General features: G+C 43.1%; 7 protein-coding genes and 1 long non-coding RNA gene across 10 annotated transcripts; 4 read left to right on the top strand and 4 right to left on the bottom strand.

The window, feature by feature from the left end:
* The first annotated feature begins 19,272 nt into the window (after positions 1 to 19,272).
* snap25a (synaptosome associated protein 25a) lies at positions 19,273 to 36,915 on the top strand. 3 transcript variants are annotated; one of them, XM_073493089.1, is made up of 7 exons: positions 19,273 to 19,344; positions 21,166 to 21,207; positions 25,123 to 25,171; positions 28,600 to 28,717; positions 33,163 to 33,282; positions 34,833 to 34,977; positions 36,786 to 36,915. In XM_073493089.1, the coding sequence occupies exons 1-7, from the start codon at positions 19,273 to 19,275 to the stop codon at positions 36,852 to 36,854; spliced, it is 615 nt and encodes a 204-aa protein (XP_073349190.1). In that variant the 3' UTR covers positions 36,855 to 36,915. The 3 variants fall into 3 exon arrangements, with proteins under 3 accessions (XP_073349190.1, XP_073349191.1, XP_073349192.1); XM_073493090.1 differs by lacking the exon at positions 28,600 to 28,717 and adding an exon at positions 28,237 to 28,354; XM_073493091.1 differs by lacking the exon at positions 33,163 to 33,282.
* Positions 36,916 to 40,825: 3,910 nt separating this feature from the next.
* Positions 40,826 to 43,626, top strand: LOC141018203 (uncharacterized). Its single transcript, XM_073493121.1, has 2 exons — positions 40,826 to 40,880; positions 42,377 to 43,626. Exon 2 carries the CDS (start codon positions 42,386 to 42,388, stop codon positions 43,268 to 43,270), a length of 885 nt encoding a protein of 294 aa, XP_073349222.1. The 5' UTR covers positions 40,826 to 40,880; positions 42,377 to 42,385; the 3' UTR covers positions 43,271 to 43,626.
* A 4,122-nt stretch (positions 43,627 to 47,748) lies between these two features.
* On the bottom strand, positions 47,749 to 58,391 carry LOC141018259 (saccharopine dehydrogenase-like oxidoreductase). The gene is made up of 12 exons (XM_073493182.1): positions 58,172 to 58,391; positions 57,177 to 57,289; positions 56,959 to 57,039; positions 55,724 to 55,853; positions 55,276 to 55,325; positions 54,519 to 54,649; positions 53,706 to 53,823; positions 51,568 to 51,687; positions 51,091 to 51,147; positions 50,043 to 50,154; positions 48,629 to 48,710; positions 47,749 to 48,487 (listed from the first exon to the last, which is right to left on the bottom strand). The coding sequence occupies exons 1-12, from the start codon at positions 58,365 to 58,367 to the stop codon at positions 48,388 to 48,390; spliced, it is 1,290 nt and encodes a 429-aa protein (XP_073349283.1). The 5' UTR covers positions 58,368 to 58,391; the 3' UTR covers positions 47,749 to 48,387.
* A 5,550-nt stretch (positions 58,392 to 63,941) lies between these two features.
* LOC141018221 (uncharacterized) lies at positions 63,942 to 64,655 on the top strand. The gene is made up of 2 exons (XR_012180703.1): positions 63,942 to 63,998; positions 64,217 to 64,655. It is a non-coding gene; the product is annotated as an uncharacterized lncRNA (long non-coding RNA).
* Positions 64,656 to 81,524: 16,869 nt separating this feature from the next.
* Positions 81,525 to 84,653, bottom strand: LOC141018111 (uncharacterized). Its single transcript, XM_073493001.1, has 3 exons — positions 84,489 to 84,653; positions 84,149 to 84,257; positions 81,525 to 82,765 (listed from the first exon to the last, which is right to left on the bottom strand). The coding sequence occupies exons 2-3, from the start codon at positions 84,254 to 84,256 to the stop codon at positions 81,875 to 81,877; spliced, it is 999 nt and encodes a 332-aa protein (XP_073349102.1). The 5' UTR covers position 84,257; positions 84,489 to 84,653; the 3' UTR covers positions 81,525 to 81,874.
* Positions 84,654 to 86,851: 2,198 nt separating this feature from the next.
* Positions 86,852 to 103,276, bottom strand: cnstb (consortin, connexin sorting protein b). The gene is made up of 11 exons (XM_073493028.1): positions 103,208 to 103,276; positions 100,309 to 100,870; positions 98,498 to 98,607; positions 95,391 to 95,421; positions 94,085 to 94,171; positions 93,883 to 93,994; positions 93,013 to 93,034; positions 92,837 to 92,909; positions 92,098 to 92,375; positions 88,851 to 88,995; positions 86,852 to 88,557 (listed from the first exon to the last, which is right to left on the bottom strand). The coding sequence occupies exons 2-11, from the start codon at positions 100,388 to 100,390 to the stop codon at positions 88,349 to 88,351; spliced, it is 1,149 nt and encodes a 382-aa protein (XP_073349129.1). The 5' UTR covers positions 100,391 to 100,870; positions 103,208 to 103,276; the 3' UTR covers positions 86,852 to 88,348.
* Positions 103,277 to 107,997: 4,721 nt separating this feature from the next.
* Positions 107,998 to 132,031, bottom strand: kif26bb (kinesin family member 26Bb). The gene is made up of 15 exons (XM_073493159.1): positions 131,972 to 132,031; positions 131,394 to 131,753; positions 128,552 to 129,028; positions 125,195 to 125,316; positions 124,892 to 125,063; positions 121,619 to 121,828; positions 121,097 to 121,190; positions 119,554 to 119,825; positions 118,665 to 118,842; positions 118,344 to 118,482; positions 118,021 to 118,180; positions 114,653 to 117,803; positions 112,802 to 112,971; positions 109,105 to 109,249; positions 107,998 to 108,197 (listed from the first exon to the last, which is right to left on the bottom strand). Exons 1-15 carry the CDS (start codon positions 132,029 to 132,031, stop codon positions 107,998 to 108,000), a joined length of 5,910 nt encoding a protein of 1,969 aa, XP_073349260.1.
* A 2,132-nt stretch (positions 132,032 to 134,163) lies between these two features.
* hnrnpub (heterogeneous nuclear ribonucleoprotein Ub) lies at positions 134,164 to 143,535 on the top strand. The gene is made up of 14 exons (XM_073492557.1): positions 134,164 to 134,802; positions 136,160 to 136,274; positions 138,244 to 138,323; positions 138,496 to 138,635; positions 138,799 to 138,898; positions 139,590 to 139,702; positions 139,881 to 140,144; positions 140,272 to 140,391; positions 140,493 to 140,621; positions 141,000 to 141,168; positions 141,289 to 141,570; positions 141,693 to 141,970; positions 142,069 to 142,209; positions 142,762 to 143,535. The coding sequence occupies exons 1-14, from the start codon at positions 134,331 to 134,333 to the stop codon at positions 142,810 to 142,812; spliced, it is 2,454 nt and encodes an 817-aa protein (XP_073348658.1). The 5' UTR covers positions 134,164 to 134,330; the 3' UTR covers positions 142,813 to 143,535.
* Positions 143,536 to 144,179: the final 644 nt, after the last annotated feature.

The following is a 144,179-nucleotide window of genomic DNA, read 5'->3' as shown; positions in this document are numbered from 1 at the left end:
GTTTTTGCAGACGCACGTATCAGTTCCTGCACATCAGCGTTCGTGTCATTCATCACATTTTCTCTGTTATTCAGAAGAACAGGGCGTCCTGACCTCGCACAGCAGCAATCGGCTGTGTTTGTCACTCAGCTTAAAATACAGTTTCACCCACGTTCTACACGGCAGCCACCCTACCAACACTGACATTTAAACAGAAATGTCAATACACTGTCGCAGCGCTACCTGAACTGGTCACAAAATATAATCTACAGGATTCATCTGCAAACACACCTATTTGATTTTGTTTCTGTGGCTTTCAACGCGACTATCCTTTGACTGAATGATGCACACAGATTTAAGGGCAGTTCTGGTATTGTTTACATGTTTTGGTACGTAAATGACTCGTACTTAATAAGAGTTTTGGATCGGTCGAGCAATTCAATCCTTTGGGTCAACTCAACTCAAACTTATGTCCACAAAACTGCCTGTTTTTGCCACTGACACCCATGAGTCCGACAGAGACAGAGCTTTTAGTTTAATTATAAGATCCTTTCTGTAACCAGAAGCACGAGTCTCAATCAAGGAGAAGTCTCAATCTGAGATCCTGCGAGATGTGAGTTGTTGCAGGAAGACGGTGGGTTGAACGCCTGGTTTGGAGTCGAGCCTTTACTTCTGTAACTTATGTGCATCACTATGTAACAGCCGTTATATAAATATATATATATATATATATTTATATATTTATTATAAAATATTTGCTGTAGCCGTGTTATTTTTGATCACACTACCTTGCTCGTCACAACCCGTCATACTCTGCCTCTGATTGGCTACATCCTGCCTGTTAAGTAATACACATGTGCAGCTCTCAGCAAAGATTGGACAGAGGCAAGATGTCTCACTCTGTAGCTAAAACGGAGCGTTCAAGACAGTGTGTAAAGGGATGCTGCAGCGATGCACCATATGAGAAAAATAATGTGTTTTTTGAAAATGAAAGTATGTAAACCTGTTCTACCAGGACCCCCAAATAAAAGTATGAACCTGAGAGTTAGCTGACTGTAAAACTGAAAAAGGACAATGACGTCCTTTCTGTGTGGTTACAGAAGATACAGTGATGATGCAGCAAAGCAGCACACAGCTGGACACCCGCGAGCCTTAAAAATGTCCTCGGTGTCAGCAGGACCTGAATGCAATCGCCGCAAAATATGCATGCTGTCTACATTCCTTCAAGTTATGATCTTACCTGAGGAAGCAGGTAATCATTGCCTAGCTTCATGGTTACCCCATGACAAATACGAGCTACTGGACCCCTCTTCTCACCCCCAGTCTCTCCCAGCCTCAGTGCAGTGTGTAGTTTCTATGTTTGCTGTGTGGTAATTAGATGAAACACAGAGGATTTACTGTAGGAAACTGCACTATATAAGCGACATCAACTTAAATAATGAAGGCCTTGAAGCTGGATTTTGACGGAGATCATCTCCAAGACCAGAATCAGGTTTTAAAACAGGACTGCTTCATTGCATCAGTGTTTTTTTTTAAATGTGTATCGGTGCATACCCTCACAATCCCAAACGAAAACAACACAATGAATCCAACAACCACAAATCAGTTGCCACGTGGGGACATAACCCCAGACGCCACCACACCGACCAGTGAGATATGATTAGTCATGCTGGCTGTAAACAAGGACGAGTCAGAGCGCTGTGATTTAAACATCATAGTAAAATCCCAGTTCTACTTAACGTGAGACCGACCTTGTGAACCGTGACAGTGCAGGGCTGGTTTTACTGGAGCGTGGCCACAGTTTTATTCTGCTACCAAAATGAATGAATTAACACTTTTTTTCAGTTGCAGAAGCTCAAACAGGAATCCTGTGAAAGTGTCAGCGAGCATCAGGACAGTCCCTGTTAATGTATATAACACTGATACAATCCTGACTGTCACCAAGGCTGTTGGATCTATAAGCGTCCTGCATGTGTTGAGATATAATAAATCATTTACATTATCAACAGTGATATTTCAAAATATGCAGCTGCCACTTACAACAAAGACTTTCTGAAGTCTCTCTCCCTCTCTGACAGATATCTATTAAAAGCTGCTGCTGACGTCACAAGTGTCCGCCATCTTTGACTAGAGCTGCACTGCTTTACCCCCCCACCCTCCCTCCCATTGAAGAAGCAGCGAGGAGGACTCAGCCGACGCGCAGTGCCTTTGCAGCATCCCAGTCATATACAGAGAGAGAGGCTGGTATCGCTTAGCTGTTGGTATACGCAGACATTTCCTCCCATACTGACTGCGGGGCACCGACAACAGGCTCAGGTAAGACCGGAGACTCTTCCATCGACATTTTCTCACCGTTTGTTTTCCTTAAACAGCCTGAATTTGGTGCGTTTTGACGCGCAAACGTTTGTTTTTTATTCTTGTCTGGATGTTTGCTGCGCGCTTTTTAATTCTCTGCTTCGCTTTTTGGGGGGAATGTAGCGCAGGATTTGCAGCATTGATGGCGGGAGAATAGAAACAGAGGGTGGGAAGAAGGAGGAAGGCGATGCGTGACCTCCCGGGTGATAAATCTCAAACACGCAGTGGATGGTTGCGGTGCGCTATAATGCGTATGTTCAATGTGGGCGTTTTTTCTTCTTCTTCTAATGTTTCAGTACCTTGGACAGCAGCACAGGAGGAGAAAAACGCTGGAGAGGCGGAGTGAATGTCTCATGTTGTGTCTTTGTCAGGGAGATGCGGGGCTGTTTCATTGTTTTCACATCAGAGCAGGTAGACTGCTGATGTCGCAGCAAGATGGAACCGTGAATCAATGTGTCGCACTCATGTCAGACAGGGAGAGAGAAAACACAACCCCAGCAGCACCCCGCTGGTGTGAAGAGAGGAGTCGGGGTGATTGCGGGTGGATGGTGTCATGTGTAGTAAACTGCGCCATGGTGGAGACGCTGGGAGGAGGGTAGCCGATGCAAACAGGAGGGAGGGGATGGTCCAGCTCCATTTTATTTGCGTCTCTATACGCAGTGTCTTCGCCTCACGAGCGGCCAAAAAAAAATAAAAAAAATCCGTGCCACATTTGCGTGACTGAGGCGTGAAGGGAGCTCGAAGATACCCCGGTGCTGCTGGAGGAGGGGGAGGATGAGGGGGGAGGAGGGGAGAGGAGCGCCGGGGAGGACCGTGGTGAAACCCGCACTATGACACCCAGCCTCCCCCCCCCTCACCCCCTCACCCCCTCACCCACCCATCCTCCCGTCTCCGAGGCGACGCACATCACTTGTCAATGAGCCTCGCACACGCTGTCTGCTCGTCACGCGTGGCGCACAGTGGCCGGAGTGCTGGATCGGTACCCGCGCGCTCCACATGCGCAACCAGTCCTGCTGACCGTCAGGCTGCAGACACACGACGTGTAAAGCACATTTCAGACTCACGTAGAAGCAGTCGAGCCTCGTTAGCTGTGTTACACGTGATGATCATGTACAGTGAAGTGTTGAAGTGTTGCTCCGGTGTGGACGTTGTCGTGAGAACATGTCTGGATGTTGCGGTGTATCGACGCCCCTGTGCTGCTCGTCACGCACGGCGCACACTGCTGCGAGAGGACCCCGAGCCTCGTGATGCAGAAACACAGACACGACGGTCGGTTGTCCTGAGGTCTGACGATGCGGCAGATTAGATACTGAAGTCCCATCGATCTCTGGCGCACCTGGAATTATTTTGTAGCGCCACATGGGGCGGTAGGCTGGCTGGCTCGTGTCCAATGACAGATGCTGTCACATGAGGGGTTGATTGAGTGTTTGTCACATCAGTGGACACCATGCAGTGAGCAGTGACATGAGGATTACATTCACCACACAGATGCCTTCAAGTCAAATTCCTTTAGTGCATTCATGGTGATTTTAATGACCTTTACAATAACTGATTTCACTGTAAAGATGTGAGTTCAGTGGTAAAGCAGAGCAGCCTCCAGGGTTTGGACCCTGGCAGCTGTGAATTCATGACAATGGCAGATTATAGCCGGCAGCGTACAGAGAGCCCAGTGAAGCCCCCGAGGATGCTCCAGTTGCCATGACCGCTATATCATATCGCCTTATGCGGCTTGCACTGTTTAGACTGCAGAGAGGGAGGAAGACAGAGGCAGGGAGGGGGTGATGGTGGTGGTGGTGGTGGGAGGGGGTGTCAGGCCTTTACTGCACACACTGTGATGGGGGCTGCTGCTGCTGCTCTCTGGATAAATGGTGACTCACAACACCATCACCATCCGCTGATTGTTTTCTCAGAAACACCCTGGCCGTTGTTCATTTCACATGGGTTGCTTTCACTCCCTGCCTGTGTTGTACTCCCGTGAAATGGAGCTAAAGCCTCTGTGATCGATGCTGGTGGATACTGAGCCGGCCCGGCCCGGCTGGCTGGCTGGCTGCGCAATGCGTGTTTTGGTGCAGGTGCACCTCACATTTGTTCCCATCCAGCAGCTCCCCCCCTTTTTTTTAAGATCCATAACTTAAAGATTCAAGTGTTCATCAAGTTTGGTTATGCAAAGAAGCCAAAGGAATGAAAAGCAGCAGCGTTGTTTTCTTGCAGTTTTTTGTGATTTGAAAGGTTCTGAACAGGCCCAAACAAACCACGCACCTGAAGTCCACCCACGCATGAATCCTCTGACATTAGTCACATCTGAGGGACTTAGCGAGACCAGACCGAGGGACTTCTGACCTGCCTCTAGCTGAATGGTCAACATAGGAAGAATCAGACACGCTCAGCATTGTTTCATCTGGAAGAAAAGGTTTGATTTCGTGATGTGGAGTAAAACCAGGAGCAGGACCACAGGAAGCAGTTTATACACGTGTCTGAATGAGACAGAGAAGGACTGTAGAGAAAGCCGACATAACTCTTTGCTCAAGGGCATTTTTTGAGTGCCCTTGAGCAAAGAACTAGATCACTGCTCCCTTTTTTATAAACTAGTCTGGATTGTGAACCGAACGCCGACTGCGGTAAAGTTCTTCTCCTTCAGTGCAGTTCAGGTTTTAGCTGCATGACAAACAAAATCATCCTCATGGATTCAGCAGAGCTTGTTCTGCTGCTGTCGCATTAGCAACTCCGTCCCGAATAATAACGCTATTGGTTGTCAAGTACGCTGTTACTTCTCTCTCTCTTTTCTTCTGGCCCGTCCTTGGTTCGTAGTCCAGGACCAGAGGAGACATGGCGGTTCTGTCTGAGTGTGGACTGTGTCTGATTCCTGAAGACATCATTTATTTTATTTTATCTGTGCAAAGTCACGATGCCCAAATCTTTTCTTTAGTTTCTTTGAATGTGGTGAGCACTAGGGCCGCACAAATAATATCGCAATCGCAAAATAATCAAAATGGCAATATGAGTAAGCGCAATATCCAAATCGCTTGTTTTAATGAAGTGTTGTAGTGCTGCAGAGGTGTTTGACCTACAGAGCTTCTTCTCAAGATGTGATAAAACATGTTTGTTGGCAGAGACCAGGAGAAACACCACAACATCTTGATTCTACTAGTTTTACATCGCAATGAAAATGTGATGTAGTAATAATAATAATAATAATAATAATAATAATAATAATCATGAATTATATCACAATCGCAACATCACTTTTTGATCATAACGTGCAGCACAGCACAAGTCTCTTTACATCACAAGGTCTCCGGCATAAAAAGATCTTTTTCAGCTTCAAATATTTTCTCTTCAGCGATGTGATACAATTATTTAACTGCAAAATAAAAGACAGAATCATACAGGGATGATATACGTGTACATATATATATATATATGTACTGACAAAGGACTGACGAAGTTAGGACTGCAACTCTTTAGTGAGATGAGACGACTGACCAGAGGAAAAGGAAACACAACCTTGTAACACAGCAGGTGCTGGTAGGTGGATTTTCTACACGTGGACAGACTCAGGCTAGCTGTTTCCCCCCGTTTCCAGTCTTTAAGCTAAGCTAAGCTAAATGGCTGCTGTTGGTTAGCTTCAGACGTGAGAGCGTTGTCAATCTTCTCATCTCAACTCTCAGACAGGAAAGAGGAGCACAAACAGCTTCTAGTCTCAAGTTCTTTGGAGGAAAAAGGCAAAGAGTGTTTATTTCTCCCAAATGACTGTGAGATGTATGAGAGCAGGGTTGAGCCTCTTTTTGTGCCCAGTCAGCCCTCGCGGGACAAACTCTCACTTTCTCATAGACACGAAACAAAACAGAGAAACAAAATGGCTGCTCGTCGAGGCCTCGAAGCTGTGGCGAAGATCGCGCACCGAACCACATCGTAAAATACAGTTCTGTACATTATCTTTCACTGTGACACGGACATAAAGAGACAAACTTGTACATGTGTTCATCCTGGATATTTGGGACGTTGTCTTTTAAAAGTTGTCACATGTATAACTGTCTCGTTGCGTTATGCAGGGCAGCTAAATGAGTATTAATGGAGATGGGTTGTGGATATAAGCAGCACAGTTGTCAAGACGCCTCTCGCACAAAAGCACAACTTCTCTAAATTTAGCTTTATTCATCTTACCTCAGTTGTGCCCTCTCACAGAAGGGATGTGACAACTCTTCTCTCCCTAATGTGTTGCTCCTACGTTTGAAGCTTTCCTGGAGCTAAAAATAATAAAATAAAATAAAAACTCTCCAATGTTTTTTACCTTTTTTAAAGCCACATTCGTGAGACGTGTTGTCTGTGAGGCCGATCCACAGCTCTGTCAGGCGCTGTCATCGCTCTGCCATCTGTCCTCTCTTCCTGCTCTCACAGGGTTAGAATATATTTCTTTTGATTAACGAAAGGGAATTTAGGCAGGGATACTGAAAGTGATTAGAAAGAGAGGAGAATGAGATGGAGAGTCAGAAAATGGAAGCGTGGCGAGAATAAATACCAGCGAGAGAAACTGCCAAAGTGAAACGACTGCCAGGTTAAATCACAGGAAGAAATGCTGTGAATAGTCTCTGTGAGAGGTACATGTAACGGGATAAATGTTAAAAATAACTAGAATATATAGATTTTGAAGGTGAATTCCAAATGATAACCATCAATCAGACGTACATTTACTCATGTATTCCCCATAATAAGCTTCAGGTCTCAGATTTTACTACGGCAAGCTGATACAGTCGGTCGTACGTGTGCGTGTGCAGGATACGATGCAGACTGCTGCGGTTTACATCGATCTGCAGCTTCGAACGTATCACTTTCATCGCAGCATTATCCACGACTTAAGAGTTATTCTGCTGTAAATCATCCGTACACAACCTCCATTCCCAGAATAAAAGCATGTATAGACTTCTTGTCCCCGCGCCAGTGAAGCAGAAAGTCACCAATTAATCTGCTCGGGTCAACATGAATACGCCCTCCGCCCTCTGCATTACATGGCATTGTGTGCTCAGGTGCAGGGACAATACGACTGTATCAGTCCTCTGCAAACATGTGTGGAGCGTGGAGACGGGTTTTTCAGTGTTATTCAGTGTGTGTGGTTTTGGTGATGTTGTTGCTGTGGGTCTGTGTTGGGTTGTGTAATTTATGATGCTGCAGTGCAGCTGGCTGAGGTCGTTGGTGCAGGTTGGCCTTAAACAGCAGGACGTGTGCAGGATAGAAGTTACACACAGGATATCTGACTTATTATTCCATGTGACGTGAGGCTCGGCTTCATTATACAGCACACGTTCACTGTTAGTGCGTTACAGAATGAAGACTGCAGGCAGTATGGGACATGAGGACATGTCAGGTGGTGTGATGTGTGATGTATTTTGCATCTGGATCGACTTTATAATGAATTTGTTTTGAACTTAAATGGCACAAAAAAAATCTAAATTTGCAATAATCCAAATCAGAGAGGCTAAAATCTTTTGATGTTGTGTGAGCGAATTATAATGGTGCTGCAGAGAAGCCCCAGCCTCAAACTCTTGTCCTTCGGATGTTTGTTTTGTACAGACAAACGTCGAATCATCATGATTTTTAGAGTGTTTCAGTGAAAATGAAAATTGTGATCATTCCAACTCGTTGTGGATCATTTGTGTCCGTCGCAGTGAGTTTCTCTCACCACATCGTGCAGCCCTGACTCTATTTGTTGTCTTTTGTTCTTCTACAAACTACTGCAAGAACTCATCTACAACATACCGGCATTACCGTCCACATACAGTGTATATGGTGTCTTACAGCGCCTCATGAGCAGCACAGTGTCAGTATTATTGATTCTCTTCATCTAACCTCCACACTGGAGGTCAACATCGCCTGCTGCAGCCCTTACTGTCGGCATTCAGACATGACTCCCTGCTCTCTGCTCCGACTCTCTCTTCTACTGTTTAAGTCATTTTCTGGTTTAAATGTGAATCTCTTCTTCTGTGATGGTGAACATTAAAGGTTCTTGGCTTTGGACCTTATTCCAAAGAAAACGCTACGTTGGACTCAGACGGACCAAACAATTGAAATGCAGCCCTACAGACAGCCATCAGCACTGATATATTTTCACTGCAGTATTACATTTAAGTTAAATACACGTTTATTTATCCACAATTTTTTCTTTACATTTCAGTTCTTCAGTGGTTCAAACAGATATTTTTCTGATGAATGTTTCTCTCAGAAGGTTTTTACGACTAATCCCTTTTTAATGTCTTTGTTTTTATGACTTCTCAAATATTTATCAGGCTCTTCGTGACACTGAAGTGGCCTGACTACTAAAACCTGGGGCTCATTTTAAAGCATTGGACCGGTCCTGTTGGACTGTAAGTGGACCTCTGGGAATCCCTGACTCACTTCTTCAGTTCTTTCGTCTTGTGTCATTATCCCCAACTGTACAAATACGCTCCAAGCCAACAAGCTGTGACCAAAGGACTAATGAAAGACAACAATATTGATTAGGGCGTAACAGTTTGATGGTCTTTTCCTGCAGCGACGCTAAAACATCAGGAATTCTTCCTCCTGCGGCGGGCTTGAACGTTTCCTGCCAGGGATTCCTTCTAACGTGCAGATATAAAAAGGACATCTGCTGTATTTTTCACCCTGAGAGCCTTCGCATCTCTCCGCCCTGACGTTTATTGCGTCGTAAAACATGAGAGCTTGTGCTTTTAATTCAAAACAGGCTGCAGAGGCCTGTACAGAAATTGCCTGGTTGATTGTCGGTCATATGTTCATCCACGCCGCCTTCCCCTCAAAAGCACCAACCCGTCTGAACCAATCGCTCTTTTCATCCTTTCAGTTTTACTGCCGACATCAGCCCACGAGCACCCAACCCCCCCCCCCCCCCCCCCCCCCCCCCCCCCCCCCGTCATGTTTTTTATGTCAGATGTCCTATCTCCACGGGCCTCCAGCGGCCTAAACGTCATCTGTAATAAAACGTGGCTCTGGGTGCTTCTGGTTGGGCAGATGATGCAGCCTGGACCCACTTTCACCCACCGAGCGCAGGGCTGAAGGGCGTTGGTGGTGTGCTGCGCATACTGATGTGTGCCCTTCTATTATCTTCTGTTTCATCCTTGTGCACATGTACTCTCTGCTCTTGTTTAAAATAAACACCTCAGTCTGCACAGCTGAGATGTTCTCGTCTTGTCTCCTCGTCCGTTGTCCCTTCTGCTGTGCTCTGCACTTGTTGAAGGATGCTGGCTGATAAGAGCCGTGCAGCTCAGCACCAATAATAAGGAGAGGAACGAGGGGACAGTCAGCCCTAAATCACCGGCCTCGCCCTTGTCTTCACCCCCAGTCTATCTGGTCTCTATTAGCAAATGCAACAGCAATGCCACCTTGGAGAGACAATAAATAGGACGATGACATTGCTTTTACGCCGGCCCTGTACGATAATGGATGAACTGTGGAGCAGTTTTTACATTAACATACACACAGGTCAGCATGTGGTTGTTCCTCAAGCTGTTTAGAGGGAGTGGTCACTGTGGAAGAACAGAGTTAATGAGAGGAGGCGTGTGACTGGAATACCAAGCGAGTTACGACCCATCAGTCACGGGTTCTCTCTTCTGTCCCCGACGTTTCCAGGAGGCAGTAAACCGTAGAGCCGGACATCCCAGAACCATCATGATGATAAGACTAATTAAACTATGAACCGATCTGACCTGGACGTGTTTATCTACAGTACTAACAGTCCTTCCCCACACTCGCTGCCTCCTTCTGCTAAAGCACATCCCTGGAAATAGCCTGGTAAACTGCCAGAGGCATGGACAGGATCCGTCTCGTATGATTTACTTCTGTGTTGTATGACACGCCTCGCAGGATACTATGAGCAGACTATATGGTCTATCCTCAACTACCCAGTGGTCATAGCGTTCATCATTCAGTTGGGAGTTAATCTAAAAACGCCTCTACATGTATTTTTCTAAAGCTCTCTTCCATCTCCACCAGAATCAACAAAACGTCACTTATTAAACATGTTTCAGGCAAATGTTCTTCTGCTTCGGTACCCAAACTGTCAGTGCAACATGACGTTATCGTGCCACAGGCGAAGACTGATGATAATTGCTCAGCCTGTGTGAGCAATAATCATCAGTCTAATACTGTATGTATGGCATCATTTCTAGACAGTATATTTTGAGAATGCATATCGCTGTGAGCGCACAGCGGCCAGTCATTGTCTCATTTACAATCATTCAAATACGCAGACGGATTCAAGGCTTTTATGCAGATTTGTTTGTGATGTGTTTGTTTTGTCTTTTCTGTGGTGACAGGGTTTCTCCAGCAGACTGTGTTTTAGGGATGTTACTGATAATTATTTTCATCATCAACTACTATTATATATATTATATACTATATACTATTTCCCAACAGCCCATACGTATCGCTCCAATATAGTAAAATAATAACAATATTTAGTTTAACGTCACAGAAGACAAAGAAAACATTTACGAAGCTGGAACCTTTAGCTTGAATTAAACACAGTATATTCAACTAAGTGCTAACGTTAGCTTGCTAACATTCTCAGAGTGGCACTATGCTGCATTTCATTTACCCTGGAAGTCGGAGGTGGGAATGACATCACGCCCAGATTGACCTCTTGTGGTACATTAAGTCAGAACACAGGATAGACGCCTTCAGGAAACCTTTGTTGTGCTTGCTACCCGTTGATAACGATGTATTATGCTGTGTTTTGTGCATATAAACAGTGTAGCAACATGTACACAGATAGAAGTTGGACAGTAATGTGTGAATGGGTGATTTAAGGAGACACAAATGAGACAGGTGTGCTGGTAAATAGTATATTTTATCCACCTTATTCCCTAAACACCCTGATACCTTGTATGAATTATGGGCGCACCTTCTGACGCATCCTGTCACGCAAACGTAACTAACCCGTTTCCATGGTAATATTTCCATCATCTAAGCCAGCATTTAAGTGTAGCATGTTAGCATGCTGGGCAGCACAGCGGCGCAGTGGTTAGCGCTGTTGCCTCACAACAAGGTCCTGGGTCCCGTGTTCTCCTGGTGCCTGCGTGGGTTTTCTCCAGGTACTCCAGCTTCCTCCCACAGTCCAAAGACGGTCACTGTAGATTCCCCGTAGGTGTGAATGTGAGCATGACTGGCTGTTTGTCCCTATACAGTACGTCAGCCCTGTGATGAACTGGTACCCCGCCGTTCGCCCAGTTTCAGCTGGGATCGGCTCCAGCCCCGGTCATCACCCTCCCCTTCTCTGTAAGCAGCTTCTGGTGTGTTATCCAGTGTCTGAGGCAGGTAGCCTCCACTGTTGTGATCCTTCACCTCCTGCTCTGTAGCCATGTGTCTCTGAGATGTGTACGTTACAGCGGGGCCAGATGAATAAGTGATGGGGTCTTGGACTTCTCAGGTCAATAATGCATGGCCTTCTCTGTAGAGCGGGCCACTGGGATGTCGCTGCAGCACTCACTGCTAGCTCCTCTGTGGAGAGAGGGCTCCAGCTGTAGTGACACTTGGACTTGTTGTGTAATGTTACATCACTGTTGTTATTGCTCAGGCTCGCCGTGGTTCCTGGAACGGTAATGTCATCTTATCGTCATGGCTATGATGTGTTCAAACCTCTGAACAAGACGGAAAGAGGAAGCGTTTCAGGGTACAGAGCGATTGTTCCTTTGAGCCTTTTGAACAGCATTACATATCAGTTTACATGACATTTAGTGTCTCATCTGTAGCCAAATGACAATTCAGCTATGTTAATTTAAAAAAGAAACGCCCACTCGATCCGTTTCACTTCACTGCCTTTGTGACTGCGGTCTTCTGTACGGAGCGATAACAGCCCCACCAAATGAAGAGCTGTAGTAACCTTCACAATTAAGGCGTTTTACGTAACAAGATTTATTTTTACAAGAGGAATTCACATCAATCTCTGATCTGTCACTGTGCCACTGATAAACGGCAAACTACCAGGCCGGAAGTTAACCTTTAGATCCAGTTATTGTGGCATGAAAGCAGTGTTGAAGCATCGTCTCTGTGTCTGAATCTGTGCATATCATCTCGGCTTGAGCTTCTGCAGCAGAGCAGAAAACGAGCCGCTGTTTCGTCTCCGTCGGCTCAACGGATGCTTTTAAAATCTGTGGCAAACTTTATTAATCACACTCGAGTGAGTGTTTCATGTGATGTGAAACATTCATCCGACTCTCCCGTCAAAGATCGTTCATTTATGAGAGATAAAGAGAGAAACGTTTGATGCAGGGACGGAGAAGGAGCTTCTGAAAGGGAAACTGGAAAGCAAACAAAATGGCAGCCGGCACGCACACACTTCAAGCTAGGGTAGAGAGAGACGCACACATCTATTGTCTGTCTTACCTTCATGTTACTGTTTCTGTCACATGGTGATTACAACCTTCAAATATTTACACAGATAGGCCATAAAAGGACTATTACGTAGCAATAATGACACAACATTTACAGAAGCAGCCTCGATTTAGTCAGATTAGCTATAAAGGGGGAATATTTTCATCACTATATAATATATTTTTACAGCCTGAACATGCCGGTGTTATATCGTCTTCTACAGGACAGTACTTGGCGATCTGAATGTGAGATTCAGCCAAGTACTTATTGATGTACAGTGTGTGTGAAGTGTGTGTGATGCAGGTGTGGTCTCCTCAAGTGAAAAAGGAAAGAGGAAGGAGGAGATGTAAAGAAGCAAAGACAGGGAGAAGCTAAAGGGCAGAGGAGAGGAGGAAGAGAAATGAGAAAGCGTCGAGGTGGAGCAGTCAGCGGGAGCTTGTAATCTTCCCCAGGTGGGATGTGATTGGACGGGCGGTGAAATATGCCGTCGTCCGGGCTGGAATGTGTGGGGAATGGAAATAAGGGCTTCATCTTCATATCTGCTCGTTATTGTTCCCGTGGTGATTACACCGAGGTGTCACTCCACATGATGGATGGATGGATAGAGTTATATCTTCCTACACAGAGTGCTGTTCTGTACATAAATGCAGTTTTTTTTGTTTTTTTTGCTGTTTTATTGCCCATTCAGCGATTCAAAATGCCGTTGATGAACGTTGTATTTGGCCTTACTCCAATCACTGCCCTGAAACCTGTGATAACTGCCACGCTCGTCATGTATCAGGTCTTACAGCATCTTTTCTAGTGCCAAGAGTTGAATCATGCTGCTAATCAGCAAACCTCCCCCCGCCACAGTCCGCGGCAACATGGGTGTAATAAAGCGTGCGTGTATATGTCCGCATATACAGTCCGAGATGAGTTTATGCTTTTAGTGCTCCGTGCTGCAGCCGCGTTGTGTAAATGTAATAACTGGGAGGGGGATTTTCTTTTTTCTTTCCTGGTCCTGTTCTTTATTGCTTTGGTTCTGACTCGGGGTGAAAAGGTCACAGTAGTAACCATTTCCTGTCATAAATGTCAGCAGCAGGCTAACACGTGATGACAAGGTAATAGAAACACAAGGGCAAAGGCTGCGTGGGTGTGTGTCAACACAAAGCGGCAGACACACAAAGATGGATCTGATCAAAGTTAATGACACAGATATGATGGTTGTTGATTGTACTGCATGTTTACCCACAATCCTGTGTGTCACCACATGGAGAGGACATTTTGAGCCTCCTGTGTGGAAGATATTCGGTGGTCTCTGTGTGAAGATCAGGGATTACACAGGTAACAAGGATTACTGCAGTCTGATTACAACATGAGGTGATTACTATAATATCAAATTAAGTAATTTAGTTTCACAAGTAAAACATTTTCTCATTGGAGTGAGCAGTTCCTTATTACCACCATATTTTTAGCACACTACATTATATAAACTTTTCCCCTGGAGGGCCAAAACTAAAACATAATAATGGGCCACGGGCCAGAGGAACACGTATCCCATGTTCCCTAAATTGACTCACTTCCTGCACAAAGTTTCACTCTGTCTGCTGTGCTTAGATAAAATATATATATATATTTATAAATAGAGATCCTGAACAAAGATTTATGTTACATATTTTTATTATTTTCAGCAGAAACATCTGGTGGGTCAAATCAAACCTCACTGCTGGCCACCTTTGGCCCACAGGCCCCACTTTCAGGCAACCAGTTTCTAAAAAAAGAAAAGTGTAGATATGTTGAATACTATACTAAGTATGGGAGGTCATTCATGTTTTTATGTAGGAACAGTCTGATGTGATTAATAATCGTAAATGCACTGATAAAGGACCAGGTTCAATATTCCTGGTTTGTCTTGTCATTAATTTATCCCCCCTTCACTTTATTACCCAAACTGCTGACATTCTCTCAGTAATTAGTCAAAAATTAAAAGTCTCTCTCAAGTGGGCTGGCCAACATTTAATCAGACAGGAGGCTGCAGGTGATTGAGCATCCTGTCCTTTGAGAGGGAGCGTGAGCAGCCGGCTGGTTAAAGATACTGTAACTCAAAGGTCATCAGTGTGATCCTTGTAATGCTATCTCTGTCTCTCAGAGGCATTTAACTCAGTGTACGAGTACATTGTTGTACACTCATATTGCCGTATTGGACCGGAGATAAACAACATCAGTCAGTCTGGACAAATAAAATAAAATTGGCCTCTCATTTCTTACCTTTTGGGTCGATCAGCCTGAATTGATGAGCTCAGCTGCCATGTTGTACCTGCACACAGAGCTCCCTGTCAGGACATCAGAGTGGTTAAATGAACCAGTTTTCGACAAGAGAGCACAATTTCACATTTTTATATCCGAGTAGACGTTGCTGTCGGTATCTGGAGTTGACAGAATGGAGTCATAGAATTACTTTTGTCTGTTCAGATATTAAAACAAAGACGTATTAGCCATAAAATAGGCATATTTTGAAGAAGGCAAGATGGATTTGCAAGATCACATCATCACGTGATCCCGTGAAACCAGCTGCCTTTCGAGGCGGTACGAGGCCTCACGTCTTCCGGGCCTTTTGACCATATTCCCGAGTCTTCTTTTGCAAATGGAAATTGCTTCGGTACCATCACGTGATGAAGGTCATTCAGTGAGTAAGTCCACCAGTACTTTACATCTGTTCCTGAGAAAGCCTGATGATGCAGCGGGCAGTGCTGAGGGCAGCTAAGATGCAAAAAATGTGAGGCTTCTAATTGAGACGTTATGTAAAAGGTCAGCGTGGCCTGTTAAAACTTAATTGCCTGAAATTTGGTTACGTAATCGGACAGAGAGGCGATGAAGCCCTCTCTTCCTTCAGCGAGTCGTTCTGAAGATCTGACTCCATTCAGACATCAGGGACTGCGCAGCCCAGTCCGGTTGGAGGTTTATATAACCCAACATGGCCGCTGATGCTGTGAAACGATGCAGGACAGCGAGGGGAAGGGAGAGAGGGAGGCAAATCAGAGACATCAGAGCGGAGGAGAGATGGAATAAACATGATGTATGAATATAACTGGATCCGATTCAACATGCACATTTTTTATCTGCAAGTATGTCGGCAGCTCTCTCCCTCTCAGTTATGTAGACGGGCCTGTGAATGAATGCCATAATAAACAGGAGACTGTACACAGCGTCAGGACCTAATCATTACGATGCAGCTGTTGATCCGAGGACGTATTCATGACTGAATCCACCTGTGGAGATGAATGCAGAGGAATCTATATATCGCCCCGGGAGGTTTTAATGATTCAGACCAAGACGTGCTGTGACATTATCCTGGCAGTAAACAGAATGGTTTCATATCTGGTGAATGTGTTTGGGCGCAGGAGTGGGCGAAGCAAACACAGAGGCAGATCCAACCAGACCGCTCGGGGTGTCCAGGTGTCACACCTGACGTGGCATCTCGGTCGGTGTGATTCAGACGATGTTAATGATCGGTGAGGAAAAGTTCATCTGAAGTGCCATTCCAGTATCTTCTGCTGTAAGGATTAGTGGTCTCATAAATATACTTAATCACTTTAAAACATTGATTCGTTGAAGTAAATCTGCTGGATTCGATCTGTGTGTCATGTAACATGTCGTTGAGACGGACGGTGTACAGTGCGTTATGGACAGAATGGTTTGTATAGGTGTGTTATTTTATCAATTCCTTTATCGTGTTTACTTTTCTACCAATAAGCTCAGTCAGTACACACAGAAATAGTTTGAGTGGATTTGTTTTTTTTTTGGGAAAAGGAAGGCTTGCACAGGTACATTAAGATCCCCTGGGTGGTCAGCACAGGTTGTTTAGTTGTGAGTTGAGTTCTGGGTGTCTGACCCTCTTTTGTAACTGCTCCCTTATTTCAGGCTGAAGTGGAAAACACATATTAACTGATTTATCATCGAAGTTTGATCGGGTAGCCTGAAGGGTTTGTAGAGCTTTTTCATTAAAATTGTAAACTACATTAATTAAAGCAGTGGGGGGGAGAACCAAAACTGTAAAGATGCTAAAACACTTGAGAGGAACTGTACGCTCAAATGATGAGTTCAGTGAGTTTGTCACAACAAGTGACACTTTTCACAAATGTATAGTGTTAATATGAAAATATTGATTACAGCTTCTTTAAACAGAGCAAACTCTGAACCCAGTAAGAATAGAGAGGAGACATATTGAACAAATTCTTCATTTAAAAATGGTAAATTTAAAGTTTCTCTCAGCAACATTAGAGCATTACAGACAAAATGTATCTACCTAATGAATTTTAATTGAGTATTGACCAGGGGTGTAACGATACATTCGTCCGGATCGATATCGCTTCAGTGATCAATGATCCAATAGCATCGATGCAAAGTGAAGACATCAGTTCATATCACCGCCATCATTAAGATGCGCCTTTATTTTGAAGTTCCCACGGCACGTCTGTGTCACCGTTTCCATTGTCAAATCATATTTTAGTTGCTTTTTGTGAGTTGATATAAATGTAACTGATTGTGTTCAGTGGACATATGATATCATCTCATATCGATCGCAGGCTCCTGCATCAAATCCAATCAACATCATATTGTGGCAGACTTTGTGATATCTGCAAATATCGTATCGTTGTCCAAAGAATCGATATCATATCATATCATAATGAAACTTGAGATTTACACCCCTTGTATTGACTCTGCACTGACTCCTACAAAAATAATACAACATAATCTGAGTGCAGGGTGCCCTGGTAGCCACCCGGTAAAGCATGCAGCCCATGCAGAGACCTAAAAGCCCCAAAAATTCATCTTAAAAGAATATCTGAGTATATATTATATCTGGGGATTAGAGCCATGACTCGAGCCTGACTGACGTATTGGTCAGCTGTTCCTGGCTTATCACATATATATCGGTATTGTCGAATATGTTGTCCAAAATGCACCAATATGTAGTCTGAATATTGGCCAATAAATTTGTATCAAAATGTTTTTGCTCCCCAATATTGGTATCCGCGTTGGCCCCCAAAATCCAGTGTCGGCGTCAGTGTCAGGCTCTAATCCTAAATCCTTTGTGGAGCTGCAGTATTATATTTCATTTCATTTAGTGTTAATATCAAAAATATCGCTACACAAATCTTCTTCTATTTACACGAAGCCTTTTTGTTTCCCTGAGGATGTGCATAAAAATATTTCAACCCAACAGCCGATGATTCATCATCACTCCCGTCCGGGCAGTAGAGGCCATTACTGCAGCAGGATGACCACTTAGCCAGATAATTATATTGGATTCTTATTGGTTTAAACAATTTAAATGCTAATTTGTGAGAAATGTCTTGCAGCCATATTCACTGAAAACCATTAACTCATCGGACACATTACGAGTTGTTTGGTGATCATCTTTAGAAAAAGCTTCGGAGGGATCTTACATGTGGAGATGCTCGACTGTTTCACTTGTGATACGTTGCATCTCACGACCTACAGAGGAGGAGGGAAGGATCTCAGCTACAGCGCTAACAGGCTGTTTATGTCTGTCTGTGGCTAATCCTCCAAAATCCCAGTCAACCCTGTCTGAGACTGGCATTCCTCTGCAAACATCAGCTCCCTGCTCCGTTCCCATTCACTCCCCAGCAAACAAACGCTGCTGCTGTGGCGGCAGCTTCTTAATCCTCAATTATACAGCCTGTAACAGCAAACAGAGGCTTTGGAGACAGAAGCTGGCTACCTGTTGGTTTTATCTTTTATATTGAACGACGTATTTTATACGATTTCAATTTTGAAATTTGTTGCGTGCCGTCTGCTCATTTTTCTCCTCAACCCTGTGGAATATATTTAGCATTTTGTACTTCGGGCTTTTAGCTGCTGATGTTATCCAGAGCGACTTGAAGCCGGCGGGTAGGGAGGAGGAGGGTATCACCTTGCTCAAGGGCATCTGTACATGGCACATGCGTGATGATGGATGTATTAACTAACTGATAGATAAACATGAATTACAGGACAAGTTCCCGTTAAGTTGTCTTCAGTAAGTCATAAGACAATCAGCAAATGTAAGCATGCGTTTCTATAAACGTGCAGAATCTCTTTGGCTTTGGTAATTAAAGTTTCCAGTGAACGCAGGTCCGTCTGAGCCTGACACCCTTCTGCAAACATTGTGTGCCCGCTGCTACTGCTGCGTTTTATAATCCTCCATTAAGTGGTAGCAACTGTTGAAGTCCTCTCATTGGTCAGAGGGCTACAGAGAGGAGAACATGAATGTATGAAGCTGTGGGTTTGCGCTCACAGGTGCACGTCAGGTTACGGCTTTGATTTCCAGAAAAACTGCGTCTTATTTTTTCTAAATTTTGTTGACTTTAATACCAACAGACATTTCTATTTCTAGCTCATTTCTATTTCAATAATCAAATCATCCAACGTATCCATCGCCCTGAGACTGTTCATGCCTCACTGGACTGCTTTGTTCTGCAGCGTCCACCAATCTGTTTTCTTGTGTTTCCTCCTCTCTTCCAGCCCTCCCCGAATTCCCACTAGGATCTTCTCTTCCCTGTTGGAGACCCTCTCCACCCCCCACATCCAGCAGCCATGGCAGATGACGCGGACATGCGCAATGAGCTGTCAGACATGCAGCAGCGCGCCGACCAGCTGGCCGATGAGGTGAGAACGACGCGCTCGCTGCATCAAAGCGGAGCTATGATGGCACACACGTATTCATGCATGCTTACATACTCACAGAGACAGGAGCACATTCAATGCATATAGATGAGATCCTAACATTCTTTAACATGACTGATGTATACTGAGGATTTGCAGGATGAATGTACAGTAGAGGGTAAACAAGATGTCTTCACATAAAAAGCAACTGGTTTTCCTGAAATCCTGTTTTAGTTTGACCACACTGAGGAGAATGTTTCATAACCTCAAAGCCTTTGAATGCATAGGAATAGAAATATCATACAGCACCATGTTAGTGTCTGCCTCGGGCTGTGGCTGTGTGCGTGCGTGTGTGTGTGTGTGTGTGTGTGTGTGTGTGTGTGTGTGTGTGTGTGTGCAGGTGATGGGAGAGTATACCTGCAGCTGACTTTACATAACACTGCATGGTAACATCCTGAGCATGTGCTTGTGTGTGGGAAACACATGTGCACAAACATGAGCGTGAATCTACAAAACTGATGGTGTGTGTGTGTGCGTGTGTGTGTGTGTGTATGTGTGTGTGTGTGTGTGTGTGTGTGTGTGTGTCGTCAGAGTGAGAGAGAAAGTCTCAGGCACGGCCCGGAGCAGATAAGCCCACACCCCTCCAGCTTCACATATGACTCACACTGGCACAGCTGAGCAGAATATTAAACACACAAAGACACACACACACACACACACATGCGTGAACATAGGGCATGCACAAAATGGCGGCGTCAGAATAACAGTTGTAGCCTCTGTTGCACTGACTTACATGAGCTCTCATTCACAGACAGGACACCGGATCGGAGAGCACGAGCACAAGCGTATAATATGTTTGCGGTGTTTCAGGGTTGATAGACGTCAGAGGAGCGAAAGAAAAGATGAAATAAGTAAAAATGGGAAAAAGGAAAGATGAAAGAAGGAAAGAGGAGAGAGAAGACTGGCTACATTAAAAATGGCAGCTCAAACCGAGGCTGCTCCCCATTCGATTTCTTACCCAACCCCCCTTCTTCAGAGCCGGGCGCTCCGGGGGGATCAGCAGCGCTCGCAGCGAGCACAGCGAGGCGAAGCTGTGTCATTGTAATAAGAACGAGATATCACAGAGCGCCGTCCCTGCCGAGTGGCTCCGGCTAGCAAGCTGTGCTCTGAAGCCACGCGCTTCTTAGGGAGGGAATTTAAACGTGCAGCTACATATCTATCACCACACAGGCTAATAACAGACATCCAACAGTCTGGGAGGAAGAGGAGATAGAGGGGAGGGATCAGAGCACGTTTTTATTACAAGAGTGTCGTTATTTTTCCTGGCAGAGCGGCTGTATACTTGAATAAACCACTGGTGAGTTACTAGATCTCAGACATCTTTTGCTCTGACCTCAAATCCAAATTTTTGTGAGCATTTAATTGACCGACAGCACGAAAACAAACATCTCAGGACTCAGTCACCGTTCCTGCAGTTCCCATCATAAGGTCGTGCATATCAATACTCAGAGTGCAGACGGTCTATCGCCGTGCGTTCATGTTGAGTTCAAGTCGATTAACGTCAGACATTGATCCCTGTTGTGTCCCGCTGATTGTTCAAATTGACTCCAGTTTGTTGTGATACACGCTCGCTTACGCTCAACTCGATGAACACACAACACACACTGCAGACGCATGCTTGTGTTATTTTTCTGTAAACTGAGAAATATTTTATAAATCTGATGTCAAGCTTGTACTTTTCCCCCTCTGATGACGGCTGTAGCTGTTTGAATGTGTCGTATCGTCTCAAATGGAAACTAACTGCTGTCTTCTGTTCCTCCACAGTCACTGGAGAGCACTCGTCGTATGCTGCAGCTAGTGGAAGAGGTAAGAGAAATATGTAAAATGTTGAATTCATGGATAAAATCGGAGACAAAATATGGCGCCGCAAGAATGGGAAATAAATGTAGTCTGTCATGTCTCAGATACACTTTGAGAGAAGTTCTTCTTTATGCAGGCGGATTTATCAGAAAAACTGCAGAACAAATAATTTACTGCACCTAGTCTTAGAGAAAAAGCAGCACCCTATTAAATTCTCACAGTTTAAGAAGTTATTACGGCCAAGATGCCTTTTAATTTAGTTCCTGTCCTGACGGCAGCGCAGACACACAACACTAGCATAAATTACACAAACGTCCATATTAATAACATCTGCACATACATCCTCAACTGAGAAACAATCTCACTTTGATAAAAAGCTTTATATTTCACAAATCACAGTGATTCTGTAGTCGTGCAGTGATTGTGAATCTGAGGGAGTTTGTACACAATGTCCCCATTATTCTCACTTCACAACAAAGAACACAACACTATTCAAAACCTTCAGCAGCTGCAACACACATGAAGACAGTAGGTACCAGACAGTTCTGGTACAGGACAGACAGTACTGGTACAGGACGGACAGTGCTGGTACAGGACAGACAGTGCTGGGACAGGACGGACAGTGAGCGGCTCCTTGTTTTCTTTGGATAAAGTAAAGATGTAAGAGCTTGGTTAGGTTCAGGGCCACATGGTGTCCACGGCGCTCAGGAGCACTGGGATGAAGCTCTTCTGCTCTGAGAGAGAAAACGCTGCACATTGGTTGTAATTGACAGCTGCTAACGTTATGGTGACAGAGGACTGACCACACAAGCTTACAACACTCACCAGCAGCATCAGTGGACGCACGATCTGCTCTCACAAATTGACTTATTTGTCTCTGTTATGAGAGTTTCCGTCTGGTAAAGTTCAGGATAGACGGACTCCGTGTTCACACTGAGGGGAGGATTTTGACATTTTAAGAAATGTGTCTATTTTCGAGTAAGAAGAAGAAGACAGGATCCAGTCTCATGTCTGTGTGTCAGGAGACCGTTAACTTAACACAAAGACTGGAGGCTGGGGGGGGAGTTAAACCAGTATCCAACTAGCAGCACCTCGTAAAGCTCAGTAATTAACATGTTGCTCCCCTTTTTGTTTTATCCATATAAAAACCAAGCTAAGCTAACTGTCTCCAGGCTCGAGCTTTTCATTTAATGGACAGATACGACGGTGGTATCGGTCTTCTTATCTGACTCTCAGCAAGAAATGTTGAACTATTTCTTTCTCGCCAAGATTTGCAGATGACTAAATCCGAGTTCAAGATTTAGATTCTGTTCTAAGTGCTTGGATCCATTGTTCTTGTCAGGGAGGACTGAATAAAACGTGAGTCAACCCAGTGATGGCGTAACGTCAGAGATACGCACACACACACACACACATAGACGAACACAGTCTGTAGATTTGTATTTGCTCATACAGGGAGAGAGAAACAAGCGTTAGGAAGCTGTGGGCGGTGGCGTCTGACGGGCTCTCGGTGCAGATCTCAAGGTCATATTTATAATCGGTCGACATATGTTGCCACGCAGCTCCACCCTGCCGCTGTACTGCAGGCGGAGAGAGAACGAAGGTGAGTGAGGCAGGCGAAAGGAAAAGTTTACTGCTCCTTCCTACGGTTTAAAAGACGGTCAGGAGGGTTGAAAACGAGACATGGTGCTGCACAGTCACATACAAGCGTTATATGATATCACTCAGGATTTCTGATATCCAATCAAAACTTCAGAAATGTGTGGTTATGTAATCAGCTAACGAGACGATGGGCTGGAAAAGGCAACAATAATGAAAACAACGATAAACACTGGATTTTACTTTGAAGGAAACGTATTTTCTACATTAGGTTGGCTGCTTATTGCAGATATACAGCACACACTGTGGAACTGAAGCTGTGAAATCAGAGAAATCAACTCAAGTCAAGTTGTTTTTACTTCTGTAGCTTAAAATCACCACTTTGACAGTAGAAGGTTTCTTTTTGCGCGAGTAGAAATCATTTATGTTGCAGCGCGCCAACTATAATCTCTAATCCGTCACCTGACGTACATGAAAGTCTTGCAAATTTTGTAACTCATCCAGCAAAATGTATGAATCTTTTCACCGACCCGCATTGAGCCAGCTCGGTCCTGTATAGGATCATGGTTGATTATTCCTTTGAGTTTCCTCAGGGGACACATTTGGACTACTTTGGGATTTCTCCTGGACGGAGGCTCGCTGAATTACAGAATAATTTATACACCCCAGGTTCCTTATTGCTCCCCGCTCGCCTCTGAAACATCAATGTGGCTTTCCTCCCAAACTGCTGAGGAGGCGAGGGGGGATGTGTGTGTAATAATCTGTATATGTGTGCATTCAAGTGTGTGTGTGTGTGCGCGCTGTGACACACCATAATCTTATTTATGCCTATCAGGCCGCACCAGGTGCCACGTCTTGGTGCGGCGGTGCTGTATTTCTAAGAAGCAGAGAGTTGGATATGAGCAAGTATCTCTGCCGTCCGCCTCCTCACACGCTTCTCTAGCAGCATCAGAAACCTGTAGCCAGCCTCTCAGTGACTAATAGCTTTACTGTTGCAGGCTCAGCTCTTCAGATGGTTCACAGCCACAGGAAGGAATTAAAATGAAAACCTGAAGGGCTGAAAAGGATCAGCAGACGATCTACTTTTTAAATTAGAGGAGGTAGAGAAATGGCCTTCCTTATACTGGAGGTTAGCAGCAATAATAAATCCTGGTCCAAAGGTCTACCAGCTGCTGACTCGGAGACAGAGGGGGGTGTTGGGATCCTGGGTTATTAATTGGGTCATTTGTGCATGGAAATCCGATGACAGGCTCCTCATTTTAATGAGAACTCTCCTTCGCTGTCAGCGTTATTATTGTTAATCTCCTGAGGGCTGATTCCATGTTTCCTGCTCAAGGTGTAACGGTCGAATCAATACCGGCCAACACGCTGACGGTGGGGGTGCAAAATATTCTAATCCAGAGCAGGAACATCAACAAAATGATCCCAGCGTTTTGTGAAATTAAATTAATTCAGCTGTCTGGAATACATGGGAGACTTATAGAGGGATTTATAAGACAGCGTACAAACAGTTACATTTATAAAACAGGTGTCGTACCTCTACTTTGATTTTAAGATGCGTCTCCTCAACGTTCTGGGAAGCCATTTTCTTTCTTGCACATAGCATTCTCATGGCTCTGTGCTAAATATGCAGCTTAAGTCTCTGCAGGAGGAAACAGCCAGCTCACTTCTGTCCAAAGGTTTAAAGACCAACACTTTGAAAAGGTGCAATATGTGTAAGAATTAGCCACATATCAAGTTCATACTTAAACAAATAGAGGGTATCATACCACCAGAGTAACCACCAGCTGCTGCAGCTGTAGCTACTGCAGCTAGTTAGCTCAGTTAGCCATGCAGCTAGCTTGCAGAGGCTTTTGGACCAGGACTGGCCAGGGCTAGCTGGTTAGCATGCTAATTTCAATAGATATCTCTGCAACACAATACATAGACATCATAATGTCACAACTGCTATTTCTTCACATCCTGTTTTTTCTTTCTAGTTAATTTCTGAACGCTTTCAACTTATATTCTTACATATTGCCTCTTTAAAGCAAACAAATTAACACAGGCATTCAGATCGATCCTTGTGCGAGCTTTATTGTCGTCAGTTGTTGTGTTTTATTGCATCAGAAGAATCAAATATTAAACGATGCAAAAAAGAAAATGTAGTTTTTCCCAAACTCTGCACGAAAAGGAGAATGTGAGGGGAAATCGCTGGTGGCAGCTCAGGTTTCCCAGCAGCCACTCGTTCCCTCAGCTGTTGTAGCCTCGTTACTGACCTCTGTTTTATTTATGTTTCCTCCCTCACCCCTCCGTTCAACCTGGCTGTCTTCGGGGGAATAGAGCAAAGATGCCGGCATCAGGACTTTGGTTATGCTGGACGAGCAGGGAGGTGAGTTACCGAGAGGGGAGATGGCGAGTTTAGTCACAACATACGAGTATTAATAACCAAACTATTCACATCCAACACAGCTGGTTGATTTAACGAGTCTGTATTCTGTTAAAAAGTAATAAATTATGATTCTACTCACATCGTAGCAGCACCACAAGGGGCGTTATCAGTAATGGACAGTAATGTTTGTGTTAAATTTATGGTATCAGAACACTTGTGAATGGATGAATTGTTTCATATGCAGTTGCTTGTTTTCATTTAAATGCATTTTCCAAACTAATTCATTTTTTCCCTGATTTCTTCAGAGTAATATTTCCTGATTTGGGTTTTGATTTGACGCATGGTTTATCTGACTGGTGCTAGTTTTAACTTTGGGGGAATATTGTTCTGTTCATCTTCCTTTAACCTTTTGTTTCCTTTGGCTAACATTTTGTTTCTTTGTTTTTTTTTTGGTTTGCTGAACTGCTTTTGATTTGCCAGAAGCTTTTTTTTTTCTTGTTTTCATTAGCTATCAGAGACGGCGAAAAAGAAACGTGCCATAACATTAACAGAAGGATTATTTAATGCCAGCCACTGCAAGTGCCAAAACCCTACAGCTCAACATCAAGATTATTTACCCATCATCCAGAACCCCTGCTGGGTTAACATGCAGCAGCCCAATGGTGGGTTGACTTCTGGGCTGTTCCAGGTTCTGTTTGTGCCATAATCTTCTCTAGAACGACCGAGGAAAAAACTGTTTGGACGTTAGAATGATTAAAAAGCTGTCATGTCGGTGTGACAGCCCTGGAAACCTCAAATTTAATGCCAACAGATTTGACATTTTATAGCAATGCCAAAATAAGAGGCAGCAGAACGCCGCCTCTGTAAATATGGCCTGGTTCTGGTCAAAGGTCACTTCTTAAGTCATTCAAATTGTCTTTAGCTTTTACCTGTAAATACTCTTAGAAGCCAAAATGCCCAAACAGGTCTGACGTCAGCCCTGCTAACAGTCCAGAGGTGTAAGAACACAAAAACGATCGATTTAGCTGGTACTGACAAAATACTCAACCCTCTCTCTATCAATCCATTTACTGCTTTGTACAATCCCTGGTTAGATGCAGTTTATTAATGAGCAACCCACATTAAACAACACAGTTTGAAGTGTGCAGCAGTGAACAGTTAATATAAAGGCAGCGTGGGTACCTGGTGCTTCACAGTGTTGTTCACTTCCCCTCCTCTGACCATCAGCTGATCCCGTCACCCCGTGTGGAGGATCACCACTCCAAAACCAATTGCAATGACTGCCTGGACACACCGGCGGCTGTGAGCCTGAGTTGACCTCTGACCCTGTGTTATTGACTGTGTGCAGGCCTGTAGCCTTCTAGTACTTGATGCTGGAGGTGGTTCTTAAAGGGGGTCAAGGTTTGCTTTTGGTGAAATAAAATAAAATATAATACTTTTAGCCAGTGATTGCCGTTACCCCACTTCACTCCAATAACACAGATCTGTCTTGGTTGAATATATTTTGCATAAACGCATGTCAAACCAGGGATTTTACAAATCTGAAACAAGTCTATTAACTGCTTTTTGAGTCCGCTCCATATTTAACTGTGCCTCACCCTCTCACACTCTGCCTGCACCGTATTTTTCTTTAATCACGATCAGGATGGAAAATTTCTTTGTGCTGTGGAAACTTCACCAACCCACCATCCACCACATCAGCATGACAGAAGGCCCCGACACTCATAAAACCAGAATCCAAATCGTACTTGAACGCGTCCAAAAGCCAGACAGAGCAACACAGATTTATTCACTCTGTTGTGCCAGTAAGCAGCAAGTCGTTCACTCAGTTTACGTATAGCCACTCAAATTTATGTTTTATTACTAGTTAAATAATACCAGTAACTGTTGTGATCCCAGTAGTAGCTGCTGGGGCTTAGTCAGAGCAAAGAACACGTAAAGCCGCTCATATATCGTCCCAATATTAGCTAACAAGGACACATTATTTGCCTGTCTGTAAGGAAAAAGCAGCAGCTTTGGCTCCGTGTCCTGCAGAAAAACTCTTAACAAGTAAGGAAATAAAATCTGTCAGTGTTGGCAGCTCGTTAAAAAGCTCCCAAGTGAGATGTGTTTGAAATGTTGGCTCTGAACGCAGCTGCAAAGATTTGAACCACGAGGCAACAATCTCTTCATCCACTTTGACACTTAACATGCGTCAAAAGAAACAATTAAATATACGTTTGGGAAATATGTATGTTGGTAAGTTCGCTCCGTCCAAGGTAAAAAAAAATTAGCCTACCTCTGTAGTTCACTTATTAACGCAATATATTTAGTTTGTTTAATCTGTACAAACACTTAAATGTAACAACAACAAGCTGTGTTTCTGTAGATATCATCAACAAGTGTAGCCACACACTGTGGTAGCAGCTCGCTGGCTAACTACTAGGCCGGTAGCGTTAAGGTGCATTATTGCCACCTACTATGACGGGAGTGATTTAAGAGGCGCTAGTTTATTAACATGGGATTATCACATGTGTATGATTAACACGGTATCAATACTTCATTTTTCTAAATATCACGATTATTGCCAGTATGAATTTATTGTGACACCCCTGTCTGCACGCTAACCGTGACTGGAGGGCTGGGTTTTGTTACCTTTGGATGGAGCCAATGCTAGCTGTTTCCCACTCTTTCCAGTCTTTATGCTAAGCTAAGCTAACTGACAGCTGGCTATAGCTTCATATTTAGTATGAAGACATGAGAGTCTTCCAGTTTAGTGGAGTGGATGTCCCAAACATCTCGTGGTTCCTTTTAACTTGAAGCTGAAACGGTGAGAAATAGTTTCGCTGCCATTATTTGATGTTTATGTGCTTTTTATACCATTTCTTCTGGTCCAGAAATTGCATCAGTGCACGTAATTGTTTGCATCCAACCAAATCGATGCTCTCAGCTGAAACTTAGCTCGGTCTTAATATCACAGCCTGACACACACACACACGACTGATTTACTGCTCATCATAACTCATATTTCTGTCAATCAGTCAATGAAATTCATTCCACTGCTGTCATCCCTTTGTCCTGACCAGAGCAACTCGATCGTGTTGAAGATGGCATGAACCATATCAACCAAGACATGAAGGAAGCCGAGAAAAATTTAAAAGATTTAGGGAAATGCTGTGGGCTTTTCATATGTCCATGTAACAAGTAGGTACTGACAACGTGCCCCAAAGGTTCTTTACATATGTGGTGGCGTCCAGTTTTTCCTCTTTTTATTTTCTTTTTTTTGTTTTACTTTTCTTTCGTCACAGTGAGTGTCTGAAGTTGTTGTCTTCTCTCCTTTGTCCTCTCTTTATCTCTCTTCCTCTCCTCTCCTCTTCCTCCCTCTTCCTCTCTCTCTCTCTCTCCTCGTGCTTCGTTCTGTGGGGGATAAATGACTTGTGTTTAATCAGAGCAACTGGAGCGCATCGAGGAGGGAATGGACCAAATCAATAAGGACATGAAGGATGCAGAAAAGAATTTGAACGATCTAGGGAAATTCTGTGGTCTTTGCTCCTGTCCATGTAACAAGTAGGTGCTGCTTGCCTGCCTGCCTGCCTGCTATTCAAAACTAAAGAATAATATCTGAGAAATCAAAGTACAGTCGAGGTAGAAGTGACATCACGGTGGCCAACAGCCAATAGTCCGCTCTGCTCAAGCTCCAAATAAAACTCTGACTCCGCCCCCTTTTCCACATCCATACAAGGTGGACACACGCACACACACACACACACACACACACACACACACAGTCCACTTAAAGTTGAACTGAAATTAGAATTTTCCATATTTTTGTGTGTAGGGAAAAATTGAGTGATTCGATTTTCCATTTTTTTTCAAAAGCGGATCAAACCTTTGTTGTTTGTACGTTTCAAGCTTCTGCGTGCGTATTTCTGACTAACATCGAACGTTAGAGCCGCGTATAGCCTCCAAAAAATTTGGGTGGACCCATAATGCTGTTAAGTTTGTATTCCACTCGAAAAGCTAGGCTAACTAGCTTTTTATCCAAAAGAGGTTTAGGTAACATTAGCTGCCTCTTTTTTATGGGTCCAGATTTTGGTGTTTTGGTATTTACACCTGAAGAAGAAACACCAGTAATATTACACTGATTTCTGAGCAAAACTGAATTTTAATCTCAGTTCGACTTTGATAGAAATTGAGACGTTCTGCTGACACATGCAGCAGCCTTGGGTTCTGATCGGGCCACCTCCCCAGGATTGGCCTCCAAACATACAGTGTCTCAGGATTCACACCTCCATGACGGCCAAGCACCCGTAGTTATAAAGTCTGAGCTGTCGCTATGTGGTTGGCTTCTGAGAAGTAGCACAGATCCATCCAAATTACAAGGATCACGTAGGCTACCATTTAACCCATCCACGTAAACACCCCATCCCAGCACACTGATCCCTTTGCTGCTGCTTCTGCACAGTCGACAAGACTGGCGAGACTCAAATCCTATAAAGCCAACCTCAAAAAGTCCAGTCCTCCACGTAAGCTCTTCTCCACTCAGCCAAGGCCAGGGGTCATCAATAAGTGCCTCTTAACACCCTTCTACCAAGTGCCCTTCTCATGACGCCCTAATCTCTTCGCTTCCACTTCTCCAAACACCTTTACAACAGGAGTCATCTACATGCAGGTGTAACCACTGCACAAGTCCAACTTTGATATTAACGCTGATTCCCCAGAAGAGGAATATTTCTTTTTAGTTTCAATGCAAAGTGAAGTGAAATGGGGACTTTTACAATGATCTCATTGTAGCTGCTGCCCCTCCCAACTACACAATCACTCAGACCCGACATAAAGAGCAGGGCTGGGGCTCCCGAAGCATCTTGGCACCCAGATCATGTTATGTGTTGACTCTAGCTGGAAAGTCAGTGATCTTGGTCCCAAAATGCCTTCGGTCAGCCTGGTTCCAGGACTGTCTGACACTTCTCCTCATCTGCATGATCTCTACCACCACCCACACCGCTCTAACATCCAGTAGATCATCACCTCTTTGCAGGCAACAAGATCTTTTTGTTTCCCCCACTGAGCACCCGCCCTTCCCCCCACCACCATTTTTGAACCACAAAAACGCCAATGACATGGAATGACTGGCGAGCATGACCCTCTGAATGCTCATGCATGCATGACAATGCAACTCATAACAGCAATGCACCCATGATGATGCTGATATTAACAATGACGGTGATGTTGATGATGTTGATGGTGATGATGAACAACTTTTTTCTGTTTTATTTACCATGAGTGGTACGAAGCCTGGGGGCTCTTTTTATTTTGGTGAACAGGGAACAAACAGCAGAGAGTCATAGACATTAGTTTTACTTTGAAATGTCAGAAAAAAATCACGAGAGAAGAAACATTTCCAAAAGGCAAAAATAAATGCAAAACTTGATTTTGTACACAGCGATATCATTAGTGTCTAAAACAGTGCGAAAAATCATTGTATATGATACTTTCAGGGTGATTACAGCCATAATTTTGTGTTTTAGACTTGATCAAATCCATAAGAGCAAAAAAAGGGACAAAATATGTTAATTGACGTCCTTGCATGAAAGAAAAGAGGGAAAAATAGTCAGAAAAGGAAGAGAAAAGAGGAATGCTACATGACAAAATGAACGACGAAGGCAGTGAACACATCAAAGAAGACAAAAAATGACAGCATGACACATTCAGAGTACAGGAGGGAATCAGGAGCTGGAAACTGGGTTACGCCACATGCGCAGTGAGATAGTTTCAAGCATGCAGTCACGTTGTCTCTGCAACATGGGTACATCATGCCACTGTGCATGTCCTGCGTGGTACCCTTGTCTTCACGCGGCTCTGTGTGGCGATCGAGCAACACTGCTGCCTTGTTTTTCCCCTCTGGTTCTGCTGCAGCTTCTCTGCAGTGCCACCTCTCCTGCAGAGCGCTGTGCTAAATTAGCTTTTATCTGGCGCTGGCTGTTCAACATTACTGTTCGCTAAGCTCCCTCTCCCGCGGGGAACTCGCTCACATGTAGGTCAGCCATATCAGATAGTGGCATGATAGCCTGCTGGGAAGTTGACTCAAACTGAATGCATGTGTAGACGGATGCTAGAAAGACAAAAGAGACGTATTTTGGTCGGATTTTTCTCACCACTCAGAGAGCGAGACTTAATGCCATCATATGTGTCAGGATATCTTTTTTTTTAATCCCTTCAACATGCTGGCTGTCTATCAGAATTAGCTGACTCCTGGTTTTCCGGTGCTTAATGCACTTGGATTCTGGCTGTCTGCATGCCACTGCGTGTGGATTTTGATTGGTGTATGGCTCAACTTTCAGGTCACTCGGGGGAATGAATTAGATAGAACGAGTTCAGTTTTTCCACGGGATCTGCAATGATCGAATCAGATCCTCTCAATTCAAACGAGCAAAGCTGATTAGAGAAGTGCATTATATCCATTTCTGAGACTGCAGCGAAGTAAAGAACAAACTGGTTATCGAATGAAAGGAAAGGAGAGGAGAGCGAAGGGAACGTATCACAACATTAGAGAAAGGAACGAGGACAAAAGAGCCGAGATGAAGAACAAAATGGGAACAAAAGGAAAGGACTCAGTCAGACAAGGGTAGCGTGTGTGTTTACCACACTGGTGTGTGTCAGCAGGGACGGGGAGCTAAGCGGAGCCTTGCCTCAGTCCATTTCTATTAATAAAAGCAGTGTAGGAGGCTGAGCCATCGCCATTCCTGATACAGCGAGAATACATGCACGCAGCACTCCAAGGTTACACAGCACTGAGCGACTGATGCTAACACAAGCAGAGAGGGCAGAATGTTGTTGAATGGATGGATACAAAATAAAATGTATAGATATAAGTTTCACTGCTACATTTCACCAAATGAATCTTAAACTGCTTGAGAGGTTAAAAGCATTCATCAAAAGTGCCTTAAAAGTGCAACTAAAGACAGTAAAGAACCTCTTTCACCTGCTCCTCCACTCTGTTTGTGCCAAATCAGAAGCTGAAGCTGACGGTGTAAAGTCTGACAGGCGGAGTGAGGTGACATTTACAAAGCCGTGCAGCTGAGCTGTGATTGCACATGATGTTAGCACAGCTGTATTTGTCGTACGCTTACTTTTAGAGATGTTAGCATCAAAATCCCTATCGCACTCGTCGACATCCCAGCTTGTCCAGAACTCTGAACCCTGGAAGGAAAAGCGGTGACATTAAAACAAAACAAAAAAACACAGATGGAGGGTGGGGGTAGAGGTGGGGGTAGAGTTAACCATGGTTATTCTCTGATGACTATCTCCACCTTCTTGTTTTGTTTTGTTTTCCTTTTGTCGTTTGGCAGTTTGTTCTCCACGTTACTCGTCGTCCCTCCTAACGATGTGACAGTCTCGTACGCTCTGTGTTGTGTGTCTGCCAGAAGCTTGTCTCTTCTCTGTTTTCTGTCACACTGGGACATTTAACTGTGGGAGTGGGGTGGGGCTTCATCACTGCAACGACATAGAAAGTGTCAGGAGGACAGCAAAAAATAGAGAAAGGGAAAGGGAAGGGGTTTTGTCACACACTGAGTCATCTCACATGTTGAAGCTACTAAAAATGCATGCCTAGATTATATCAAACACACAGATGTGACTTGTGCCTGATTCTGGACAGTATGTTATATACCTAGAAGATATAACATCACACATTACTATTGTGTAACAGAATGAGCCTGTACCAAACCCAGTCTACCAACCAGTCCAGTCCATGCCTGCTATGCTTTGCTTGACTTAGTCTAGTCCCTACCATATATTTATGTGCTGGATGCATGAAACCAAGTAACCTTTGTGTCAGCTGATCACACTACATACTGATATATATGCTGCTACAGTACCTCGAATCCGAGGCTCTCTTTGTAGATTTTGACTAATGGGAAGCCAGCCTGGTTGAGGTAAATGATGACTCGTCCGGTCAAAGTTTTTTGAGTAATTGTCCCCCCTCGTCCTCCCCATTCGCTGTCTGCGGCCAGGATGAAGAGCGGAGCCAGCAAGGCCTGGGGGAACAACCAGGATGGCGTGGTGGCCAGCCAGCCCGCCCGTGTGGTGGACGAGCGCGAACAGATGGCCATCAGTGGAGGCTTCATCCGCAGGTAAGAGGGGGGAGAGGAGCTTCACGCAATGAAACACCCAAAGTTTAAAATGGACTGATGCGGTCGAAGGGAAAACGGAGATGATGCAAGCGGATGTAAAAGAGGTGCGTTGATGCGTATCAGAGGAATACGAACGTCCATGTGGTGCAGACTGCTGAGCGTTGGATAAGAAGACAGACAGCACTGTGTTAGCTGTATGTAAATCGAGGCCACAGCCAGGACGAGGTTAGCGTAGCTTCGGATAAAGACTGTAAACAGTCTGTATTCCAGCTTCTCTAAAGATCACTAATCACCATGTTATATCTTGTTTGTTTAATCCGCACAAAAAAAGAGGAAGTGTGAGAAGTGACAGTCGGCGCTCCTCCCTCCCGTAAACCCACAGCTCTGGGTCTTTACACAGTGGAGATGGTGAGAGGCGTAGAAAATTAATTAATTCTTCACCACTTATGTCTTTGTCACAACACATCAGTATTCTTCTTCAGAGTAGAGGAGGTGGACAGCCCGATCCAGTCCGACACACTCAGACGAGTTAGTGTCACTGAACGTTTATAACATGTTGCTTTATATCTCACCACACAAACGTTAAAGAGGCCGTATAACCAAAGTTTTTCTAGCTCCCTGGTTGATCCACAAGGAAAGAAGGAAGGGTCATCAAGTCACCAAATCTGTCTTTAGGCCCGACCGCGGTGCCGGTTGTGTTACAGTCGGTGGGAGATTTATGGAGAAACACACTAAAACCCAACATATCTGTGTCGTATGACTGCTGATGAAGAAATGCATCCAGAAAATTAAAGACCACATTTCAGAGAGGAAGATAACCACAGAGTTTTTTAATCAATATTCATTTTTTAGGCTCCTTGGTAATCAGGTCATCCCCGGTGGCCCTGCCCACCAGTTCCTGCCTGGCCCGGCCCGTGGACTTTAGATTTTAGAAATGTTTCAGCCGGTTCAGGAGCAGCGTTTTCTGTCGGAGACATCAGCTCTCTTTAGACGAGATTTGAGCTGCAGCAGAAAGCTCGAAAAACCCAAAAGCACAACGTGGCCTTTTTCAAAGATCCTCACACTGGTATTCATTGTTGTTGTTGAGTAAACATTCAGTTCAGCTAACAACCGTTTAACGTGTGGTAGAAACTGTTCACCCAAGTGTTTGGAGGTTGTATGTCTCTGTGAAGTGAATCGGACCGGCGCTGATATCTTATTTAATACTCGACTCCAGAATGTGTTGCAGTGTTGTGAATTGGGATGTAGGGCATTCAAAATAAAACAAGTTAAATTAATAACGTTAAGTAATTAAAACTGAAATAATTCAGCAAGAAGATAGAAAACAAACTGCCGTGCACAGGATCCTCCTCGCGTCCAGATGCCCAGTGTGAGGTCAGACACCGGTCCTCAGAGACAAGAGACGGGTCAGAGGTGAAATCTGGATGAGAGCGTCTTAACGACCTTTACTGACCCCGGTCAACAAACCAATATGTGGAGTGTGTGTGGGCTGGTGTTTATGCAGATGCCACAGTACTTAAATCTGCCTTTGTGTGTGTGTGTGTGTTTAGGGTAACAGACGATGCCCGAGAAAATGAGATGGACGAGAACCTGGAGCAGGTGGGCGGCATCATCGGCAACCTGCGCCACATGGCCCTGGACATGGGCAACGAGATCGACACCCAGAACCGCCAGATCGACAGGATCATGGAGAAGGTACGACCCGGATTTTATATGTATTATATGAAAAGATAAAAGTCGTACACTTCTAATTACTTTCTTAATTTCCACTTAGATTATTATGTATTGTTTTTGTTTTAAGATAATCTGGCTCAGACGTAGTTATTCAGGGGGATGGCGGCTTTTTGATGGACACTTTCACACATTCATACAATTATAAGCATTTCAACATAAGACCGACCCAATCTGCTGGTAGCTACTGAAGAATAAGTGCACATCAGTCATTCGTCTCCACCTGTTCGTCCTCCATGATGACTCAGTCACACGATAACTCCTCAGACCTTGTAGCAGTCTCATTGTGGATGATTTTTTTTGGTTTTGGGCTGAATTTCAAAACCCCTCTGGGCTGATTGCAGTGGATTCAGATCACCTGTGTGCAGGTGAGGAGGCTGACTCCTAATTAATGAGTGGAAGCAGCTTGGGTCGTTCCCCTTCCAGCCAATCAGGGTGTGAAGGCTTAAGCGAGGTGGGGAACGCCTCCCAGGTGGCTCTCACACTCATTCTGAATCTGTCCCTGACTCACTGCAGACCTCATCCTGATCGACTGCCAGCCAGAAGCTCTGGTCTGTTTAGGCCCTATTAAGATTTCTTAATAGTTTTGAAACTGCTTCTTTTGTCCAACCAGTAGTTCATTACCCAAATCCTCATTATGTCTTATCATAAATGACAAAGAAAAGCAGCGAGTCTTCACATTTAAGAAGCTGAAACCAGCAAACGTTTCACATTTTTTCTTGAAAAACAACTTAAAGGATCAATTATCAGAATAGTTTGCAGAATCATTTCTTTTCAATCAACCGTTAAATCCACTAATCGCTGCAGTTTGTCCTGACAGAGGAGAAAGATTTCCAAACAGGCACTCAGATCAAAACCAGGCCTTTAGTAATGTTCAGCAGCTTTCGTCTGCTGCATCCACACTCGTATAGAAAAATGGCGAGAGAATAAAATACTTTTGTCAGTTACAGTATTAAAGAATATAAATCAGATAAGTTTGCCTGGAAGTTTAGAAATAACAATATCAAATCAAGATAACAAACATCTCTCTCAATTGAAACGGAAATACTCTGTTAGAAAGAAAATCTAATTCAAGTCACGTCTCTTCAACTGCATCTTGGGAAACAGCGGTGGAGCGGAGGATTTTATCTGAATCTGTTCATTCTCACGTGTTTTCTGTTGATGCAGTCGACTGTTAGCGACGTGAACATGAAAAGCTGTTCTGCCGTCACGAGCAGTAGAGACACGTAGAGGTGATGATGTAAACACAGTTTTCGTAGAGAGTTCATCAGTTCAACAATAATCCCCGTTCTCTGATACGACCAGGCATTTTCCATTTCTATTCTTTGTCTACAGCAGTTGTGCATATTTGACATAAAGCACAGTCGCCAGAACAACGTGACTGCTGCAGCTTACCAGACCTTTGTTGTACTCTTGGTTTGGGTTTAGGAGAAGATTAAAATATGTACAATACTTTATGACTTTACTATGTACATACCTTCATTTACATTATGTACATGACATCAGTTAACTATGTTACTCACTTTCACATGAGTCCTGCGTGTGTCTGAACCATCCATCCACGCCTTCGTCCGCCCTATGCAGACTTTGTTGCTCTTCATACGAAGTCACCTGACTTCCTCCTTCGCTGCCTTTTTATAATACTACAGTTACGAGAGTTTCCTGCCTAACATGAAATATAAATATGGGCTGTAATAAGCTGCGTACACAGTCAAACTATTTGAGGACAAGCAAACTGATTCCCGTCTTTCTCCCCGTTTCCCTTCGACCAGGCTGATTCCAACAAGACCAGGATTGACGAGGCCAACCAGCGCGCCACAAAGATGCTGGGCAGTGGCTAAACGCCCTGAGCCCAGAGCGTGGGCATCCCGCGCCGCACGTCGACAGGCGCTGACATGCTTTCATCATGGTATTGACCTTCTAGGTTTGCACACATGCACATATCACCTCCCCTCCCCATTGTAAATGTTGTTCTGTGTGTCGTCTGTCGAGCTTTTTCAAGATGATTGTCCTCGTAAAAGATGATTTCTTATACTCCGTATATCATTCTTTCCAAAGGTTGTATATAGTGCTGACTTGATGGCTCTCTAGCTCACCTGTGAAGTTTTTATTCTCTTTGTCAAAATATATATATATCATATATTATTCTATATCATATATAATATATATATATATAAAAGTACACTGCTCTGGATGACAAGTATATAATAGGAATGCTATACAAGCTGTTTGTTTTTATTCCTTTTCCTTTTCAGTATCTCAGTATTGTCTTAGTAAAACTGTGTCATTCCATTTAGGCTACTGTCATGCTCCTTATTTTGGTGTTGTCACGACAAAAGGGGAGATGACGGATGGAAAAACATGAGTAAAGATTTACTGAGCCGGTGGCACAGATGACTGGCATCGCAAAGAGCACTTACAATCAAAAAGGCAGTCGTTGGTACATTTTCCTTCATCGCAATCATACTGAGTTACTGTTTAGACAATGTGCAACTAGACTCTCTGTAGCTGTATTAGACATTGCATTCCAAGTGATGTGAATTGTGCGTTCTCTGCATGACAAATGGTAGATTTTAGTCTTATAAATAAAACCTGTCTGAAAAATATATATAAAAAACGATAACATGGCAGTAGCAAATTGACAAAGCGCATGCTCAGTATTAGGACACAGTTGATCGTTCCATACTCCTGCAAGTTTGCAATAGTGCCACTCTTTTTGTCTCGATATATTTACCGACTGTGACCATCTCGTTGTAAAATAATGCAAAAGGGATCAAAAAAGTGAGATAAAGATGAAAATAATATGAGGACTTGGGGGTTGTATTGCAAAAAAATGACCTGTTTTCTAAATGATTATGCAGTTCAATGATGAAGATGTTGATTATGTGCTGAAAGATGAGGACTGGTTGTGTACTGTAACATAGGTTTTGGATGCTCTGAAAAAAATAAAAATAAACGTTTGCAATGTAAAGCAAAGACGCATATTTCTGAGAGACCTTACTTTTATAAGAAGACTGTATCTGTAAGTTTATTCTCCCTGTGTGGTTTGTTATTGGTAAAAAATAATGATAGTATTGAATAACAATAACTATACTCTGACACAAAAAATACATACAAAAGGGTTTTTTGTTGCTTCTGTACTTTAGAGCTATGCACACCAAATCGCCAAAATGTCGAGTAGTTAGAGTAAGGTGATTAAATACCTACAACCTGAATGACACAATAGGTTCAACCGTGAGATTGATGTCCTCAACGCATGTAATATTAAAGACTCCCTCTCTGTATCCTGTCAGTGTGTGAAGTGGTGGACATTTTGTAGCTAGCTGAATTGATTAAAAGTAATAAACCCTAGTCAACACCCGTGTCTGTCTTTATTGCTCCTGTGAGTCGAGAGGCTTACGTATCTCTCGTTAAGGTCCAGGGTGAGATTTACAGAGAAACACCACTCAGGTTGAAATCAGACAGTCTAATGTGAAGACATCATCTTCAGGCGTAGAGCCGTCCAGGCATGTCACCAAAAACATGATAAACTACAAGATGTAGGATTTATAAGGCTGTGTGCAGCTAGAGTTTTATTTTGAAAGAGTTTTTACAAATCATGAACATTTTGACCCTTTCGTGTGAATTATTAAATCAAAAAGTTGTTTTTTTTCGCTCATAAACAAGTAAAACATCATGCCAATAAACTTTTTATTTCTTCAATATATTTGATTTTGAAGGAGTTATATAAATTATTCAAGATGGTAAACTGTTAGATCCTTTTTATCTTCAGCAAACCAGACAGGCCAAACATATATTTTTCATCTGAAGATGTTATAAATACTTTTATTCACGGTTCAATATTATTTTTCTACATTTTTTTGTCTGTGACTGAAAACAGATCTGTCCACTCCAGTGAGCGTTATGCACCAAAGGGTATCAGTTTAATTATATCATAATTTTATATAAAACATAAAAAATCAGACAGATCTCAGACAGATATCTTGAGTCAAAGAAATAAAGAAGTAAATAAATAAGTAGTTAACCCGTCTGGTTTTCTGAGAGTAAAATGATTCGACAGTTATTCCAGAGGCATCTCCTCTTCCCTCCTCCATTTTGAATTTATGATGCCACATCTCAAAATGACAAAGACAGAAGGACATCGGTCAGTTAAAGGAATTTGGGATCCTAGTACCTTTTTATGCATTAACAACACAATGTTTGTTTTTGGCCCTCCGAGGGAAAAAGTTGGAGCTCCTCTGTTCTGTGACAATAAATGTTCATGACTATATTAGTAACAGTCCGAGCCAATCCAGAAACACACTGAAGCAGGTTCTGATTCATGTGGGAGCCGTGAAAGTAGTCAACCCAAACATCAGTGGGGGTTTGTAATATATCACCAACAACAAAAACTGACAGTGTCAAATCAAATCAGATCAATTTTATTCATGCAGCCCAGAATCACAATCACATCAGCCTCAGTGGGCTTTAAAATCTGTACAGTGAACGACATCCTCTGTCCTGAGACCCTCGATTCAAGAGAGGAAAGACCTTTTTAACAGGGGACAAAAAGATGGAAGAAACCTCAGGAGGAGCCACAGAGGAGGATCTTCTCCCAGGACAGACAGACATGCAACAGATGTCACATGTACACAACACAACAACAAAATCACAGTTTACAAGTTGCACTGACAGAATATCTGATACAAGTTATAATATATGTAACGTGTGTGGATCCAGGAGACGACTGAGCAGGACGAGGCATCGCCAAGTGGTGCCCAAGACACACGACCAAATAAATAAATCACAGTTTGGACATCATAATGTCTGTGTATTGTGTTCTAGAGATAACTACTGAAGTTAGCATGCTAACCAGCTAGCAGGCCCCTCCTGGTCCACAGCTCCTGTGCTAGCAACACTCCCCTGGTCCCCGAGCTCCCAGTTCGAACCGCTAGCTGCACAGCTAACTGAGTTTTCAATCCTTGACAATATCATTAACACCTGATGACATCAATTTAAATCTATCACATGTTGCAGAGCTGGTCAACACTGTACATGTTAGACATCAGAGTCCTGACGTGTAAGAATCACCAGAATTTGTCCTGATGGGGGTCTTGCAGAAAAGTCTTTGCATCTCAGAGTCAATAGCTTTTTTTTCCCTTTTGGGTATAAATGCATAGATGATGAGAAGTTTGAGATGCTAACATAAGGTCAATATGTTCAGAAATGTGCTGCTGGTCCAGTTGCTATTTTTTTTTAAGATAACAAACACAGACGGACACGGATGGATGGACAGACGCACTGAAGAACAGAAGGATGGATGGAGGTAAACTCAAAATCTTTGCTCCAGGCTGAAGGTACAAATATTTCAAAATAAAAGAAAGTACAAAAACTATACACCTGGTTATTATAGACACAGATTCAATATTTAACCGTCATGTATCATCACAGTAGCAGCGTTACACACGTTGGCAGCTGTAAACACATAAAAACATTATAAAAGTACATCCGGTGGTTTGGTGCCACCTGTAAACTGAACATATGAGGAGTAGTTAACGTTTATAATCATCCGAGGACGTTACAGACGTTGTTTTTAGTATCTGTCTGTTTCCTGAATATATTTCATATTTCATTCACTTGTATCAGTTCACGGGGCAGAGCTGCCTCCTCCAATATGGCGGCGACGGTGACGTATCGCAGCAGCGGAACAACCCGCTCAGGTGTCCTGACAGCGGAGCCTGCACCGGAAGCGACTTCACAGTGGAGGCCTGCAGCCAGGTGCCTCTCAGATCTCTGCACTCTTTCGTTCACTTTCACTTTCACTTTCAACACAGGTCAGAGGAACGGAGTGCAGCAGTACGTGTGTGCACAGACAAGCTTTGTTCGAGGTGTGTATTAAGTTAAACATCACTTTAAATCATGTAGCATGTTGCTCGAAGTAATATAGGACCATTTATTCTCACAGAGCCTAAAATACAGCAGCGGAGGGTAGATTTGTGGGGGTAGGTGGCGTATAGGCATGGTAGGCCAATTACACAGTATCTTTAAAAATTGTAATCACCTCATTGTTTTATAAAATACACAGCCAAACAGATTGATGTGGCTTTTTCTCATATCAAGGTATGGCATTATGGCTTTTCCTTTTTTTCAATGCTGCACTTTCATGTGTCTTTGTCACTTTTTTGTTGCTCAATCATGAGAAATGTCTCTATCTATTCTATTTTGCTCTTATTTCTTTCCTATTTTAAAGGGTATATTGTGGATTGTTTTTTATTTAAAGACCGGTCCTTTCTTTTTAGGCCTATGTATTCTTTTAATATGTGGAACATGTTACTATTTTTCTATGTAGAGAAATAAGCTTAAATCAAACTGTAGGTTTTCAAGTCAGATTTTTCCAGCACCTCTTTTCTTCCCTGGGTTTAAAAACCACTACATTTAAAATTAATTAGGCTGTTTCCCCTTTGCCTGGCTACCCCACACCTAAGCTTAAAAAACTTTTTTTTAAAAACTTAAAATCACCAACTGGGCAGTAGGCCACAGTACATTAGGTAAGCAGTGTTCCTGGATCCAAAAAAGGAAAAGGCTAATGCAGTGGTGCTCCTCGTCTCAGTTTGTTTGACAGTGAAGGTGATTTCAATGCAGTAAGAACCTAAACTAACAAAGACTAATGTCATAATATTTCTGACATAACTGCATGGATGCATAGTCTTCAAAATTTTGAGTTTGAGTTAAAGGCTCCATATATATATCATTTCTTGCTCTATACAGACTACGCAGTTGCATGGGGCCCCTGAAGACAACAGGGGCCCCATGGTGAAACAAAATTGTGATGTGAATGGGCTGAACTGTCAACAGGAGTGCCTGATAGTAAGGAGAGCTCATTGTGTGGTGGGTCAGCACTAGCGTGACCAGACGTCCTAAAACATCCCAAACTAGGAGCAGTTCTGTCCTACCAGTGACCGACACGAACAAGCGAAAACGACAGCTGTCTGTATGCTGACTTGAGACTTACTGTATAACGCTGATGTGAGCGGACTTCGTGACACAGTATTATTGAACAATCACGAGACGTATTGTGTGTTTTGGAGCACTGCAAAATGGTCATGAATAATTAATAACATGACAGAGAGCAGCGCAACGAGCTGCTGCCGTCACCAGAATCAAGAAGCCTCTAAATTCAAATGAGAAAACCTTTTTATTGAATGATCAATTAGTCTATATGAATCAGAAGATCAATAGTTTTTTTTCCTGTTGTTGTTGTTATTATTATTATTATTACTATTATTGTTGTTGTTGTTGTTGTTGTTACAGTAGTAGTAGTTATTTTGTTATTTGTCCACTTATTCTGGAGCTCACCTCACTTTTTTGTCTTTCTTGTCTGCAGTTACCCACAATGGCCAACCACATCACAGACCTTGGTGTGTCCCTTGATGAGGCTGATGAGAAATCTCTCCAGTCACGAGGCTTCAAGAAAGTCAATGTTGATCTAAACAAAGGGGCACGAGGAAACTACATCTATATTTGGTACAGAAGACAATCCGGCCGAGCACCAGTCACCAAGATTCAGTTTACATTCAACAATGAGATGGCTCGTGGATTGGACAGGGCAGGGTACACAAAGATCGATAAAAACCTCAATGCTGGAGCTAAAGGTGATTACAAATACCTTTGGTACTACAGAGGGTCCGGAGAGTTCAACACTCCTATAGTGGATGTTGATGTCACTACCGTTGCAGAAAGTGAGGCCCGCATGTTGCGTAATGGTTGGGAGAGACTGACCTGTGATCTGAACCGTGGGGCTAAAGGGAACTGGATCCACGTCTGGGTGAAGAGAGAACATCAAACATACATCTGTGATGTCACTGCCACTGATTCCTACGGATCAGACGAGCAGAAGTTGAGGGATGGTTACATCCGAATGGATGAAGATACTAACAGGGGTGCAAATGGAAATTATGTCTTCATCTGGTACCGTCAGACCACCGACCCGCAGCGTGCACTCACTGATCTGCAAGTTTCCACCAATGGCAGCGAGCGCCAGGTTCTTGCGCAGCAAAATTACCAACCAGTGAATGTTGACCTCAACGAGGGGACCGACGGCAGCGCAGTGTACCTGTGGCACAAGAAAGGTGAAAGCAACAACCCCATGAAGGCCATTACCCTGCTTCTCAACTCAGAAGCTATTGAAGAGTATGAGAAGGCCGGTTTCAATCTTATTAGAAGAAATCTCAACACAGGCAACAAAGGCTGGACTGAATACCTGTGTTATTATCAGTGAAAGCCTGAGAAAGCTTCTTAATAGCAGCAGAGCTGAGAATACTCAACACTCGCTGAAGTGTAAATCACAGCCCAACAGTTGGTTAAATCATTTTGGTGATGGCCTCTCACTTCTTTTCTTCTTTTCTTCAGTATATAAAACAGTGTGATTCGTTGTGACAGTGACGCTCCTGCTAATATCAGAAAGTACCAATGCAATATGTTCTTCTGTCAAACTTCATGTCAATTAAAATCAATCAAACGTATTCAAACGGCTGTTTGTCAACAACGATGTTAATGATTGATTGAATATGAAGCTTCTGTATCACTTTAATCTGCACATTTCCTGCTTTTCAATAAAAACATATTTGAAGTGTGTTTGCTTCAGACTCCTCGCAAACTTAAGATTAATATAAGACTTTCTTAAGATTTAACAGTGATCGTTAAAAGAGCTCAGAAAGTCTCTCAAGTTGGTTAAAAAGTTGATCCTGACTAAGACCTGCTTGTTTCTCAGGCCAAATCCTTTAGTTTCAGAACAAAGAGTGGAGTCTCGTTCAAGTTGAAGCAAAGACTTGAGAAACTCCTGAGCAAAGAAAAAGCAACAGTGAAAACAAGCGCTGCAATACTGATAAACTGATCTCTCTTCTCTCTGTGGTTCATCCATTATTCAGCAGGATAACAAAACTACCCTTGAAAGAGCCCAGCGGACAGCACAGGAACATTATGGATCGTTTTGGAGCGTTACACATTCTGCCTCATCGTCTCACATGCATCGGTTTCTAATCAGTAAAGTTTGTTTGTTTCCAGCCATTTCCTTTCTGTCACACAGGATAGGGCCCTGAAAGCATGTGAGTTCAGCAGTGTTGGGTGTAACATGTTAGAAAAGACATTTCTTTTAGCGTTAACGGCGCAATACAACGCGTTACTAATAATATTTCAGTAATATTACTACAGTTATGTCACCTGACGTGTTACAATCAGTGTTACCGACCGAAGTGAAGCGTTTATTGTTGTTTTTTGAAGAACCCGTCCGCACCAACATGAACATATTAATATAGGCTCTGTGTGTTTAATACAGCTCAGCCTGTAAGTTCTGTGTTCAGTCTCTGTGTGACTGAAATGAGCCACTCCAGTTTAAACCTTAAAAAAGTCATCCACCAAGCTTTGCTTCTGGTGTTATAATAAAAGCTGGTTTATGGTTGCACGGCCTACACCGCAGCGAGCATCTACACATGGTGTATAAAATAGTTTTGTGTCTGTTCCGTCCTGCAGGTGACTTCTGATCATTAAAACGTTGCTGTTGCAGTGGGCGGTTTGTGTACAAGCACATGCAGTATCTTTCTGCAGGCGAACCCTCGAGCTCCTGCAGCTTGTGTCTGCAGCCTCTCTCTCGCTCGGTCTCTCGGTCGCTGACACAGTCTGGTACTCAGTTTTGTCGGAGTCAGCAAATAGAGCCTGCAGAAAAACAACAACCTCCCTCCAACGAACGCACACAGATTCAAAGACGATGAACAGAAATGCACAAGTTTTGCCGCAGACTTAACACACGCAGGCATTTACATAAGGGACAGAAATGATGAGGGTGTTGACGGGCCTGAGCCTAATGTTTGATATTGTTGTTTTTTACAGGTTAAAGAGTGCTAACCGTTACCATTAAATTGAGCTGGATGTGTAAAAATGGTGGTTTACCCCTTTAAGGGCAGAATTGGGAAATTAAGGTCAGGTGTCTACAGTGGCGAGGGTTAGAGGTCAGGGACTGGACGCAAACCAATCTGCCATCGCCTGCATTAACAGCGAGGGAGGGCGAGGAGGAGGAGGAGCAGGAGGAGGAGGGGAGTCTGATGAAATGCTTCAGTACGTTGTGCTATGTGAACATGAAGGGAGGGGGGGACGAACACCACATTACACTGGAGAGAGGAAGGAAAAAGAGGCCAAACAGAAACAACGTGAGACGAAGAACGACACAGAAACACAATGAAAGATTCAGAGAGCGAGAAGACAGACCGCCAGCTACTGTAACAGCGAGAGGCAGCCACAAAGCAACACTTCCTGCCACGCTGCAGCCTGTACAGACAGAAGAAGCTTTGTACCAAAATAAAACTCACTCGCCGTCAATGTGACACACTCACAGACCGACACAAAACTCAATATTTACCGAGGGGAAAAAGCTGACAATGCCATAGAAAAGCATCAAAATATTCCAGAGCATGTAACTGAAACCAGCTCATTCAGTTTCTCCATGTTTATCTTTGATGATATTGTATGTGCAGTGTATTACACTACACTACTGTGTGATACAGCAGCAGTACACTGCTGTATCACACAGTAGTGTAGTGTAATACACTGCATACTGTGTAGTGCTGTAATGTCCAAAATAGGGATGCATCAGCTGCAAAATTCTGGGACGATACCAATGTTTAAAATCAGGATTTGGCTGATAGCCGATGCCGATGTGTATTTTGTTGTTGTTGTTTACTCTGTTTTATTTACTCCCTCTTTTGTGCCAGAAAAACAAGGAAATGTTCATTATTAAAAAATGTACTGAAGCATTTTGAGGTCAGTGTAATGAAGTCACACCATCTTTGAAAGAGCACAAAGTCATAGATCATACAAATCTAAGAAAACAACTTCACAAGAAACACGATTGAACACTTTTTGAAAAGTAACCGCTTCAAAAGTATTGATTCATACGATTCAACAGATAAACATGGACTGATGCTATCGGTGAGGACCGTCTTATTCTCAGATAGCACTCAACCAGCCGAGTATCGGTGCCGACGTCTGAACGATAAATCCCTGCATCACTAGTGAAAACCATTTTCTGTAGTCGTCTGGGATTTTGGATTACAAATTTTGCATAGTAATCAGCTGTAGTTACTGGATACTTTCAACATTAAGATTTTACACACAGTTCATGAAACATGGACAGCTTACAAAATAATAAAACACTGCTATATATTAAACTTCCCAGAAAAGGGAATGTAAGAATGTAAAAGTCCGGCTCCTTTTCCTGTTTTCAGATCTTTCTCCTACAAAACAAGTTGAGCAGGACTTCTACACATCTGTACAGGTGTGAAGCCTCTGTTGTTTGTAAGCGTGGTGTAAAACCAATCAAACACTCTTAAATGATTAAACGTTACGGTCGCGTCATTAAAGCAGAATTGAATTGGAGAGCGCAGGCAGAGATCATTAGTTTGACAGATGGATCCAAAGGGAGAGGAGGTGAGGGACATGACATGAATATCTGCACAGCCACGATGGCAGACTGGAGATGTGCAGGGGGAGAGGGGTGGGGCTGCAGCCGGCTACGCAAAGGGAAACCACTGCAATCTCTCCCCCCTCTCCCTCTCCCTCTCATTCTCCCTCTCATTCTCATTCTTGTACACTGACACAGGACAAAAATGCCACCCCACCCATCCCTCCTACAGCTGCTCATCACACCGTACTTGGGAGCTATTTAACATACAAACTACCCCACTGACATATCCCGTCAGCAGCCTCTGCTTCCACTGTGCACCCAGAGCTAAAAGCAGCTTTCTGTGCGTGTATTTATGTTTTCATTGGAGTGGTGGTGACAGCTGGGGGAAGGGGGCGCAGACGAGACACAGAGAAGACTCACAGTTGACTCACAGCGAGGACAAAGAGTGAAAACAAAGACATCGCTGCCAGCTCTCTTTAAACTTGACATCCTATTCACAGATCTAAGATATCTGCTACCTCGCAGTAACCCTGTTGTGATCGTGTCCCTGGTTCTCCAGGTTTTAAATGGTGCACACGCAGCCTTTTTAAGTAAGGACACACACTGTCTCTGCATCCTCAAAGGCACCAAATGACCTCTACTGTCACACTGGGCTGCACCGTGTAAATACTTGTCGGGGATGATGAGCAGAGGGAACACTGGCACCTGGTGGCAGAAAAGGGTTTTGTTTCATGTGGGAGGAAGACTGCAGCACACACAAGTTGTGACACAGGATGTTGTATGCACTTCTATGCTTGTATGTGTTACGGCCCTGGTGTTGTGGCGTGTTTGGGTTTTGTTTTGTGTTCTCCTTTCCCTCAGGTGCTGCCCTCCTCCCCACTCCTCTTTGCCTGCACACCTGATCCTACTCCCCACTGGTGCCGGTGGGCCGGGCGACTGCAGTGTAGCACGACAGTCAGAGAGTGACTGTGTGTTTTTCTCCTCAGCTCTGTCATGATGTCCGTAGAGGCTGCTGAGCCCGGTTCCACTGCCTACCCGCCCGGTTCTGAGAACCTCCACCTCCCTGCGGTCCAAAGGAGTGTGTAAACAGAGCTAACTTATGGTACACAGCTGATCACTGATAGTTGGTGCTGAGTGTGACATGGTGCCATGATTGTGATCCCATTCTCAAAGAACACGGTTTCCCCAAATCTGTAAAACTAGAGAAACATTTCAAAGTATGAAATGTATTTTAGTCTTGTCGCTCACTAGAAGCGACGCTGTAGAAGCTAAGCAGAAGCTAAAAACAACTGCGCTCTGTATCATCCAGTACTTTATTACATTATTTATTGAAAACCATATTTAAAATATATAACAGCAGTTTCCATTCAATTATAATTCTGTAGTATCTGTTAAGGAGTGTTTTAAATATCAAGTTTAGCGTTTTCTTACATTTCAAGTACAAATATGCTGACTGAAGATTCTTAAAATCAAAATTTGATCAAATCCACCTCAATTATTTTCACAAATTCATAGTCAGCAAACGATTGTGCAGGATATGTCTCACTAGATGTAGAGATCCATCAGTGATGCATGATCAGTCCTCAGGGATTAAAGAGGAAACTTTCTACTGAAGACAAAACAGATTTCCACTCAGTGGAAACAGAAAATAATTAGCGAAGGCACAGCTGGCGTTAATGACTGGTAGCCAGTACAAACGTGTTTTCTGAAATGTCCACGAGCAAAACAGTGAACCTCTACCTGCTTTAGTGGTTCTGTTAACACCTGACCTATCTGAGAGTGGTATCACTAAACTAATGAACAGACAATAGATGAAGGGTTATAAAGTGGTCGTGTTGACTGTATGAAAGGTCAGGCAACATCTCCAGTAGACATCAGTATAAGTGTAATATACTGGAACTGGGCGGTGCCGTGACCTTACACTGGTTACTGTTAAAGGGCTACTCGTAGTTTCTGACTGAGAACTTGATGCTGTGGTTATGGAGGCGGTCGATCAGACTGGTTTTAGAGAAGGCAGCTCCTGGAGAGTATACTCCTCCCCTGTCAATCACAGAGAGAGAAGATGTGTGATGATGCTTTCAGAGAGGAGGTAAACAGATACAGAAAAGACAGAAGAACTTTGTCTATGATGAGTGCCACAAACTCAACGAAAAGCAAAAGAAATCGGCAGACTGAACTGACCTCCTGGGGAGAGAGTGCAGTTCATCCAGCAAGGTCACAGCTGCTTGTACCAGAGTGGAAACTGTGACTACATAACCAGGCTCTGTGAACAAGAATGTGGAGATAAGATGTCACAGAAATGATCCAAAATATTGTTCACAGCATTAAAAACAGTGGCAGTTTGAGGAACTATTTACAGCATGTGAGTGACGAATAAGTCTGCTGAGTTTCTTACTGTCAACAAATCCCATGAAAAGACCGAAAAACAGCAATAAACTGATCCAACTAACCAGCTACTAGTATTGTGTGTGTGTCCAAAGCCTGATGTGTTGCGCTGCAGGTGGCTGACATCTTCCCTTCATCACCATGAACACACACAATAGTTTATTGTGACTCAATCACACATGTTGCTGCTGTAAATAGTCCCATTTAAAAACGATGCCCAGCTGCATACTGAGCCTTTATCATGCAGAATAACAACAGCCTCATCCTTTAACAAGAAAATACAGTTATTGAATGATGAAGATGAAACTTCAGACAATCAGACTGAATTGCCATTTCATTTCATTTCACAGTCACACTTCATTTTAAGGGATATGCATGAAACACATTGAACGTGAACATGAAGGAGTCGTTATGAATGTTATTATTAAGTGTAATTTGGTCAATTACGTGACTTTTAAAGCAAAGCTGACATTGTTTTTTAGATGCAGCTTCACATTAACCGAGACGTGTCTTTTCTCTCTTTAGCGTATTCATGACACAATTATAAACTCACATCACGTTTTCTGTAATATTAACACATAAAGCTCGACAGTTTCTTAAAGTTTGATAATTAGGCCTGCTATTAAATGTTTGACAGGTTATGTTATGTCAAGCTGCCATAGCAAAGACAATTAAGCATTAAAGTGACATAACCGATCGAATGATACTTAAAGACGACAGTGATGCACATTCATACAGACTCTGACATGTTCACGATGTCTCATGCACACTCCTTCAAATAAATTATTACCAATTTCACTTTACTGTTTGAGCTACTGACAGAAATGGTAACAAAACCACTTACTAGATGCAACACAAGCAGCAGCCAAACGTTGTTTAACATCATAATTTTATGACGCTAGCTTCTTTTCATAGTGTAACTTATCTTATTGGGAGAAGTAGAGGTGTTGCTCATAACGTTAATGATGGCTCTGTAATGTAAGTGTCCTAGTGTGACAGTGACAATGAACAGAACCAGGAAACTGAATCCTGGTGCAAACGTACACAGCTATTTCTTAAAACGAAGCTCTTTCTGTGCGTTTTGGCTGTTTTCAGTGTTTATGTGTAGACAGGAAAACCAGAGTTTTTCAGCTTGAATATATTGACGGAGTTAATAAAACCTGAAGCCTATTATTGGGGTAGTAAGTTTGTGTCTTTGTGGCAGATTTACCTGCTCCTATGACCTGAGTGCAGATCTTGGCGTTGGGTCGGCCCTGTGTGGGATCTGTACTCTCTGAGTAGCCCTCCCCGAAAAATGTCAGGCTAAAACAGGTGTCTTCTATCTGAGTGATGTAAGAGGAACTGAATGAATAAACAATTAAACAAAATACAGTAAACAATAAAACACAACTCCAGGAAGAGAAATACTGTATGTACACATCTGAGGACACCAGATCTGTAATGGTTGTTAGAAGTGCCAACAATGAGAACAAAAATATAAACCCATGTGGTGTAATATTTGCTATAACCAGGGTACAAAACGTGCTACAGAGTAATTAAATAGGAAACTATCATATCTGATTTTATGTAGCACTGATGGAAGTGGATCGCTAACCAAACTAGCCCTACCAGTGCCAAGGCCCAAAAGTCTCCTTTAATTCAATCAAGCCTGATCCGATATCAAATAAAACAAATATGAAATCTGCTTCATCCAGATTTTTATTCAGATCTGCATCCAAGTGTACCGAGTCATAGATACCTGCCACCTAAATACACCTGATGTTTTGGCATTATTCAATGAGAAATTAAGAAAATTACCGTCCCATCTCACAGTGTTAAAGAAAGTAGGAAACAATTCCTGGACTGGTCCGTTTATCTGGATCGGCACCAAAAATGAATGGGGTCTATTCTGGGCCGAGACCCATCCACCAGCTAAGTTCAGTGGAGATCAGATCAGTGTGAAGAGCGGCGACAAAAACATGCAAACACAACTTTCTCATGTGAAATAACTACAACTGTTTTATCTTTGGCACACTGTTTTCTGTTCACGCAGGACCCGATCGCTCACAGTAAGATGAAGCCTCTGAAAACCTGTTTTCTTAATCATCAACAACAATAACTAACTCACTTAGACCAACGTATTTCCTTTCACTTGGTTTCAAAGCTCCTAACTGACAGCCTACGTTCCTGTGACAGCCATTTCACAAGCTTCCCGAGGAAACGTTCAATTAATCTCAGGATACAAAGAATGAAAAATACAACAACAGTGTTTGTGTTACCTGCTTCATAGTTGGACCAGACTTGGTGAAAAAGCCAAAGGAGAAGAAGGATGGAAACTTTGGGAAAAACAAAAAAAAAAAAAAACAATCAGTTATACATACATGTAATGATTGCAAAATTGTGCTTACAGCAGATTTGTATAAAAAACATGTTTTAAGGAACTGTGACGGAGAAATTACACTCCATATCCATTTCCTCCATAAAACTGTGGATGTAGATTTGAAACATTTTGTGACTTGCGAGCTGTAAACAGTGTCTCAGCTGCTGCAACACTTTGCTGCTGAGTAGCTTTGGCTAAGCCTTCCCGCTAAATATCCACACTGTGACATTCATCCACATTTCAATGCTTTGAATAACCATTTTAAGTCTTATAGACTTAAAACTTCTTAAATCTAATTCACTTCTCAGGGACACAGATTATCTGAACTGGGGAGCAAATACCAAAAAGAAGGTTGGTTGATGAACAGTGTAGCTACCATGGTGAGGAGTTTCCTGCCCGGGCTGAATTTGACCAGGAACCAGAACAGCAGGCCGCCGCAGAAGAGCTTAACTACTGAGAAGAGGCCGCCGACCCCGACATAGGCACAGTACTGGACCTGTGGGTGGAGGGAAGAGAGAGCAGCAGAGGCAGAATGTAAAGGATAACAAGGGAAATTAAAGGTGACAAGAGAGGAGGGGGGAAGATAAGGGGATGCAGATAACAGGTGCAGGTGAGGGGAAAATGAGAGATGAAGGGAAACGTAAGTTGAAAGAGAAGAGGGAGGAGGGGATGGACACAGACGAAGGAATCAAAAGATGAAAGTGAGGCGATAAATCAAAAAGGAGGCAGGTGGCAGAAGAGAAGGAGAGGAGACGGGGTGAGGAGGATGTAGATTCAGAGGTAAAGAACAGGACGTATAGCAGAGCGAGATGAGATGTCGAAGGGAGTAATGAGCAGCGGGGAGGAAAGTGATGAACCACTATAGATGACTCATCATATTTCCACTTCACTGGTAGATGGTGGTCTGAACAACATAATGAGATAGTTTGATTAGGCCTGCCTCTGGCTGGGATCAAAACAGTGACAGCTGCTGGAATGGCTGACCTAGTTACAGGTACAGCAGGGAAAAAAGGTTTGGCTTTTCTCTGCCAGGATGCAGAGTCAACACAAGAAGTGTGTTCTTAATACTAAATATTAAACCTCTTTGTGTCATTTAACGCAGCGTATCAAACTTTATTCCTGTGGGTTATGGGTAGTATTGAAATATTAATCTCTCACTGAGGCAGAGCAAAATGTTTTAATGCATGCCTAGTTATTACGCACACAGCGTGGCAAATGATTGATTGCACGGAAATCTACATTTACATTTATTCATTTGGCCGAGACTTTTTTGTGCGACTACAAACGGGTTCAATTGAAGCCACAGTAAATCAAGAAGTCGAGCGTTGCTTTATCATCCCTCAGGGTTAGAAAACACATTGACCTGTTAGATGAGATAAGGGAGACTGTAACCTACTTAAAATGATTGCACATATAATTTGTGGATGGTGGAGTTGTCTTGCTCAGGTCAACGGGTTTCTCACCTTTAGTGGGACTTTTTTGTAGTACACTTGAACTCAGGCCTGCACAGTATGATGCAAATATTGTTGGACCTGCTGTACAAGAATATTGTGGATGTTGCTATTAACTATTTGATATGACTTTCTGAGGCCTTGTACACACTAATACAGATATTTTTCTACGCGGATATTTTCCCTCTACATTAAAAAACAAAATAAAAACCCGTCCACACGACCTTCGCTGAGCAAAATATCTTCATACACACGAGAACCCAAAAACAACTCTAGTACGGCAGGTGGTGATCAAGTCTACATCGCCGATACGTCAAAAACCAGAGAAGAACTTTCTGAACATGCGCAGTGCGCAGCCATTCAAGGAAGAATTTCTGAATTTACGAGGTGCACCTGAATGCACCATGAAGCCCAACCTCCAGTACGGAGAGACAGCAGATGATAGAGGCCGCTCGCTCGGAAATTACACTTTTTAAATCTTTATTATTCATATGTTTCATTAAAATAATCAATTTCATCAAGCAACTATCTTTGTGAACCAACTTGCAGCCAAAACTTGGCAAAAATGATAAAAACCAGAGAGTTTTTGACCACTAGTGGTGCTGTGAATGTTTTTGAGTATCTGATGTTTTACTGGCCTTTGCAGATGAAAGTAAGTAAGAGGACATGATACACACTCTCGTTTTATTACGGAGGGAGGTGATGTGTAGGAAGGTTGAAAGAAGTACCTTGATACTTTTTTGACACCATGTGTTTGAAACAATAAGATTTGAACAACACATTTAATAGTATCGAAACCGTAAAAATCTAAAAATCACAGATGTGTTGGTACATGTTCACTGACAACACTGTGTGACGGCTGTTAATTTAAAACAAGAAAGGAAAAAATCATCCTTTTCTTGTGTGCCCAGGACTTTTTTTTTTTTTTGCTGTATTGTCAAACGAGGTAACAAGTATGTTTTTTTTTTTAATACTAGCAATGCATCAGCTTAAGGTAGCTTTACCTGCTGTCACTGCAATAAATGACAGGGAACTGTCGCTTCTTGTGTTGATATTATCTTACTGGTGACTGCTGCTTCTCCTCGTAAAGGAAACGCTGGGTTCTCTTGACTACTGAAGGGTCTGAACCCATAAATGGGATGGCATACTGCTCGATCTCCTTGCTGAAAAACATAAAACCCCTGCACACACACAGACACACACACACGCACAAACATACACACCAAATTACATAGACAGAAAGCAAAGTGGTCCACATTCACCTCATCTATCTCTGCCTGCAGCATCAGCTCAGCAGTATTTGAGCTCATTTCATCCATTGATAGTCTTCTAAATCTGTCTCTCCGTCCCTGCCAGGCCCCACGTTCCAATAAAATCTCCTTACACTGAATGTAAGTCAGTCTACCAGACAGTAATAACCTTCAAATCCCAGCTATTTGCAGAAACTTCATACATTGACTTTAAACTGGCCTTGTGTCTTACCTGTAGAGTTACATGCTCTTAAGGTTAAATCTAACTAGTCAAAATGAAGGTATTCATCCCAAAACATCAACATAAAAAAAACATTTTGCAACACGTGTTCATTACATTACATTTATTTAGAAATTATTGATTTTTTTCTGAAATGGCAATATAATGTAAGTATGATTATTAAGAATAATATTCCATCTTTCACTAGAAACACAACATTAAAATGTAGGTCAAGTGTAAAAAAGACGTATCAGCTTCGGTGGGAAAATCCCTTTCTGGCATGCATGGGGAAAAAAAACACCTTCCCCCTTTCCTGACTAATGGCTGCCAAGCCCATTCCAATAAAAATGTTATTTCTCAGAGTAAAGTGTTTAAGCCGACAGTAATGACTCACTTATAGCTTTACCTCTTTTTGACTTTGGCTCCCACCACCGGCAGCGGCTTGTGGCCAAACTTCTTCCTCAGCTGGCGGAGGGATCCACTGTCTGCGAACCCGTACACGGCAGACTGCCAAGTGGCGTCATGGCCGGCGAACCCCTGCGAGGGTGGAGATAACTTTAACTTCTGTCACTGTGCAGAACAGCTATGCAAAGTCCTCTCGCTAAACACCAAAGGTTTCACGTGAATAACTAATTTCTTTTGATTGACAGATTGATTGCTTTACTTTTCAAAAATGACACATGTATATGACACATTTGTCAATTCTGAAACTGCAGTCTAATTGCACAAAAGTAGCCAGTTGCATGTTTTTGGTTGTTTATCAGCATCTTTAGCTTCAAGGGGAAATTAGAAATGGTCGTATAGTAAGTCTATCAACAGAAGGGTAGCACTTCTGCTCCGCTCTCTGAAACTGCTCTCTCTCTATATATATTTCATTAATTTCCCTCAAGCTTTTGTTTATATGACCTTTCTGTGTCACAGGAGTATTGATTTTGTGCTCTGCACTAGCGTTTCCCTGGAGTCATATTAGGGAATGCAGCTCTCTTCTACTGTATCCTCAGTAGAAGTGAAGTAAAATGCCATATTTTCCATCATCATCTAAACTTAGTCTTATGTAAACTGACACCAAAACAGCCGTCACTTTACTTTTAAAAAGGCTGGACATAGTGCATTAAACTACATATCCCATCATGCAGTGCAGCAGCTGTAGTAGTTCAGGCTACCTCAGGCCCACTGCTAATTTTCAGGAAGCTCTCCACAGCCGTCAGTGTTCCTGAAATCAGACCACAGCACACAATTAAGGACAGTTTCCAGTTGTCATTTATCAAATGATAAGTTCAACTAAACTTGACACTTTTATATAAAGAGAAGCAAAACGTTTGTGGCTCTCTACTTTTGGATCAATCAATGAAAATGTCAACAAATAAAATCAGCTAAAATTAATTATTGATCACTACTGTATTAAAAGTATCGATTTATTATGAAACACAGATTTTTCTTGTGAACTAACAAGGCAAACAAGCACTGCTGTGTTTGCAGTGTCTTGTGTTTACACTTTGACATATTGAGGCCTCATTCAACCTACGAGAATGTTGAACTTTATAGCTTCTTCACTGAGTAAAACAATTTCAGGCTTTTGATTCATGACGTGACCTGTCTTCAGTTTCCTACCTTTGAACTGCCTCTGTGTGTAGAGAACACCCAGGTCTGCCGGTATGGAGTCGAAGCCACAGCTGCCAATCACGTACACTCCTCTGTCCAAGGCCTTAGTGTGGTACTCAAGCTGCATACGCTCCAGAAACTGTGTACAATTAAGACATGTGCTCACATATACGCACAAAAAGAAATGTGCATCTGTGTTGTGTAAAAAGTTAAGTTACATTTTTCAAGCCAAGTCAAATCACAATGCTGTGGGGGGCACTAATACATTACCAACAACCATTATTTTAATCACAAATAATGAATTTTTCTTTACGTGCTCTGTCTTTAAGTCTCTCTCTCTGGGGTGTGCGCTGTCATACCTTTTTCTTATTTAAATTAAATAACTGTTGTTGTGTTCTACGTTACACAACTGTTGCAAGAAGTGGGCTGCTGTGTGTGAGTGAAAGTCATGGACATGGACCAAGTAATGGCAATATACCAGACTCCATTACAAATCACGTGATTTTAAGAGTTGTTGCATCATTAGAAAAAAAGTGAGAAAAGTCACCAGATTCCATTAAAAAAACGCTCAATTTTGAGACTTGTTGCGTGAGGAGACACTGTATAAACTTTGAGAAACGCTGTATACAACAAATTCTTAACTATTTAGGACTTCTTGTTCATTCGGCAAACGTTATACATGAATATATTTCATTGTGTAAAAATATTTGCATACAGGCCGACAGCCGGGAAGTGAGATCCGGTCACTCGAGATGCATTTAATGCCAGGCGTGAATTGACGGACTCTCTCAGAACACATCTGTTCAGCTGTTATCCTGTTCGTCCATCTCCGCCTGAACGTTAGTTACTTCAGACCCCAACATAGTTCAGACTATAATTGGAGCCCTGCATATATTTACATGTATGTATACAGTCTACACTATGGATCGAGTGGTTCTGGGCCTGATCGATTATCGGATCTGATATTCAGCATTTTTCTGATATTGTATGGGTTTTTTTCTTCATTTATTTATTTATATGGCCTTTCAATGACTTTATTTTGACTTGACAGCTTGGAGAGATGACAGGAAATGGGATGAGAGATGAGGCGGTGACATGCAGCAAAGAGCTACGGGTCGGATTCGAACCCTTTGCCGCTGCGGCGGGGACAAGCCTCAATCTAATCAGTCTAATTTAATGGCAGTAACAACCAAGCTGAAAAACATAATCTCAATATAGAGATGGATATGTATTTATTTTCCAACCTGAGGCTCGCCACAGATGTCCAAGTAGTGAGCTCCATTTTCAACGCAAGCTCTGACCACTGGTTCACCATAAAATCTGTACTGAAAGGACAAAGAGACCAGAGACAGATTCATCCAACACAAGCCACAAGATTACAGTGTTGTGGGTGTGAGTCCGATTTAACAACCTGTGTCAGACGTTTGTTTCACTCCCTGACAAAGTCTGGAAACATACTCACAGGCCCCACACAGTTGAGAATCACCAGGCCTTGTTGGCACATGATGGCCAGCGATTCCTCGATAGACACATCAGCAACAATGATTTCGATGTCGGTCCTCAGCTCTGGCATAGCTGACAGAAGAGAGGAAGAGAAAATCTTTCACTAATTGCACAGTGGATAACCCCTACACCTGATTTACGGCTTTAAAGAGGCCATATTCTGCTTTTTGTGTTTCTGCCTTTCCTTTATCGTGTTGTGTAGCATTTGTGTGCATGTAGAAGCTCTGCAAAGTGAAAAACGCCCACGCCGAAGGGAGTTATAACATATTCACACTCCAGTCAGTCAGCAGACAAACAGGCACTGCTGCTGTAGCGCCGTTATTTTAGATCACACTACCTAGCTCGGCATAACCCGCCCTCCTCCGCCTCTGATTGGCTACGTCCTGCTGTTAAGTAAATCTGCATGTGCAAGTCTCACCAGAGATTGAACAGAGGCGAGACGTCTCACTCTGTAGCTAAAACGGAGCGTTCAAGACACAGTGTGTAAAGGGGATGCTGCAGCGATGCACCATATGAGAAAAATAATGTGTTTTTTAAAAATTAAAGTATGTAAACCTGTTCTACCAGGACCCCCAAATAAAAGTATGAACCTGAAAAATTAGCATTACATGACCTCTTTAATACGTATTGCAACACAGCAGTTGTGTGGCAGCGCTCAGGTATTAAAGATGTCCTCAAACACTCTGAACTACTGCAGCTACAGTATAAATAAGACTGTAAAATGACACAGCTAGCTGACAGTTAGCTGAGTTTGGAGCAAAACAATGGACTGACAGGTGTGTTCAGGGGTCAAGTTTGAAAGTGTTTGCTTGTAGCTACACAATCACCAGCAGAGCAACACAACAACAACAACAACAACAAGGCTGCTGCCTCTGTCAGTCCGGCAGAGTGTCCTGCCCCTGTCAGCAGCTCCTGCCCCTGTCAGCTTCAGTACCCCCCCTGCCGGGCACGTACACAGCCTCCCCGCGGCTCGGCCCAACACGTCCTCCAGCCGCTGCCTGCTTCTCCCGGCCACGGCCCATTTCAGGGCGGCGCCGCCGGGACTGTCTGCGGCGGTCCGAGCCACCTCTTCCACCACGAACTGCCCCGTGAACCCGCTGGCACCGAAAACGATGATGTGGTAGGGTCTGCTCGAGGTGACAGCCGCCATTGTTTTGGTGTTTCACTTCAAGGTCCCGCCTTGGTTCCGGTTCCGTGCCGCTGATTGGCTGAGCGGAGAACGTCCTGACGTCATAGCTGTGGTGGGCGCTGTTCATTAAAATCAACAATCATAAAAAAAAAAAAAAAAGACAAATATTAATTAAACTTTCTTTGGTACAAACGTGGCAGCCAAAACCCAAATATATATATATCTATATACACACACACATATATATGTGTATATAGATATATATATATATATGTATATATATATATATATATATATATATATATATATATATATATATATATATATACATACATACATACATACATACACATACACACACACACACATATATATACACACACACATATATATATAAACATATATACATATATACACATATATATACACACACATATATATATATATATGTGTGTGTGTATATATATATATATATATATATATATATATATATATATATATATATATATATATATATATATATATATATATATATTTGAGGTCTGTTTCATTAAAACCACCAGCTACAATAATAACTCCATCTGCTTGTTTTGTCTGATGACATCATACAGTTCCTGTATTTAGTCAGTTTGCTTCTGGAGGAATGTAAACAATAAAAACAGTGAGAGTTTCCTAACATGCAGCTAGAAGGAAGTCGCCCTGTAGCCCACACTATCATGACTGCAGCAGGATTTACTTTGTGGATAAACAGGTGGGTGATTCTGTGGTGTACAGCGACACCTGGTGGCAAGCTTTAGATATTACACTCGGGGAAATAGTGGCCAGGGTGTCACAGTCACATCTTTCATTCAGAGGTGAGAAACTCTTTTCAACCACCAAGAAACAGTTCAAATCAGGGGCCTTGAAAAAAGACAACACAATGGCAAATGTTTGTTATTAACATGGTTTATATTCCCTTGTGGACACAAATGAACATAAATATTAAAAACATTTAAAGGTGGATTGTGACGATATGGAGGTAACATTCATCACTTTGCAAACGTGGAGGAGAGATTAAATAAAATCTGTGAAACATCAGTACAAGGCAGTGGAAATAAAAAGGAACATGCTGATCACATTTGGTTTTCTCTGTTTCAATAAAATGGATTGTTAACAGGCGTGTATTTTTTGTAGTGTTATTTGTTCCAGACAGTATTGTTTTGTTCTCGCCTTTAGTTCCTGAATGGGAGCAAACACAACTTTACAAACTACAGTTTATAAAGTTGGGTAATCACTGCTCTGGATATTTGGACATTGCTTGTGGTGTCCCCCAGGGGTCAGTATTGGGCCCCAAATTGTTTATCATGTATATCAATGACATGTGTAAAGTATCTAGGTGGTTAAAATTGGTCACTGTAAAATTCTTCCTTAAAATCCTTTTAACGAAACTGTTTGTTATCAAGTGTCACGTACACAGAACTGAACAGAGCACTTCGTGGACACTACAAACATTTGCTTTGACATTTGGGTTGTTTTGCAAGATGAAATTAATATATAACCTGTTTACCGCAGCTGGTTGTTGGATTGTGTAACATTTGTTGCTGCCAAAATTCTTCCTTAAAGTCCTGCCAACAAAACTTTTTCTCATCGAGTGTCACTCACACAGAACTGAAGAATAAAGCGCTTCATGGGAAAACCACAAATGTTTCCTTAGGCATTTGGGTTGTTTTGCAAGGTGAAATGAAGATATAACCTGTTTACCGCAGCTGGTAGGTGGATTGTGTAACATTTTTCCCACCTAAAATTCTTCCTTGAAGTCGCACCAAGGAGTCTGTAAGTGTCACACAGAACTGATCAGAGCACTTCATGAACACCACACGTTGTTGCTTTTACAGGTCAGTTTATGTACAAGGGTCATGGTTACTTCAAAGAAGTTCGTAGAAATAATGGAGGGCTCTACTCGGCTTGAGGACGGACACTACAGGCTCCAACTACCTTTCAGAGGGAAAGACGTCTCAATGCCAGACAACCTCACCATTGCTCTGCAGTGTGTCCGTGGACTGCGGAGGAAGCTTAAGAAAGGAGGAAGCATAAGAAATGAGGACCGGAGGTTTCAAACCTTTGTTGCAAACAGGATAGCTACCATCAGGGATAACACGGAAGTTGATCAATGGAGATACATTCCAACAGCTTTATATCCCGCTGATGATGCTTCTCGTGGATTAAAGGCAGAAAGCCTTTTGAAACAAAGATGGATGGAAAGCCCTGAGTTTCTATGGGATCCGGAAGAAAAGTGGCCAAAATCACCTATGGATTTCAATATGACTGCTGACGACCCAGAGGTAAAAGGGAACCTCAGGGTCAATGCAACAGCTGTCAGCACCAATACCACTTCTCAGCTGACAACCTTTTTCCTCAGACTGGCAAAGGTTAAAGGTCGCAGTTGCTTGGATCATCAAGCTGAAAGGAGCCATGCTGAAGCTGAGTAAAAAGAGGAAGGAGTTGCAGCTCGCTAACGCAAGTGCTAATGGAGCACCAGTGAATGTGCTAAAGGAGATGCAAACATTCAGAAATTCACTTGGGAATCAAAGGGTGTTGCTGGAAGACCTCACAGAGGCTGAGACAGCCATAATTGCCTTCTGTCAACGAGAAAGATTCCCTGATGAAATTGCTGCACTAACCTCCAGCAATCCAGAGACACCCAGGAGTAGCGACATCCATAAACTGGATCCTGTCTTAGAAAATGGGCTTCTGCGTGTTGGGGGACGGCTGAGCAAGGCAGCTATCCCTGAGGACATAAAACATCCCCTCATTCTATCAAAAGACCAGCAAATCTCTCACCTTATCCTCCGTCATTTCCATTTACAGCTTGGTCATGGAGGCAGAAATCACGTCCTTTCCACTGCAAGGAGAAAGTTCTGGATCACGAGTGGTGTTTCTGCAGCAAGGAAGGTCATAGCAAGATGCCTGTTCTGCAAGCTTTATGGAGGAAAGATGGGTGAACAAAAAATGACTGACTTACCCGAGGAGAGAGTGGTTCCTGATCTACCGCCATTCACTAACGTCGGCGTAGATTATTTTGGGCCAGTGGATGTGAAAAGAGGGTGTAACACCTTAAAAAGGTATGGAGTTGTGTTCACTTGTATGACAAGTAGGGCCGTGCACCTGGAAGTGGCTTATTCTCTAGATACTGACTCATGTATCAACGCATTGAGAAGATTCATCTCTCGAAGAGGACAAGTTTCACACATGAGATCAGATAATGGCACCAATTTTGTGGGAGCAGAGAGAGAGCTACGAGATGCCTTGGCTGCTTTAAATCATAGCCAAATTGAAAAGGCCTTATCACAGAGAGGAATCAAGTGGAGTTTTAACCCACCTGGTTGTTGGATTGTGTAACATTTGTTGCTGCCAAAATTCTTCCTTAAAGTCCTGCCAACAAAACTGTTTCTCATCGAGTGTCACTCACACAGAACTGAAGAATAAAGCGCTTCATGGGAAAACCACAAATGTTTCCTTTGGCATTTGGGTTGTTTTGCAAGGTGAAATGAAGATATAACCTGTTTACCGCAGCTGGTAGGTGGATTGTGTAACATTTTTCCCACCCAAAAGTCTTCCTTTAAGTCGCACCAAGGAGTCTGTAAGTGTCACACAGAACTGATCAGAGCACTTCATGAACACCACACGTTGTTGCTTTTACAGGTCAGTTTATGTACAAGGGTCATGGTTACTTCAAAGAAGTTCGTAGAAATAATGGAGGGCTCTACTCGGCTTGAGGACGGACACTACAGGCTCCAACTACCTTTCAGAGGGAAAGACGTCTCAATGCCAGACAACCTCACCATTGCTCTGCAGTGTGTCCGTGGACTGCGGAGGAAGCTTAAGAAAGGAGGAAGCATAAGAAATGAGGACCGGAGGTTTCAAACCTTTGTTGCAAACAGGATAGCTACCATCAGGGATAACACGGAAGTTGATCAATGGAGATACATTCCAACAGCTTTATATCCCGCTGATGATGCTTCTCGTGGATTAAAGGCAGAAAGCCTTTTGAAACAAAGATGGATGGAAAGCCCTGAGTTTCTATGGGATCCGGAAGAAAAGTGGCCAAAATCACCTATGGATTTCAATATGACTGCTGACGACCCAGAGGTAAAAGGGAACCTCAGGGTCAATGCAACAGCTGTCAGCACCAATACCACTTCTCAGCTGACAACCTTTTTCCTCAGACTGGCAAAGGTTAAAGGTCGCAGTTGCTTGGATCATCAAGCTGAAAGGAGCCATGCTGAAGCTGAGTGTCACTCACACAGAACTGAAGAATAAAGCGCTTCATGGGAAAACCACAAATGTTTCCTTTGGCATTTGGGTTGTTTTGCAAGATGAAATGAAGATATAACCTGTTTACCGCAGCTGGTAGGTGGATTGTGTAACATTTTTCCCACCTAAAATTCTTCCTTGAAGTCGCACCAAGGAGTCTGTAAGTGTCACACAGAACTGATCAGAGCACTTCATGAACACCACACGTTGTTGCTTTTACAGGTCAGTTTATGTACAAGGGTCATGGTTACTTCAAAGATGTCTGTAATAGGACAAGACAAAGCACGACAGATGAAAGTAATGTTAAATGAAAGATGTGTTGAATTGCAGAAGCTTGTGGAGCAGAAGCTAGTAAGGATGTGATTTCAGGGCTGCAGCTTTCTATACTCTGTGATGATTACACAATGATGAGGCCCCAAATGCAGGTGCGGAGACAAGCACATAGAAAACAAGAGTGAGCTTTAATGAGAGCTGACAGTCCAAACACAAGAATCCAGAAGGAAAGCAACAGTGACAGGCAGAGTAAAGTCCACTAAAGCAAAGGAAGGCAGACTGGGGAAGAGCACACTGGGATCACAGGTGTGCAGGAAGTGGAAAGTGACAACACGACACAAGAGGATACGAACTAACGACCCAATAACCAAAATCATGACAGACTCTTGAGTTTTACATATTGCAAATCATCTTGCTGGTCTGAATCGTTTCGTTGAGTTTAGTTCAAATATCTGTTGTCAAGTCAGTTCACTTTTCTCTAAGATGAGCGATCGTATCACTTTTCAAACACTCATTCTACCTTGGGCACTAAACACAAAAGCTGTTAGTCCACTACACATTTGGACCTAGCAGTTGTGTTGGCGAGGCTAAACAGCTAAGGTAATGCAGCTAATTAGCAAGCTAAATAAGCACAGCACAGGAATAAACTTTCATACAGATGCACAAGTTAGAAAGCCAGCTCTCCTCCTGTTCAACAGAGAAATCTCTGGCTAGAGTCCTGCAAGAATCAGGCTCAAGAGTAAATGAACTCCAGAGGGTTGGTGAAGGGCCTCTACCCTGCTAATTCAACAAATGCCTCAACATGGGCAGGGGGTAGTAAGACATGCACATTGACTCCCTGATGCTGCCTCCTGCAGCTGCAGTTGTCCCCTCCAGCACCTCACCACCACCAAACACACACAAACACATCATACACACACATACACACCAACATACTATTAGCTAACATATGAGCAAGTTATTACAAGTTGCACAGTGAGCCACACCTCTTCTCTCTATATAAAGACAGCTGACTGATGGTTAGTACAGCAGACTTCAGCAGATCAGTTGACTTCTTACTGCCAGATATTCACTGTCAGCAGAAACGTGAGTGTTGTTTTTCTATTTCAGATCTTAATGAATGATTTTCAGTGTAAACTGTGTAAATGGCTGCAGTTTGTGAGCACATTTACAATATCATTTATTTTCGATGTTTTGATGGTGATCCATGTTTGACAACTGATATTGTAATTATATTGGAGCTCAGCTGAAAAGGCACCGTCATGCTGTTAACTTCATGTCTTATTCTGTTTACTTTAATGCAGTTATCAACAATGGCCCAATACATCACACACCTTGATGTGTCCATGAATACAGATGAGGAGCAGCTTCTCAAATCACAAGATTACAAGAAAATCAATGCTGATCTGAACAAAGGGGCAGGAGGAAAAGACATCTTTCTTTGGTACAAACGTGGCAGCCAAAACCCAATCACCAGGGTTCAGGTTACATACAACGATGTTATGGCTCATGGACTGACCAGTGCAGGGTACACAATGATCGATAAAGACCTCAATGCTGGAGCAGGAGGTGATGACGTCTACCTTTGGTACTACAGAGGGTCCGGAGAGTTCCACACTCCTATAGTGGACATTGATGTAGCTACAAGTGCAGAAAGTGATGCTGACAAGATTTCCCATGGTTGGGAGAGAGTGACCTGTGATCTGAACCGCAAGGCGAGAGGGAACTGGATCCATGCCTGGGTGAAGAGAGAACATCAAACATACATCTCTGAGGTTACTGCCACTGATTCCTACGCATTAGACGCCGAGTACTTGAATACTGGTTACATCCGAATGGATGAAGATACTAACAGGGGTGCAGGAGGATCTGATGTCTTCATCTGGTACCGTCAGACCACCGACCCCCAGCGTGCACTCACTGATCTGGCAGTCTCCACTAATCATGATCAGCATCAGTACTTTCAGGTGCAAAACTACCACCTAGTGAATGTTAACCTCAACGACAGGGCTAAAGGTAACCAGGTGTACCTGTGGTACAAGATAGTAGAATGCGACAACCCCATTAAGGCCATCATCCTGCTTCTGCAATGTGACAAAGCTGGCGTGTATGGGAGGAAGGGTGTCACTGTTATTGAAAAAGATCTCAACGCAGGCAACAAAGGCCAACGTGAATACCTGTGTTATTATAAGTGAAAGCCTGAGAAAGCTTCTTAATAGCAGCAGAGCTGAGAATACTCAACACTCGCTGAAGTGTAAATCACAGCCCAACAGTTGGTTAAATCATTTTGGTGATGGCCTCTCACTTCTTTTCTTCTTTTCTTCAGTATATTAAACAGTGTGATTCGTTGTGACAGTGACGCTCCTGCTAATATCAGAAAGTACCAATGCAATATGTTCTTCTGTCAAACTTCATGTCAATTAAAATCAATCAAACGTATTCAAACGGCTGTTTGTCAACAACGATGTTAATGATTGATTGAATATGAAGCTTCTGTATCACTTTAATCTGCACATTTCCTGCTTTTCAATAAAAACATGTTTGCATGAGAAGTGTGTTTGCTTCAGACTCTGCATGATAGAAACTTCACTTTGAGGATTTTCATGTTTTCAAGAGTGACATTTTGAATTTATGGAATAAATTTAAGTCAAAATCCCTCATTACTTGCAATTTTAGATTAACTTAACTATGTAAAAAGAGCTCAGGAGAAGGTCTCTCAAGATGGTTAAAGTAGATCCTCGATGACTGCGGCACAGTAACACAGGTGAGCACACACCTTCTTCAAAATATTTTCTGAGGGCCATTTTAACTTATGATTAATAGAGAAACCTAGTTCTGTGTGCCTGTAGTGCTTCATGCAACATTAATAGTGAGTTTTTGGTTAAATTTGGCTATCAATAATAATTAATGATTATCAGGGATAATTAAGAAACATGATAAATAATAAGATCCGTTTGACATTAGATCACCTCGGGGCACCACCCTTGAAGAAGGGAATAGATAACAAATTCACCAAATCAGTCTCATAAAAAGGTACGAAACTGTCAGTTTGTAAGTCTGATTAATAATTAACTTAATAACTACAACCAAAATTACCATAACAGCTGTAATGGTCGAAGGATTTCAGAGTCCTTGACAGAGTCGAGGTTGGCAACATTCACTCTTGTACAATATTAAATAGACAGCATGAAGGTTCAAAGGCTTTTATTTAACACAAAGATGAAAACACACAATCTAACATGTACTATATACAGGTGTGTGTGTGTGTGTGTGTGTGTGTGTGTGTGTGTGTGTGTGTGTGTGTGTGAGAGAGAGAGACGTGAAGCCACATTAGAGAAGATGGTTAGCCACAGGGTGGTAGTCGTTAAGACTGGACACAGCAGATTTTTAGGACTGAAGGCAACATTTCTGGCTCTGGATAGGGCCCTCACCTCCTGTAGGGCTGCTGAAGCTTCATCTGTCCACAATTTAACAGTTTTTACTGATACTTTGACCCTTTAGATCAGCTGGGACTACATAGGTACATATGATCCAAAGTAAGTACAAGGGAGGACTTTGTAGCTGCCAGAAATATTTATAGACGTGATCAAGGATATTACTTATAACAGGTCTGAGGTCTGTTTCATTAAAACCACCAGCTACAATAATAACTCCATCTGCTTGTTTTGTCTGATGACATCATACAGTTCCTGTATTTTGTGAGTTTGCTTCTGGAGGAATGTAAACAATAAAAACAGTGAGAGTTTCCTAACATGCAGCTAGAAGGAAGTCGCTCTGTAGCCCACACTATCATGACTGCAGCAGGATTTACTTTGTGGATAAACAGGTGGGTGATTCTGTGTTGTACAGCGACACCTGGTGGCAAGCTTTAGATATTACACTCGGGGAGTGTTCAGAGGTGAAAAACTCTTTTCAGCCACCAAGAAACAGTTCAAATCAGGAGCCTTGAAAAAAGACAACACAATGGCAAATGTTTGTTATTAACATGTTTTATATTCCCTTGTGGACACAAATGAACATAAATATTAAAAACATTTAAAGGTGGATTGTGACGATATGGAGGTAACATTCATCACTTTGCAAACGTGGAGGAGAGATTAAATAAAATCTGTGAAACATCAGTACAAGGCAGTGGAAATAAAAAGGAACATGCTGATCACATTTGGTTTTCTCTGTTTCAATAAAAGGGATTGTTAACAGGCGTGTATTTTTTGTAGTGTTATTTGTTCCAGACAGTATTGTTTTGTTCTCGCCTTTAGTTCCTGAATGGGAGCAAACACAACTTTACAAACTACAGTTTATGAAGTTGGGTAATCACTGGTCTGGATATTTGGACATTGCTTGTGGTGTCCCCCAGGGGTCAGTATTGGGCCCCAAATTGTTTATCATGTATATCAATGACATGTGTAAAGTATCTAGGTGGTTAAAATTGGTCAATATTTTGCGGATGACACAAATATTTTTGGTTCAGGAGAAAACATTAAACAAGTGGAAACAGTTATAAACGAGGAAAAAAAACTAAAAAATATGGTTTGACTGGAATAAATTATCATTAAATGTAAGTAAGACTAAGTTTATGTTGTTTGGCAAATGCACAGTGAACACAAAGGTGTGAATAGAATTAGATGGGGTTAAAATTGAAAGGGTGCACGAAAACAAATTTCTTGGGGTTACAGTAGACGACAGGCTGAGTTGGAAACCACACATCAAACATGTACAGTCCAAAGTTTCAAGAAGCATTGCAGTCATACACAAAGCAAAACAATTACTGGATCATAATTCTCTTCGCACACTTGACTGTTCACTGGTCTTGCCATATTTACATTACTGTGCTGAGGTTTGGGGAAATACTTACAAAACTTCATTACAGTCACTTACCATCCTGCAGAAACGAGCAATAAGGACTATTCACAAGGTCAACTACTTGGAACATACAAATCCACTTTTTATACAATTAAAACTACTGAAATTCACTGACATTGTATCTTATCAAACAGCAATCATCATGTATAAGTCAAAAAACAGACAATTACCAGAAAATATCCAAAATGTATTTAGGAATCGGGAGGGAGGTTATCAATTAAGAGGGGAACATAACTTCAAAAGCTTAAACATTCAAACAACTTTAAAAAGTTTCTGTATATCTATTTCCGGTGTCAAGCTATGGAACAATCTAAGTGAGGAACTCAAGCAAAGTCCAAATATCAACCAATGGATAATGATCATTAATGATTATTGGTGATTATCATTTATTAATTGATATGGCATGGTGATGAGAGGCAGAGAAGCCTGTGTGTGTGTGTGTGTGTGTGTGTGTGTGTGTGTGTGTGTGTGTGTGTGTATGTATGTATATATATATATATATATATATATATATATATATATATATATATATATATATATAGATATATATATATATATAGATATATATATAGATATATATATATAATTTTTATCTAGACAAAGGGGTGAGAGCTAACAAGCTATGCTTCTCACTCCTTTTCGAATATTATGTCATTTATTTCTTTTTTTTCTGTGTTTTACTATTTTGCTTACTCAAATTTTCATTTCTATATTATGTTGTGCAAAGAATTTGTTTAGTAGCATTCAGGAAGCCTTGTACTATTTGCATATTCGGAATAAAAAAAAAATGTAAATCCTGTCTGCCTCCCGAGTGTTTCTGCATTTGGGTCCGACCTTCTCTCTAAATGGTAACATCGTCCCTCTGATCTGCTGACAGAGAGCAACAGTCGTCAGGGCCATGGCCGGGATTTTAGAAATACTGAGGTCCTGCACCTGCACCTCCATCCATCCATCCAGTAAATATTGATGACTACAGTATATCTGTGTATTTCTCTGAATTCTGACAGGACCGAGTATCGCTTAGGAAATAATATCAGTGCAAGAAAATAGATGACTAAAATTCTGACAAAAGAAGAAGATAAGTAACAAATACGGACAATTTTGTCTTAAGTGTAATAAACTTATTAAAACTCATTTCTTTGCTAAATAGAAATTTACTGACATGGATAACACTTTATTATAACCTTCATTAATAACTGGTAAATGTATAGTTTATTAGATTTAGTGTTCAGAAACAATAAAACATTTATTAAGTAATTGTAAAGGTTAAAAACATCAGTTTCAACTCTCTAATGGCGTCCAAATAATGTGTATAAATTAACTAGAAATTTGTATAAATGAACCCGTCTATTCTATTTCTTACCTTTTAAATTATATTGTTAATTTTTAGCTATTGTTATTGGGTTTTTTTTTTGTAATATTCTGTCCTTTGGCTGCTGTGGCAAACAAATTTCCCCGTTGTGGGACAATAAAGGAAAACTGATTCTGATTCTGATACACAGTATTTATTAACCAGTTACAGTATTATGAACATCAACTGCAACTTTCCAATAAACAGCTGCTCATAAATAGTTTATAAAGCATTTCATTGCTTGTTAACAGTTAAATAATTATTAACTGAAGTTTAATTAACTATACTTTTGCCATTTTTTATCAGGTCTAATTGTTTATTGTAGTGATTATAAAGTGTTACCAAATATATATATTAAGATATCAGACCCAGAAGAAATACCGAGGACATGACCTCAGTGTCCTCAGTGGCAGCTACGGTCCTGACAGTAGCTAACGTTAGTTTGCAAATGGAGTCAGCTAACATGAACTAATGAGCGGCTTCCAGCACAACACAGAAGTACCACAGAGTCCATTTCATTTATCTCAACAGAGTACAGCGTCTGGAAATCAGCACATTACAGGTGTATTTTACCCAAAGAGCTTATACAGAACACTAAACCTTTATATATGACCACATCTCCACATGTAAGGGACCACAGTATGTATGCACATGAGGTAGCTTCATTCATTCATTGTGTTCAAATGCTGCAAACAAATCAACACGGAAACATTATTCTTTGTACAGTTTACACATTTCACAAATAAAAACTCTTAACCTTCAGATTTCTGTTAAAGGCTTCAGTTTAAATAATGATGCTGTTTGTTCTTTAATAAAGTGTCACTGACACATAACTAAACTTTATGGAAACACCACAAACATTTGCTTTCACATATCAAATATTTGTGCAAGCTGAAATCAGGAGTTACACCCAAATTCGTGCTTAAAGTCCTTCCAACGAAACTGTTTGTTATTGAGAGTCACGTACACAGAACTGAACAAAGCACTTCACGGGAACACAAAATGTTGCTTTTACAGGTCAGTTTTTGTGCAAGATGAAATGAGGAGTCACACCCTAAAGACTTCCTTAAAGTCCTGCTAAGGAGTCTGTAAGTGTCACGTACACAGAACTGAACAAAGAGCTTCATGGGAACATTAAACATTGTTGCTTTTACAGGTCAGTTTTTGTACAAGGGTCATGGTTACTTCAAAGATGTCTGCAAGAACAAGACAAAGCACAACAGATGAAAGTAATGTTAAATGAAAGATGTGTTGAATTACAGGAGCTTGTGGAGCAGAAGCTAGTAAGGATGTGATTTCAGGGCTGCAGCTTTCTATACTCTGTGATGATTACACAATGATGAGGCCCCAAATGCAGGTACGGAGACAAGCACATAGAAAACAAGAGTGAGCTTTAAACATTTGGACACAGCGGTTGTGTTGGCGAGGCTAAACAAGTGTCCACTGGCACGGCTGAACAGACATATAATGACTCCAATGACAGCTTCTCTCTAAATACAAACACAGAACTGACACACAAACATATCTTTCAAATATTAATAATGCTTTATTGTGCTCTAAGACTTATTCAGTGTTTAAAAGGGAAACAGTGTGGACACAATATATTGTTTCATTTGTAAAATTAAAAAAAAGTGTAAAAATGCCAAATGTAAGATATGTTGGTCACAGACAAACACAACAAAACACAGACAGACGGGTAAACACAGAATCTCTGCTCACTGCTAATAGTACAACTAGTTTCTCTGACTATAAAAGACAACAGAGATAAACTATGATTCAACACCTTCTTCTGTTACAGAGTCTCTGAAATTCAAGAGTTATCTTTACTTTCTTAACGGGTGTCCATGTCCACCTCCGCCTCCGCCTCCACCTCCACCCATCCATCCAGTAAATATTGATGACTACAGTATAAATCTGTGCATTTCTCTGAATTCTGACAGGACCGAGTTTCGCTGAGGAAATAATATCAGTGCCACAATTATAAACTAAAGCTTAATTAACTATACTTTTGCCATTTTTTATCAGGTCTAATTGTTTATTGTAATGATTATAAAGTGTTACCAAATATATTAAGATATCAGACCCAGAAGAAATACCGAGGACATGACCTCAGTGTCCTCAGTGGCAGCTACGGTCCTGACAGTAGATAACGTTAGTTTACAAATGGAGTCAGCTAACATGAACTAATGAGCGGCTTCCAGCACAACACAGAAGTACCACAGAGTCCATTTCATTTATCTCAACAGAGTACAGCGTCTGGAAATCAGCACATTCAGGGCCGGCCCTGGGCATAGGCAGTATAGGCGAATGCTAAGGGCGCCGTCATCCACGGGGGGCGCCGCAAACGGGGGGGGGGGGAATAATAATAATAATAATAATAATATTTTTTACCAGTGCTATTACTTATATTATTTCAAAATATTATATAAGCCCACAGCAACATAACTTCATAGCAAAGCCTATTAAATACTGGAGGGGCCTTTCTTCTGGGTTCCTGGCTCGTTGCACTGTACCTGCCTTCTGTGAGGGTGGGGGGCGGGGGGGGGCAAAGACCAAAGACCAAGAGAGACATTTAATGATACTGTAGCGGAACCACTATGTCCAAAAGATTGAAACCATCCGGTGCCCAGGGAAGGAGAAGAAGGAAAGAAGAGGAAGAAACACGTGAAAAAGAAAGAGGTACAGTGACGTCAATGTGATGAAGTGAATGAAACTAATGGTTCAATGCATCGAAGTTACCGTTGTTGGAGCAGAGTGTTAACTTGCTCGCTGACTTTGGACGATAGTAGCATTGTTTAATAATCAGTAAATAGCTGAGTCGACGTAAGTTAATGTTACTCCACCTTAAACTCATCAGGGACATTTGGAAAGTTAATGTTAGGCCTGTTCAGGTGTTATTTTAACCTGCTGGCTGTGTTTTCCTGCTTGTATGTCAGTTAAAATACTCTGAGTTTTCCATCCACTTTATAAGTAATAGGGCAGTTGTAAGACTTTGGTTTATTGTGTCACAGTTTATATTTGTTAAAGTTTACATCAGTGTTAAAGTGCAGTTAAAGTGTATTACTGTTAATACTCCATACCTTAGCTTTCCCATATCATTCATAGGCTACATATATATATATATATATATATATATATATATATATATATATATATATATATATATATATATATATATATATATATATATATATATATATATATATATATAATATATTTAAGGGTCATGGTTACTTCAAAGATGTCTGTAATAGGACAATTCAAGGCATTCTAGAGAATATTGTCACAAGTTTGATCAAGTAAGCCACACCTCTTCTCTCTATATAAAGACAGCTGACTGATGGTTAGTACAGCAGACTTCAGCAGATCAGTTGACTTCTTACTGCCAGATATTCACTGTCAGCAGAAACGTGAGTGTTGTTTTTCTATTTCAGATCTTAATGAATGATTTTCAGTGTAAACTGTGTAAATGGCTGCAGTTTGTGAGCACATTTACAATATCATTTATTTTTGATGTTTTGATGGTGATCCATGTTTGACAACTGATATTGTAATTATATTGGAGCTCAGCTGAAAAGGCACCGTCATGCTGTTAACTTCATGTCTTATTCTGTTTACTTTAATGCAGTTATCAACAATGGCCCAATACATCACACACCTTGATGTGTCCATCGATGCAGCTGAGGAGCAACATCTCATCTCAAAAGGTTACAAGAAAATCAATGTTAATCTGAACGAAGGGGCAGGAGGAAATGACATCTTTCTTTGGTACAAACGTGGCAGCCAACACCCAGTCACCAGGGTTCAGGTTACATTCAACAAGAGAATGGCTGATGGACTGACCAGTGCAGGGTACACAATGATCGATAAAGAACTCAATGCTGGAAACAGAGGTAATTACATCTACCTTTGGTACTTCAGTGGGTCCGGAGAGTTCCACACTCCTATAGTGGACATTGATGTCACTACAAGTGCAGAAAGTGGTGCTGACAAGATTTCCCATGGTTGGGAGAGAGTGACCTGTGATCTGAACCACAAGGCTGAAGGGAACTGGATCCATGCCTGGGTGAAGAGAGAACATCAAACATACATCTGTGATGTTACTGCCAATGAGTCCTTTGCATCAGACGCCGACTACTGGAAGGGTGGTTACATCCGAATGGATGAAGATACTAACAGGGGTGCAAATGGGTCCTATGTCTTCATCTGGTACCGTCAGACCACCGACCCCCAGCGTGCACTCACTGATCTGGCAGTCTCCACTAATCGTGATGAGTATCAGCGCCTTCAGCAGCAACACTACCAACCAGTGAGTGTTAACCTCAACGACAGGGCTAAAGGTAACCAGGTGTACCTGTGGTACAAGAAAGTACAAGGTGACAACCCCATTAAGGCCATCATCCTGCTTCTGCAATGTGACAAAGCTGATGTGTATAGGAGGAAGGGTGTCACTGTTATTGAAAAAGATCTCAACGCAGGCAACAAAGGCCAACGTGAATACCTGTGTTATTATAAGTGAAAGCCTGAGAAAGCTTCTTAATAGCAGCAGAGCTGAGAATACTCAACACTCGCTGAAGTGTAAATCACAGTCCAACAGTTGGTTAAATCATTTTGGTGATGGCCTCTCACTTCTTTTCTTCTTTTCTTCAGTATATAAAACAGTGTGATTCGTTGTGACAGTGACGCTCCTGCTAATATCAGAAAGTACCAATGCAACATGTTCTTCTGTCAAACTTCATGTCAATTAAAATCAATCAAACGTATTCAAACGGCTGTTTGTCAACAACGATGTTAATGATTGATTGAATATGAAGCTTCTGTATCACTTTAATCTGCACATTTCCTGCTTTTCAATAAAAACATGTTTGCATGAGAAGTGTGTTTGCTTCAGACTCTGCATGATAGAAACTTCACTTTGAGGATTTTCATGTTTTCAAGAGTGACATTTTGAATTTATGGAATAAATTTAAGTCAAAATCCCTCATTACTTGCAATTTTAGATTAACTTTATGTAAGAAGAGCTCAGGAGAAGGTCTCTCGAGATGGTTAAAGTAGATCCTCGATGACTGCGGCACAGTAACACAGGTGAGCACACACCTTCTTCAAAATATTTTCTGAGGGCCATTTTACTTATGATTAATAGAGAAACCTAGTTCTGTGTGCCTGTAGTGCTTCATGCAACATTAATAGTGAGTTGGGTTGAATTTGGCTATCAATAATAATTAATGATTATCAGGGATAATTAAGAAACATGATAAATAATAAGATCCGTTTTACATTAGATCACCTCGGGGCACCACCCTTGAAGAAGGGAATAGATAACAAATTCACCAAATCAGTCTCATAAAAGGTACGAAACTGTCAGTTTGTAACTCTGATTAATAATTAACTTAATAACTACAACCAAAATTACCATAACAGCTGTAATGGTCGAAGGATTTCAGAGTCCTTGACAGAGTCGAGGTTGGCAACATTCACTCTTGTACAATATTAAATAGACAGCATGAAGGTTCAAAAGGCTTTTATTTAACACAAAGATGAAAACACACAATCTAACATGTACTATATACAGGTGTGTGTGTGTGTGTGTGTGTGTGTGTGTGTGTGTGTGTGTGTTTGTGTGTGTGTGAGACGTGAAGCCACATTAGAGAAGATGGTTAGCCACAGGGTGGTAGTCGTTAAGACTGGACACAGCAGATTTTTAGGACTGAAGGCAACATTTCTGGCTCTGGATAGAGCCCTCACCTCCTGTAGGGCTGCTGAAGCTTCATCTGTCCACAATTTAACAGTTTTTACTGATACTTTGACCCTTTAGATCAGCTGGGACTACATAGGTACATATGATCCAAAGTAAGTACAAGGGAGGACTTTGTAGCTGCCAGAAATATTTATAGACGTGATCAAGGATATTACTTATAACAGGTCTGAGGTCTGTTTCATTAAAACCACCAGCTACAATAATAACTCCCTCTGCTTGTTTTGTCTGATGACATCATACAGTTCCTGTACTACACATTTAGTCAGTTTGCTTCTGGAGGAATGTAAACAATAAAAACAGTGAGAGTTTCCTAACATGCAGCTAGAAGAAAGTCGCCCTGTAGCCCACACTATCATGACTGCAGCAGGATTTACTTTGTGGATAAACAGGTGGGTGATTCTGTGGTGTACAGCGTCACCTGGTGGCAAGCTTTAGATATTACACTCGGGGAAATGGTGGCCAGGGTGTCACAATCACATCTTTCATTCAGAGGTGAGAAACTCTTTTCAACCACCAAGAAACAGTTCAAATCAGGAGCCTTGAAAAAAGACAACACAATGGCAAATGTTTGTTATTAACATGTTTTATATTCCCTTGTGGACACAAATGAACATAAATATTAAAAACATTTAAAGGTGGATTGTGACGATATGGAGATAACATTCATCACTTTGCAAACGTGGAGGAGAGATTAAATAGTCTTCCCTGGGCGGCCAGGGAAGACTGGCTGGCGGCAGGAAAGACTGCACCGGGGGTGGACGGGCTAGTTACCCTCTCCACATGCCCATGAAGCGAGCTCGCGTCATGGGTTCCCCAAACCAACTACAAGCACAATACAGAGAAAACAGCCCAGCGGTCCTTTGAGAGGCGGGATGGAAGATGGACCGGATAGGATGGACAACACGGAATTGACCAGAAAGACATTGACCAATGAGAAAAAGATCCTTAGGAAATGCGCCTGCGGATGGGCCAAAGTGACGACCTACCGGGGTCTGCGAATCCACCAAGGGAAAGCAAAGTGCGGGGGGAGGAACCACCTGCAAGCTTGCACTGCGTCAGCAGGTGAGACAAGAGGGACTCAGAGCCTGGTTGAGCACCACTGGTTGAACCCGTTATTGCAGATGGTGAGAGGGAAGAACCTCACCAGCTTTCCCAGCAGCGAGTGCTCCACCAACAGCAGGAGCGCTGCTGGTTGAGCAGCACTTTGAGCCTGTAAGCAGCGAACCCACAAGAGGAATAACACCAAAGGAGAAGCCAACTTGCCTGGCCAAAGTCAAGTGGCCAAAATCCAGTGAAAAGGATGCATGGAGACACTTCGAGCAGAGCGTGCACCCAATCCTCCAGAGCTCCTTGGCAGGCAGCACAACAGCAAAACTCAACATCTTTGGTAACATCATCTACAAGGAAGGGAAGGAACGTTTTGGAGTGATGCCCCAGAAAAACACCACCCCCAAACAGAAAGGAAGGCGGGAGATGGAGATCTTCAAGCTGGTGAAGGAAAGATGGCTTCTTCGGAAAGCATGGAGGAAAGCTGAAGAGCATGAGAAGGAGGGTCTGAAGGTTCTCTGGGACCAACTAAAAGCCAGGCTTGCAAACTTGAGGAGAGCCGAACGGATTCGGAAGCGCAGGAGTCGGAAAGAGAGTGCAAGAGCAAGCTTCTTCCGGGATCCTTTCAAGTATGCCAAAAGTCTGCTGGAGGAGAAGAAGTCGGGCAAGCTTGAAGCCACCACAGAGGAGCTGGAGAATCACATTTCAGAACAACTTGGTGACAGCAACAGGCACACCCCGCTCGGCGCCCCAGGGTACATTCCTCGCCCTCCGGAACCCGCCTCCCTGTTTGATACCTCACCACCGAAGTGGACAGAGATCAAGCAGGTAGTAGAGAAAGCAAGATCTGCATCAGCACCTGGTCCAAATGGCGTGCCATACAAAGTATATAAGAACTGCCCTATGGTGCTGAAGCTTCTCTGGAGGTTAATGGGAGTTGCATGGAAGACCCAACTATTCCATCTTCATGGAGCAGAGCGATAACCACCTTCATCCCAAAAGAGAAAGACTCCCGGAACATCAACCAGTTCAGAGGCATTGCCTTACTCAACGTGGAAGGGAAGATCTTCTTCACAGTCATGGCAGGACGCATGACCAGCTACCTCCTGGCTAACAACTACATCAACACCAGCTGTCAGAAGGCAGGGGTACCAGGGTTCCCGGGCTGCGTCGAACACTCTGCCATGATCTGGGAGCAAATCCAGGCAGCCAAACGTGAGAAGTCAAACCTGCATGTAGTTTGGCTTGACCTGGCAAATGCCTATGGCTCTATTCCACACCAGCTCATCACTTTCACCCTCAACTTCTTCTACATACCAAACTCCATCCAGAGCCTGCTATCTTCCTACTTCAACAACTTCTACGTCTGCTACACAACTCACGATACCATGACTGGTTGGCAGCAACTGGAGAAAGGAATCGCGATGGGTTGCTCCATCTCACCATCCTGTTCGCGGCAGCGTTCGAGATGATTCTGATTGGGGGAAGGCAGATGGTCCGAGGTGTCAGAACCCAGTCGGGTCAGCGTCTACCAGCCTTGCGGAGCTACATGGACGATGTCACTACACTCCTGCAAACAGCTTCGTGCACACACAGGCTCTTGAAAAGAATGGAGGAGCTCCTAACATGGGCGAGGATGAAGTTCAAGCCAGCCAAGTCCCGGAGTCTGTCAATCCGAAAAGGAGCTAGGATTGACAACATATCCTTCTCTGTTGATGGGGAGAAGATCCCGACGTTGGTAGAGCAGCCAGTACAAAGTCTTGGGAGACTCTACACTGCCGACCTCTCGGACAAACACATGGCTCCCTCTGTCAAAATGCAGCTCTCCGATGGCCTGGAGAAGATCGACCGAAGCCACCTTCCTGGGAAATTCAAGGTCTGGTGCTACCAATTCACCCTGTACCAACAGCTGATGTGGCCACTGAAACTGTGCGAGATCACCTCAACATCAGTAGAGAAGATGGACTTGAAAGCCAACAATTACCTCCGCAAATGGCTTGGTCTTCCTCGGTGCCTCTCCAGTGTGGCCCTGTTTGGAAGAAACACCCTCCAGCTCCCCCTGAAGTCACTCTCCCTTGGCTACAGGCAGGAGAAGGTGAGGCTTGTCTTCGAGCTCAGGGACTCCACTGACGCTTGTGTGAAGGAGGCCAAGACCCCAGTTCGAACAGGGTGGAAGTGGAGGGCCGAACAGGCTGTCGACCAAGCTATTAGCCAGCTGGAACATCAGGAGATCGTCGGGTGGTCACAGCGCGACAGGTCTGGGCTTGGGTGGGGAACAGCTCCCAAGCTATGGTCCAAAGCCTCAAGAAAGGAGAAGAAAGATTTGGTGGTCTCGGAAGTGTCCAGGGTGGAGGATGAGACGTACAGGGTCAAGGCTGTAAGCCAACGCCAGCAAGGATGGTCAAATTTGGAAGCAGTGACCAACAGAACCATATCGTGGGCCGACATGTGGAAGATCCCACAAGCACGGCTGAGCTTTCTCATAAGGTCCACGTATGACACCCTCCCAAGCCCTAGAAACTTACATCTCTGGTATGCCTCGGAGTCTAACTGCCCTCTCTGTGATGCCGAGAACCCCAACTTGCAGCACATACTATCTGCATGCAAATCAGCTCTGACCCGGTACAGGTGGCGTCATGATCGGGTACTCCGAAAACTGGCAGAAGTTTTGGAGGCACGAAGACTCGAGGCAAATACGACCAACCCGTCAACATCCCCCCAGAGCATTCACTTCGTCAGGCAAGGAGCTGAGGCCCAGAAGAGCATCACCAGGAAAAAGTGGTCAGTCCTGACACCAGGCTGTGAGTGGAACATGAGAGTCGACTTGGACCGACAACTCCAGTTCCCACATGAGATTGCTACAACTTCTCTACGGCCTGACATCGTTTTGTGGTCCACCTCTGCAGGGTCTGTGATCATGGTTGAGCTCACTATTCCATGGGAGGAGGGCATGGAGGCAGCCTTTGAAAGAAAGAAGGAGAAGTACAGCGAGCTGGCTGCGACATGCATGGAGGCTGGGTGGAAGGCGGCCACATACCCAGTGGAAGTCGGCTGTCGAGGTTTCGTTGGAAAATCCACACAACGATTCCTGAAGGCTCTCGGAATCACAGGGTCCAGGCAGAAGGCGGCGCTCAGGCAGTTGGCTGAGGAGGCAGAGCACGGAAGCTTCTGGCTTTGGCTTCGAAGAAAAGATGTGGCGTGGGGAAAGCAAGGATCTTAGGGTCAGCCGCAGGGAGCGGTAGGGAGACGTCCCTGTTACCGCTGCCCCACCACCCAGAGATGTTCTGGGATCAATGGGGCGAAACATCAGTGACGGGTGGCTCCCAGCTGACGACCCTGCAGCTGGCCCGACGGCACTGGCGGAAGTGCGACAAGCAGCAATGCAGGTAGCATATACCTGTGCTTCCATTATGTAAAACATCAGTACAAGGCAGTGGAAATAAAAAGGAACATGCTGATCACATTTGGTTTTCTCTGTTTCAATAAAATGGATTGTTAACAGGCGTGTATTTTTTGTAGTGTTACTTGTTCCAGACAGTATTGTTTTGTTCATATTATTCAGCTTTTGTTTAATAAAGCTCACCTTTAGTTCCTGAATCCTGTCTGCCTCCCGAGTGTTTCTGCATTTGGGTCCTACCTTCTCTCTAAATGGTAACATCGTCCCTCTGATCTGCTGACAGAGAGCAACAGTAGTCAGGGCCATGGCCGGGATTTTAGAAATACTGAGGTCCTGCACCTCCACCTGCACCTGCACCTCCACCCCCACCTCCATCCATCCAGTAAATATTGATGACTACAGTATATCTGTGTATTTCTCTGAATTCTGACAGGACCGAGTATCGCTTAGGAAATAGTATCAGTGACATGAAATAGATGACTCAAATTCTGACAAAAGAAGAAGATTAGTAACAAATTCAGACAATTTTGTCTTAAGTGTAATAAACGTATTAAAACTCATTTCTTTGCTAAATAGAAATTTACTGACATGGATAACACTTTATTATAACCTTCATTAATAACTGGCAAATGTATAGTTTATTAGATTTAGTGTTCAGAAACAATAAAATGGTTCATAAAACATTTATTAAGTAATTGTAAAGGTTAAAAACATCAGTTTCAACTCTCTAATGGCGTCCAAATAATGTGTATAAATTAACTAGAAATGTGTATAAATGAACCTGTCTATTCTATTTCTTACCTTTTAAATTATATTGTTAATTTTTGGCTATTGTTATTGTTTGTTTTTTTGTTGTAATATTCTGTCCTTTGGCTGCTGTGGCAAACAAATTTCCCCGTTGTGGGACAATTTTATCAAGTCTTACTTACACAGAACTGAACTTCATGGAAACACCTCAAACATTTGCTTCCACATGTCACATAGTTGTGCAAGTTGAAATCAGGAATCACATCCAAAATACTTGCTTAACCCTCCTGTTGTCTTTGGGTCAATTTGACCCGTTTTCAAAAGTTAATATGTCAGAACTTTGGTTTTCTACCATATAATTGCCTTAAAATGACATGGATGTTTCCATACTATGCTCTTTGCAAGTAAATTAATTATGACTATTTTTTTTATATTATGTTTTTTATTCAAATTTATAGCATTTGTGGTCTTCCTGGGTCAATTTGACCCGGCCACATTTAGTGGTGCAATGGCTTGTTGATCCATTGCATCACTAAATGTCGCTTTCCAGCACAATGAACACACACACACACACACACACACACACACACACACACACACACACACACACACACACACACACACACACAATGACCTCTAACACTCCCTCCCTCTCTCTCTCTCTCTCTCTCACACACACACACACACACACATTTGTGGTCTTCCCAGGTCAATTTGACCCGGCCACATTTAGTGGTGCAATGGGTCACACTATTGCGCTTTCCAGCACAATGAACATACACACACACAAACACACACACACACACACACACACACACCTGTATATAGTACATGTTAGTTTGTGTGTTCTCATCTTTGTGTTAAATAAAAGCCTTTTGAACCTTCATGCTGTCTATTTAATATTGTACAAGAGTTGTAGTTTTGGTTGTAGTTATTAAGCTAATTAATAGTCAGAGTTACAAACTGACAGTTTCGTACCTTTTATGAGACTGATTTGGTGAATTTGTTATCTATTCCCTTCCTCAAGGGTGGTGCCCCGAGGTGATCTAATGTACAACAGATCTTATTATTTATCATGTTTCTTAATTATCCCTGATAAACATTAATTATTATTGATAGCCAAATTCAACCCAAAACTCACTATTAATGTTGCATGAAGCACTACAGGCACACAGAACTAGGTTTCTCTATTAATCAATAAGTTAAAATGGCCCTCAGAAAATATTTTGAAGAAGGTGTGTGCTCACCTGTGTTACTGTGCTGCAGTCATCGAGGATCTACTTTAGAGACATTCTCCTGAGCTCTTTTTACATAGTTTAGTTAATCTAAAATTGCAAGTAATGAGGGATTTTGACTTAAATTTATCCCATAAATTCAAAATGTCACTCTTGAAAACATGAAAATCCTCAAAGTGAAGTTTCTATCATGCAGAGTCTGAAGCAAACACACTTCTCATGCAAACATGTTTTTATTGAAAAGCAGGAAATGTGCAGATTAAAGTGATACAGAAGCTTCATATTCAATCAATCATTAACATCGTTGTTGACCGTTTGAATACGTTTGATTGATTTTAATTGACATGAAGTTTGACAGAAGAACATATTGCATTGGTACTTTCTGATATTAGCAGGAGCGTCACTGTCACAACGAATCACACTGTTTAATATACTGAAGAAAAGAAGAAAAGAAGTGAGAGGCCATCACCAAAATGATTTAACCAACTGTTGGACTGTGATTTACACTTCAGTGAGTGTTGAGTATTCTCAGCTCTGCTGCTATTAAGAAGCTTTCTCAGGCTTTCACTGATAATAACACAGGTATTCACGTTGGCCATCGTTGCCTGTGTTGAGATCTTTTTCAATAACAGTGACACCCTTCCTCCCATACACGCCAGCTTTGTCACATTGCAGAAGCAGGATGATGGCCTTAATGGGGTTGTCACCTTGTACTTTCCTGGACCACAGGTACACTGTGTTACCTTTAGCCCTGTCGTTGAGGTTAACATTCACTAGGTGGTAGCTTTGCACCTGAAAGTACTGATACTGATCACGATTAGTGGAGACTGCCAGATCAGTGAGTGCACGCTGGGGGTCGGTGGTCTGACGGTACCAGATGAAGACATCAGATCCTCCTGCACCCCTGTTAGTATCTTCATCCATTCGGATGTAACCAGTATTCAAGTACTCGGCGTCTAATGCGTAGGAATCAGTGGCAGTAACCTCAGAGATGTATGTTTGATGTTCTCTCTTCACCCAGGCATGGATCCAGTTCCCTCTCGCCTTGCGGTTCAGATCACAGGTCACTCCCTCCCAACCATGGGAAATCTTGTCAGCATCACTTTCTGCACTTGTAGCTACATCAATGTCCACTATAGGAGTGTGGAACTCTCCGGACCCTCTGTAGTACCAAAGGTAGATGTAATCACCTCCTGCTCCAGCATTGAGGTCTTTATCGATCATTGTGTACCCTGCACTGGTCAGTCCATGAGCCATAACATCGTTGTATGTAACCTGAACCCTGGTGACTGGGTTTTGGCTGCCACGTTTGTACCAAAGAAAGATGTCATTTCCTCCTGCCCCTTTGTTCAGATCAACATCGATTTTCTTGTAATCTTGTGATTGGAGATGTTGCTCGTCACATTCATCGATGGACACAGCAAGGTGTGTGATGTATTGGGCCATTGTTGATAACTGCATTAAAGTAAACAGAATAAGACATGAAGTTAACAGCATGACGGTGCCTTTTCAGTTGAGCTCCAATATAATTACAATATCAGTTGTCAAACATGGATCACCATCAAAACATCAAAAATAAATGATATTGTAAATGTGCTCACAAACTGCAGCCATTTACACAGTTTACACTGAAAATCATTCATTAAGATCTGAAATAGAAAAACAACACTCACGTTTCTGCTGACAGTGAATATCTGGCAGTGAGAAGTCAACTGAGTGACTCACTGTGCAACTTTTACTAACTTGCTCATATGTTAGCTAATAGTATGTTGGTGTGTATGTGTGTGTATGATGTGTTTGTGTGTGTTTGGTGGTGGTGAGGTGCTGGAGGGGACAACTGCAGCTGCAGGAGGCAGCATCAGGGAGTCAATGTGCATGTCTTACTACCCCCTGCCCATGTTGAGGCATTTGTTGAATTACCAGGCTAGAGGCCCTTCACCAAACCTCTGGAGTTCATTTACTCTTGAGCCTGATTCTTGCAGGACTCTAGCCAGAGATTTCTCTGTTGAACAGGAGGAGAGCTGGCTTTCTAACTTGTTCTTCTAACAACAGATGGGGCCAAAAACAGCCCAGGGTTGTTATCATGGTATGCAATAAGCGATGGAGTCTGCACTTTAACGTGTGTGTCGCCTTGCCAAAATCCCACATTCACCACATCTTGAAGCCTGTAAATGTTTTCTGCAGCGATTATTGGCAGATTGAAAATGAAACCTACTTCCCTTTCCTCCGGGTTGACATGTATGGGGACAGCACTGCCTAGTGTGTAAGCTAGGTGAGCCTGAAGTGGTGTGACTACATCTCTGGTGGTGGTGGTGGACTGAATGTCCTGCACCAGAGACAACGGAATAAGATACGGAGGAAGCTAAGCTGTCCACTGAGGATCCAATGTCATGTAGCATAACTGTCATTAACAAACTGACCAGTTGTCTGTGAGCATAATCAACCGAGACTACAGAAAGGAGTGTTTCCCGCGCGGATGGTTTTGTTCAGTGCTTCGCTGTGGGTATTGGCCACCAGAATGGTGCCCTTCAGTGATTGTCCTACGGTTTGTAACTCCTGCTGTTGCTGGTTGATTTGTGCGCTGATGTCTGGGATTTCAGCTTGTAATTCACCTATATGACGTTTTACAGTGGATAAACTGACAGCATTGACTGTAGAGAGTCCAAGATTAAAAAGGGTTCTGACAACAGCAGCTGCCTTCAGGAGTCCCCCAATTAGTCGCTTAGGTCTGATTGAGTGACAGTGAACTTCTGCAACTGCTGCAACATGTGAGTCGTGTCTGCTTCGTCATGCCCAGACGGTAAGTTCAGCTGTGGTTGGTGTGTTTCTTCTACATACCTCCGGGGGATCCAGTCCGATCACAGAGCTTGGTCCTGGTTCAACTATCTCAGGAAGGACAGCAGCTATTGCCAAGCCAAGGGTCAGGAGGGTGAGCAGCCACGTCATCCTGATGAGGTGAACGCACATGATTAGGGACACCATCAATTTACTGTACACTTTAGACCTGAGGTCTTCAACAGGGGGTCCGCAACCCCTAGGGGGTCCGCAGAGCCCTGACCAACGCTAACAGAGCCCTGACCAAATTTCTCCTAAGCTCAAAGGATCTGAATCAAAGCCAAAGACACCAACTCTTATTTCATAGGTGTGAATCCAGCAGGATGAGTGATGGTTAGCCTACTTTATTTGAAGAGTGGTCTTGTGGAGTCAGCAAGCTGGTAGTCTTGGTTCAATAGCCGGCGTGATGGCTCAGCTTGTCCGGTACTCAGTGGGTGACGGTCTCAGTCCAATGCCAGTAGTATATAACTGGTGCCTTTGCACGTACATGTGAAAAAATTAGTGTGCTTATGTGCTCTGCCCATGCTCAGCACCCTGCATGTGTGTTCTCAAGCCCCTCCCATGCCTCTGTGTAAATAGCTTACTCGTGTGTGTGTGTGTTTGGTTTCTGTGTGTGTGTGTGTGTGTGTGTGTGTGTGTGTGTGTGTGTTTGGTTTCTGTGTAAAAGGTAACGGTGTATATATATATATAAATTACCTTTACCTTTTATATGTTTATATGTACGTTAAACACTTTTCAAGTGGGAATCAAACATGACCAAATGGTGGATTACTTACACCACATGTACACGTGTCCCTAGCAGGGGCATAGGATGTTAACTTATAGCTAAGTCCATGAACCAACAAACCATGGGGTTCACACAGTTGTTAAAGGTTTGTTAGCCTGAATCATTTTTACACCTCAAGCAACCACTCTGTCTGCAATTGAGGTACATCTTGTGAGGGATTTTTGTTTCATTTTTAGGGAGGCTTTTTAGTGTTTCTATGTTTTATCCGACATAAGTCACATATACATTTACATTTACATTTACATTTAGGGCATTTAGCAGATGCTTTTGTCCAAAGCGTCTTACAATAAGTACATTTGTCACAAGAAAGAAACCACAACATATCACCGTTGATAAAGTAGAAAAGATAGAAACAATATTCAAGCCCTCATCTGAGCAAAGTAGCTGCTATTTATCAAGGATACCTTAAGTACATAAGTGCTATGATTTGTTCGGGAGTTCATTCCACCACTGAGGCGCCAGAGCAGAGAAGAGTCAGGATTTCGCTGGGCGGCCTTTGTTTGCCCTCAGTGATGGCAGTACCAGCCGGTCAGCTGATGTAGTAGAGCGAAGTGCTCGCGCAGGGGCGTGTGGTCTGACCAGTGTTTGGAGGTAGACGGGTGCAGTTCCGTTGACGGCCTTGAATGCCAGCACCATGGTCTTGAATCTGATGCGGGCCACAACAGGAAGCCAGTGGAGGTCACGGAGGAGGGGGGTCACATGGGAGAATTTGGGTAGATTGAAAACGAGGCGTGCTGCAGCGTTCCGGATATGTTGCAACGGTTTAGTCGCAGAGGCTGGGAGTCCAGCCAAGAGCGAGTTACAGTAGTCGAGGCGGGACTTGACCAGTGATTGGACCAGGAGTTGTGTTGTGTCCTTTGTGAGGAAAGACCGGATCCTGCGGATGTTGGAGAGGGCAAATCAGCAGGATCGGGCCACCGCAGTGATGTTGGGGGTGCAGGATAGTCCGTTGTCGAGGATTATACCCAGGTTCCTCACAGTCGATGAAGGCGATACCGTGATGCCAGTGCCTTTGTGCACATGGAGGAAGAGATAGTGACTGACAGGTCCATGTGAGGGCAGTCTTTCCCTGGGATGAAGAGGAGTTCAGTTGAGTATTGGAGGATGGGGGAAAGGAGAGGAACAGTTGGGTGTCGTCAGCATAACAGTGGTAAGAGAATCCATGTGATGTAATTGCAGAGCCTACTGATCTAGTGTATAGTGAAAACAGAGGCGGTCCTAGTACTGAGCCTTGAGGGACACCAGTTTCCAGGGAGCAGGGTTTGGACAAGGAGCCATTCCACGTTACCTGAAAGGTGCGTTCTGTCAGGTATGATGCGAACCAGGTTAGAGCAGAGTCAGCGATGCCAAGTTTGGCCATATACTGTATAAGTTAAAGAATGGTGATTGAATATATGTATATATATATATACATATTTATAGACGTGATCAAGGATATTACTTTCAACAGGTCTGAGGTCTGTTTCATTAAAACCACCAGCTACAATAATAACTCCATCTGCTTGTTTTGTCTGATGACATCATACAGTTCCTGTATTTTGTGAGTTTGCTTCTGGAGGAATGTAAACAATAAAAACAGTGAGAGTTTCCTAACATGCAGCTAGAAGGAAGTCGCCCTGTAGCCCACACTATCATGACTGCAGCAGGATTTACTTTGTGGATAAACAGGTGGGTGATTCTGTGGTGTACAGCGACACCTGGTGGCAAGCTTTAGATATTACACTCGGGGAAATAGTGGCCAGGGTGTCACAATCACATCTTTCATTCAGAGGTGAGAAACTCTTTTCAGCCACCAAGAAACAGTTCAAATCAGGGGCCTTAAAAAAAGACAACACAATGGCAAATGTTTGTTATTAACATGTTTTATATTCCCTTGTGGACACAAATGAACATAAATATTAAAAACATTTAAAGGTGGATTGTGACGATATGGAGGTAACATTCATCACTTTGCAAACGTGGAGGAGAGATTAAATAAAATCTGTAAAACATCAGTACAAGGCAGTGGAAATAAAAAGGAACATGCTGATCACATTTGGTTTTCTCTGTTTCAATAAAATGGATTGTTAACAGGCGTGTATTTTTTGTAGTGTTACTTGTTCCAGACAGTAAACACAACTGTTAAGACCAGAAAGCTCTTTGCTTTTGGACAAAACGATACAAAGACAGCATAACCCATGTACGCTGGATATTAAACTCCTAATGCTTATAAAATAAATGTCCGGATTGTGCATATAACCCAATGGGACATTGAGAGCTGGTGTGAATCATTACTTCATTTATTATTTCTTAACCATCTGAATTTGTAATGTTTTTTATTAATGTGATCTGGTGTCACACACGATCCAGACGTGTCTTCTCTCTGTAACAGGTTTACACTGTCATGATGAAGCCGTTTGCCCACTGCAGGAGGAGACCGGACACGGCCGTTAATCCAGATGTGGAACAGGACTTTTAGGGTCACACGCTTCAGGGTGAACATGAAAACATCGAGCACCGGCAGTATAAATACAGAGGAAGTGCCTGAGTTTGTGGAGCTGCTGTTAAAGTGCTGTATTACATACCGATGACCATGATGGCCACACCGACATGTATTGTGTTGTAAGGTGGGAGGCTCTTCCTGATTCTGCACGTACAGCATCATTCATGCAGACTGCTTTATGATGTTGTGCTTTGTTTTTAATGGGGCACTTTATACATTTACCGGTATCACAAACAGTACAATGCTTCTCTTTGAACCGGTCATATTAAGATACTAAGAGGAATGTTAAAAGTAACCACTTGAACTGAGGTAAACATCAGGCTCATGTTTATGGATCAGGGTTCTTCAAAATAATATAAATCTTTGTTGTGTCTTATCTTATATACAGGAGGTGTACAGATAGGTCAACAGAAAAAGAAGATGATGGTAAAATGAATTTAAAGGGGAAAATGAAAATGAATCATTTGGCCCACTGATGATCAAAAACACACACATACGTACAATCTTAATGACTACTGACAGCTTCTCTCTAAAATAAAGGTCACAAAAGACGAATGTATGGGCAGCTACGACTGCTACAAATATGAGAAAAACACATAAAATACGTCTTCTGTTAAATTATTAATATTGCTGAGAGCTGTGAGCTCTCTGGTCTGGTGTCTGTAAGGTTCAACTTGAGATGAAATATCCACACACAGAGAGGTAAACAAGAGTCTGATCCCACAACATGCATGCTGACAGCTCTGACTGTTTGGTGCTGCTGCGAGCACCCTTTAGTTTTACATTAATCTTGGACTGACAGTGATCCAAATGACCCAGGCAGCAGTCGTGTTGACTCCAGACTGCAGATTCGGATCGCGCTCAGGAACTACTCGCTGTTTTACAGTACACAGTCCGTTACAGTGCCGACGTCTGGAGCGACAGACGACAGAGTCTAAGTCCGGAGGGGCAGCCAGTGTCCGAGCCCTACGAAGAACCTCCGTACGTTTGTGACGTAGAAGTCGACGTTGTGAGTGAAGTCGGTGCAAATGTTGGAGTAAGTGTCCACCAGGGTGCAGTATAAGGCGGTCCCACCAATGCTAATCACTACAGTAACCACACACAGCAGGAGCAGGATCAGGCAGGAATCTCCACCCACCTCATCTGCAAGTAAGAAGAGGACATGTGATATTCTTTCTTTATTCATTCATTCATTCATTTATTCAACATTTTTTCATCATTGAGAGCAAGCCGTCATTTTCAATCATGTCAAGAACACAAATAAAAAACAGAATAGGTGCAAAAATGTGATAACAAACATAATCACAGAGCGAGTGAACAGAATGGGTCCATAAAAATGATAACAGATAAGAAGCGGTAAGACAGAAGAACCTTTTTCTTTTTGTCTTATGGTGTCAAACATGCACGTTAAAGGTTTGGGATGAGTTAAAGTGCACCTTGCTCGATGCCGTCCTCCGGCTCGCTGAAGCGAACTTTGCGTTTGGAGTTCTGTTTGGTTACGTCATTGCTTGGAGGAGGCAAACCATCCAGCGATGCTCTCCTCCTCTTCAGGATGGAGACCAGGCCGTCTGGGGAGGAGCTCTGAAGGAGACACAGAAACACGAGGAATGACCACGAATGTTTCCTCTTCTTTCTGTTCAACCAGGGCGTTGGATCTGTAACATGTGATAAATGTTTACACCTGACTGTTGTGGTCATTGTGGTGATGCCAAAGGTTGTAACAAACCATAGTTTTACTGTAAGAAATCAAACTACAAGCTTCAGACTCCCCCATTATCATCATCCTCAATCTCTGTCTGCAGCATCTTAAAATTAACATGAGAAAAGCTGCCATAACGGTGCCAAAAGTGCCAGAAATCAAAATCAGTCAGAGAAAAAACAACAACTGACGACTGACTGACGTCACACAGGCGACACTGGATCTCCGGGAAGCAGTGAGGTCCAAAAATACACCTGCAATCACCGCATCAGGAAATCTTCAAGACTGCCATTTTAATGTGCACAAGCTAATGCATGTGTTACCAAAAGCCTTCGTCACATGTCAGTTGAACACCTTGTTTTAAATTAGGACAATAAAACCACAGAATAAAATGAACTACATCCTGTAATATAATCAGTGGTGAGGAGTGAACAGGCTGCAGACTGACCCACTGTGAGTTTGGTATCAGACGACAGGTGACCAGCAGCATTTTTTAAGATGAACTGGAGATGAGACACAGCAGGCCCGACTGGTGTGTCTCGGCTGTAAATCATGATGGGGCGAGTTCGGTCTACAGACAGACCAAAGTTAAAGGGACATATTTCAAACACTGTGTGCACTGTATTAAGAATTTCAAACTGTAGTTACACGATACGGTCAGCAGAGGTCAGCAATAAGAGACACTCCCAGCAGACCCTGAAACAACACCCACCCTAATGAAAACCTTTTGACCTGATTATAATCTCTACACAAACCACAGGGCAGAAACAGTAACACACAGCTCGGTCATATGTCGAGCTGCCGCCCTCATCTGCTGCTGTAATTTATAGGTCATTTATTCATCGAGGTCAGTGGGTCAACAGCACCACGAGTAATGCACTGGTCGGCACATTCAGTCAAACCTGCACAGAGGCATCGTCAGAACTTCATTAAATGTGTGTTTTATAAGTGTTTTCTGGTTTTGTGTTGTCTTTTGTCTTCCCTCCCGTCTTCTCGTGCTCCACACCTGTGTTCAATCTGATTAATTAGCCCCGCCCTGTTACCTGACCCTGCACACCTGCGCTGCATCTCCCTCATTAGCCTTTCCCTCATTAGCCTTTCCCTCCTTCCAGTGTTTCCCAGCTTTTCCAGCTCCTTCCCTGTTTCTGGTGTTTTTCCGTTCATTTCCCTCACCTGTGTTTCTCGGCCTCGCTCCACCTGCACCTCATCTCCCTCATTAGGTCTGTTTGTACTGAAGCCTGTGTTGTTCCTTCACTCTTTGTTGGTTCAGCTCTGATCCTCATGTAACTCCTGTTACCCTGCGTTCCTGTGTCCTTTCCCCCGGTCCTCCTGTCCTGTTGTCCTTTTATTTGCCAGCTTTTTGTTACCGTCTGTTTGCTTATCTTCCTTTAGATTCTTTGGACTAATGATCAGCTTTCATTAAAGCTCGCTCTTTTGTCTTGAATCTGCCGGCTCCTGCGTCGGCATCCAGCTCCTGTTTTTGCCTGTGTGACAGTTTGAGAAAACTGAAGAGGAGGACTGTAACATGACAGTGAGAGCATTTAATTCAGATTTTTAAATCTAAAGCCAATGATGATCGGACAATATCCTCTATGAGTGATACAGATTCTCAGCTGATGTTGTACTTCATATACGCTGAGTCTTACTTAAATAATGTCATCAAACAAAGTGTTATTTTGTGTTTTTGCCACGGTAATTCAGTCGGCAGTGCAGGAAATCATCCTTTCCTTCAGTGTTGTGGGTTTCTTGTGCATGCAAAAGGTTTTGAAAGTTTAAAAGGTCGCACTAACAGAAGCTCCTCTCTCCCACAGAAAACACTGCTCCTGAAACACCTCGTCAATAGTCCCGCCTTTAATTTCACGACTTTGTGACATCACACTGTGTCTTAAGAGTCATTGTTGTCATCATTGTTTCAAAACATAAAGCTTATTCCTTTAAATTGAGAAGTTTGTTGGGTTTTTTTTCAAGTAGGGTGGAAAAAAACAAGACGAGTCTACAGCCATGATATCAGAGGGGTGTAATAAGAAAGATTAAAAAAAAAAAACAGCTCACTCAAAAATGAAAATTCAGACATTATCTCCTCAGCCGGGTGACGTTTTGTAGTCTAAGTTTTAAAAACAAGTCTCCGTCTACTACAGTTGTTTGTTAGGATGCTGCAACACTGTTTTACTGTGAAGCTCCAGAAATGTTTTGCGGACTACAAAACTTCATCTGACTGTTCATCGGCACGGGGCTGAGTAGATGATGACTGAATTTTTACATTTTGACGTGTATTAAACCCTAAAGTTATTCCATAACTGGGCGTCACTGTTGCATATGTTTTGAATTACGTATCGAGCCACAGATTGTTTCTTCGACAGTGACTGAAAGGGAGAAGTAGAAAATGTAATCTTGCTTGGGTTAAAAAAAAACCCATCATGAAATGTGACTCAATGTTTTCATCGCATGTTAAAGAGGTCCCGCCCATATAAACCTCCACTGGATTACATAACAGCCGTGATCTTGAACCCATCACTGTGAAGCCTTCAGCCTGTGCTGCTTGTTTTGGTATAACTCTGATTTCATCTCCACCTCCAGGAGGAACCCGGCCCCTTCGGCTCAGGACATGAGCCTCTGGCACAGGCTCAGTAATCTGGCCCATTTGGCAGAGTAGACATCCCCAGTGTCAGGCCACACCAGTGGACATGGGTGGAGGTTTTGGAAAATAGAGAAGCAGGCGATGATCTCACCAGGGGGACCACAGAGATCATTCAGGGGAGTGTCCCAGCAAAGACAAAGAGAACAACCTCAACAAATACAGGCTTTCTTTCTGCAGGCGGAAAGTGCAACAGCATAAAGACAGAGGAGATCAGGGAGAGGACGGACAAGATATTTATACATGTATATCACACACCTCTCTCTCTACACATTCATCTCTGATCCAATTTACCAAAATGTTTGTTATTGTATTTGTATTGACCCACAGACACAAAGTGTGTTCCTACCCCCTCTGTGTTGGACAGCTTGGCCAAGTCCTTGTCTGAAGCCTGGGGGACTCCTGTAGGCCACTCCACCTTCACCTCCTCCTCCTCGGGCGTCTCCTCACACGGCTCCTCCTCCTCTTCTACTTCCTGTCCTTCCTCATACGTCTCTTCTTCACCTCCCTGCTCGTCCTCCTCACCCCCCTCCTGATGTCTTGTCTGTAGTAAGGGAGGCTCTGATTCAGAGCTCTTCATGTTTTGCTCTTGTTCGTCGCCCTGGCGTGTTGCTTCAGGCTTGTGAACTGGAACGCAGGCGAAACAGGACATTGGTTATTGATTATGGATTATTACTTAGTGTTTGTGAACTGGCTGTGTATCGATAGAGGCCCTGTGCAGCTTCATGTGTCTGAGGATTAGAGGGTCATGGCACTGATGTTACCAAGGTTAAAGAAGGTAATGTGGAAGCACAAGTTGAATTAGTTTATATGTGATGACGAGTTGAGATGCTTGTGTTGCCCAGTCTAGAGACGAATCTGGTAAGAGATGTGTGTGTGTGTGTAGCAGCACCGCCATCAGAGCGGTGGCAAGCTGTAATGAGTCAGAGTCTGCAGCTGCCTGCTGACAGTGACGGCAGCATGGATGGTTGAACTGATGACATCAGGCGTCGGCCTTCAGTTACTGATTAATAGGCAGAATAGATGATGGAGGAACAGAAAAAAAAACTTGCCCATCCACCAAATTTCAAGTGATTAAGCGCATTTACCTTCATCATGACAGGACTGCAGCGTCTCGTTCCTGCTCCGGACGTCTGTCAGCGTTGCATTCGGCGAGCTCTGCTGAATGAAGCACAGCTGATAATCATTCATCACGCAGGATTAATTATTATTGTAGGAAATTGAGCAAAGGTCAAAATAGAGAGGGGAGGGTTACATGTCTGACCTGTTCGACGCCGACGGTCGGTCTGAGAGATGCCAAAAAGTGGACGGCAGATCGAGACGAAGATAAGTCAAGACAGACAGCAGGAGGAAGAGGAAAGAGGGAGGTGGAGAAAGGTCAGACAAGGTTAATATCTGTTTGGTTCATTTGCAACAGATCTCTCTGTTGTGACTTATTTTCCTCAATCATGTCCTTTTCTATTGGTGTTGGTTTTTACATTTTAAGAATGGCTTTTGTCCGTTCTTGTAAATTAACTCTTCCAATATTCTGCAGACATCTGCTCTCAAAAATCAAATCCACCTGCGCCAAATGTCCGCGGGCTGCAATAACATACCAGGAGAGTCACAGGAAAGGTGGGACACAACAGCGCCTGGCGTGCAGACATGCGGTATTTGTCTGTGTCTGCGAGGAAATCGCTCTCGTGCGGAAATGCCCTGTCAGAAATATTGATTTTTAAATTTTTTTTTCCAGTGAGTCCCGTGCCTGTCTGTGTCCTCGGTGAATCTTCATGCATTATGTGACTCCTCAGTGTGTCCACATGGGAGACAAAGATGGAGGTCGATTACAGTTAAGCAAAATGGGCGCTAAAAGGTTTCTGTCTGACAGTGACGAAGGCGATGGGAGGAGATGGCACGAGAGGAATCCAGATGAGAAGCTGAGCCGTTTTATAGTGGATGAACTGAGGTGTTGGAAACATTTCTAAATGAATGTTTGATGGCAAAATGTGGAAAGTCTGCCTGTAGGTCCAACCTTTTATAAAGGAAGGGAGAGAAAAAGCTGTGTATGAATTCAGGCTGTCTCCTGCGTATCTCTCTGCTTCAGCCGCGCTTCGATTTCATCCGATAAATCCTGTGTTGATGTGTCGTGATGTACCTGAGGTGTGTGCTGCAGATCTGGCTCAGGATCTCAATGTGTTTCTGACTGATGCCGTCCGTCTCAGCAGGCAAACTGCTCCCAGCGTCCTTCCTCTCCCTCCACTGGCTCTCTGGGAACACCAGCATATTTCACAGAATTACATTTAGAGTTTGATCGCTGATAAAACCGTATGGAGGGAAGAAACAGAGGCAAGCAGTACCCCAGTTGTCCTGTAGAGCGGCGAGGTTGGACAGCAGACGTTCATGGTAGAGCTTCTCCAGCTGTAGGAACTGGATGGCCCACTGGTCTGATAGCATCAGGAGTTAAAGACACCAACTGGTGCGTCATTCGAAAAGAAAACCAATGGGTGTCATTCTGTAGCTGCTATTTCACACCCTCGTGTGTGCTGGTGCTGGCTAGCTGAAGGCTAATGTATGTAGTTATTTGGCTGTTTGGGGCGAATAAACACAAATGATCCTGTGGACAAAGTCGTGCATGTACGTTTAGTTTAGATTTCTTTGTATCAGTGTTGGTTTTATCTTTTCTTCGTATTGTAACATGGTTGAGTGTCTGTCAGCAGCAACATTTAAGAAGTTCAGAATAGGTATTACGATACAAACACAACACTTCATGAAGGCTACAGAGTCTCTGTCTCGATAAACACCAGAACCTGCTCATCCTTGTTGAGACGAATTTACGAGACTTAAACTGAAGAGCTTTTCTGTTTTTATTTCAGTCAGTTAAGTACAAAATATTGTTCCAACTCGTTTTTGTTTTTACTTTACTAAAAGTTTTCAGCTTGGTTTGAGTGAACTGTAATAACCTTGGTGTCGTCATGTGGAGTTTTTCTCTGCTTCGTGCCTTGTTTTGTGTCTTTTGTGTTGTCAGAGGTGCTCTGCAGAGGCTGGGTGTCACCTGTGCCTCCACCTGAGCCTCAGCCTGCACAATCGTGAGCCCTCGACCCCTCAACCTTCTCCCTGTCTCGGTGTCTCGCTTTTGTGTCCAACTTACAAACCACCTACAAACTGTAACACTTGGTCTGCGGTGCTTTAGCGTCTGTTTATCTTTTTTTTTTATTGCTCTACTTCACAAATCCTCCTTCTTATACATGAAGCCTTCTCACTTTCTCTCTTCCCTTGGACGTAAACACATTATCACACACAGTCCTCCAACACAGGAAGACAGCTGTTACCAGGCAAACAGCAGAAACAGAGCCAAAGTATGGGGAACACCCAGTGACTGAGAGACTAACGCACGAATAGAAATAACGACAGACAGAAGGAAAGACTGCCAAACAACCATTAAGTAACTTATTGCCTCTTTCACATAGCTGAACAGTATTACTTTTGGTGTTACAGGGTCAGAGTCATGGCCTTCATCACACCAGCACAGGCCTCCAACACCAGGCCGCGAATCTGCTCTGCTCTACCCTCCACAAACGTGAGCCCCCTTTTCAACCTCATGAGACACAAGCACTGAATATCACACTGAGTCTGGATCCTGTCACTGTGCACTTGAAAGGATACAGTCCTCTTTGAGCGAGTAGGCCTCTGCGATCTGAAAAACAAAGATAGTTGAATGAACAGGAGGAGGTACAGTGCGCTGATTTGCACACACAAAGCTCATACACACTACAGAGTTGTGCATCATACGTGCACCTCAGTGACTCAGGAGTCATGTGACAGTGTTTCAGTCACAGCGTAGATGTTTTGTTGTTTTTTTTGTTAAATTCAACAAATTCCTTTTGGAGACGAAGATCACATGACAGCGCAGAGCCACACTGGCGCCCTGTCAGACATGAAGTCACATGCAACCACTTACGGTCTGGATTAACGTGTCTCTGCTGGCTTTTCAGCTTCTTTCAAAGTCGGGAAAGTTTCACCTCCTCAGACATTCTTCTGTAATTATATGATACCAGCTCATTTTACGTCTGCAACTAATGGATTGATCTGCTGACTGTTTTCTAGATCGTCTAGCCCAAACAGCGAGGGCTACAATATGTCACACACTGTAGAGAAATGCCCATAATAACTTCTCAGAGCTGACCGTGACTTTGTTCAGATCGCTTGTGTGATAAGTCTCAAAGCCCAACATATTAAATGTGCTATCACGTGTGCATGTAGAAGGATTAATTCGGCAATATTACGCTTGAAGATGTGCCATTAATGATGGAAAAGCTCACCCTCATATTCATCTGTTTCCAACAAGATAAAACATATTATCAAAATACATTCATGTTGTGAGGTAGTTCACTTTCAAAATAAGAAACATTGGCTACTATTATCTCTGTTTCCCCGGAAATACACGGGGTCTGACTAATACCTGTGAACCAATCAATCATGTCGACCTAGTGTAGGCTGCGACTCCAACAAGAAGGCCGACAGAGACGATTTCTAGTCCCCGCTGAGTCAGTCTAAGGTACACGCTGAAAAAAAATAATTGTTCCATGGACAGATTTAGCTGCTACGTCTGCGAACGTAACATGTATTTTTAAGATAGTAAGCGCTGTGTCATGGAAACGATGTTCGATGTTTTCACTTTGCATCGATGCTATTGGATCGTTGATCATTGAATCGATACATAGATCCGGATGGATGTAACGTTACACCCCTGGTAGTGAGCAGTGTGCTGTCGTGCTGAGTTGCTCATTTTCTAAATGCACAGTTGACCAATCAGAACAACTTGGTTTCCTCCACCTCTCCGCTCAGATCTGACCATAATCCTTCAAACACACCCTGTATGTCTGAAGGAACTGACATCTGTGGACTGAACTGATCACTTTGTTACTACGTAGGCTGATATATGATGTAGAAATGGGCCCCCTCATTCTGCTCACGCTGGTTTTGCGTCTTTTTCTGCAACATTTTGAAATCAGCTCTGAGTCTTAAGTGCCAGTGTTGGTTGAAAACTACACTTAGTATGTTTTAAAGCTACACAGACCCTCTTCTGCTGCTTTGGTTCATGCCTTTGTCTCCACGTTCTTCACTTTTTCTTTTGGGTATGTTTGGTATTTAAAAAATGAATTCAGGCTATGAAATGCATCTAGTTCACCAGAATAGCCGATGCTGGTAGATATGACCAAATATGGACCTTTATGTCTAATAGAGACTGAAACACTGAGCATGTCTCTTCTCAGCGAGGGCCGATGTCTGAACAAGGTCATCGCTCGCACCAGATTCCTTGTAAATGGACTGTACTTATTAAACAGTGATTGCTCTGATCACTCGTACCGTAACACAACTGCTTTTGAATATTTGCACTCTCCTTTCCTTTTTTAGTATTTGAAGCAAAAATCGCTTCATCTGTTGTTGCATGATCACTGCAGCTGGCAGTAAATCAGAGCAAACAACAAACTTCTCACGGTGCTGGAGACCAATGAATCATCCTTTTCAATCAAAACACAGAGACTGAACCAATCTAACCAAACCAAACTACGCCATATCACACTTCTAATCAGTGTGTTGAATGCTGTACATGTAAGGCAGGAGACAAAAGAAGGAGCAGAGGGTTGTCAGTTCAAATCCCCACAACTGCAGAGTAGATCAGCTGCATACACACTGCTGACGTCCTCTCTCCCGAGGCTGCATTCGGACCAAATCCGTCGATTAGCTGCAGAGTTGTGTCCTTCAGTGGCCCATCAGTGCGACGTCATGTTGTGAACTTTAGCGAGTGAAAAATAACGGTGCACAAATAAATGTCGGTTGTGTTTCCCCTGCAGCATTTAGCCATGATCCTCGGGGCCCTGCCTCTGATCTGCGAGTGATGCCTTCGCTAAAATAGGTTTATAGTGATCGATTGAAAAAGTCTCCTGTCATTCATGCTGCAAGTCTGATCGCCAGCTGACGTGCTGAGCAAGCAGAACGTGACGTCGGGTTGCCAAATCTGCTCATTTCGGTCTTAAAGCGGCAACAATTTGTGTCTTAAGATCTCGATCTGGCTCGTCCATTTATTTAGAAAGCGAGTGAAAGAAAGACGCAGCATATTTTTCAATATTATTTTTCTTTTTTTTTAAAAACAGCTGTTTCTATTTAAAGCTATGTGGATCAATAACTGTAATATGACTACGGAGCAGCTTCTTTCCTCAGTTCACCCTCAGCACTCCTACATAAAAAATGTTTTTTAATTTTATGACTCATCAGACCGGATAAGTCGGGCTCTGACCCTGCGACAGACATTAATGATAATAACGATACTGAACCATCCAGTCTTCTCGCTGATGGCCGCTAACGTAGGTCAGGTAGAGGCATTAATATTAAATCGAGTCAGTTTCATAACCTATTAAAAGTTCCCTGAGTGTGTTTTAATTATTGTATTTATGTATTTGAGCTCCTTAAATTATAACTCGAGCTGAATCAGAGCGCTTTCATGCTCTAACAAGCTACTTTGACACGATTGGGAAACACCAGCTCAGGGATTTGTTATATTTGTCTCAGCTCACTGAGAAAACACACACTCAGGAATCAGGTCACACAGGAGGACTGACACACACACACACACACACACACAAGCATACAGAAACTCACAAACAAACGTAGATGCATACACACTCCCACACAAAGCCTTTCTGTCTGACTAAATAAAGACACATATTCCCTCTGGATTTGGGAGAAGAAAAACACACACACACACACACCTGGTGCAGGGAGTGTGGCAGCAGTGTGTAGTCGCTGTTTTCTCTGAGGGACTGCAGGGAGGCCAGCAGCTCCGGGCTTGGGCCTGGCAGTCCATCTCCAGAGACACTTCCTGGGAAACATACAACACAAACAAACACTAGAATGAAACACACCTAATGTTTGAGACGTTTCACATTAAAGCGACTCACACGACAGCCTCGGTTTGTACACTCTGAGCCCAGTTTCTTTACTGCTGCGCTCCTGCTCAGCATTTCTCAACGGTTCATGTGATCGATCGGTGAGATAACTGGTGGAACTTGACGTCATTTTTGTCGTTATGTGATTACATTTATGACAGAAAGTCTGTGTTACAAACCAGAGGTGTGGCATTTAGAAGACTTAAAGGTTTACCAGGGTTGTTTACCTGGTTGTATTATGGGAAATCTCACATTTTTTGGTACCTCGTTATTCACTGCATCAGTTTCGGTGTTTCACAGATAAAAGAAGTGCGACACTAAATCCCTGCGGTACTCCACTGTACATAAGAGGAAGGGAAATAAAGGTTTAACGTTTTCATTTTATTGAAGCCAGTTACATATGTCTTTAAAGCCACCGCCAACAGCTTAGCATAGTTTAGCTTAGCTTAGCATGGAGCCTGGAAACAGGAGCTAGCCTGGCTCTTCCAAAAGGCATCCAAGGACTGTTTCTTGATCTCTCTCCTGGTTACCAGAAACAAACAAACTCATGATGACAATCAGACTCCAGGAATTGGAAATGGCTCATAAATACAGTGACACATGAACCCCACTAAAACCAGGCATGTTCATTTTTATACTTGTTTTTTGTGCAAATCAGACAAATGAGACGTAACATATTAATGAGTAATAGTGAGCTTTAGAGCTGCTGTGAGGCTCAGCCAGGACAGCTGTTTCTCTGTTACCGGTCCTTATGGCAGGCTACGCATATCATCTGTCTAGATTCATATTTAGCCTACAGACACAGGAGTGGTGTGAATCTTCTTACCTAACTCTCAGCCTATTGCCCAACATGTCAAATGCTCAAACTAGGCCTTCATTTTGATCTCAACTACACGCCTGTACAGACTCCTGACTGCATCTTGCACCGTTGTGACGCTATCACACTGACAATAATCTGTCCACAGACAGACACACAGGGCGAACGCATCACCAGCTACACTACAGTGGACAGGAATGATTGGAAGTGTGACACAGTGATCTACAACCTAAAACTAATGCGAGACAGTGGCATAAACAACCTCGGACGCTCGGGCGACACACCGTCACACTCCTTTGTTTTGATCCCAACTGCACGACGTCTTTGTGACCCTGTCTTCCACAGCTGTGACGCTAATGGCTAACAAGTCTACAGACAGACAGACAGAGACGGAAACACCTGGCAAATCATTGAAGATTGCTTCAGTGTTAGTTCAGATCTTCTGGCAGGGAGTTCCCGAGCTGAGGGGTCTAAAGCTGCTACCTCAGCCGGCTGCCACCAGTGACAGCCTGCAGCCCCTCGCCTGCAGCCAACACTGAGACAAATGAGTCACTATTAGCTGTAGCTGTCCGGTGCAACTCTTGCATAACACAGCTCCAGATGTATAGTACTTTGCATGCATCCAAGAGCACTGGCCGCGGCTTCCTTACAGCTTAATATCATCCTACTCAGGCAGTTTGTGGTCCACAGATGGATGATAAGCTGTGAGTTGTTCTTCAAAGAGCAATTATTGGCAGAATCATGTGTGTTATCTTCCCACTGTGTCTCTGCTTATTGTTATGTTAGATAGAAGATAAAGTGTATAAAAGTATTTTACCTGTGACACTGTCGATGCCTTCCTGTTCATGTGTAGTCTCGGTGTCGGGACCTTTCAGCGGGATGGCGTTCTTGTTACCCATCACCTCTGCCACCGCAGCGATCTTTTCCTCCAAGATGACGTTGCCCAAAAGTTTCTCTGAGACCCTCCAATGGGCCGTGGCTGGATCTCTTCTTTTTCAGGCCGTCACTGGAAAAACATGAATTGTTTCTGTGTCTTATCAGAGCGCTTCCTTCGACTGAGATAAGGAAAATTGCTTGGGAAAAGTTTGTGTTGGTCTGAGCTCCCAGAAAGGATTCAAGGGCGTCCCGAGCACTGGAGGTCTCTGCAGGTTTGGTTTGTGATCACTCTTGACGGAGCATGTGATTTAATCCGCCATGGCCTCTCCTGGGTGGTCAAGAAAAAAAGGATATTTGAAATGTCCACCATAGTCTGTGGAGGCCTGGCTGTGGAGGAGGATGTTCTTAGTTCCTGCCAAACGTCCGCCGTCCTCTGTGCGGTTTATTGTGCTCTCTCTGCATAAAGAAGTCAGTGCAGCCTGCTGTTCCTCGTCCCCGGGAAGCTGTCAGAAAAACAGGGACATATTAAAAATGCTGTATGCATGCAGCATGTTCTGAGACACACACAGTGAGAAAGAAGCGAGTTTGAATGCAAAGAGAAGAGAAGCAGCATTGCTGATGTAAATGGCAGTTATGTCACTGACTGAAAGGCTCGTCTTTGTGTCTAAACCATGACTACCCATTGAGGCATGGCAGAGTGCTCCATTCTGAACAACCCCCAGTCTGAAAATAACATCATAGTAGTCTGTGGAGGAGCATCATTATGTATGTTACAGTGCAGACAGACTGCACACTGTACTTTTTTCTACAGCCTGTAAAGAAGAAATGATGCCACCGTGTAACCGTAACAGTTTATAGCCGTGTTAGCAGATCTGTGAGGCTGTACACGGAGCGCCGCTCTTCTCTACATGTTGTACAAACCTCCTGTTTATATCCCCCAAATCTCAGCAGCTATAAACTGAACTTTCAACCCTTCAGACACCTCATCATGTATTATGTATTGCATGAAGCAGAGTCGTAAACGTCTCCATTTCCAGGCCTTCAGCTGATGTTTTTATCCAGACGAACAGGGTAAGGATTGAGTTTCCTGCTGAAGGTCATTTCACAACAACTTCACAAAGGTCTACCTGTGGCTGACGACAAAAGGCCGGCATAATCAGGGTGGATGACCTTTTCTAACCGGCCCTGTCAGTGTAGTTACCATGGACAGACACCAAACGCAGTATTGTCAAAGCTATTTGTTTTTTTATCTTTGTGTTTCCCTTGCATCGTGTCTTCAGAGATTCCCTGTCCACCTGCCTCCATCTGTCATGTTGTAGTGGTGCATTTTTTTTATACACAAGCTCCACAAAAAAAAAAAACATGGCTTCCTCTCCCAGTTGGTAGAGGACGGGTAATGGCTGACGTGCTGTAGATAAATATATTTCCGCCTCATGAAAGCTACATTTTCAGCCTGAGTGAGCGGGCATGTGATACTAGAGGTTCACACAGCATGTTAGAAGTCACATGAACGTTTGCGAATTCGGCAACATGGAATGTGACATTAAGTACAAACGCTGGGAGCGAGATGACTCATAGGATGTGTAGCATAAAATTAAGGATGACGCAGGGGAGGCTGAGGATCTGTGTACGTTTTTACTGAAACACGTTATGACAGTTCTGGGTTGGCTTTTACATCGTGAGGTTCCTCCTGTGAACTGCTATGTAAACTCTCTAAATCAGTACTTTATAAACATTTAGAGTCATTTCTCTGCTTTGCATTTACAATACATCACTGCTGCGTATTTAACAGAGCTGTGATTAAGGTTGATTTGATTTATGATGCTTTCAGGTAGTCGTTCCTTTCTGACAGGCAGTTAGCAGAGACGTGCAGAGAAGAGGAGGGTTAGCTGGACATTTTAGGAAAATACACTTCAGAGACTTAGAGAAGAAACCATTCTCGTGTCTGAGCCAGGAGACAGCAGAAACAGGAGGAAACAGCTAGCGTGGCACTGCTGTTCTTGCAAGACCTGCTCTACTCTGCCTCTGATTGGCTTGCATCTATCATTTTTCTAATGAGAAAGGCCTCGATTGCTCCATGGTACCGTTTTTCAGCGGGAAGTCCAACTGGTAGGCACCTTCTTCCCAACAACGGGGGTCAGGAGGAGCAGTGGGACTCTTCCATGTTCACTCTGGTGCGTTCAGAGTCAAGAGAGAGGACATGAGGATGGTGGCAGGACGGGGAGGGAGTGTTCTGGTGACAAACATGCACCAGATGAGAAAAATAATGTGAGTTTTGAAAGTTAAAGTTTATAAACCTTTTCTACCAGAACCCCCAAATAAAACCATGGACCTGAGAATTAGCATATTATGACCTCTTTCAAAAGAAGAAGAAGAAGAAACATGTCACACAAGTGGGTGAGCGTGCGTACGTGTGCACGTGTCCAGGTTACGCAAAGTGCACATGTGCATCACCATCGGGGGCGCGTGCTGCTGACGCGTTTAAGCACTGTGAGACCTTTTTAATTACAATTAAGTATTTTCAGTGACTGTTGTTTGTTGAACGCACCACCACATGGACACCAACAGAGGAAATGCGCTGATCTTAAAACAAACTGAACAGTGACTGCAGCCTCCAGCAGCTCCCTGTAACACCGATACAACGTTCACTACCTATTTTCTTTCCTGCGACATCCATCTTAAATCCGCTGTAAGGTTTTTCTGGCTCCCTGTGGTGGTGCGGACACACATCCAGACCTCTCTGTGCCATACTGCATGTGAGTTACATGTCACATCATCCCTCGGAGCACACACACACACACACACACACCACAGGACGGAGGATGGAGAGACGCACTCACCGCTGGATGATGTCGTCTGGACATCGACGCGTAATGGTGTTTGTCCTTCTCCGCGTCGAGGCGCACACACACACACACACACACACGAAGCCTCAGTCTGTCATCTGTCCGTCTCCTCACACTCTCTCATGCTTCTTGTTTACGGTCCGATCCGGGGATTTTTCCGCTTCACCTCCTCCTCCTCCTCCTCCTCATTGCAAAATATATATCTCTCCCTCCATGTAGTGTTGGTGTATTTATCTAAGCATGTGGCGGAGGCTGCCATCTCGTGGCAGATGTGTCACACTGGCTCCTTTGGCTGTGCACCAGCAGGTTATGTAACAGCAGAGGAAGCGGTCATATGATGGGGGTGTTAAGCTGATAAACTGTACACCGGATTACAAGGGAAATAGTGAAAATGTACATGGTCTGTGCGTTGTTCTTGTTGGTGTTACATAAGCAGCATAAAAGGAAAAAAGCATTAGATTGATCAGATCCATGTGAGACATGTCAGACAATCATGACAACAGAGGTCTGTCTTCATCTCAGCTGGATGCTCCTCTGTCTCCACTGTCATCGTGCTTTTATGATTTAATCTGATATAAACTGAGTGACTGTGATGAACTGAGACCGAGAAACTCAAGTGAAAGCAAAAAGTGTGACAAGAAGCCTGGCTCTCCCCTACGATAGCCTGCAGCAGGCGTCGAAGGAGGGTCGACTACACCTGGCATCCATCATCTCTGGTCATTTTATGTTGAGGAAATACAATTTATGCATCAGTGCAACACTCTGGGACAGAGATTGTATGTTAGAGGTGCGATTTCCACTCCACTGGTAGTGATGGAGAGAGTGTGAGATTCAGATTACTGAATAATAGACAAAATCTCCTGATTAGATTCAACAATTGTTTATAAATCACATCAAGATTAATGAGACGAGACTGTAAAACAAAAGTCCAGTAGTAGTGTACAAAAACACAAAAACTGGGCCTTTACAAACTCGTGAATAAATGATGTAGTCACAAAGATAAACTTGTCATGGTGGAGGAAAAAGCTGCTGTAGTCTGATGATGCAGCAGTGGATACTTCTGTATCTTTTGTCGGACGTCGGCGGGGTGAACAGACAGAGCACTGAAACAGTAAACTTCAACTTGAGCTGATTAATTATAACTGATCCCGAGCATTTGAAGACAAGTTATGAACAGCGCTCTCCACTCGGCACAGCGCCACAGCTGGGGTTTGATGTGTAAGACACAAAAGTCTCACGGTGGCGTGTGGAGGACGATACTACAGCGGGTACTTCTGTATCTTTGGCCACAGGGCAGCAGGGTGGACCTCTGAGCTCGGTGCAGACGCCTCGCCTCACTCACTACGTTTACGTGATGTTAGAAAGAGTCAGACTTTTGTCCCACTGAAATCATACTCAATCAGATTTCTCAAAGTCAGACTAACACACTCAGATACTGCGGTTGGAAGGTGATTTACTCTTTCGTGTGTGCGCTAGCTGAAATGGTGCATATCGCCATCTACCGCGGTGGAGTCGGACATACTCCCGTCAATAGATGGATTCTCCCCTGGTGCTTGTATACTGGGACGATGGCAGTAGTCCAGTTAAATGGCCTAATCGAGCAGTGACCATAGCTCGACTTAAGTGTGCATGGACTGATGCTCAGTAGATGGGCACCGATGATGTTCTGGGGGCTTGTGCTCACCCGCTGTAGAGGCTTCGTACTGGGCCGTGCACGAACCATGCCAGTTTGTGATGTTCCCAGTCAGAATGCTGTAAGTGACCAGAACTTTGGACGAGAAATAAGCCTAAAGAAACGTGTTGAAAATGTATCAGAAACACTAAATACCAGGATAAACTGTTTAAACTGAAGATGTCAATTACATCACCACATATCTTATCACATGTACATGTACTTTTGATACACAGAAACTGGAATGAGAAATAATACGTCATTTTTAACTAATCAACAAGGTACAAGGTGAATTTATTGTCATTTTTTAAATCGCAAAGATTTTAAAAACAAAACAATGTTTGAGTCCTTTGAGTCCTCCTACATCTGTTCATATTAAAGTAATAAATGAGATGAAGGTCGGCACCTTTACACAAAATAAAAACTGGTTCTCATAAACTCACCTCTGCTAAATGACAAGAAGCAGAAATAAATGACACGGCTCTTATTTTCCAATATCTTTCTCTCCAGATGTACAAAATTTAAAAAGGCACAATAATTTCCTCATGTGAGCATAAAAATTTAATTCCCACATCTTCATCCCCAAAATAGATGTTTTTGTGTGTGTGTGTGTGTGTGTGTGTGTGTGTGTGTGTGTGTGTGTGTGTTCATCCCCATTCCCTCATGAATGGAAGACTGTGGTTTTCACATCTGCCTTCAAGTTTGTGGAACTTGAAAATGAGGCTGAACAATGAGGAAGTGGAGCAGAAAGAGAAGGTAAACGTGTGTGTGTGTGTGTGTGTGTGTGTGTGTGTGTGTGTGTGTGTGTTGCCAGTTTATCTTTCCTTCCTGCAACTGACTCTATAATTGGGTTGCTTTAGGGCTCGACTCTGCTCGCTCTCATTACCTTTTCACTCGCCGTTGACTGCATGAAAAGTCATCCTGTTCTTCTTCTTGTAACACACCACAACACAGTATGTCTTTCTTTGCACACACACACACACACTTGCATAAACATGCATACATACAAAATAAAAATGCACACTCTGACCACAACATACAGTCAAAGAAATGTGATGGAAATATGAGCAGGAGCTGCATAAGTACTTTAATTTTTGTAAATCAAAGATTCACAGTTTGCAAATGTTTTACAAACACAGAAAATCACTGAGAGCTGTGGTCGTTTATTAACAGTGACGTACAACATGCTGATTAGTAGGATTCACAAAACAGACATCCAGTGTGTGTGTGTGTGTGTGTGTGCGTGTGTGTGTCTCCTGTATGTTAAAATGCATCGATCCAGGTAGAAATCCTGGCATTGTCCATCGATTACCGTCCATCAGTCCGTCCTCTCTTATTGGCCCAGTGACTTCAGAGCCACGGAGCTCTTCAGACACTATGACGTTATTCCTTTAACTTAATTACCGCTCCATTACGCCGAGAGTAGAATCCAGATTATTTTATTCTGTGACCAATCATTTACTAATGTGTTTCAGCAGCCGGGATATTGATCAGTGGCCAATCGTCCTCTGAAGACAGGAGAAAAATTCATAATGGTGTTTCTGTTGACAGTAACATCGAGGACCTTCAGTCCAAAGCTCACTGAGAAGCTGCTAAATAATTACCCAGCATCCTTCTAATTACAGGAAGCATTTTTACTACAGCCAGCCGGCATTATCAACTTTACAGATATATTGGATATACTGCATCAGCGTCTTTGTCGTCCGGTATTAAAACTTTACCCAACATCATGCGGATAATGGTGCTCGGTGTTCATTACGCTTGAAGTTTACTGTTTCAGTGCACTGATGTCATTATGGACATAAGACGACAGCTGCCACAGTCTGTTCACCCCGCTGACGTCTGACAAAAGATACATCAGTATCCGCTATCAAGACTACAGAGCAGCTTCGTTCATCAGGCTGTGAGACTCCACCATGAGAAGCTTTGTAACTTGATTATTTATTCATTAGTCCGTATATTTGTTTTTTGTGATTCGCAGAAACTACGACTGGAGTTCTGTATCCAATCTTGTGTCGTATAATGACGATTAAATTAATCTTGAATCATTATATAAAGTTTATTGTTAAACTATAAAGTATCGCGCCTCCACTACATGTGTCACAAGTGTTTGATGACCACATGTGAAGGGATTAACACAACATGTGTCACAAAATAATAACGGCTGATTTATCGATAACGGAAGTTTTTACTCCCTAATATTGTTATTGGCATTGGCCCCAAAAATACAGTACAGGTCGGGCTCTAACTTTTATATTAGATTAAAAAGATCTGAAATACGCACACGTCTTTTCATCCATTGTATTTAGCACCAAAATCTATATACAAAATGGCATATTCCCTTTTGAAAAGTGTGTGTGCTGAAATCTGTAATAATGGTCATAGTTGTCTGTGAGCGAGAGATAAAAAGACACTGAGGTTTGCATCATGTCTACCAGAAATTGCTTTAAAGGAATAATGCGACAATAAACTGACATGAAGTGATCGGTGAGTAACCCTGCACACGTCAGGTAACTAGAGAAGTTATATCCAACATCAAATGTACTGTCTATGTTGAATCCAAGGGAAGCCTGAAGGAGTCTTTGCAGACAGAGGAAAGGTTACAATATTTGTCCTGTGGTGACACTAAAAGGTCTAGTGAGTTATGAGATGATACACTGAGTTGTACTGGCTGCTGTAAATATTCTATACAATGCTACAAAAACAGAAACCAAAAGTGAAATTATTCTAAGGTCGTTTAAAGAGCAACTAGAGATCCTGCATGTCTGCAGTGTGATTCATGACAGATAACAGAGAAGGAGTCGATCTTAAGGTCACAACAATTTGTGTGTAACACGCTGCATGTACCAGCCTCTCTGCAGGCGTCTGAAGAGCTCCTGCCAGGAACCGCAGCTGTGAAGCCGATGGAGGCAGATAAGATGTTAAAGGCTCCGATCTGTAGCACCTTGATAATTCAAAGGAGGTAATGCAGTAGTTGAGACCTTAAGGTGTGTGGCATATTTTGAAATTATCATCCAAAGAAATGTCAGTGATCGGTAGGTCAGGTGAATCAGATGAAACATAAGAGTTACCCTCATTTAACCGTGTTTTTAAATTCTCACTATTATTCAGCTCAGATTCCCTTCAGGGCTCTCAGCTCTGGTGCTTTTCGTCGGCGCTTCTTATGTCGCCTCCTGGCGGTGGCGTCGAAGCAGGTGACCATCATGACGTTGGCCTTGCAGAGACTGAGCCTGTCCTCCAGTCGAGCCGTCACCACTTCAAGGGCCTCCAGATGCTCCAGGGAGTCCACCTCGAAGGTCTGCCACAGGTCGACTGGGGAGGGACAGCGAGGCGACAATGTGTTAGGTTCAAAAATAACAGAGCAAATAAATAGCTACACTATAGCATATTATATCTGTTCTATCACTGACGATAGAGCTGAAACGATCGGTCTAGTAACTGATTAATCAATCGACAAAAAAATGACTATTTTGATTATTTATTTATCGTTTCAGTCATTTTTCAAGCAACTATGCCAAACTTTCTCCTCAGTGTCTCCTGCTGCTGTTATTCGTCGTAAATGTTGGTTATTTAAAGAGGTCATATTGTGCTAATTCTCAGGTTGATACTTTTATTTTGGGGTCCTAGTAGAACAGGTAACATACTTTAATTTTCAAAAAACATTATTTTTCTCATATGGTGCATCGCTGCAGCATCTCTTAACACACTGTGGCTTGAACACTCCGTTTTAGCTACAGAGTGAGACATCTCACCTCTGTTCAATCTTTGGTGAGAGTTGCTTACGCACCTTTACTTAACAGCAGGATGCAGCCAATCAGAGGCAGAGGAGGGCGGGTCATGTAGAGCAAGGTAGTGTGATCTAAAATAACGCCGCTACAGCGGTAGTGACTGTTTGTCTGCTGACAGACTAGAGTTTATAGATTTTATAATAAATATATAAATATATATATTCATATAACGCCTGTTATACAGTGACGCTCATAAGTTAGAGACAAAAAATAAAACAAAACAATAAAACAATACAATTCATAAAACAATAAAGGAAAGGCAAAAATCCGAAAAGCAGAATATGACCTCTTTAATTAATAGTAAAATAAAACATGAGTAGGAATCATCAGGATCTTTACGATATATTAAGCTGAGGTAGTATATCTGAAACATCTATAATGAATAAAGTGATGATGATGATGATGATGATGATGAATAACGTCTGACTGACACTCTTGGTTCCACTTGGCGGGCTCCAGCATGAGGTTGTGTTTGACCTGCTCGAGCTCTCTCCTCAGGTTGGTGTATTTTGCTCGGACCTCTGAGATCCTCTGCTGACGGTGCTCCAAGAACTTCAGCTTGGCGCTGAAGCATGCCTGAACACACACACACACACACACACACACACACACACACACACATTTCACAACATTTATTTATGTTTATATATCACACAGTAGTTTTATGAGCTACTATTACTCTCATTAAAAATCTTAATAAACATCTTTGAACGGTAACGTATTATGATAAGGTCGTTGTAATAAGCGTTAGTTAATAAGTTAATTATAGTTAACAGTTTATTGACTGCTTAACAACAATAATAAAAGCCTTATGAGTTATTTATAATGGATTACAAAAGAACACATTAAATTTAACTTATTTTCTTTTATGCCACTTTATAGGATCAATAAATACTTTATTATGATTTATTAGCAGTTAATGCTGCTTTTTGAAGCCACCAGATCTAAAGTGAGAACAAGAACGTTTTTATTAACAAAAAACAATTTTTGTTAAGGTTTTTTTTTGTGCTTATAAATGTCTAAGCGTCTAACAATAAACATGTTTATGATGCTGTTATTAACACTTATATGGTCTTATTAACATTAATAAGCATCTTATAAGGACTCATAATGGTCTTATCGTTCATTCAGGGTTCCCACTCTTTTCTAGTGACGATCTAGTGACAACAGAGAGGCAGCGCACTCATACACTAATATGTTCTTTAATTAATTAATTTATAAACCTGATGCCTTCTTCTCTTGTGAATTACAGTGTATTATCCACGGCTGCATGAACTTAAATAACTGCATAACATGAACACCAGTAACAAACGGCTGCTGGAAGTTTTGCTTTCGTCAGGAGCAACAGTAAATATACGAAAGAAAAAATAAGACAAGTCTCTTAAAACAGGCAACTCACTGGTTTCCTTTTAAGAATAATCTACGTTTTTATAAATAATATACAGTATACTACTAATACTGTGCTGTATTGTGTAGTTTTGGATAGTTTAAATAATGTTTCAGGACAACACAAGGTTTTCCAGGACATTCTGCTTTTTTTCTGTGTTTTCCATGACTGAAAAAACTGGTCAACTGTTTCCCAGGTTTTCCAGGACACGTGGGAAAGCTGTTATTATTACCCACTAAAGCTGGGGCTGGTAAAACTATAGAAACCTGCCAGTACAACGTAAATTTAAAAAGTATCCGACTGAAAAAAATCCCACCTCCCTTCTCGGCTCTGTACTACAGTGCGTTGTTGTTTTCGCTTTCTTATCCAACTACCTCAGGTTATTATAATAATGAAAACAAACAGCAAGTCACGTCAGTATGTTTCTGCAATTTATCAGCCATATTTGTGCCACTAGCTCACTTATAGCTTTTGCAATACATCTGTCTACAAAGATTAGAGAGACAGGCGGCCTGTCCAGTCTCTTCTTACGGGCCGGACCAGGTGATGGACGGGCTTTTTAGAGACTCGCATCAGCCGCAGATTCTGTTTGCTTCTTTTATTTGTCAGAGCGTTTGAATTATTGATTGCTGTTGAGACGTTAAGAGATTTTCTACAAATATAACTTCTAGACCATTTCACCAACCCAAACTTCAAGTATGGACCCTGGATATAAAGTGTTACCAGTGCGATCCCTCACACACACACACACACACACACACACACACACACAGACCCATATCATAAGCACCATGTTGGGCAGAGAGGACACCTCTGGGGAGTGAGACGTTACAGTTCTCTAGGCTACTAAACATCATTACTGTCTGATCACACTAACCTTATTAGTCAGGGACAATCAAAACATCCATTTAAAGGGAAACTGTCAATATGAAGCAATTCAACTTTTGAAATATCTCCAGTTATCTTTTATCGAACACATTTTCTATTTGTTTTACTTCTGGTGTTCGTCTTTGTCCTCTGTGGCAGCATTGACCCAATTTCCCCCCATGTGGTCATTAAAATTGTATCGAGGTTGCCGTTGCCTGAGACCGGTGGAGGCGGGGGAACAGTCTCAGGAGGCCAGACTGCCTGTCAGGGGGACATTAAGTGTCCATATGCATCACATTGTGTTTTCAGGCACATTTCAACTCTAAATGCACGGCTGGAATCTTTTATTTAACCTTTACTCACCCAGAGTCAGTTCACTGAGCACGCTATTTTTCATGCTGCTTCAAAACTGTTAAACCACAGTCTTTATTTGTGGCCGCTGCAGTAGGCGTGCCTTTCTCAAGGGCACTGCACGGTGGACTCACTTCCCCACCCTGATTTTTCATGAGTGATCGAACCAGACAAACTCTTGATGTTTTACCTCTAAGCCACGACAGACGGGGGATTTCTTTTTAAGTAAAGCAACACATTACAGCGTCTACCTACAGGCTGTGGAGCAACACACAATCTGCAACACCATCAAATAGCCATGTTAGTCGTCAGACATTTTAAACATGTGGCTGAATCAGTTTTTTATTTACCACAGCCGCAGCACTGTTACTAGGTAAGGTTGTGTTCACTGAATTGAAATCCGTTAGCTTTTTGGTTTGGTTTAACATTTGCGAGCATGTAACTAAAGATATGAATAACTAAAACTCAGTGCTTCAGTTTGACTTCTTTGCGGCAGCTTAATTAACGTTCTCAGCCTCTTGTTACAACCTGAACACAAGATGAGAAGCAGAAAATATGAAACGTTGATTGAAAGTATCTGATGTGCTGATGTAAACGGTGTACCCCTCAAGCTACAAGCTACAATAGAGAAGTGCAGGAATGAGTCCTACAACCAGGAAGTGAGTTTGCATTTTTTGCATTTCCTGTTTCATCGTCTCGAAGTCATACCAAAGTGGTAGTCGAAAAACAACATTAGTGGCAAGTCACGCGACCGTGGTGCAGTTCGTTTATAGCATAATGTTAGCTTTTTACCTTTTTACCTTCACTTCAAAAATCATAACAGTGGTGAAAATTTCTGAAGATGATCATTAACTTTTGTTTACACAGAGCTTTTTTCTGCCATCATACAAAATTCAACAAAAAAATCCCGTAGGCTTTTTGTCGAGGCAACCAGGGCGATGCACTCTGCTAAACTATGCAGTTAGCTACGATAGCTAATTCAATTTGTGTCAGACTCAGAGTCAAGCATTTGAAATGATTTAAACGAGTAACCTGTAGGAGACTCAAGCCGCTTGCCAGTCAAATGCACAGAGTCGTTACAACAGATGTGGCTAGTAAAAAATTAGCACAAGTATGAAAATTATGAGAATAAGACTTCAATATACCTGAATATATCTTTTTTATATTTATAAGTTTTATCGCCGTAATTAATTAGCTGAAGCTAACATGATCTGCTCTCCAGGATGTTTATAAAGCGTTCAGTTACGTAGCTGCTGAAAATGAGACGCCGGCTAAGTTACTCGCTAGTTTTCTACATTAGTCTTTGCGAATACAAAAGTGCAAGAGTGTGCCAAAAGAGATTTGACAGCATGTAGAGCTTAGTGAATCCAGGGAATTTTTATGATGAAAGGGGCTTTCGAGGCCGTCGAGACACGTTCTACCAATGTTGCTAATCCCACTGGTTGCCAATCGAGGTTGATAAAGGTCATATTTTACATATTGCCTTTAAAACCTCTTTGAAAAAATCAAAATAAACCCAGCACCTGTTTGCCAGCACCTGCTCTTTTCTGCATCCTCTGCACATTGTCGATCTCATAGACCTTGATCTCGTAGGCCTCTGGGATTCCCCGATCCACCCAGCGAGACCGCAGACCACTAGCTGAACGTCTCAGGGACACGGGTGTATCGTGGGAAAGACGACGCTGGTGAGTACCTACAGCGGGGCGAGGGCAGAAAGTGCAGTGAGATGCTGTATCTCAACTCGTTTTCTCTCTGGTCTCCCATTTTCTGACGTTTTCTCCTGCACATAAAAGTATATCTTTAGTAGTATCGTATCTTAGTTTGACTGTTTGGTCTTGTTGATTTTAGGTTTTCGTGTTTGGTATGACTAATTGCCAGTATGACACAAAGAGGAGCCACTGCTTGCTGCCACTTAATTAAAAAAAAAAAACGTTTATTTATATTAACACCAATGAATGCTTGCAATATATTACAGTACATGGTATTAAACTGTGGTCTGCAACATGGACTAAGATTATGATGTCCTGTTCTGAGATAATATATTTTGCTGCCTGCTTGTTGTGCTCATGAATCTACGGGGCGGCTAACGATGCAGATGGCACATCCTTGAGTCGCTACATTGGTATTGTCAGATAGTAAAAGCGTACCTCCTCATTGTAAATACATTTGAATGTTAAATGAAGGCTCGTGTCCCTAAGTGGCCTTCGATGTCCAGGCCATGTGCTCTGGAGAGGAGACAACAGTTTGCCTGAGGGCAGATGCAGCTTGCCAGGGTTACCACATTATTCATAAGAGTCAAGACAGGAGGCTTAATGTCTCTAACTCCTCCTGGATTGACTCAGTCTGCCAGCAAAGGGACAGATAATTTATTTGTTTCTTCTCTCATGACAAGGGCACTCCTTCACTATAGGTGAGATGATTACGTAACGGGACATTAGAGAATAAATCAAGACACAGACGGATTTTAATCACCCAATTAATTGTCGATTAAGTTTGGGGTCTCAAAAGTCAATCCAGAAAAAGCTTTGTCTCCAGTTTTAATTAGCAGTTTTCGTTGTGTTTACCATATTTTGACAAAATGCTTTGAAGAGCTCCTCAGTGTTTATCCATTAGCAAGTATTATTAGTATGAAGAGGCTCTTTTTAAATCCACTGTATCTGCCCGACACGCTTACATTTCTGCATAGAAAGTGCCGTCGCTGGGTTCATATATTAATGATGTGAACTTAATGCCACTGAGGAAACTAGGACATTCTCCAGACATGTGACATCTCCACTTAATGTCACATTAATATGTTATGTGGTCAAATTACAAACCGAAAAAATACGATGGTGGAATTTTCATTTTTAAAAAAAAAATGTGATGTGATGATGTTTTGGAAATTGTCTAAATGTCCTGGGAAGAAATAAAATGTAAGCTTTACCTTTTAAAAAGTGATTTAATGTTCTTTCTTTTAAAAATTGTACTGGAATAGATTGAAATGTCCATATGATTAAAAAAAAAAAAATCTTTTTTGTTGACATATAATTCAATACTTTAATCTGATAATTTTACTTGTATATAATTGGATTGGTGTGAATGTGCCAGCACACCATTGGGACATCAGATCAGTTTCTAAAAGTCTTTAACTGCATTACCATGTAACAATAATCAAATGTAAAAGAAGGAAAATATCAAATAATCTGGATCCATCTAAAAATGATCACTGTGGGTTAACATTAAGACGCTAACAATAGCATTTTTTGATACTACACATGCAAGACTGACACCTAACATCAACAACACACTTGACACTCGGGTAGGTTCTCATTTTTCCAGGGGAGAAAGTCATCGTGGTCAGTTCATAAAAGGCCTGTTATTCCAGGTGTCTTTACCTGTGTTGCCTCTCCTCCGAGATGACCGGCTGCTGCGAGCCACACTGAGGAGAGAGCCACTCCTGTCGCTGACTGAATCTCTGTTTGAGGTGCTGCTGCCAGTGGCTTCACTGTCCCTCACCATGCTGTCATATCCACTGCTCACCATACTGTTCCTGTTTGAGAAATACAGGGATGTCTTCCCCATAGCTGGGGGCAAATCTCCACTCAGCACACTAGTGGTGTCACTCGCGTGCCCACTCATGTGATCCGGCATGCGGGGAGCAGTCACCCGGGTGTATGGAGAGGGTAGGGGGGTCATCTGGTCCAGTCCTCCTGTAGTCGGGCTGGAAGCCCCTCTTTCCTTAAGGAGGTCTGAGAACCGGCAGTTGACAAACCCCTGGATGACAGATTTTGTGGATGAGCTTGTGGAGCTCTGGCTCGGAGTCCGGCTGATGGAGTGATAAGACCGTGGAGGGGAAGAGGAAAGGAAGGAGGACGTCCGCTCAAAGCTAACAGTTTTACTGTCGGGGGAGAGACTCGCACTGCGGTTGATTGAATGCCGCAGGCTTCTGTGGGGTAGACTGAGGTTCTTGATGCTGGGGGCCGACAGTCGACGGACTTTGGGGCTCGCCATCTTCAGTTTCCCCACAGCAGAGAGCTTGGAATGGGAATGACGTGCAGACTGAGTAACAGGTTCTTCGGGGGGAAAGAAGTGACGGCTCTGGTCAGACCGGGGATTCTTCCTTGGGCTCCTGCTGGCCCTCGGTAAGGTATAATCTCCTTCATGACGTAATTTATAACCTCCCTTACAAGCCCCTTCATGGCTTCCCTTGGAGCTCCCCTTAGAGCTCACAGAGGTGTTACTGCTGTCTCTATCCAGAGTTGGGAAATCCCTTGAGCTTCCTCCGAGGGAATTAGACCTGGTAGCCAGCTGCTCCAGTTTGGCACTGAAAAGCCTGCTGCTGTTCTCAGTGGGCGACTTCAGCCTCATATTATTCATTCTTTGATTTGAGGTCTCGAAGAAAGACTCAACACCATTTCTGGGAGCGGTACTAGCATGCTGTTTGTACTCTGCTCCATATTTCCGAGGAGAGGAGACGTGGATGCTGTGGTTTGCAGGGGAGAGCTGTCTGCCCTGCCTCCTCTCCAGAGTTACCCCTGGGCTACATGGGGTGGATGATGTCACCCCCCTTGGGTCCCTGTAGTCATCTGCCATGTAACAGCCGTGGTAGCCATCCTGGTGGTTGGCATTCTGCCATGCCCTGGGCAAACTACCTGTTTTAAAGGAAGCAGAGGCGGTTTCTTGGCAACCAGGTGCAACACCAGATCTCTTGGGGGCATTCCCAACGCGTTTGGAGGAGACTTCTCCCCCCTCTGAGCCCTTTGTAGTGTTGGTGAGATAAACATGCTCCTTGTCTCTTGGGTTGCTATTGTCTGTATTTCTCGGTCTCTTTCCACACACTTTGTTTTCTGCAGTTTCACCGCAGAAAGTTGAATCTTCCAAAACCATTGTGTCATAAGACGTTTTGCAAAAAAGTGAGTCAGAGACTTTGTCAGACTTTTTGCTACGTGTCTCACTCCTGTTCTCAAGTGTCTTCCTATCTTCTGGACTTTTGTCTTTACTCTCTCTGAGCTCAGAACACGACGCGAATCCTTTACAAGTGTCAAGAGGAGTTTCTTTTTCATTTGCACTATCCAACTCACAATCCATATCTGTATTAATCAGCATGGGGTTTATAAATGAAGGTAAGAATCTCTTCTCCCTCCTGAACTGACGCTGGGGCTTTTCAGTGTCAGTCTCTATTGCTACAGACTGAACTACAGAGCTTTTGTTTATTTTACAGGAACCTGCAGCCGCAGATTCGTCGCTGACATTGCTGATTATCCTGATTGGTTGAGAGCTGGCAGAACCTTGAACATGTGCCTGTGATTGGGCAGCATCTCTGATACAAATAATGTTTCCGCCTGTCCTCCCTTTGTTCATTGCTCCGCTGATGGTCACCTCCTCCACCATAGAGAAGACAAGTTCATCTTGACCTTTGAGGTCCAGTGGCTGTTGAACAGTTACTGTGATCGTGGCCTTCATTTCTTTAATGTCCTCTTTGGGGCGATTAGGTAATGCATCTCCGAGTATAACACTGGTAGCCAAGGAGTGTGAAGAGGAGCAGGACGAGGAAGGAGATATAGGGGAGCTCTTGCCGACTGGTGAGGTCCTTTTGTCTGGTTTAAACCAATCAGCAGCTTCGGGACTCTCCTGTTTACCTGGAGGCTGATGTGCGAGGGAACTTTTGACAGGCATCCCCTGAGCATCAGCATCAAAGTCCTGAGAAGACAGCTTCTCATCTGACTTCAGAGGTCCATTTTTAGGCAGCTCAGAGCGACAGGTCTTATTACGACTCAGAGTTTGATTCAGCAGCTCCTCGCTGGAACTGGTCGCACTGCACTCCTCGCAGTCATACAGACCTGAATCCTCTCTCTGAAAGCTGTCTCCAGGGAAGGCACCATCTGTTTGCTTCTCTCCAACAGAGGTCTGACTGCAGCCTAATCCCTGATTCAACAACATCTGTGGTGTATCTGATGATGCAGTGTCCGTCTGTTTCCCTGTTTCTTTCTGGGGTTGTGATTTGGGTTTGACATTGTTAACAGAAGGCCCCTTTGAGGAAGACTTGAGCACATCCATTGATGTCTCACTACCATCGATACATCCCAAGCGCTCTTGAAGTTCAGCAAATGTGTCACATTTCAGACAGTCCCTCGCCGGCTGCCTCGGGTCTGCTTTCAGCACTTCAGTATTCCCTTGAACAGTCCCGTCGTTCTTCTTCTCTCCCTGCAGCTGAGGGATTCTCAGGAGCTCTTGGAGCAGAGCTGTAAACTCCGGGTCATCCATGTCAGCCTTGTTAGGATGCAAAGAGGGTATGATGGGCACAAATTCAGGTTGTGTCAGTCTGGAGATTGTTTTGGACTGGACCAAGCCCTCCGAGTCCAGTTGGATGACTGTGTCACAGGACTGGTCACTGCTGGAGCGCTCGTCCAGTTCACCGCGCAAACGGAAATGAGGGACATCAACGTCTACTTCATCGGTGGAGTGGAAGGCCCGCAGGGACAGAGACGGTCCTCTTTCATAATCTTTGGTCAGACTCCTCCCGGTCGGAGAACAAGAGGTGGACTGCTGTTGGAGGAAGATGAAATGTGGAGTTAGTTCGAGAGCAGCACTATCCAAAACATAAATCCTTGAAAAAGCCTTGGAAACAATCACATGGTCAGTACATACAGCAAATGACCCAGTTACTCAAGATAATCCACAGACCTAAACAGTGTAAATAAATAGCACAACAGGTAAACAGATTTCGGGCAGAACTGTCCCTTTTAAAGGGCATGTTTTGTACCTTCGTCCTCTTCTGTGTCCTGCGGATGCGAGAAGCCATCTGGATGGTGGATAAGGTCTCTTGAAGGTGTGCCAGCGAATCATCAACCTGAGCGATCACTGTGGTGTGGCAATTTACATGGCCCAAGGCCTCTCGTAGGAGCATAGTCAGCTTACTACCCCTATGTAGAGACAGTGCAAATGTCCGTTAACTCAAGGGGCCATCATTTTAATCTCAAAATCAAAATTTTGGCATAAATATTATTGTAGTCCATTACATTTTTAGCCAGTATTAAATAGGTACACTTGAAAAGCACCAATCATATTTTGCAGTTACATTCTTACTTGCTGGGCGTGGTTTTCTGTCCACTTAGTAGAGACACGACAACAGGGCCCAGTTCAGAATACGGAGGTTTATTTCTGCTCATACCCCTGATACCGCTACACACATCTATCATGGTCAACTTAGTGGGGCCACGTGAACCTACAGATGGAAAAAAATCAGAGAGCAGAGGAGAGTGTAAATGCAAAAAAAGCACAGCATGTTTTCAAGTAGAACACAAGAATTGAATTGCAGTGAATTTTGGGTCAACTGTGTAAAATAACTCAGGGGGAAATTCACCAGGGGGGTTGAGCCGCCCTGGTAATTGAATAATTCATTACAACCTTTGCCGATGGTGCTGCTCTCCGTACGAGGGGGCTGGACGTGGAGGGTGAAGAACATTATGGAGCTGTGGGACAGGTACGTAACAAAGTCATTGTGCCGACGTGCCGCGATGGCCGCATCCAGCAGGGAAGCAGCTCGCTCAGCGGTGGGCGCCTTCACCCGGTTGTGGTTACGGAGCTGGAGGGAGGAAAGAAGAAAGTCATAAAATATCACATGAAGAGAAACCTCTCTCTCTTGTGACTGCAGTGCAAGGGTGGGGAAGGCTTTCCAGTCATAATGCAATCAGATGTAATATTTTATGCAATCTAATTGGTTTCCACTCACGACCAGTATTATCTTCTCACGTCCAGTGTCGGCCATTATCCAAACTGACTGTCTAAATACACATTAACATTAGTAATCCAACATTAATGATGCAAAGCATAAAATATAACTTCCCCAAACATGAAATCTAAAACACTGACAGCTCCTACTGAAAACCAATGGGATATTAATTTGCTTTTTAGACAATGAAGAAGGAGGTTGTCTAAGATTATGGATTCATTGTATTGTCCTCTGCTGCTAAAACAACTGTAAAACATCACGTACACGTACTTTTGAAGCATTGCCAGTGAAACAGAGCCAAGAACTTGTCATTCGTCAGCAACCACTTAATAAAGCCTTGGCTCCCTTTTTTAGGACTTGGAACAGTCTTGTATGTTTTTCTGTGACTAATTAGACTGTAATCAATAATACCAATAATATTAAGTTTTAAGAAATGTCATTTTGTTTTAAAGCTGATTATGTTTATCAAACAAATACAGCAACAATTGGGGTCAATGTACACGTGTGCTTGCACTTAGACATCGAAACAAACAGGTCAGGCCCCTGAATCCCTGAATCAACTACCTGAATCCCGTAGACGGGGTCCTCTTGAAGTCTAACATGGGGCTTTGGGCTGTCCTGGACACTGCCTAACGAGGGGACGACCTCCCCCAGCAGATCCCTCAGCGTGTCCTCCTCTCCACAGCAGAGCTCGATAGCAGACACCGACACAGTCAGATCAGTCCAGGTCTTCTCCCTCCGCCGCTCGATGGCACTGTACAGCCAGGAGATGGCACAGGGAACCAGCCCGAGCTTCTGGAGGCTTTCACCGCTCCCCACCATGCTGGACCAGGAGCCTGAGGCAGAGCACACAGATGTATACTGTACATAGCACATACAGACACAGACACATATAGTACAGACTGTGGCTGTATATACAACCGTATCCCAGAAATGTAGGGATGCTGTGTAAAAGGTAAATAACACAGAATGTGATAATTTATTGATCCTTTTCCACATATTTTTGTAAATATGATGTTTTTCGTTTTACCATTTGACATAGCAAATGAATCTAAACACAGAAGATACCTTATGGTCATACTGAAATATGTACTTAATGCATTAAAAGTATTTTTTTTTTGCATCGCAGATTTGCAGACACACCCACACAAACAATTTCTAATGGAGCGGTGCCACACTGTACCTCCAAGTGCACTTTTGCCCTGCATTATTTTTGCGTTATGGGTCTGTTTTACCCTTTCTTGCCTTATCCAAACTCTAATCGAATGAGGAAAAGAGAATTGGTTTACTCCAATTAAAGGCCGAGCTGCCTGCCGTTATTCAGAGAGAATAGTATTCTGTGGAGGAGATTGATATCCCCTGGCTGCGGGCCACACGTAGTTTCTATTGGCCAACTAATTCAATCAGATTTACGGAGAGTGGCGTCATGTGAAAAAGCAGCTCCAAGGAGACCCTGTCCTTACCCCCTGTCCCCCCTGTGTGTGTGTGTGTGTGTGTGTGTGTGTGTGTGTGTGCGCGCCACAAACCTATTAAACCCCTTCCCCGACGCTAAGTGCACGGGTCCATCTCTCTAATAGCAACGTATTACAGTCCATTTTGGTTACTTTCCCCTCTGAGCTCTGCGCTTTACCAAAACATATTTATTTATATATGTGTGTGTGTGTGTGTGTTTTTTCTTTTTGTGCACCATGCTGACGTGTTTATCGGGCAATGGGAAGCTTTTAAAAAACACATATGTGTTGTATAATTGATGAGTAGGCTTTCATTTATAAAGTAACAGGTGAGAAATGAATGACAAACACTTTTCTGTCACTGTACTGTGGGAGAAAAAAGGAAGACGGAGAAAGACAAATGGAGCAGGCGAGAGAGCAGAAGAAGAAGAAGAAGGAGGCTGGAAATGTGTATCCAGATTGATAAGAGGTGGACAAAGAGAGAAAATAGAGACGAGGAGAAAGAGTGAACGATAGCAGGAGTGGGACAGAGCAGCAGCAGCAGCAGCAGCAGCAGGAGGAGGAGGGGTGGATGGATGGATGGTCACAGATAAAAGCGTCCCACTCCCATCTTAAGATTTTAACCCGTGGCCCTCTCACAGTGACCCATTACTCACCCACATCAGCGCATCCCAAACCCAGAACACATCCATCGCTGCCGCTGAGCACACAGCGGATGACATCAGCCAAGACGCCTGCACACACCTCAGCCTGGTCAGAGAGGACAAAGGACAGCGAGCATCTTATGATTCATCTGAAAAAAGTACACCCAATGAAACGAAGGAACGGGATGGGATGCGTACTGATTCTGTAGATTCCCCAGGGCTCGGTTACTGTACACAGAGCTTGGAAAAGGATGAATATAATTGATGGACTGTGTAATTGTGGCGGCTATCCGGGCCCTATCAGTTTTCAGGTCATCAGACAGAGAGAGCAAACCGACCGTGGTGTGTAGTGAAGAGAGGGGAAAAATACATACTGAACACAGAATGTGCCAGACCGACGATACGCTATTAACGTATCTGTTGATGTAAAACAACCACACCAAGACAGATAAATGTTAAGCAGGCACAGATACAAACACTTGAAATCATATCTGAATTATGTCGAGCAGTGATCAGGATGACTTTGGACCTAACCTGGCTTGACTCTTGAGGATAGGCAGCATCAAAGTTGATGGTCTTCAGATGATTTTTGCCATTCCTGTCGAGCGTCATCGTAGCGTGCGGTACGCTTCTGCCGATTGGCTCCATTACGGTGACTCTTTTCTTGGACGAGTCAATCCGGAGAACAGGTGGTTGGCCTTGGCTCTCTGACAGCGTTGGGCTCACCCTCAGCACGACTTTGACCTGAACACCAGAGGAGATGGGAGCGTGTTGAACATTACAGTGCATTATGAACGGTTGAATGGATGTCAGTCTGTCTTTCAGTCAATCACTTTTTGTTCTGAAATATCTCAACACATGTAATATCTCTGGTGGATATTTATCTTCTCATCTAGTGCATTTGTTCAATACTTTTGTTTATAAACAAATCTTGAGCTGATTAGTAAATGTCAGCATGAGGAAGGAAGTAAACCAGGAAGTTAAAAACGTTTTGATTAATGTGCCAGCGGAGCAATTTTTATTAAACTGAATCATCCTCATCTTTAGGTCCAGTATGTCCTGTGCAGCTACAGGCTGAGCGGTTAAATGCCTTTTACACGGGTTGCTTTGGGAAAAGTAAACAGTATTTCACTCATCCGTGTATACACACTGTATACATATACTGTATAAACTACTCTGGGACACCTTGAAAAGAAAACTCCCATCATTTATTAAATGCAGGGGGCGAGTAGGAGCAACATGTATGTAAGTGATTTCAGAAGAAGCCTGTGATCTTCAGCTCAGAACGTGAGACTAAATACCAGCAGCAAACAGAAACTTATGAAAAAGGAATGAGTTCAAAAATATCTTCATATCAAATTCAGCTAGTTTAAGACGTCAGGGTCTTTGCATCCTGGGATCTGAGAACAGAAAACTTTATATTGTTTGCGTAAGGCTGCCTGTTACGATGTCACTTGCGGTGCATACATGTGCCTCTATTAATACATCACTTTTGAAAAGTGGCTTGAGACTTTATGTTTACCATACAGGAGTCTTAACTCAGAAGCCTGACATCAAATGCACTTATGAGACGGAGGAGTAATGGTGAGATTTCAGCTCTGAGCCCTTGCTGCTCAGCCATCGGAGGCTAAGATGCTATTTCATGAAATGTGAGTTGAGAAGGGAAATGGTGGCAGAGCAAAGTAGTAAATGTCAAAGAGGATTAGGTTTGAGCATTGAGATGACGAGCTGAAGACGGCGTACATTGCTGTTGTAAATGTTTCCAACTGAGATGACTTCAGTGAGGCAACTTGGTGCCATTTAACACATCTGGCAATCTGTTCTTTCACTTCACATCCACTGATTTATATACATGCAAACATGAGCAGCGTGAGGTGGAAGGATTTCTGGAGCAGGAACCTTTAACTTATATATATCATAATATCAAACTGCTATTTCGTCACATTCTGTTAATGATTTTACTTAATTGTTTCAATGTTTTCAACTACAATTCTTACACACTGCTCCTTTAAACTGGGATAAAAACAAAGACATGTTGTCCTGAGGCTGAAACCATGTGTGCACTTACAGCTGCATGGCGATGCATACCTCCTGCTGTATTTCTACATGTCATGACATTAATTCCTTAATGCAGTTCACTACAGGAAGCCTCGGGATTTAGAGGCTTTACGGCCTTAAATTAAGTTAGTACCTGACTCAGACAGCATTTAACAAGGCTCGTAGGTCTTAGTCTGCAGGGAGACAAGACAACATTCACCCCACAAAAGACAACGAGGTCTATTAAGGCTTATAAACCAATTATGAAATTATTCTTCATCAGGATTCAGGTCTGCAAGATTGCAAGTAGCCCCGTGCGCCACGATGATGAGTCGAGTGTGGTTTTCTTGAAATGATCCAGGGCTGCATTACACCACGATGACATCATTGACAAATCAAGAACCTGAAGCCATATTACCATCTGCCACATGATCCAGTAAGTTCCCTCTGACTGCGAAGGCTTCTTCTCCTCTCGCCTCCTCATAATTTCAGTAACTTATGCAAGAAGTGGCTCCCTAACTCTATTGAACATGTGTCAGACTCTATTTATGAGGGTTAAATTATTCAACACGCCCACTTACGAGCGGAGAAAATCATCCTCCGCTCTCACACACATACGTAATCTGGCACACGGAGCTGAGTGCTCGGGCAGGTGTGGCCGACGGCGGCGTCTGCCGGAGCCTTTATCTGTAACTCTAGACTGAACCCAAGAGTCCATCTATATGAGACAAGGGGAGGGCTGGCAGCCATATTGATCCGCACAGTTTCTCCCAGAGGAGGTGAGAGGAGGGGAGGGGAGGAACAAGATGGAGACATTAGCACCACATTACAGTGTATCATACAGAAGGGGGTGATATAGGATCTCCTCCAAATTGACTGTGATCTCTTTACTCGGCAACAACGGTGGTAAAAACACTTCCAAGGTGGTGGTTGTGGGTAAGAATAGCGGCACATACTTTCAAAGTATAAATGTATTTACACATATGCAATATGAGGCACAAAGTGGCCGAGGAGATGCCACTCGTCTCAGCAGACACCTAAACTAAGATGTCTGCTGGTAGAAGTTTTTTATATTTTATATTTGTTAATATTCTGGTATTGAATGTATGTTTGAACTATAAATAATACAGTAAATGTGGAGCATGTGGTGTATTTGTCTGTCCTGCGTCCTGTACGTGATGTGCAGTCGGCTAACTTCCAGTTTAGCGCCCGGCAATTCAATCGTGCGGCTCTTCTAGACTTTCCAAATGTTATTGGACCGAATGGCTCAAATTATGACAGTGAAATGAGTCACGTCTCGGAGGTTGTGACGCTCAAAATAATAATAACAACTGTTTCCGGCTCATTCATGATGTGAAACGTGACATCAGCAACGTACACATAACGCTTCGGATAAAAATCACAGCCTGCAGGAAATGGGAATGGGGTCAGTATGTGGTTTTTAGGGGGTGTACCCGCGAGTAAATAGCGTGTAGCCTTTTTTTCCTTCAGTAATATATGTATGTATAATGTGAGCACAGATTTACTGTGTGTGAAGGTGATGTTATTAAATCATTACAGGACAACTAAACTTTAAGTATTGCAAAAATGAACCACACAGATTGGCCCCAGTTTCACCATTAGTTTAATTTAAGTGCTTAAATTGGTTCTTGAATTAATCATTTATAAGATTTTGCTGTAATTATTACCAAACTCCTCACAGACCAAATGTGTTTCACTGAAAAACTGACAAATCTGTATCTCCTGTAAATCTAGTGGAATCTGGTGTACCTTGCCAACGTTGGGTGAGTCTTTGGTTCTGGTGGCAGCTTGGAGCAGGCAGGAGGGGACGGGCGGTGGGTTTTTCTGGATCAGCTCCCTGAAGCAGGTGGAGAGATGAGCGGGAGCTGGATCAGAGGCCTGGCCTTTTTTCCTCGACGTCAGGTTGAGCTTCTCGGCTGCCCTACGGGGGAAGAAAGGGAGGCGGCATGTCATACCACTGAAACCTACACTGTAAACAGCACAGACCTGCTGCACATAACAACTCAATTTTACACACTAGAGTTGCTGTTTTTAATATATATATATATTTACCTGGCTAGAAGAGACATAGCAGCAGTGTTGGCGATGGTCACCACTCTGGATATGTGAGGGATCTTGGAGCTTGTCTGTACGATCCCGGCATCACCACAGCCCAGCGCAGCATCATCTGCAGCCTGCTCGGGGAGAAAGCTCATTATAAAAATCCAAATCTATAATTGCCCTCCTGCACCCACTCCAAAAGGGGCTATTATCACGGGAATTACTCTGGGGACAAGTGTGGGGTGCGTCTGGCTAAGTAGGGCATGATGCTGAGAGCACAGTGGGTTAAACACTCGCCATTACCGTCGTTCTCCGACAGCTCCGGCCGGCTGCTTGAGGAGTGTGAGGAATAGTTTGTGACTGCAGCCTGAGTTTGAAACATGACTCAGAGCTGAAGAGGTGCAGCAAACATACGGTCACTGCCTCTGACTCGCACTCACGCTCACACTCAGTCAAGCAACTTCATGTAAAGTAACGCCAACACTTGCACACAGCCGTAGCTCCAAGGTGTGTGTTTTTTTTACATTCATTCATTCATATCTGTGCCGTGCGTAGCAGAACATGACCTATTCAGCATTCGGATGCTACGACTCAACGCGGAGTCACCGAGGCCTCGCCGCAGGACACAAAGCCAACATCTCTCTCTGTTACAGTCCTCTCATGCCGCGTTCTGGCTCCACATCTTGTCCACGTCTCAGCCCTTTTTTTTTTTTTTTTAAGGGCAAGATAACGACATCAGCTCAGTAGTGTTCGACCATAAACCGCCAATTAGTGCCATAGGAGGACTGCAGTGGTTGATAGTTTGGAAGGAGACTCGGAGGAGGACAAAGACGGGGCTAAGTTAATAGATGTAGCCAACGGTAATATGGATGATGTATAGATACTCCCCCGCCCCTCCTCCTGTCCTCTCCTTGACTCATATGTTCTGTCATAACCGTTTTTTATCTTCACTTTCTCTGTGTTTGCTCTCACATAGTCTTTTATCATCTCTTGCTTTCTGTCTCTTTAAATCGTCATTTCTCTCCAGTCTTTTCTCATCCTAAAAGCTTCACTTCCTTCTCTCCTCCTCTGCTATCCATGTTGTCCTTAACCCTCCTTTGCGTCTCCTCCCTCCTCACTCTCCGTCCTCTCGTATTATTTCAAGTCAGCCACATAAACCTGTATTGATCGGCTCTCGTACTGGACCCACTTGGCTAATTTCTCATACGGTCTTGCAAAGCCCAGGACAGTTTCATCTGAGTAAGATGTTTCATTGTTATGGTTAAATATGATGAGACGTATCTATTAAGGATAATAGGTTAATTACAATGCTGCTCTCAAGACTATTTTAGTCACCAGCCCCCTTCTGTTATGGTTTCTCTCGAGGGCCACTCAGAGTCGGTAACTATGGCAGAATCATCATTTGAATTTCTAGGTAGTTGTTAAAATAATAGATCCTCAATCTCAGACAGAAGCAGACGAAATCCGGCCTCTTGTTTTCTAGCTGACAGACATCGATTTTGCCGGCTTTGTCCAGCAGATATATCAGCTTGCTAATTAAGCTAATGCTAGCTCCATGACCTGAATGACAATGTGTTTGGATGAGTCAATGTTTTCAAGCTGATTCATTTTCAAAGAAGAATCTTGTTCGAGGGTTCAAGGGTGTAAATGAGGTTCAAGCTGGATAGAAATGAAAAAAAACACAATTTTATTATTTCTCGCTCAGCTCAACTTGCATAAATAACAAAGTATCATAATAACTGACGCACCAGCGGCACTTTCAAGGCTTTAAGTGGGCTAAGCAATAATAATAGTGTGAGCAGTATTCACTCACTAACCTTAGAGCTTCATGAATGAATAAAACGCTGTAGCAATCGCTCAGAGAACAAGGATTAGTGTCCTGTTATCATGGAAAATGCCGGTTTGGGTTAAGTGAATGGATGCGCTGGAAGTCGCGGCCATAATTCGCCTCAGGGTAGCCTACCATGGGGAGTTAGGAATATAGGTGGATAGACTGTGTTATATTAAGTATGATAAGGAAAAACGTAGTACAGTACTTGGACAAAAAAGACTCGGTTAGCCTTGTTTCTTTTGTTACAAGAGGAAAAAGTTTGAACATGATGCGTTTGGCTAACGTGACTCTGTCTGGAGATGTTTGAATGGAGACTCTGATGGCATCCAGGACCAGTTCCCATACAGTAGATGTGCTAGCAAGAACCGAGCTTTGTTTAAACATAGCCTGCAACCCACAATATAAAACAGTATGAAATTCCCCCTGCACTTCAACAACCCAATCACCAGAACAAACGTTAGCCAAGTACGTTTCTGCAAACCCACAGATCAAACATAACGTTTCATTAACGTTTGTTTAGGTTCAATTTCCTTTTGCTGTCTCGTCACAGCACTTTGCTTATGGTGTGCTTAGATTTAGGCCCAAAAAAACAACCAACAAAAACAGCTGCAGACTTAAAATAGGCGGCTCTGAACAGCTGGAAATCTCCCCACAGACTGGAGCTGCTGTCGCACATTTCCATCACCTTCCTCTCCACCTCCCGAAGTGAAAGTCAGCTAATAAGCTTACAATGTGAACGTGATATGACACATTTGGTACAAATGCCAGCCTCAGATGAATCTGTGGTTTGCAGAAATGTTAACTGTCTGCGAACATTATATTCTGGTGACTGGGATGCATTAAATTAACGCTAGGAGTAGGCTAGGGATCTGGACGTGATAAACACAGTCTTTAATCAACTCTCAGCACTTCTGCTCTTGTGATTTGGAAATCTTAGGAAGCCTTCAGATGCTTTGCTATAAGACAATTGCTTTTTCACGGAGGGGTTTAGTGAATGGCCAATTAGGACGAAATTCTCTGTCAACCAGGTCACGTGATATCTACAAGTAGCAGATGAAGAATATTTATATTTGCCTTTCGTCCACATGGATAAGAAGTAATCCCACCCAGGCTGAATGAACAACATCATATAAAACACTCACTCACCTCTTACAGGTTTATAACCTTTTTCATTTGGGACTTGGGGGGAGGGTGGTGCTCAATCCTGCCCAGCTTCCATCACAGTAATGCATATTTCACCATCCGCCCTGTTAAATATGACCATCCCCCCTATTGATCACAAGTGCTTTTTGACTGGCTGGCTTTTATGACAGAGGTAAATCATGACCCAATTCCATTCCATTAGTAAAGTACTTTTAAAACAAACGTCCTCAGCCGTGGGATCTAAATAGGCTCTGATTAGGCACTATGAATTATTGCTCTGCTGACACATGCACCCGTAAAGATGTATGTCAGCCATAGAGCTCATTAAACGGGAAATGCACACTAGGGGATCTACTATGTGTGATTTAGTTGTAGGAGAAGGCTTTTAGGGGTACCTGACGATGAGCGTAGATGGTGACGCCGTCAGTGCTGGACGCAGATTTAGACGCAACCAGCTGCTGCTGCTCTTCCACCCAGCGGTCCATGTCGGGGTTGGCGAGCTTGGGCCCCCTCCGTCTGAGGGTCTGAGGGGTCCTCTGTGGCGTCCTCGGGCTTCTTGGGCTGTGAGGACTGTGGGTGCGACTGCGCGATTGATGCACAGCCGTGGCAGCTTCCCTCGAAGATCTGTCTCCATGCTTTGTCTCACTTTGTCCCAGCAGCGTGCCGGTGCTAAAGCTGTGTTCAAAGGGTGGCTTAGCTAATGACTGACCCCTGCTCAGAGCCAAGTGGACGGCCTCTTGTTTGAGCTGGTTCAGGTTTACACCGCAGGCGCCACACTCACCCTGCTCCCTCTCCCTGTCCCTGGACTCATTGGTGGAACGACTATGGACTCGAAGGTTGTCATGAAGAAATGCAGACAGGTCACTGGAGTCCTGCAGAATAACAAAAGAATAGCAGAAATTATTTCACTTTTACTGCTGCAAATAAACTGAGCAGTTTGGTGTTTGTTTCACAAAAGAGACAGAGTTAATCAGATCAGAGCTTCTCGTGAGGAACATATAATAATGTTTGATATCTGGCTCACATGAATGATCACTGAACAAAAGGAAGTGAGTCGTGGGAAGGCACTGAAAGCAAATCTTAGCACTTAGCCAAGTAATCATGTAGTCAGTAGTATTGATAAAACTACCCGCCATCTTTAAATATGCCGTTAGCAAAAAAAAACACACTCACTGCACCTTTAGAATAAAATAAGAGAGTCATAAATCTCTGTTGTTCACCACTAACACATGAAGAACAACATGTTACCACACAGCGAAGGTTAGAGCAGCATTTTATATTTATTTTCTCAGCTGTTAGGCCACAACAAGATTCAAACAACTGAACAAAGTTGTGTGTTTTTTTTCTGTCACGTCAGGATAATTTAACAAGATTGTGTTACTTTAATAGACAGTTGTTGTCTAAATGGAGGCTAATAATCAAATTCAGTTTAGGAAATTCTGACAACATGACGTTTGGAAAAGTGTAAATCCCAACACCACTTCAAAAGCTTTTTTTTGACATCTGTGTTCCCGACACGGACCCCGGCTGTCAAATCTAACAAAATGAACATCAAACAAATCAAACCAACATTTTGCTTTTCATCCTGACAAAGCTTCTCTCCTGTCGCATACTGTTCGGTCTGCCCTCGACAGCTACCAACATCCAACACGCACACCCTCCTCCTTCACATCCATCCATCCATCCATCCATCCTTCCAGCTCCCAGCACATTGCCAGTGACTCATGTTCCCCTGGAGGACTTGCTGAAGGAGCTCCAAATAATTATGTAAAACAAAGTCATTAAAACTTAAAACCTCCTGAACTACATTTAAACTGCACATATCAGTTGAAAGTTTGGGTGTTTTGCATTATAGAAGTCAAACAGAAGAGGAAGCAGGGTGAAACGTGCTGCAGCCAGATGAGTGACCGGACTTTCCATCTCAGCCAGATTGCGAGTCCATCTCAACAGATGACGTTACAGAGCCTTGATGCTTTTGAGAAATCGTGCTCGGATCAATAAACCTGCAAAGGAGCAAGCCGGCTTATCAGATTTCTCCTGCCCATGTCTCTGGCCACAAGATAGCATCTCTCTGTGCTGCTCCGGCCTGTGGTCTCTCTCCAAAAAAACCCAACATGCAGCTAGCTGTGCCCCATCCCACTTAAGAGGACAAAAATAAAATAGTCTTCCCTCAATGGAGAGGGCTGTGGAGATGACACGCGGATGTCGGAGATGAAATATTCATGCCCATTTGAAACCACTCGCGCACGAATGGCACTGGTTTACTTTGTCGATTGGAGTGTGTTTGATGGATGTTAGCGGTGACAAATGTACAGATGGAGGGTGTGCACACCTCCCAGAGGCCGACCGATGTGCCCACATGCACTTTAAAACACGTCAACATACAGCACTCACACATACAGGAGGAAAATGTGTTAGAAGTGGCCGTTTCAGGAACAGATTCTACATGTTTATGATTATTTCTGTCCTTTTTTCAATGAAGCGGTCGAACCTTTAGTCTGAAAAATGTCTCAAGTGGAAAATGTCCTGGAGCCAGCTGACGTCTTCGTATTGCTTGTTTTGTCAGACCGACACTCTGAACTAGAGCTGCGACTACAAACGTGAGGATTCATGATAAATGAAGAGTCCTCTGAGTTTTGGAGTGTTGGTTGGACAAAAGGAGCAATTTTAAAACATCATTTTGATCTCTGGGAAACTGTGATGAGCATTTTACACATTTTCTTTTTACATTTTACAGACAAAACAATAAGTAACTTTATGTTTATCTGTTCTTGTATCTGCTAATGTAGCAACTCCAACAAAGATCGTGTGCTAGCCGGACCACTAGATGCACCCGTAGCCAAGTTAACAAGCTACAGTTAGCAGCAGTTAGCAGTTACTGTGGTGATATCCTGCCCCCCCCCCCCCCTTTTGGTTTGGAGCATGAATCCAGCAAATTCTTACATATTGCACCTTTAAATTTTGGGTCATTTTGCTACATTAAAGACGTCAATGATCATAATTACTGCTGATAAATGTTCTGTATTGTTTATTTATTATACTTATCCTCTATAAACAGCATGTTTTTATTGATCTATCAACTACTACCCGATACCACCACCTGCTGAGAGATCCAGAGATGTGTTTACTCCCATCAACACTACTTTGATAATATGTTTTCCTCATCCACATTAATATTACCCAGTTTAGTAAGTCAGCAGCCTGATCCTGAGTGCATGCACATGCACGGTTACTGACCTTGCAGGAGAAGTGATGGTGCACAGCCAGGCTCAGAGCTTGTTTCTTCAGAGCAACCAGGGTCGCTGAGCACTTCTCACAGCACGCAACTTTCCTCTCGCAGCCTCGGTTCCCCGACATGTAGCCTCGACACACAGTCCCACTTCCAGAGGACATGGTGCTCCTGATGCGGTCTCCTCCGGCCCCGGGGAGGGACTTGTATGACGGGACAGCGGCCGCTCTCTGGCACATATTCCGATGTGGGTCGCCTCTGGTCCCCCCTGCGCCCTCAGGAGCAGGGCGCTCCTTGGACTGGCAGTCTTTCCCGTTGGTACTTGCAGAAAAGCCGACTTGCTCGCAGTGATGCTGCACTTCTGAGCTCTGGCGAATAAATCATCATAAAAAGGATGTATGTGGGCTTTGGCTGTGGGAAATTAGATATCAATCGACGTGGAAACTGTAACCACACCCATGTGTTTTCTCCAGCAGTGCAACAACATTACTCTTATGTAAAAACTCTAATAAAGACCAACAGTGTTTTTTTTTTTTTTTTTACAAGTTTGTACAAATTGTGTTGATGATGAATAAATGAGACTCACCCAGTGTGCTCCTCTGACCGAGGCGGGCAGTCTCTCTCCTCTTCCAGTCAGAGATGACATGACAACTTGTTAATATTTAAAAAGATATCCGAACAAAGGCAGGATGCACTTTCATGTATTCTTGCCAAAGCTCCATGGATGTAAGGCAGAAATGTGTCGCTCATTGTAGGCTTGAAGAAACAAATCTCTGAAAGTAAGAGGCTGGAGAGGGATAGCGCAGAGCTGGAGCAGGACTGTGGCACAGTGTGGAGAAGGAGTGAGCGCACCGGAGGACACTTCATGGTTTCACTTGGTTATTTATCATAACCGCCTCAGGGAGGCAGCAAGGAGCAGCCCGGCGCTGAGGAGGGAGGCTGCTGCACTGCTGATGGAGGCACTCGGTTTCTGTTAGTTTGTTTTAATGTCTCATCAGCATCACAGTCCCTCACATGCATCAGTCTTCTCACAGCAGAGAAGTCTCATAAAGCTGCTGACACGAGCTCGGAAACATGCGATCAGTGTTGTAACACTGTTGTGACATCACTGCAGGACTGGTTGGTATTTTATATGATTATATCCAAGTTTACACTGTGATGTGCCAAGATCGCAGTATGACTGAGTGCAATATCCAAATAAAAGTGCACTTATTGTTTAAAATGAAATGTTGTAGAGCTGCAGATGTTTGGACCACAAAGCTTCTTCTGCAGATGTAATAAAACATGTTGTGAGAAACACCATCGTGATTTCACCAGTTGTTCAATGACAATGAAAACTGTGATGTCAAATTAATCATCCATAATAATCACGAGTTATATCAAAATAATCTCAATATCACTTTTTGACCGTGTCGTGCAGCCCCACCTAGAGGTCACTGGAGTCACCCCATCCGACTGTTATTTGAAGTTTAGTTTAAAGGGTTAATCCACCAATTTAGTGCTGCATTTCCATACAGAGACATAAAAAACAGGACTGATGCAGCTTTTTTTTCCCTTTTTACCACAGTAATCAGTATGAACAAATACAAATGAAACCAAGTATTCAGAAAAAATATAATTACATGTTATTCTTCACTTCTTCATTCATATTTATATTTTCCTTTAGAAGACTTATTTTACTAAATGTTCACAAACTCTACATTATGGCCGTTTTCACACGAGGACCATCATTCCTACATTAACTGATTAATTGAAATCTTTATTTTGAACATGGACATTTATTTATTTTTAATCCATAAACAAATAAACCAACAAAAGAAAAGCGCGCGTGTTCGAAAAGGAAGAAGTGTGAACTTATCCTCTCCATTAACCTTTAATAATTCAGCATAGGCTTCCATATTTGATCATAACTTATGAATACATAAATAAATATATAATATATATACATATACTTTATAAACATATAAATATATCTAATTTATTTCTGTATTTTAGTTTATATATTGATTTCTTTTGTCTTCTTTAAATTAGACAATCGTAAACAGTAAGGGTGAAACTATACATTGATCCTGATCGATATATCGATTCAGTGATTAACGATCTAATAATAGCATCCATGCAAAGTGAAGATAAGCCTTTATTTTGAAATTCCCACGTCTGTGTCAGTTTCCTCCAGGCTCAGCTCCTTAATAAACAGCTTTGTTTTTATTAAAGACAACAGATAGTTTCCATTTAAATGTCTGGACCCACTGATAAAATAATATATAAGTAATAAAACTGTCAAATCATATTTAAGTTGCTTTTTGTGAGTTGATATAAATGTAACTGATTGTGTTAAATGGACATATGATTGTCCAAAGAATCGATATGATATCGTATCGTGATGACACTTGTGATTTAACCCTTGTGTATTTAAGAAATGTGCATATTCTTAGCTGCTGCTACTTTCTTGTATGGCTCTGTATAATTCAAAGGCAGCTGACAAATATATAATTAATGTTAAAAGGGCCACAAGCTGCAGCTCCACCCTCCACCTCCAGGCTGCTGTTTGTTTGTTTGTTTGTTTGTTTGTTTGTTTGTCTATCAGTGTTTTGTAACTGTAATTAAACCCCCCCTTCATACAACACATGTACTACAGGAGTGTTTTTCCTGATAAACCCATGCTGGGTCGGTCCCGGGCCGGTTCCGTGCAGGCCCGGCCCGGTATAAAGGCTGACAGATGGCCGGGCCGCGGTGCTCTCTGGGTAATGACGGTGGAGGACGTCACCCTCCTCCCCCACTCCGCCGCTCAGTGCAGCTCCTTTTGCCGGTGAAAGATTGGTCGGACAGCGCGGCTGCCATTTGGCGCAGATTTTCAGCTACATCCGCTCACAAAAGCGCGTCCAGTTATTTATTTATCGTCCTGCTTGTGAATTATTTTTTTTTTTATACATTTAACCGCCACAATGAGCTCAATTAACGTGAAGAAGCTGAAAGTGAACGAGCTGAAAGACGAGCTGAAGAAGCGCAGTCTGTCGGACAAGGGGCTGAAGGCCGAGCTGATGGACCGCCTGCAGGCCGCCCTGGACGAGGAGGACCTCGCCTCCCCGCTGGACCCACAAGCCGCGGGGAGCGACCAGGCCGCCGACCAGGAGGGTATGGGCGAGGAAGAGGAGGGCGATGACGGCCCGATAGAAGAAAGCATGGAGGCCAACGAAGACGAGGAGGAGGAGGAAGAAGAGGAGGAAGAAGAAGTAGAAGAAGAGGAGCCGGAAAATGGAGGCGATGCTGCTGGCGTTGCCGAGGACGAGGAGATGGGTGAGGGGGAAGAGGAAGGGGACGAGGACGACGAGATGGACCCGATGCTCAAGGGAGACGTGGACGACATGGAGAAGATCGAGGCGGAGGACGGTGAGCCCGGGGACCAGGCTACAGAGGGTGAGTCGGCTCAATTAGCTGTGAAATACGTGACTGGCTGGATGGTCTGTGGCTGGGTGTCGGTGTTTAGCGCTAATGTTGCCGCGGGAGGAGACACATCTGAATACAACACGGCGTCCATGTTGAGCTACATACCGTGACCTCACTCGACTAGCAACTGAAACAGCTAGCCGGGCAGCTAAGTTAGCGTTAGCATCGGTCACCACCTTGGTTAGCTACTCGATTTTCTATCGACAGTCCGGTCCGCAAAGGTTAATTTAGCCTTATTATGTCATAATATAATGTTGTTAGATGTAGTCAGCGTTAGGAAGTGATAAACACGCTCTTAATTAGGCGCAGTCCGGCGTTTCTTTTTGCTTGGTTAGCGTGTTAGCTTGCCAGCTAACCTCATTTTCTTTGTCTGTGGTGCAGTGCTAACTAGCCGATCAGCCGGTTAGCTAGTTCAGCGGCTCCCATATTGACGTTAGCCGCGGCTGGGGGGCGGCGGGGCGGCGGGGCGGAGGGAGGCGGCCCGCTCGGATTATCACGGTTTAACCTGCGTAAAAATGGCGTAACGTGAAATGTTTGAAATGTTAAAGTTGAGACAAACGGACATTATTGCAGTAATTATAGGGTGTTTTCCTTCCGCTCATATCCTACTCGCGTTAATTACTCTTACCGGCATTTCCAGAATTAAACTTGAGTATCTTTAATAATCAGTCCGGATGTAATTGACTGCTTCGGGGTTGGGAACTCCTGAACCAGCTTAACCCAAAGCCGTGCTGCAGCCGGGTCAGAGCCTGAGCTGCTGGTCCAACACGTGGTTAGTTTGTGGTTTGAATAGAAAGTGTCGTCTTGTTGGAAATGAATTTGGGAATAAATGGGTTAAATAAATAGCCACCGAGGTGAAGTGGGGTAAGATGTGGGGGAGGGGGGTCAGCCGAGGCCTAAGTAGCTTCTCCATCTCCTTGCATGATGCATTTGTCCCTGAATACAACAGACTTGTATCTAAACCCACTGATAACAGTGTATTCTCAGGCCAGCAGGGTTAATGTCCCTTTACTTTGCAGAGACTTGTTGTTCCAGCCCCAGCACACACTGTCCACGATGTTCATTTGGACCAGCTTATATTGTAATTTTACTATCTGGTCATTAGGGTTGTTGCAATTCATGAAGTATATGATTGTGTTGTTTTTAAGTGTTATCATGAGGTGTTACCTCTTAGCTACCTTTTTTTTTTTTTTTAACATTGATGATTATGGTCGACAGAATGTAACTAATGAACGGGCTTTGTGGGCCAGAACCCCACTGCCAGTCCGACCTCTCTCTCACATTAAAAAGGAGCACCTCATTCTATATCTTTGTTCTATTTTCAAAGGGGATGCGGACAAAGACACGAATGCTGATCAGAAGAATAAGAAGGGTGTTAAGAGACGCCGGGAGGAACATGGAAGGGGCTACTTTGAATTTATTGAAGAGAACAAATACAGCTGGTAAGGATGGGACAGAGCAAAAATGGCCTTCAGCATCCCTGAAGCGCCATCCATAGCTTTGTTGAACTGTATTGGCTTTAAGTGCCAATGCACTTATTACTAGCAGGAGGAAAACCCTCATTTTCAAGTATTATACTATTTATTAATGACCTTACTTTCACACACATGTTTTGAGGGTCATCCCTGACTACTTTTTTAAAGAGCCTTACCATTTACCTCTTTACAGTGCCCACTCACAGTTGTGTCTTTTTAAATGGACTGCATTCTGTAGCAGAAGTGCAACTATCAAGTCTCTATGAATTTTCACATCTGTTCCTCATGCCACTTATTGTTTTTGGAAAGCCCATTGTGTCCTCAAGGTGAAACAGGCTGCTAAAAGGGAACAAACCCCAGAGGAAAAGTAGCAGATGTGCACTTCTGAATGGAGGGAGGGTGGGGAAGCATAGCTGAGAGGCGTGGGAGGAGGGGTCCACTGCTGCAGGGTAGCAGGAGTCCCACAGTGTTTGGAGCGTCCACGGAGGAGCTCGCTATTGACCGTCCATCGTTTTGCCTCGCAATGGTCTTTTTTCTTTTTTTTCTTTTCCTTTTTTGTTTTGTTTGGTTGTATGATGTCCAAATGCTATTTCTGTCTCATGTATCACGTCTCGTGTGTGTATGTTAATCATGATGTGAGTGTGGGAACGTGTGCGTTTGCAGGTGACATCATGCATGGTGTGTGTGGGTTTTTGAGTGTACGTGTGTGCATACCTGTACCTACTTCTTGGTCAGTGTTTTGTTTTCATTGCGCTGTTGACACACTGTAAGGATCAACCGGCAGGAAGTGGAATCTTTTTTCTTTTTTTTTAAATCGGATTTAAAAAAACAAATTGGGGAAATTATTAAACATCAAGGTGCCAGAATTAGTTGTTTTTTTTCCTCCTATAAGCTGACAATCAAGTGTTTTTTTCCCAAAGTGGCCATTTCAAATTATTACCACCATATTTGCCCCCAAAAAATTCTGGAGCCTTTATCGACCCCCACGTGAAACCAGTGGCCCCTGGGCATCCACAGGCCCATACAGCAGCAGCCGCTGTGTGGCCCGCTGGTTGACTGCATTGACTAAATCCTCCAATTCAGACCTTATGTTCTCAAGTGCCCCCGTAAATCTGCCCGTAGCAACCATTCATACAAACCTCGAGGCTGTTTGAGGACAAACGCGATGACGGATGTCTTTTGGATAAGTTAGAAATACTGCAGATGATGAGAATGGGACGATGAACCCCAAATCTGTTTCTTCCTACTAATTAATTACTCTACTGGATCATTGCTTCAGCCTGAACAGTGCTTAAGCATCATTGAAATGTTAAACCTCTTAACAACATTCTGTGTAGTTTCTTAAGCTTCCCACTGAGAGATTTAGGTATCTGATCTCAAGCTACAGAGTTGGTAAGTTGCTGTAGCTCTCAGTACACTTTGATTGCTCATTTCAAGCAGCTAAGCATGGTGACACAGAACAGTGAGCTAGTCTTGACCTTTTCCATTCAGCGTTCCACACATGGGAAGTTAAAAATATAACTGCACCCGCCATCGCTTTGACTGACCCCCACAGCAGTCCTGGAGATCGTAAACACTGATCTCTCAGGGGTGTGGTCTGCTTTGATTTGATCACGTTCACCAGTGGATAGCCTTGCATGTTGAGGCTAGCGGAGGAGCTTTCTTTCTGTGTATCTCTCACGTTTTTAGATTTCGCTGGATACTGCAAGGTAAGTGATGTCTGCCAAGGCTCACAATAACACCAAAAAAACAAAAAAAAAACTTTTGGAGGCTCGTTTTACCCAATTTACTCTCAATTTTGTATCGGTGCCCCTAGTCTGTGTTTCCACTTCTCTCCCCAAATATTTTTCAGCAAGTGGTACCCAAGACATCTGTATGTTCCATTCAGTTGCATTGACGTGAATATTCAGAATGACCGGTTGGTGTCTCTTTGCAGGGCCTCATTTAAGTCTCCTGTGCCACCCCTGGAGGAAGAAGATGAGGAGTTTGATGACACAAAGGTCTGCCTGGATGCCTGTAAGTGCAAATTACTACATTAAAGATTTGTCGTGTCATTAAAAGATCCAACGTTATTCTGCAAAGAAGACTTTGACAGTTAACTAGAACATCAACCAGACTATATTTATCAGAGTCCTTTTAGATAGATACACAAATTGATGAATGTGCTTTTCTCTCCTTCTTGCTCTAGATAACTGCGACCTGCACTTTAAGGTGTCACGGGACCGATACAGTGCCTCATCTCTCACAATGGAGAGTTTTGCTTACCTGTGGTCTGGAGGCAAGGGCACCTATGGTGTGAACAAGGGCAAAGCCTGCTTTGAGATGAAGGTACGGTAACGATGCTGAAGTGTTAACCTTTTCTCACCATACAGAACCGTTCTGTCATTCCTGAGTGTTTATAGCCTCACGTATGACTGTAAACCAGGTGCAACATGGCAACATTAAGACACATTGGATAATGTCATTCATGTGTTTTGCTTCATGTCAACAGATCACAGAGAAAATTCCTGTGAAGCACATTTCCAGCAAAAACATGGAGATCCACGACGTGCAGGTCGGCTGGTCCCTGTCTACTGGCACCCTGCTCCTGGGTCAGTGTCTTTATATCCACCTCAGCTCTACGGTCTTCACTATTTTATACTGTTGGCTGTGTCATTCAGTATTATTGGAATCAAGCGTTAACGGCAGCTGTAACTTTCCATTTACCCTTGGCAGCGCTCGTTTCACTTGTTGCCAAAATAATTTCTACTTGACCGCAGCACACATGCGGTGTACAGAAACAGAGCATTCTAGTTTATTTATTGTCTATAATGGCTTAAACATGATTGGATATCATTCATATTGTGATACACAAAATGGTGACCTGGCCAGTGCAGCCATTTGCTTATGAGTCGTCATGTGGAAAACATGTAGGGCTCAAAATACTGCAGTGTTTTAGATAAACTTAACAGTGCATTAAACTAATTGGATTTAATATGTAAGAAATTCGTCCTTGTATTAAATGTTTGGGTGTGTCTTTGCCTGAAGGTCTGCCAAGTAAGAGGACACTAGAAACTGAGCCTGCTGTGAATCCTCTGTCTCGAGAGGTCCCTCTAGTGGTTGATGAGCAGCATGACATGTTAATGTAAAATGGCTCCGGCTGCATCATAGTAATGGTGGCTGGCTTGTTGCCAACAGACGAGTCACACACTGACAACATTCCTTGACTGAGATGTGACGTGTTCATTCAGCAATATTCTGTCTGCTGCTTCTCACAAAATGTTTTCTGTCATTAATGTTTAGGTGAGGAGGAGCATTCGTATGGATACTCTGGGAAAGGCAAGAAGACCACCAACTGTGTGACGGAGGACTTTGGAGAAACCTACGAGGAGAATGATGTCGTCTGCTGCCTTATTGTAAGACATGAATGCTACTTGTGTTTGATCAGTTAATTAAAGTAGATGAACGCCAAGCAATATTAGAATTAAAGTGTCAGATATGTACAGGATTATTCTCTGTAGAATAAGTTGACTACATATAATTAATGTGTCAGAAACGCAAGAAACAACTTTGCATCTTGCTTTCTTTGTTTAGGACTTTGAGGGAGACGAGGTGGTGTTGTCCTTCGCCAAGAACGGCGGAGAGCCAGCCATCGCTTTCCAGTTTAGCAAGGACACCCTGAATGGCCAGGCCCTGTTCCCCCACATCATCTGCCACAACTGTGCTGTGGAGTTCAACTTTGGCCAGATGGAGACGCCGTACTTCCCTCAGCCCCAGGGATACACCTTCCTCCAGCAGATCCCTGTGGATGACCGAGTCCGGGGGCTCAAGGGGCCACAGACCAAGGCCGACTGCGAGGTAAGCATATTCTTTTCATTGTTCTTTATTGATGTTCATAACTGTAATATTCAGGAGTTTTCGAATGTTTAAAGTCCATGTTGGAGGAATTTGACCTAATTCATTCTTTTCCTTTCATGTTGTGTAGATCATCGTGATGGTCGGCCTGCCAGGCTCAGGGAAGACTACATGGGTGAAGAACCATGTCCAGGAGAACCCTGGGAAATACTACATCCTAGGCAGTGACACCATCGTAGACAAGATGATGGTCAGTACAGATAAACACACTTACTGCTAACTGTGTGTCTTTCTATCTGTTTCCTACTATTCAAGTTTTTTTCAATCATTTATTTCTATCATGTAATACAGATCAACAGTCTGAAACGCCAGTCGAAGGACATTACAAAACTGACCGCCATTTCCCAGCGAGCACCACTTTTCTTGGGAAAGTTTATCGAGATTGCTGCGCGCAAGAAGAGGAACTACATCCTGGACCATGTAAGTGACTGGTACTGACTCCAATCACAGCAGTCCCAAATTAAACTGCTTTGATTTGATTGCCGCGTTTTACCTTTTTAAGTTGTGGAAGAATTGTGTTTTTTATCTTTAAAAAAATGTCATATCACAGCATTTTGGACCATTATTATTTCTGTATGTGGACAAGCAAAAGCAGATAATTGATAAACAACAACCAAAAAATCAATGATGACACTTGGTAAAGAAATTGACTGGGGACTAACTACAACCTTTTGATGCTCTCCATATTGATTTAACATTAATGTGGCTCAGGTGGTGCCCAAAATGGTCTGTGCCTGAAAACCCTGGACAAATATTATAAGCCACAGCATAATTGAGCCTCTTTCTCCTCTCCTCCAGACTAACCTGTCTGCGCCAGGCCAGAAGAGGAAGATGTGCTTGTTTGCAGGCTTCCAGCGCAAGGCGGTGGTGGTCTGCCCCTCTGACGAGGACTACAAGCAGAGAGTCCAGCAGAAGGTTGAGAGTGATGGCAAAGAAGTGCCTGAGCACGCTGTCCTCAAAATGAAAGGTAAAAAAAGAAGCTTGGGGCCATGAAGTACACTTAGTGGTTAAAACCTTTACTGGGTCACTCTTTTTGTTGACGTCAGTGTTTTTGAATCACGTTTTTTTCCCCCTGCTTCCATTTCAGGCTTCTACTCTCTGCCTGAGGAGGGAGAGAGCTTCAGTGAGGTCATCTATGCTGAGATGCAGAAGGACGAGGCTGCCAAGCTGCTGGAACAGTACAAAGAGGAGAGCAAGACCGCACTGCCCGCTGAGAAGAAACCCAACCAGGGAAGCACTACACCAAAAAGAGGCGGTGGCCTGCGTGGTGGCGGCCGGGGAGGCAAGAACCAGTTTGGCCGTGGTGGTGGACCCGGACAGAGAGGTGGCGGCCGCGGAGGCTTCCAGAACAGAGGCAACTTCAGAGGAGGTATGATTGACATTGTGGGATGTACTCAACACCAGAAAGTACAGAAATACTCTGCTTTCGTAAACGTATAGCCTTTTAAATCACATTCATCCTAATTTAAATGTTTTCTGATCTTCCTGCAGCTCCTGGTCCTCGCGGTGGCTTCAACCGCCCACCTCGTGGCTTCCTGCCTCCCCCACCCTTCAGAGGAGCCTTCCATAGCCGTGGAAACTATAACCGCGGTGGCGGTCCCATTCCCAGCCTGGGCGGATCCCCCAGGGGCGGCCCAATGAGGGGGGGTAACATGGGGCCCAGGGGTGGACACATGAACAGAGGCGGGCCGATGCACAGAGGAAACATGAGCAGAGGAGGTGGCGGCAACATGAACCGTGGTGGAAACAGGGGCCATCCTGGTGGACAGGTGGGTTTGATCATGACACCTGTACATCCTGGTACCCAGTGTTTGTAAACGCTGTGAAAGATGCATCATCAACACTTTGCCTTTTTTTCTGTCTCCAGTATCATCAGAGAGGTGGTAACCGTGGCAACTTCGGCAACAAGAATGGAAACTTTGGTAACAACAGGAACAGCGGCAGCTATGGTGGCAACAGGAACGGCATGGACAAGGCCCAGGCCTTCAACCAGAGTTGGCAGCAAGGGGTCAGTATTCCTGCACAGTACACCAGACTACACACACACTGTCAGTGTTAAGGACACTACTGATTTAAGTTTAAAGCCCAAATTGTACTTGCACATGTGACTAGAACGACACAGATCCACTTAATATTTCCTACATTAGCACTTGGCAAATGGAATCTAGCTGTAAAGGGAAACGGGCCTGTAGGTTATCAAAGAACAAAGAGTTGTGTTGCTGTCATAAGACAAAGTATGATGTACTTTTAATATTCAGATGAAAACTGTGCCATACTTGTACGTATAACCTAGTACTATTAACTTTACATCCACTTTTAATCTAGACTACATCAGTACAAAGGCTTTGTGACTTGTATTTCCTTTTTAGTTTTGTCTTAACTCTGCTAAAGTTAAAGAAGCACCCGTACAGTGACTTTCTAAAAATCAGTGCTTTCTACTACCTATCGAGGAACAGTCTTGATAAATGAATGCACACACAGTATATGCATGTATACATTTTGGAAGACATTCGAGTGAAAGCACAAAGTAAACGTTGGGTCTCTTGTGTGTCCTGTCCAGTTCTGGAACCAGAAGCCGTGGAGCCAGCAGTATCAGCCTGGATATTACTAAGACACTTGTTCTAACGGACTGGTGGCCGACACGGAGACCCACCGCTAGCCACGGAACATCCCTCCACCCCGCTTTTTGATTTCTTTTCCTAGAGCCCACTTTTAATAATCTAAAAACCCACCAACTGACGACTAGAGCGATATGGAGCGACAACATTCCACGTCAGAGAGGAGACCAGCCCTGAGTGTAATTGAAGCTTTATATCTATATACATGTACAACGTGGGTTCAGTCTCATTCAATCATCTGCTTATTTCTTTTGTTGTATATTTCATTCTTTTTTTTTTTTCTTTCTTTTTTACCACTTTTAAATGACGTGCTTTTAAAAAAAAAAAATCTAATGTTTGTAAAATCAGGAACCAGAAACATTTTGCCAGCCCGGCAGATGTTTGGAAAGATTTTTTTTTTTTTTTTTTCAGGGTTGTGTATTTTATCTGTGCTGTGATTTTTGTTCTGCTTTTTTATTACAAATTGTAAATATTTTTTTGCGTAGTTTGTATGCGAAGTTTAAGAAACAGTAATGATTGAAAGGAACCTTGGCTTATTAGCGAGAAGCATGGTAGGTGATTATATTGTTAGACTGTACATGTCGATATAGTCCACTGTCAAACAGTTAAACTGAAGCTACGAATGAACTCCAGCAAGTTTTTGTCTTTTGTTCCCAGTATCAAATCTGTAACCTAAACTCCATAGACCTACAATAAACAACTTGTTGGCTTTTTTACATTCTTCCTGGCTTATGACTTTTGATTCAGTTCAAAGGTGTGTAAAAGACCTTTGAATGGGCCAAGTCCTAGTTTGCTACTTCAAACACCGAGGACATCAGCCCCACTACGAGCCCCAGTTTACACCTCATTAGTGAAGTTTTCCCTTCGAGCGTCCTGTCTGATTCGTCGTTCCCAACCCTTTTAGCTATTCTAATGTACATTTTGCTTGAGAAAGTATTTTAGCCAAGCCATTTTGAGGATATAAGTAAGCCATTTTTAGTACTACATTATGCCTTTTTTTTTTAATTAAGTCTTTTAATTTATTTTTAAAATTAGGGCACTGACAACTACGCTTGATTCTCAGGAGGAAGTGTGGTTCCTAGATTGTCTTTTTAAACGGTTCCTTATAGTGCAGAAGACTTCTGAAAAAACAGCACTGGTCAGTCTAATAACTAAACCCGCAACCATAACAGAATCTTTATTTTATTTTATATTGATGCCATTATTTCAATTTAGAAACAAATTTCTGGTGATTCTAGTTGAGCACAAACGTGACTGAGAGCAGGCAGGGTTTACTCCTTCTCACCAGCAAACCTACAAGGGCTACACAGGATCACAACACAACTTCTAGTAACGCCACCGACAGTTCGTGAAGACCTCA

Source organism: Pagrus major, chromosome 22 (assembly GCF_040436345.1).
Source record: "Pagrus major chromosome 22, Pma_NU_1.0".
Lineage (NCBI taxonomy): Eukaryota > Metazoa > Chordata > Actinopteri > Spariformes > Sparidae > Pagrus > Pagrus major.
Note: the sequence above shows the minus strand (reverse complement) of the source record. Positions and strands in the feature narration are given on the sequence as shown.

Bases quoted from the DNA above. Each gene is read 5' to 3' on its own strand.
- hnrnpub (XM_073492557.1), top strand. From the start codon at position 134,331: ATGAGCTCAATTAACGTGAAGAAGCTGAAAGTGAACGAGCTGAAAGAC. The intron at 140,145-140,271 runs GTAAGCATATTC...CATGTTGTGTAG, and splicing joins AGACCAAGGCCGACTGCGAG to ATCATCGTGATGGTCGGCCT. The intron at 141,169-141,288 runs GTAAAAAAAGAA...CTTCCATTTCAG, and splicing joins CGCTGTCCTCAAAATGAAAG to GCTTCTACTCTCTGCCTGAG.
- LOC141018259 (XM_073493182.1), bottom strand. From the start codon at position 58,367: ATGGCGGCTGTCACCTCGAGCAGACCCTACCACATCATCGTTTTCGGT. The intron at 55,326-55,723 runs GTAGGAAACTGA...GTCTGATTTCAG, and splicing joins CACACAGAGGCAGTTCAAAG to GAACACTGACGGCTGTGGAG. The intron at 54,650-55,275 runs GTAGCCTGAACT...CCACCCTCGCAG, and splicing joins AAATTAGCAGTGGGCCTGAG to GGGTTCGCCGGCCATGACGC.
- cnstb (XM_073493028.1), bottom strand. From the start codon at position 100,390: ATGGGTAACAAGAACGCCATCCCGCTGAAAGGTCCCGACACCGAGACT. The intron at 95,422-98,497 runs GTGTGTGTGTGT...TTTGTTTTTCAG, and splicing joins TGCCACACTCCCTGCACCAG to ATCGCAGAGGCCTACTCGCT. The intron at 94,172-95,390 runs GTATCCTTTCAA...TGATGCTATCAG, and splicing joins CTACTCGCTCAAAGAGGACT to ACCAGTGGGCCATCCAGTTC.
- snap25a (XM_073493089.1), top strand. From the start codon at position 19,273: ATGGCAGATGACGCGGACATGCGCAATGAGCTGTCAGACATGCAGCAG. The intron at 25,172-28,599 runs GTGAGTTACCGA...GTGTTTAATCAG, and splicing joins TATGCTGGACGAGCAGGGAG to AGCAACTGGAGCGCATCGAG. The intron at 34,978-36,785 runs GTACGACCCGGA...CCCTTCGACCAG, and splicing joins TCGACAGGATCATGGAGAAG to GCTGATTCCAACAAGACCAG.
- kif26bb (XM_073493159.1), bottom strand. From the start codon at position 132,031: ATGTCATCTCTGACTGGAAGAGGAGAGAGACTGCCCGCCTCGGTCAGA. The intron at 129,029-131,393 runs GTCAGTAACCGT...GTTATTCTGCAG, and splicing joins ACCATCACTTCTCCTGCAAG to GACTCCAGTGACCTGTCTGC. The intron at 108,198-109,104 runs GTCAGTCAGACG...GTCCCTCCCCAG, and splicing joins CGCCAAGTGGAACCAAGAGT to TCGACCTGTGGCAGACCTTC.
- LOC141018203 (XM_073493121.1), top strand. From the start codon at position 42,386: ATGGCCAACCACATCACAGACCTTGGTGTGTCCCTTGATGAGGCTGAT.
- LOC141018111 (XM_073493001.1), bottom strand. From the start codon at position 84,256: ATGACGTGGCTGCTCACCCTCCTGACCCTTGGCTTGGCAATAGCTGCT. The intron at 82,766-84,148 runs GTATGTAGAAGA...ACTTTAATGCAG, and splicing joins TCGGACTGGATCCCCCGGAG to TTATCAACAATGGCCCAATA.